Here is a 136069-nt window from a genome sequence, read left to right on the forward strand (position 1 = left end):
CTTAACTGCAAAGTAGGAATAGTTGCAGTATCATGTTTCTTTCTTATGCGTACAAAAAGCAAAATATAAATGAGATATAACAGTAAAATTGCAAGAAATTGATAATCAGACTTAGCCTGTTAATATCAATTCAACAATTTAAAAACCTTGTGAACAACTAATGTTTAGATAGTGCTTAAGAAAGTCCGCCCTACCAAGTGCTAATCAAACGAAGAAGGAACATGTTGTGATGCTCCTCATATTCTCTGGGCTTTATTTATAGAACTATTTGTAACTGATTAATGTAAATGCCTCAGAAATACCTGACAATGCCATGTGAAGCGATTTGTATACAAAAAAAAAAAAAAATCCGGGTTACAAATCAGCATCACAAATAGAAACATAATCACATTGCTTGACATTGGAATGCTTCAACCTTTATTTCAAAGCCCCTGCTTTGTACCCATTTCGATCGTCTTTCAGTACATATTTTATATTTATCCTTTGCTTGCCCATCTTTATCATTCCACTTTCACCAAATTCTGCACCAATTTAAAGTTTCTGAAAGTTATAAGAAAAGGCTTAATTTTACAAATTTTGTACTTTTTTTATGATACCTTCGCTATTGGCCAGTTGAATCATGAAGAACTTGTACTGTACACAATCAGAATGCCATGAAAGTCCACGTGCAACTTCAATTGAAAGCTGATAAGCATGTGAGAAAGATATTAAGTTTTTTACCTAAAAATAAGGTCATGTTGGAAAATTTGGAAAAAGACAGTTGAAAAGAGAAAGAGTTCAAACCTCTGTTCATTATATAAAGGTATTTAAACATATACCATATCTTCGACACTCAGACCGGTGTACCAACAAAAAGAAACTTACTTTCCGGAGTCATCAATCATGTTATAAGTCGTAGGCAGTGTCAATATTCTATAAATTTTTTATGGGAGATATATAAAGATCTTAAATTAACTTTTTGGGAAAAGTTTAATATGTTATCCTTCAGAATCCACCTAATTGACTAAAACTTTTTGTCTATCTCGTTACACAAATTTGACAACTACACCTGGGAAAAAACTTAGTATACTAACAAAAGTAGCGTGTTTGTACGTACTATGATTCCGAGAACTCTTTTGTCCCTCCAAGCCTAAGTATTCTATGCCATTCGTCCATTCTCCATTTCAGCCACTGCAAACGCAGTCTGCCATTGCAAGCGATTCTAGCACAAGTACAATGCTGAATGCTTTCATGGAGCCTAATGGAAGGCGAACTTTAAGGTCTGCCACATTATTAAATTAATGTACAATGAACAGAATACTGCTAAGGCATTATCTCTAGAGCATTGATATTTAAGGAGACACTGCTTTATCCAAAATGTCTAACTTTTCTTCAATCTCGTATTATTGTATCAACAATTTTCACCAATTTCGTTTTTACAGAAGCAAGAAAATTGCATTGTTTGTATTTTGAAGAAAGGGGATTCTGCAAGATAAAGTTTATAATAGCACTATAGCATTCATGAAAATGAATTGCAAGAATAATTCTTGCCGACAAAGTTGAACAATTCAACAAATATTGGGAACAAATATATCCCCCCACAATTGTACAAACAATAAAAGAGAAAAAGTATTGACTCCCTAAACAATCAGAGAGATGATAAAATATAAGAAAACAAAGTCCCAAAACAAAGAAATTTTAATCTGTAACGAACTAATCAGAATTCATATGTCTCATAGTTTTAAAATCAAATATAAAATTTGCCAATCAGGATTACTGTAAACCTGAAGATTTACTCTAGCCGCTTGGTTTCGCCACTGCCTTGGGTGTTGGTGGTATCGAAACCCTGAAGTTTTTGGCTTAAAACCTGCTATGAAGAAATTTGTTGAAACTGATATTCCAGTGGAAAAAGCATACCGGGAAAGAGTGGGTTTTTAGTTGGCTGCCGAAGCCTCTTTGGTGTCCGTAAAAAAGATTTTAAAAGGTCTGGACAGTTAAAGCGTCGTTTAATTATCTTGCACCGTTTTTGTCTTAGGTTTTTATGCTGGAAAAAGTTTTTAATTTTAAGGCTGTAAAATAGTTTTCTCCTCTCTAAATTCTATAAAATTAGATAAATAATAATCCTGCGATTAAATGATCTCTGACGCGTCAAGGCTTTACCGCTTTTTTATATATATATATATGATTTACCTGATGATGTAAAGAATTTTATGCATTGATTGTGCACAAAACGTAAACTCTAGTAATAAATTTATGAAAATTGGTCGTTGATAACTTTTTTTCACATTGACTTGCTTTATCTTTGCTTACATGCTCAAATTTTTTCTCTACAAAAAGGTGTTGACTCTAAAGATGCATACATTCCAGTAAGCTAATCAATAGGGAAAGAGATCACAGCTGGCCAAGGATCAAAAAGAGCTCATTAATTTTTATTTTTTTTGTAGGGATATCAAATAGTTGCAGTAAACGATTTGTGTAGGGGCAGATAATCATGAAACCTTGACCAAACTTTATTTATTGCACATGCCCTAATGTAGACTCCCTCAGTTCATTTTTACTTGTCCGTTTTTGACTTTATACACCCCTTAAGAATTAATAAATGAAATATGTATTTTACCATATTATTCATATTAATTGGTGTATAGTGTCAATAAACTTGAGAGATGATTTGAAAATTAGTAAGTAATTTTAAGGGTAAAACAAGATTTTTTTTTTTGTTTTTCTCTAGATATTCTAAAGTGGACAAGTAAAAGTGAAAGTTTATTTTTAGTATTGTGGATAAGTAAAAGCGAACGAAGGGAGTAGTTGTTTCCTTTTTCTCACTCTTTTTGATAATTTATCAATTTAAATCTATTTTCTTTATGCTATCGCAAGACCAATATGCATATTAACAACTTAATTATCATTTGGATTTCTAGGAGTAAACTATATTAAAAGTTTTTTGAAGAAAACTATAATTGGATTGAGTTACCTCTTTCTATTTTCTTGGAGAAAAGTCAATCAGTCGTGATTTAAAGCTCTTTTTAGATCAATGCAAAACAAAATAACTAGTCAAACAATTCAATAAATTCTCTCATTTTTTTTCAACATCCTGAACTAGGGGTGGCACTACTTTTTTTGGCATCACAAAAAGTTGAAATTAGTGAAATAGCTTCCACCGTACCCCTATGTCACTGCTAACTAAAATCACACTATTTGACGGAGATAAATGAGTACTTGCAATAGAGCATCGGATAAAGAGTGATTTGATATTTGTGCTCGTGAAAGGTAACGATAAATATTTCTAATTTTACCTGAATTAAAAAGATATCGTCAATAAATAAAAGTATGTCTTGTCATTATATTTTGGTATCCGGTAAAATTATTAAAGTGTGTTTACAAGCTCATCCGCAGACACTACCGGACAAAAATTAAGCAAAGGTGAGGGACTACTATTGATGAAACTCAAAGTGTCTACTATATGAGAGTAATTAATTTGCACTTGTGTGGAACTAAAGATTAGAAAAATGAAGGGATAATTAAGGAAGAAATGGGATTTTTTTTTTTTTTTTGTTAAAAAAAAGATGGCAAACGTTTAAGTTTCTCTTCAATTAGATTGAATTGATAGATTAGTTTCCAAGGCATTGACTATTTGACTCGGTAATATAATAAAGACAACAGATAGGCGCCCCCGCAAAAGATTTGTAAGATATGCCATGTTCTATTCATGACTTACTAAATGAGCTTAATTTGAGACTACTTCTTCCTTGTGTGTTTTCTCTCAATATTTTTAACCATAAGTATTACTCCTTCCGTCTCAAAATATTTATCGTGGTTACTGAAAATAGTTGTCTCAAATTATTTATCCTCTTAGAAGCTCAAGGCACAATTAATTATTTTACTATTTTACCCTTAGTGTAATTTGATCATTGATGGAGATGACACATAAATGAAATATATATTAAATGGAGAGAAATTATAACTTAGACATAAATGAGGGTAAAGTTAGTCAAATACCTTTTTTAATTAATATTTCTTAAGGGGCGTGCAAAACAAAAAAGCGACAAATAATTTGAGACGGAGGGAGTATTATCAAGTCCTGCAAACTTAGAATGTCTTGGATTTCAAATTATGTGGATATATTGATACAAGAAAATGTATTGATAAATTATTAACTAATCTACTAGAATGTATTATCTTGCCTTTTTCTTCCACCTGGTATAAAAAAGTGATGACTTATTGGAGAATGGCTTTTACCACTCATATTAAAATTATTTAAAATTTAGCCAGTTTTGACAAACTATAAACTGATCCTACTGCCATTTCTTATTTTCCTTTTTTATACCTTCTGAAGATTGAACTGAAAAACTCAATTCTCATTTTAACAGTTCAAACTTCAAACCTACTGATAATGCTATATTTTTTAAAAAGCTGAAAACCTCGACTACTCTTTAAATAGAAGTTTTAAAAATGACTATTCATGCACTTTTATAGGCATTGGTGTTGAATTACCAGGGACAATTTGCAGGATTGTCCTTCGCTGGGGTGGTCTCTAATTTTTGTCCCTCAAATTGGCGGTCTTTAATTTTTGCCTTTTGCCTTTGCAGAATTTGGGCTTTAAGGCAGAATTTGCAAAATTAAAATGCAAATTGCTTTCAAATTCAAATTCGGGCCTTAAGGCAAAATTTGCAGCCATTTAGGACAAAAATTAAAGACCACCAATTTGAGGGACAAAACTTAAAGACTACCAATTTGAAGGACAAAAATTAAAGACCACCCCAAATGAAGGATAATCCGCGCAAAAAAACAGAATTACTAGTCCACACTCCACAGATCAAATGCGACTCGGTCGAAATTTAAGGGCACTGGTCCACAACCCAAAAGTCTTGGCATTTACGGCCAGCTATAAGCTCACAGCCATAATGAATGATCATTCTAGTTGGAATATTATTCACATAAAAAAGAAAATGGAAATAAATGGAAATGTTATTGCATTCTTATGTTTAATCTGTCCACAAAGCTTGAAATCATGGAAACCTAAAGCAAATATGGAGATTGTCATAATATATATAATGTATATACATGCCACGTCGACATATAAGAGCATCCAAGATTTTAAGTTGAATGCTCAGATTCTTTCATTGCGAGTTGCATACTTAGAAAATGACACAAGAGGATTGAGGCGAGTTGAAGCACCGCAAACAAATTAATATGGATATTGTTATAATATATAATGTATACATGCCGTGTTGACATATAAGAGCATCCGAAGAATTTAAGTTGGATACTCAGATTCTTTCATTTCGAGCTGAATGATTAGAGATCAGTGGCGGAGCCACACTATGCCGAGGGTGTTCATCCGAACCCCCTTAAAAAAACTATTTTTTCTGAGGTTAAAATTATTTTTTATGTATTTATAGTAGACGTTGAACCCCCTTAGGCTTCTTCGTATGTTTACTTTTTTTATATTTTGAACCCCCTCGGCGAAAATCCTGACTCCGCCACTGTTAGAGATGACATAAGAGGATCGCGGCGAGTTCATGTGTCACGTATTACACATTTTACTTGGCTGAGTTTCTTACAAATCTTGGAAGGCTTGTTGCATAACTAATTCATCAATGATTATAATCGAGAAGTTTATTGATAAGGACATAACTTTTCAGAAGTTGAAACAATTCCTTATTCATCAATCTGACATTTGCTGTGGGAAAAAAAAACAACCACTCTAGGATTTGAACTATATTTCATAGCTTACATTTTGAATAAAATTTGAGAAAGTGGCATATTATGAGTTCTCCCAAAATAAACCGAAAACTGCTTGTCTTAAACTTTTATTCAAGGCTTGTAGGGTGCAAAAACAACGGTTGAATTATGCCCCCGAATCCGAACGAGTTGGAGATACCTACAAAAGAAGATGAAAGGAAAAATGAAAAGGATTACAAGAGGCTACTGTATGTTGCTCGGACTCTCAATAAATGTTGCTACACTCGTGTCGGATACTCCAAAAATGCGCTACTTTTGGAGGATCCGACATGCACCTGGTGGCATTTGTAAGTGATATGCCTTTCATTTCTTCTTTCTTTCTCTATTTTGAGGGTACTTTAGTATTAGCCAACTGTTGTTAAGCGAGAATTGTGCATTAGGATTTAGGATAAACAAACATACCAACATTCACTTCATGTTGTTTCTTCACATTTGGAACGGTGTCAATTGTAACCTGTGGTTCTAAGTTCTGAACATGACAAAGAGAGAAATAAGTCTCGGAATGGTTAAAAAAATAGTCAGGATATCGGATAACCAGAATGTGTTAAAACAGAGTTAGTGAGTAGTACATATTGATTGATGGTTGGATGAAGCCATCCAGTTGTGATTGCCTTGATGGTTGCAATGGCTTCAATTCCGCCAGCAGCCCCGAGTAAATGACCGATCATCGACTAACAAGTAACAACAACAAATGTAACTTGGTTCAATTGTTAAGTAATTCAATTATCCTACTTAAAAAGATAGGATTGTTTCTTTCCCTTAAGAGGCGTGAGTAGCAGTGGCAGCGTTTTCGTTCTAGTTTAAAATGAATTTCGAGTGTCTTGGTAGATAAGACTAACATTTCTATATTTAGTTAGTCATTGATAAGCAAAATAATGGTTGTTTTCACCTTTGTCCCATTCATTTTAATTTCCGACGTATCCTTGAAGACCTTCTTGATGGCATTGACCTCAGCCAAATCTCCAGCAGGGGTTGATGTTCCATGAGCATTTATATAGTTCACCTATTCATAGTCATTACAATAATCTGTATATCAGAATCTAAATACAGTTAAACCTCTCTGACACAACATCGTTTGTCCTGATATTTTTTTGTTGCTATAGCGAAATGTTGTTCCCAGACTCCACCTTTGGAATTACACTGGGTATGTTGTTGTTATCATTATAGCAAAATATTGTTATAGAGAACATACGTGAAAGATCGATTCCACAGAAAATATTGTTGTCATAGTAAAATATTGTTATAGTAGAATACTGAATACTGTTATAGAGAGGTCTGACCTTAGCACATTTGACTAACTAAAATATATGACGTTTTCGACCAGAAAACAGCTGAGAAGTGTTACCTCTTCGGGGGAAACTCCCGCATCTACCAAACTCTTAACGATGCAAGATGAAACTCCAAGACCATCTGCGCGAGGATCGGTCATGTGATACGCATCACAAGTGACTGCACCTCCCAAATATTCTGCTATGATAGGAGCGCCTCTTTTCAACGCATGCTCCAAGCTCTCCATGACCTGTTCGTGTGGAAATGGAAATAATTCGATCAAGTCACTATACCAATCGATGATTTTGAACAAACGTGACAAGAAAAAGTAGTTGAATTTGTATACCAGGATACCAGAGCCTTCACCAATGACAAATCCATCACGATCCGTGTCCCATGGCCTCGAAGCCTTTTCATGTTCATCGTTTCTTTGAGACAAGGCCCTACAAGCTATGAAGCCACCAACACCAGTAGCCGTAATAGGAGCTTCCGTTCCACCAACTACCATAATATCTACGTCGCCCCTTCTAATGTGATTTGCAGCCGCGTAGCAGCAGTAATTGGCAGTTGCACAAGCTGTTGAAATAGAGTAATTAGGTCCCATTAGTCCAGTGTCGATAGCCAACAGTGCTGATCCCATGTTGCTGATTGTGTAAGGAACGAAAAATGGACTCATTTTCTTGTATCCTCTTTGCACCAAGGCTTCCACCCCGTCGCTGAAAACTTTTAAATCGCCCATAGCCGTCCCAACCAAGACACCAATCCTCGTTAAAGTCCATCTGCAACACAAACAAATTCATTCAAGAATCTTTCCTCACATATTTACGCTTTTAATCATTTATAACTCAATAATTATACTCCCTCCGTCCTAATTTATGTGAAAGTGTTTGACTGGGCACAAAGTTTAAGAAAGAAAGAAGACTTTTGAAACTTGTGGTACAAAATAAGCCGTAGATATTTGTGTGGCTATAAATCATCTCATTAAGGGTATGGGCATTTTAAAGTTAAATTGCTATTCTAAATATAGAAAGATGTCATTTTTTTTTTGTATTGACTAAAAAGGAGAGAGCGTCACATAAATTAGGACAAAGGGAGTACTGGCGATTAATAGTCTCACAGATTCAAGAATGTGTTGACCGAGGTTAGCATCGTTGAGGGCACTCTTGCCAGCAACAAGACAGTATCTCCAGCAGTCATCTAGACGACGATCATTCTTACCGTCTATATAGCCTTTGGAACAGAAATCACGAATCTGTCCTCCGAACCTAACCGTGTAATTTGAGGCATCAAATCTGTCTAGTAAACTGATTCCACTCTGTCCCTCAAGAAGTTTATCGTAAAAATTGTCGATATCACTTCCAAAGACTGAAACAAGGCCCATTCCGGTTATGACAACCCTTTTTTTCGGGTCCGTCTCTCTCTTGGGAGCTGAAACAACTGGAGAGGCCATGGCCCTGATTCTTCCACATTTTACAGCTATTTCAAAATTTGCAGTAGATTAGAATCCTTCCAGACAAATCGCAGAAAATGAAGACAAACCAATGTTTGCCGCAATTCTCGTGATAAAATGGAAAAATAAGAAGAAGAACAACTATGAATTATGATAGTAAAAAAAATTCAACATCAATACAAAAAATGAAGAGTCATTGAACTGATGAAACATTGATAACATTAGATTGTGATTAGTAAAACAAACACATAGAAGAGAAATGAAGGTACATTAATCATGAACTTGCAATTGCTGCAGATTCCATGTGCATTCTACATTCATTATATGTTATAACAAAATTCACAAGTTGCATTTCCATTTTCTCTTTTCTTGAATGCTAAGCACCTAAAGAAATCTTGGTTCAACCATTTATCTGAAAGAAAATTTAGACTGGAAATACAAATATAAAGAAAAGATATCATCATCAAATCCAAAAAGCTAAAAGAAAAATGATAAAACTAAAGAAAGGGGGCACCCCGGTGCACGAAGCATCTGGCATTCACGCAGGGTTAAGGGAAGGGCCGCATCCAAGGGGTTTGATGTAGAAAGTCTACCCTGATGCAAAGCATCGGATTCCACGGCTTGAACTCGTGACCTATAGGTCATATGAAGACAATTCCTACCACAGAGTATTCAGAAACAAAAATCACTAAAAGATCAAATAAATATTAAAGTTATCAAATTCCCACATTTTCTGCACAGTGTTAGGCCAATTATCATACTTCACCGTTTATACCTTATGCCACAAATCAAGATATCTAGTCCTACAAACACAGGTGGATTTTGTGAGCTCAACTGAATAAAAATCTAAAAATTAAAATGTATTGTATACAGTAACTCGCAACCATTTCGAACCCATTGACTTTAAATACTAAATCCATCTCTGTCTACTAATTTGTCATAAAAGTACTGCAAAATTGCAATGTTAGTCTTATGTTAAAAAGTCCAGATTTTCAGAAAGAGTCTAAAAGTCAAGCATATTACTATTAAAGAATGTAACATCAAAGACATCAAATTTCCCTATTTTCTTTACAATGTAAGACCAATTATCATACTACTATTTACACCTTATGGCCTGTGTTGCTCGGACTCTACAAAAATATTGCTGCACTCGTGCTGGATCCTCCAAACATGCACTATTTTTGGAGGATTTAACAAGCACTCGTCAACATTTTTGAAGAGTCCGAGCGACGTAGCTTATGGCACAATTTTGAGAAATTTAGTCCTACAAATTCTTCAAGATACTGCAAAAAATATCAAGAAGATCATAATACCTTTTGGCTTATAAGCAGCAGAGCTAGGTGGCATTTGCACAGTTTCAATTGCTTTAAGCCCATTGTATTGTAAATGGGATCCTCCATTGATTCTTGATTCTCTCTTCTTCAATATCAAATTAGAAAAACAGCTACCAGTGATGCTACTCATCTTCTCAGATAAAAGAATCTTGTTTTTTTTTTCCTTATCAAATAAATTGCCTTTGCTTAGGCCACTCTCTCTTTAATTTAACAATAGGAACAGAAAGCCAACTCAGAGCCGGAAGTGTTAGGAAACAACGATAAAATTACAATAATAAATATTACTCACTTGGCAAAATAATAGCTGGTGAGTAATTAAAATATTACAACGATAATATTTTTGAGTAAATACACCAATTGAGTTGAGTCGTGCTAGACACCGTCCTAAGAAACCGTTTCAGCAGTGTAAAATGTTTCCACAGGATTAAACAAGTCTTCCTCTATTTTAAAGGATATAAGAATCAACAAAATTAAAAAATACCAACAAATTTTAAGGAATAATGAGAGAAGGATTATTCTACAGTGACTAGCTAAAGAAGTCCTAATGGCTAATGATAGCCAAGAGGAAGTAGCAATTTGGGGAAGTTATTTTTTAAAGTAAATGCGCCAAACGTGCTAAAAAATAAACATCAAACAGAGACAACATCCGAAGTCTGCGGTTTCTAGCTTTTTTCCTTCAGTCTTCATTTCAGGAAAGTGTGGACTTATTAGCATGGAAATGCTACATAATATATTATTTCACATTGCTTATGAGTAGTTGATTCGAGTGATCATTAGATCATGGAGGCTACTGCTTCTTTGGTAAGCTTAGTATTATATTATCGAGCTGGATGCTTAAAAAATGACACTAGAGGATCGAAGCGAGTTCATGTGCCACATATCACATTTTGCTTGGCTGAGTTTCTAACAAATCTTGGAAAGCTTGTTGCATAACTAAATCATCAATGATAATAATTGGGAAGTTTATTGATAAGGATACAATCTTTTAGAAGCTGAAACAATTCCTTATTCATCAATCTGACATTTGCTGTAGGGGAAACCACAATCTCTCTAAGATTTGAACTATATTTCATAGCTTACATTTTCAATAAAATTTGAGAAAGTGGCATATTATAGATGCGGTAATCTTCAAGAAAATTATGAGTTCTCCAAAATAAGCCGAAAAATGCTTGTCTTGAACTTTTACTCAAGGCTTGTAGGGTGCAAAAACAACCGTTGAATTATGCCCCCCGAATCCGAATGAGTTGGAGATACCTGCAAAAGAAGATGAAAGGAAAAATGAAAAGGATTACATGAGGCTACTGTAATCACTGGCCAATTGTTAAGTGAGAATTGTGCATTAGGATTTAGGATAAAAAGACATACCGACATTGACTTCGTGTTGTTTTTTCACATTTGGAACGGTGTCTATTGTAACCTGAGGCTCTAAGTTCTACACATAAATGGTTAAAGAGCTATCAGGATATCGGATAACCAGAACGCGTTAAAAAGGGGGAGTTAGTGAGTAATACATATTGATTGATGGTTGGATGAAGCCAGCCGGTTGTGATTGCCTTGATGGTTGCAATGGCTTCAATTCCACCAGCAGCCCCTAGTGCATGACCGATCATTGACTAACAAGTAACAACAACAAATGTAACTTGATTAAGTTGTTACGTAGCCATTTGCATTCAAATATTCTAAACAAACGGGCTTCAAATAACAACAAAATTGATGTATAAACCAACTAGTGATAGTAGATAGGTCTTGTAATATTGATCATTCAACAGGTAGCTGATTGTCCTACATAAAAAGAATGGATTTTTTCTTTTCCTTGAGAGGGGCAGCGGCAGCATTTTCGTTCTAGTTTAAAATGAATTTTGAGTCTATTGGTAGATAAGACTAGCATTTGTATGATACGTAGTTATTTAGTTACTCATCGTAAGCAAAATAACGGTTGTTTTCACCTTTGTCCCGTTCATTTTCAATTCTGAAGTATCCTTGAAGACCTTCTTGATGGCATTGACCTCAGCCAAATCTCCAGCACGGGTTGATGTTGCATGAGCATTTATATAGTTCACCTATCCAGAGTCAATACAACAGTCTGTATATCAGAATCTAAATAGTACATTTGACTAACTGAAAGATACGACCATTTTTTATCAGAAAATCGGCCAATAGTATTACCTCTTCTGGGGAAACTCCCGCATCTACCAAACTCTTAGCAATGCAAGACGAAACTCCAAGTCCATCTGCCCGAGGATCGGTCATGTGATGAGCATCACAAGTGACTGCACCTCCCAAGTATTCTGCTATGATAGGAGCACCTCTTTTCAATGCATGCTCCAAACTTTCCATGACCTGTTCGTGTGGAAATAACTCGATTAAGTCACTATAGTAAACCAACAGATGATTTTTAACAAACGTGACAAGATAAGAGGCGGAGCAAAAGAAAAATTAGTTGAATCTTCTTCCCATTTGTCCTAGCCTTGGCTGACAGAGTTACCTGGTAGGAGATAGCGGGTATCCCGTGGAATTAGTCGAGGTGCACACAAGCTGGCCCGGATACCACGGTTAACAAACAAAAAAAAAAAAATAAAAAATAAAAGAAAATCTGTATACCAGGACACCAGAGCCTTCGCCAATGACAAAACCATCACGATCCGTGTCCCATGGCCTCGAAGCCTTTTCGTGTTCATCGTTTCTTTGAGACAAGGCCCGACAAGCTATGAAACCACCAACTAAAGTAGCCGTTAAAGTAGCTTCCGTTCCACCAGCTACCATAATATCTGCTTCGCCTCTTCTAATATGATTTGCAGCCGCATAGAAGCAGTAATTGGCAGTTGCACAAGCTGTTGAGATAGAGTAAGTAGGTCCCATTAGTCCCGTGTCTATAGCCAACAGTGCAGATCCCATGCTGGTGATTATGTAAGGAACAAAAAATGGACTCATTTTCTTGTATCCTCTTTGCAACAAGGTTTCCACCCCGTCGCTGAAAACTGTTATACCGCCCACGCCCGTCCCAACCAAGACACCGATCCTTGTTTTGTCCATCTGCAACATGTAAATTCAAGAATCTATATAAATAAAATCTATTTGTTCTATAGGTAAGTCCATAATTAGAAATTTGTCAAATTAGGAAAGAGGCATTCGTTTTGAGACAGACTAAAAAGGAAAGTAAGAAAAACAAATTGAAACATATGGAGTACTAGCAATTAAAAGGCTCACAGTTTCAAGAACTCGTTGACCAAGGTTTGCATCCTCGAGGGCTCTCTTTCCAGCAACAAGACTGTATCTCCAGCAGTCATCTAGACGACGATCATTCTTCCCGTCTATATAGCCTTTGGAAGAGAAATCACGAATCTGTCCCCCGAACCTAACCGTGTAAGTTGAGGCATCAAATCTATCTATTAAACTGATTCCACTCTGTCCGTCAAGAAGTTTGCTGTAAAAATTGTGGATATCACTTCCAAAGACTGAAACAAGGCCCATTCCGGTTATGACAACCCTTTTCTTCGGGTCTATCTCTCTCTTGGGAGCTGAAACAATTGGAGAGGCCATAGCCTTGATTCTTCCACATTTTACAGCTATTTTGAAAATTTCAGTAGATTAGAATCCTCAACGTAAAATCACAGAACCCGAAAACAAACCAAAGTTCGCTACGAATTTTCTCATGATAAAATGGAAGGCTAAGAAGCACAAAAACTATGATAATAAGAAAAATCTAACATCCACAAAATTTGAAGAGTCATTGAACTAATGAAACATTGATATCATAATTCACAAGTTGTGCATTCTACCATTCAGGGGCGGAGCGAGCATATTACTCGGGGGTTCAGTCTAACCCAGTAACTTTGGTCTACACCCTGTATTTATTTTGAAAAATTCAACGAATATGTATAATTGTTAATTTAAAACCCAGTAACTTAAACGAATTAGAATCCCGAACCCACAAGCTTCGAATCCTGGCGCCGTCTATGCTACCATTCATTATATCTTCGAATAAAATTAACAAGTTGCATTTTCATTTTCTCTGTACTTGTATTCTAAGCGTTTACAAAAGATTGTTCCTTCAACCACTTATCGAAAAGGAAGTTTAGACTGCAGATACAAATATAAGGGAAAGATATCATCAGCAAAACCAAAAAGCTGAAAGATAAATGAAAGATCAGTAACAGATTTTAAGAAATACTCTATTACCAGTAGAGTATTACAAGAACTAACATCAATGAGATCAACTCTCCACACTTCCTTTACAATGTTAGTCCAATTATCATACTATTTACTAGTGTATCTTATGTCAAAAAGTCCAGATTTTCAGAAAAAGTCTAAAATTCAAGGAGAATACTATTAAAGAATGTAACACCAAAACATCAAATTCCCACAGTTTCTTATGGCCTATTAATAGCTATGGTCTATGATGTTGCTCGGACTTCCAAAAATGTTATAGCACCCGTGCCGGATCCTCCAAAAAGGCACTATTATCGGAAGATTCGACATGCACCGTCGGCATTTTCGAAGAGTTCGAGCAACCAAATTTGGGAAATACTACAAATTCTTCATCAAAGTACAACAAAAATATCAAGAAGATCATATATGATACCTTTTGTCTTATAAGCAGCAGAGCTAGCTGGCAGTTGCACAGTTTCAATTGCTTTAAGCCCATTGTATTGCAAATGGGATCCTCCATTGATTCTTGATTCTCTATTCTTCAATATCAAATTAGAATGACAGCTACAAGTAATGCTACTCATCTTCAATCTTTTTCCCCCTTTTGAAAAATGTTATTCACTTTCTCTCTTTAACAAAGTTATGTCTCGGAGTTCTCTTACAAATGGGGAATTGGAGTGTCTGCCCAAATATATCTTGCTATGCAAGAAAATAAAAGGTGGCGATGAATGCAAAGCATAAAAGAGAAAAAATAATAAATGAGCTTGAATAAATGATCTTGTGGCAGTTGCAGACTTCAATTCATAAGACCAAACAAGAAGTGAAACATTAAAAGGTGTTTGGTCATGTGGTGCACTGTTTTTTTTCACATAAAAACTAAAACAAGCACTATTATTTATGGAGTGACCCATAATACAGAAATTATTATGCAGTACCAAGGTGAGTCTTGGAATAACTGTAAATTTGTCTTCGAGCTATGGAATCGCCACCAATGCTTGTGTCAGGATAGTTTGCTTGCATCATACTCCTGTAGGGTGCGCCCTTTATCCGAACTCTAAGTAAACACGTGATGCTGCGAGCGTCGAGGTGATCTTTTTAATTACTATGAAGTGCATAATCAACAAAACCAACATACCTTATGTAATTTCACAAGTTCGGTTTAAGGAGGTAGGATGTACGTAGACCTTAACTCTACCTTTGTAGTGTAGAGAGGTTGTTTCTGGTAGACCTTCGGCTCAAAAGAATTCAGGGTTGAAAGGAAAATAACAACAACAATAGTTTGATAAACAAAGCAAATGAAACAACAGATAGTAATAAAAATTAAAAAGTGAAAAATAAGACACTACAGACATACTAACTAATACTGCTAAATAAGGAGAAGATGAGAAGAGAGGAGACTAGCCCCCCGAGTCTCCCACATAAAACTACTACAACAGTCAGCTGACTACTACTCTAATTCTCGACCTCCATATCTTCTTATCTAGGGTCATGTCCTCATTAAGCTGGAGATGTTTCATGTCCTGTCTAATCACCTCCCTGATTCTTCTTCGGCCTACCTCTATCAGGGGCGGATGGAGCATTATAATTTGGGGTTCAATTGAACCCCAAATTTTCGATGTGGTGTACAAATTTATAAGTAAAAATTTACTAAATTTATAATAGATAATAGATATGAACCCATAACTTTAGACATATAATGGTTCAATGCTAAAAAATTTAAAGGTTGAACCCCAAGAGTTTAAATCCTAGATCCGCCTCTGACCTCTATCTCTCCTAAAATCTGCTATAGCCTGTGATAATACATGAATATATTATTATGTTGAAATTGTCTAATTTAAGAACAATTTTGTCTTCAAATACTAGAGCACACAAGTTTGCTAATATATCATATGAAATACACATATTTTTATCTCACACTGAATCAAGTAACACAACACATAAATTCGCGTATAAATTATCATAATTTCTGCCATTAGTAATACAGCCTTGGGTGTTTCCGACAGTACTCTACCTAACTCATGCAGAGTTTAATATCGAAAATCAAATGCTCTATTAGTTATACCATTATTATATTACTACTTGGGCAGAATTCTAAGCAAGAAACCACGTGTTGTATAAGTAATAAGTACTAAGTAGTATAGAAGTTTATACTGACATGAGATTTTCTTATACTTCAAACCAAATGACACCTAACTATTGGATTAATTACACTATATCAATCGGTGGAAGAACAATCTTTGCAAATTAGGCCCATATTTTACTTTCTTACACTATTTGACCCACTTTACGTGTAACTTGAACTTTTTTCCTTCTCTAAGCCCAGCAATTCTACTGTTTTTGCATCTAAACTTGAGGACTTCACTCCAAAATCTCATTTGTGACCATCTCCCTCGCCCCGTACCCATGTCTTTTTGTGAAGATCTCCACTATCCCAGTTGTTTAAAATTTTCCCTGAATTTCATATGCTACTGAAAAAAAAAATCAGAAAACCTCCATTGATGGAGCTCAAGTTTCTCATATTTGAAATAGAGCTTAAGCTTTAAGTTTGAGCCATATCATAGATTTTGAGTTTGAAAAAACTCCATTGAAGAGCTTAAGCTTTAAGTTTGAGTAGTATCGTAGATTTTGAGTTTGAAAGTTAAACTCGATGTGAAATTTGAGATTATTTTTAAATAAGTGTTCTTTGGGTTCGCTTGGAAACTTGATTGGGTGTCGTTCTAATTGATTGGAAACATCAACAAGAGTTCAAAACTTAAATTTGAAGTCATTTGAAGCAGATTTGAGTTAGATTTGAATTAAATTTCAAAAGAAGTTCAAGGAAGAAGAAGAACATGTGAAGCTCCATTCATACGATTCATTTGTATAATATTGTATAATAGTGTATAGGCTTGTATAAACACCTTTATATACTATTATACAAGATTGATTCATCATTTATATATATTTGGTGGAATTCTTCTTCTTCTTCTATAATAGTATATATGGGTGTATAAACATCTCTTATACACTATTATACAAGATTGATACATTGTTTACCGGTATTTAGTGGATTTCTCACTTCTTCTTCTTCTTCCTCTCTCTGCTTCTCACTTTTAATTTTTTTTTTTTTTTAAGTTCCCCTTTCCTTCTGTCACACCGGATCTTTGATGTTTGAACAGTTGGTTACGTGATGGTGTTGGAGTTCACCGGAGAACGGAAACTCCGGTGATGACTGTATATGGGTGTATATGAGTGTATGTTGATGTATATGGGTGTATACGCCGGAGAATGGAACTCCGGTGATGACTATATATGGGTGTATATGAGTGTATATGGGTGTATATGGATATATGGGTTATAATATTGTATATGGGTGTATTCTATTGTATAATATTATATATGAGTGTATATGGATGTATATGGGTGTATAATATTGTATATGAATGTATATGGGTGTATAATATTGCATACTGGTGTATATGTGTGTATATGGATATAAGAGTTATAATATTGTATATGGGTGTATAATATTTGTATAGGTGTATATGAATATATATGGGTATATGGATTATAATTTTTGTATAATATTGTATATGAGTATATGGATTATAATGTTGTATAATATTGTATATGGGTGTGTATGGGTATATGAATTATAATACTCTATTAAAAAAAATTAAAAAAAAAATAATAAAAAATTAAAAAATAAAATAAAAAAGGAGGTAGTGGTGAACTCCAGCAAAAAATAATTAAAAAAAATAAAAAAACGAAAAAGAAGGAGGCAGTGGAGAGAGAGGGAAGAAGAGGGAGTTTTGGGTTAGAGCTTTGCAATGAGTTTTGGACTATTTTTTTGCAATGTAAGTGACTCAATCGTATATTTATGAAATTTTCCCCTAACTATTTGAGGAGTTCCTATTCGTCATTACAAAACTCTCAAATATAAACTATAAAATCTGTAATTTATACTCTCTCTTTTTAAATGTATTTTAAGCATGTAAACTTTTCTTACTTGTACCAAAAATTAAATTGATGGGATCTTGTAAAGAACCCTTAATTATTGTATCTTCTTTGGAGGCCCTCGTAAATAATAAACTACTTCTTTCGGCACCAATATTTCATGAGTTCAGTATGTATATTGAATCATTTCATGAGATTATCTCATGTACACAATACAAATATTGAACAAGGTATAGAATATTGGCATTCAGTAATTAGACAAAATTAGTGAATGGATGATATGTGTCTTTTATAGACACATTTATAACTTAATCATAATTAAATGATATGTATTTTCACTTTAATATTTAACTGTCAAAAGGCCAAAGGTTTTTTAGTTTGATTTATACAATGAGCACGGATTACTATTAACCTGTTGTTTGAGAGTAAATACTTTCATGTATTATATTAGGTCAACAAATCACGTTATTTGAGCTGATTTTTTTTTCCGCGTAAGTCAACGTGTGCTCCTAATAATTTTCTTTTTGAAATTCTGTTAGATTTAGTCTCAAACCCTATCACTTTTTTACACACATTAATTGAGGATAATATTTATCATGGCATATGAAGGACTAAAATAAAGCAATCTCAATATATTAAGGACCATTTTGATCATTTCCTTTACGTGATGATGGTTCGTAAGTTAGCAGAAGAAAGTTACAAAGTGAATATATTATTTGTATACAGAGTTACTATATGTTTTGTACTTGTGTTGGTGAAATGTGGTAAATATTAAATAAAATAATTGAGGTATGCATCAAGTTGACTTGAAAGCAACCCGGTGCATAAAACATTTCGTGTTAGCAGGGTTCTAGGAAGGGCTGCATCCGAAAAGGTGTGATGTAGACAATCTACTCTAATGCAAGTATTAGTGACTGCTTCCATGACTCGAACCTCTGACTTATAAGCCATATGGAAACAACTTTATTGTTGCTCCAAAATCCCTTCCACAAGTTGAGTACTTAAATACCATTAATAAAAATTAGATGAAGGTGAGGGGCCAGTATATATTGACTAAACTCAAAGTCCCTACCATTAGGTTTTGCATTTGTGGAACTAAAGAATAGAAAATTAACGGAAAAGGAAGATGGATAAAAACCAAAGAAGGCATAACGTGTTAAGTTTCTCTTCAATTAGATTCAATATATGATAGATTTGACTTGTTAATATATTACTTTACTACTCTATAGAAGCATGGGTTAAACCCATGCTTCGTCGTCATCCGATCCTCTCCAAAAAAAAAAAAAAAAAAAAAAAAGGATGAGCTCCACACTAAAAATACCAAACAATATTAAAAAAAAAAAAAAAAAAAAAAGGGTGAGCCCCATACTAAAAATACAAAAAAATGTAAAAGAAAAAAAAATAAGGTGGATCCCAGACTAAAAACACCAAGCAATATTTAAATTTTTTTTAAAAAAAGGAAAAAAAGTGGGCCTATATATTTTTACTATTATTACTATATAATAGTAATAGTAGTAAAATAAGATAAAATTTAATTACTTTTTCATTTTTTTCCTTACTCTAATAAAGGTGAAAAGATATTAATGTCGTAAAAGAAAAAATAATATTAAATTGAGATCAAATAATTAATAAGGTAAATTAGTCAAATTATAATTCTAATTGACGTTTCCTTAAAATACCGTGCAAAAAATAACATGACAAGTAAAATGAGCTAAACCAAGAATATTTACCAAAACTTAAAAAATAGTAGCTCTTCGTTTAAATAGAAAATCAAAATTCTACTTTGTTTCGTTTTAAACATGTAAAATTAATTTAATAATTTGAATTAGAATTATCCAAATTAAAATTTGATAAAAAATAATAAGTATTGTTTAGGTCCAATTTACATACATTAACAATAGAATATTTTACACCTTTAAATTAATTGAATTAAAATTCAAAGTATCAGGCGATGTTTAAATATTGTTATTGTTTTATCTAAAAGAGAGGAAAATAGTTTCTTTTTAAACAAAAGTACTCTTTTAAAAAAAGTATTAATAAATTTTTACTTGTTTTATTCATAGCAAACACTAATATAATAAAATTTTGGATACGGAGCATAAACTAAAATGTTATATTAATCGTGTTTTGAACATAATATGTAGTCACTCTTTAAAAAAAAAAAAAAAAAAAAAGGTGGGCCCCATACTAAAAACACCATGCAATATTTTTTTTTTTAAAAAAAGTGGACCCCACCATTTTCAAACTCATGTAAAAAAAAAAAAAAAAAAAAAAAAAAAAAAAGTGGACCTCATATTAAAAAAATCAAGCAATATAAAAAAAAAATCAACCCCATATTAAAAAAACAAGCAATGTCAAAAAAAAAAAAAAAAACGTGCACCCATATTAAAAAAATCAAACAATATTATGTAATTCTCAAAGTATCCATTAAATCGATAATGGTGGATTTATTGTCACATGCGATATCAACCCATTAGTGGAAGCGAAATGAAATTATTGTATAACAAAAAACATGGACCCTATATTATTTCTTTTTCAAAGGTTAAATGGCCAAACCATACAATTTTTTATTTTCTTATATTAGCTTTTAGATGTAATCTAGATATTTAACCGTATTTACTATTCGCCATATCATTTATTTGTTATGTTTACTAAAATAAATATACTTAAAAAATTTATATTTTAAAATAAGATAGAATTTAATTAATTTTTCATTTTTTTTCCTTACTCTAATAAATGTGAAAAAATATTAATGTCATAAAATAAAAAATAATATTAAATTGAGATCAAATAATTAATAAGGTAAACTAGTCAAATTCTAATTCTAATTGACGTTTTCTTAAAAGACCATGCAAAAGACAACACGACAAGTAAAATAAGCTAAACCAAGAATATTTACCAAAAATTAAAAAATAGTAGTTCTTCCTTTAAATAGAAAATTAAATTTCTACTTTGTTTCGTTTTAAACATGTAAAATTAATTTAATAATTTGAATTACAATTATCCAAATCAAAAATTGATAAAAAAAAATAATAAGTATTGTTTAGGTCCAATTTACATACATTAACAATAGAATATTTTGCACCTTTAAATTAATCAAATTAAAACTCAAAGTATCAACTAACCTAAATATTGCTATTATTTTATATCAAAGATAAAAATAGTTTTCTTTTAAACAAGTCTTCTCTTTTAAAAGTATTAATAAATTTTTGCCAACTTTGTATTAGTAACAAACACTAATATAATAAAGTTTTGGATACGAAAGACAAACTACGATGTTATATTAATTGTGTTTGAATATATATATATATATATATATATATATATATATATATATATATATATATATATATAAATATATATATATATACAAATCTAAACTTATGTATATTTATTAGCAATATAAAATATATATATTATTACTACCCAAACACAACTACATACACATAGATACACTATAATTCAAAATATTGCGCACGGGCATACACCGTCTAATCTACTATATAGAAGCATGGGTTTAACCCATGCTTCGTCGTAAGTTTCCCTTAAAAAAAAAAAAAAAAAAAAGAGCGGGTCCCATACTAAAAACACCCAGCAATATAAAAAAAATAAAAAATAAGGCGAGTAGGCATATTAAAAACACTTGAATATTAAAAAAAAATAATAAGGTGGGAAAAAAAGTAGACCCCACCGTCTCCAAACTCATGTAAAAAAAAATGTGGACCCCATATTACAAAAATCAAGCAATATAAAAAAATAATAAAAAAAAAGTGCACCCCATATTAAAAAATCAAACAATATTCATGTAATTCCCAAAATATCCCCATTAAGTCAATGATGGTGAATTCATTGCACACACTTGTATCAAATCCATGGTAGCGAGCAAATGAAATTATTGTAAGCAAAAATATGGACCACGTATTATTATTCTTGAAAGGTTAAAAACCATACAATTTTCTTTCTTTTCTTATATTGAGTAGGATCTAATCTAGTTATTTAACATATATTTGCTATTATTCATGTCATTTATTTGTTATGTTTTACTAAATAAATATACTTAAAATATTTATATAAAAATAAGATAAATTCTAATTACTTTCATTTTTTTCCTTACTCTAATAAATGTGAAAAGAAATTAATGTCGTAAAAAAGAAAAAATAATATTAAATGGAGATCAAATAATTAATAAGGTAAATTAGTCAAATTATAATTCTAATTGACGTTTCCTTAAACAACGTACAAAAGACAACATGACAAGTAAAATGAGCTAAACCAAGAATATTTACCAAAAATTAAAAAATAGTAGTTCTTCGTTTAAATAGAAAATCAAATTTCTACTTTATTTCGCTTTTAAACATGTAAAATTAATTTAATAATTTCAATTAGAATTATCCAAATCAAAATTTGATAAAAAATAATAAGTATTGTTTGGGTCAATCTACATACATTAACAATAGAATATTTTACACCTTTAGATTAATCGAATTAAAATTCAAAGTATCCAATGATGCTTAAATATTGCTATTGTTTTGTCTGAGGAGAGAAAATAGTTTCCTTTAAAACAAGTCTTCTCTTTTAAAAAGTATTAATAAAATTTTGCTAACTTTGTATTCGTAGCAAACACTAATATAATAAAGTCTTGGATACGAACAAGCTATCAATGTTATATTAATCGTGTTTTGAACATAATATATATATATATATATATATATATGCATAAAAATAGTGCAAACTTATGTATGTTTATTAGCAATATAAAATATATATATTATCACTACCCAAACACAACTACATACGCATAGATACATTATAATTTAAAGTGTTGGGCCCGTGCGCAGCACGGGCATATGCCGTCTAGTAATAAAGACAATAGACAGTCCCCCTAAGGTTTTGTTGCTTTATGTTTTATTTATGAGTTATTTAATGAGATTAATTTGAGACTACTTCTTTCCCTTTTTTCTCTCAAAAATAAAAAAACATAATTGGTCTTCATTTTCTCCATATTTGTGATCACCTTACTTGGATTTGATTTCTAAACACAAGCTGACTTTCACGATTCTCACTCATGGCACGCATTGTTCGGCCCACACGAATTTGTCCTCAGAAATTAGTTATAGTGAGTCTCAAAAATATGTTTACAATGTGAACTTGTATTATTCTTTATAAAGCTCCGCATTTTTCTCTTTTATTATGAGGTTCGTTTAAGATATCATTTTAACGACCTTATCTTTAGAAGTTTACCGGCCTAAAAGTCCGTCAATCTTGCTTGACCCATCCTTCGTCGGAGCCGTCACATTAACTTACTTTACTACTATCAAGTTTGATAATTATTGATTTGGCAGAACTTTTGTTCGAAAAAATTGACATAAGTGGACCATTAATTTAAACATATATAATCAAAAGATAGATACTAAAAAGAAATTTAAAAAGAACAAGTGATGACACAAGAAACATTATGAAGATATCCTTCAATAACAAAAACTTAGTTAGGCATGACATTTGTTAACCAAATTTAACTTCTGTAGACTAACAGTTTAGCTGTAATTATATCACCAAATTAGTAAAAGAAGAAAAAAAATATATTTATGACTTCTTCAAAACTTCAAAAAAAAAAAAAAAAAAAAAAGAGAGAAGGTTTTTCCAACTTTTTTGGTCAACTTTGGCAATCTTTTCAGCAAAGTATTTTGAACCAAACATGAGCTACGACGACTTAATCAATGAAATACCTCGTATTATATCAAAATGAAGCACACTTTGAAATAACTTTCTGTTTAGCTTCAGTAGGGTAGCTGTGTCATCTTCACTCCCCAGTGCTATCAATTAATTATGAACAACTAATTCTTGCACCAAATTGTTACAATTTATCATGACTTTATTGAAATTAAAGGCAACAATAACCACTTCGAGATAATATTAGAAAGTTCAAATTATATCAATGAAATAACTTTCTGTGTAGCTTCAGTAGGGTAGCTGTGTTCTCTTCACTCCCCAGTCCTATCAATTAATTTTGAACAAATAATTATTGCACCAAATGGTTCCAATTTATCAGAACTTTATTGAAATTAAAGGCAATAATAACTACTTCAAGATCGTATTAGAAAGTACAAAGTCAACGGATACAAAAATAAAAATTACATGACATATATACATACGGTGTAATGCTTGAATGGTAAGCACAGTGAGCTATTAAAGGTGGTCTCCAAATGGTAGCTCAATTTGTTGGGTGTCGAACAAAGTACCACATTGAATGGAAATAACAAGGAATTTCTTATAAGGAGTTGGATACTCTTAATGATGTGAGGCGCTTTTAGGGAAAGCCGTGCGGGCTTGGCCCAACGAAAGACAATATCGCATCATATTATAAGAGTATCTTTGGACCGTTTCAACAACGAAATAGGAGCCAATGGTTTGGCGGACGAGTATCAAGATGGCGGAGTGTGGCGTGGGGCCCGGCTTATTGCCTTTGCTTCTATGGTAGGTTTATAACCTTTACCGTAGCTTTGAAGACGCATACACGACGCTTTAAGCTTCGGTGACAGAATACTCTAACAATGTGGATGACGCACAGATATGTTAAATCTCTGACCCGTGGTATGATAATGAGCCACGTGGAACTTAGTTCGAGGGGGAGATTGTTGGGTGTGCGAACAAAGTACCACGTTATATTTTGGAAAGAAAAAAAGGGAATTTACATAAATGACTACACTTTGGGGTTTAAATTTGCCATAGCTACGGTTTAATATTTACATTGCGTAGCTGCGGGTTTCCTATTTGTATTCAAAAAATGGCTGTTGTATTCATAAAAAAACGCCAGGTCATTCATGAATACGGCAAATAAAAATTTCAAAAAATTCTTTTTTTACCAGTATTCAAGTCGTGTGTATTCAACTCGAAATTTGAATTCATGTCAAATGTATTCAACTCGGTTGTATTCATCTATAGCTACTTTTACATTGTATTCACTTTATTGTATTTAAAAATCGGTGGTATTCAAACAACATAAATACAAAAAAAATATTGTATTCAACTTGTTGCATACAATTTTTTTTAGTGAAGAAGCGATGGTAATACACTAAAAATTGAATACATAAAACATAGATACACTAAAAATTAACAAAAACACTCAAAAAAAACTGAATACAAAACAATAAAATGAATACAATCTAAAAAATTAACCAAAAAACTCGAAAATAATGAATACAAATGCTCCGATGATCTCGGCGGATGCGAGAAAAGGGGAGAGAGAGATGCGGATGGAGATACACTCAAAATTGAAATGAGTGTGATGACCACATTCCAAAGTCATTTCATGTTTGCATTTGGTCGATTGACCATTAAAAAGCATAAATTAGATATGGACGGATTAAATATCTTTTGGTGAAGTTTCATGGTTAGATAAAGGACAAGCACAAAAGACTAGATTTTTGTAGGAAGCATTTTCCCTTAGATCATCCTAGGGGTAAACTTGAATGGTCTAAACCAGCGAAACAGAGTGCCATTAAAACATTTGTTCGAACTACTTTGTATTCATATTGGGGCATGGAGTTTGGTTTCGTGGTGGGCGGAGATGGAGGGGCGCGGTGGCGGTCCGGTGGGTGCTATCGGAGTTTCGCGGCGGTGGTGGTTGTCGGAGTAGAAGAAGACGGCTTAGAGAGAGAGGTGATGCGGAGAGGGGAAATGACGGCTTAGAGAGAGAGAGAGAGGTGATGGAGGAGAGAGAGAAAATGAAGGAAAATGGGAGGAGATTGTGAGAGAATAAAGAGAAAATAGTTTTTAATTCTAAATACAATATAATTTTACTATACTTTAGTTATCTTGTGTAATTGACATACAAGATTTAGCTATGAGATGTAGTTTGGGCAAAGTATAGCTACTAAATGTAAATAAGGCTTAATGTTCTCTACACTATGTAGATTTCCCAAAAAATAGCTACTTATAAGGAGTTGGATACTCTTAATGATGTGAGGCCTTTTGGGAAAAACCGTGCCTGCTTGGCCCAAAACGGACAATATCTTTTGGGCTTTTGGGGTGGTATTTAAATTTTGCCCCTCATATTTGTGGTCTTTAAATTTTGCCCTTCGGCTAAAGCAGTAGGTTAGGTTCAACCCCACTCACCAAAAATTTTAAAAAAATTTGCAAAGCAGAGTTTAAATTTCGCTATGCCCCCTCCGGACTTTTAGTTAAACATAACTAAAAGTACGCATGAAAAACGACTTTTTTTTTTTTTTTTTTTTTAACTTTTCAGAGTAAACTTTTAGTAATGCCTTAACTAAAAGTGTGCCCCATAAAACATAACTAAAAGTATGCCCCATAAGGCTTAAGTTTTCCTTAAGGCATAACTAAAAGTTTGCCTTATAAGGCAAAGTTTAAATTTTGCAATACCCCTAAATGAGACTTTGCCTTGAAGATATATATATATATATATATATATATATATATATATATATATATATATATATATTTTACTTTTCAAGGTAAACTTTTAGTTATGCCTTAACTAAAAAGTATGCCCAAAGACATAACTAAAAGTATGCCCGTAAAGGCGAACTTTCCTTAAGGCATAACTTAAACTTTGTCTTATAAGGCAAAGTCTATGCCTTAAGGAAAAGTTCTTGCCTTATGGGGCATAATTTTGTTATGCCTTAACTAAAATTCGCCCCATAAGGCATAACTAAACTATGTCTTAGGAAAAATTACGCACTTATGGGGCAGACTTTTGTTATGCGGATCCGGCATAACTTAGCTTTTCCTTAAAGATTGTATGCGGATCCGGCATACACTCCCCGCCTTTGCCTTGCGAAATTATTTTTTTATTTTATGCTTGAGCGGGGTTCGAACCCGAACTTCATGTATTCACCCACCTTTCCGGCGAAGGGCACAACTTAAATACCACAAATATGAGGGGCAAAATTTAAAGACCACAAATTTGAGGGGCAAAATTTAAAGACCACCCAAACGAAGGGCAATCCGCGCAAAAAAATGTATCACATCATGCTAAGAGTATCTTTGGACCGTTTTAGCCCAACACAATTTAGGGTGATCACTTAAATAAGACGTGATTAATAATCTACATAAGAAATTATGGCTTCTCTTCACAAAAGCACATCTCAAATATAAAAAGAAATATTTAAGAAGGCTAAGGTTAAAATTGAAATAAAATTATATCAAATATACCTATTATACAAGCAAACACATAAATTGTACTATATTCTATATACCCATTTTGAAATCATTTCATTTAACACATTATTATTTATTTAATCTTTGCATTATTATTCTCACATTAATTAATAATAATAATAAAAACCCATGCACATGATCCTTGGTAAGCGACGAACAAGTCCAGAGATCAAACGAGGCCCAGTCCAAATTTGTGGGCAGTGTTCCATAGCCCAAAAGACGTGGCATCTTTCTTCTTAGTTATTCGCACAAATGTCCTATTTTGGGGGTGGTCTTTAATTTGCTCGTCAAATTTATGGACTTTAATATTTGAGAAAAGACATCATTTAATCCCTGAACTTGGCATGAAAACTCAGTTTGGAAACTAAACTTAACTTCTATTTATTTACCCCTCTTAACAACTTACGTTTTAATTATCTTCCCCCTCTAGTGGCCCAGACCTGGGCGGGTGTTTGACAGCGCCTGACCCGCGCGTTAATTAATTTTTGTTAACGTTTTTTTTTTTTTTTTAATACAAATCGACTGGGGAATGGTTATAATACCGTTCCCCCTTCTAATCCCAACCCGACCCACCACCCTTAGAACCCTAAGTTCAACTTCATCTTCATCTTCATCACCTTCAATCGGCCCATTTTTTTTCCTCCATTCATGAAATTCCTCTTGCTCACACCATTGCTCCTTCATATATGTATTCTTCCTCCACGAAATTTCTCCATCAAATTTCTCCTCTAAATTTCGTCCATAATCGCTCTGTGTTCTAATTCAAAAATTTTGTGGGTTCATAAATGTCTCAAGGTAGGCGTTCATCTCACGTAAAATGTAATTGTGGCACCATTGCAAAACACCTCGCTTCATCGACTCACAGTAATCCGGACGGAAATTCTACAAATGTCCGAGGCCTAAGGGAAATTCTTGTGGATTTTGGGAATGGGAAGATGAATTGTTTTCTGAGATGCAGTGGAATAATGTTCAAAGTTTGACGTCGTCGTTAGATGCGGTCAAGATCGAAAGGGACAAATTGCAAGAAGAATTAATTGCCATTGAGGCTAGACATCTAATTGAAGTTAACAAAATGAAGGAGGAATTAATTGGCTTGAAGAGTAAACGAATTTGACTTGAAAAAAGTTCTAAACTTGGAGGAGAAACTTGCAAATACAAGGATGTTGCTTTTGATTTCGTGGGGAATATTTATTGGCTTTTTGGCGGCTTCGTTAATCAACGGAATTTATGTTGTTGTATGTTGTAATCGCGTAGTAGGTAATGTAAGAACTTTATGGTCTTGTTGTAATGTAAATGTCATGGAAGAACTTTATGCTCTTGTTGAAGAATTTTGTTGTTATGGAAAAAATATTACCTTGAAAATGATAGCAAAAGTCGAGAAATTTTATAAATTACTTTAAATAGAGAATGCGGAGACCTAATCTATCATTACTATCTCCGATCCTCCTTTACGAACAAAAAACACTATGCGGTTCTCGTGTAAACATGCCTTAAAACACAACACATCTCTATCCCTAATCGGCGGCAAGATCAATGAAGGCTTTCCAACCTTGAGCGAGGCGCGTGTATACGCCAACCTTGTATTTCATATTATACTCATGATCGTCGTAATGAACAACGGCGTCTCTTGTCGGTGTTTGGAAGAAATTCGATATGTCGTTGGAAGGATACGTCAAAAAAAAAACATGTTATTACCAAAAGAGGTAAAAGAACAATTGAAAATATATATTACGACAAAACTTACGAAATCGTCTTTTTTAAACGTACGATTTCGTCAATTCTTTGTCAAAACATGCGGCCATTTCCATTTCATCCATCTTAGATGAAGGTGTCGCTCTTTAATGTCACTATATGTGTTAAGAGTTATTTGAGTTGAGTGAAAGTGAGATGGAAAGAAGGCTATTTTATAGTTGAGTTGAGTTATAGTGTTAGTGTGATCAAGTAGTTAATGATGTCTCGGATTCATTGGTTTTGACCATCACTCCCAAGTACCAACTACCATCATTTACTAACTGGATTCAATGTGTTTAGCCTTCAAATCGTATAATGCATTTACTTGCATCCATTCAATGCGTTTTTGACGCTCAAATCATCTTGCGTGCTCAACGTAACTACTTCGCTCAAATGTGTAAACACTGCTTTCCGTCATTCTTGCATTTAGTGTTATACACAAATTTCGATGACAAGATAGCGACTTCTCTATGCATTTAATGTCATACACAACATTGCAAGACTGAACTGTCACAAAACCAGGAAATATACAGCAAAATTGCAGTCACAGCTGCTTAATATTGCAAGAAACGAATGTCAATACAGGGCAAAATTGCGATCCGCTTAATATTCCAACAATAGAATGTCACTACGGGGCAAAATTGCGATCCGCACGGCTTAAAATTGATAAAGCCTAAGTGCGTATTTGTTTGACAAATGTACATCATCTACCATAATTATTTCACAAAAACAACATTAAAATCTCGAGTCAACTATCGCATAACGATCAATCCAAAGACATAAAATCTGCGATCCACGACTTATTTCATTTCAGGCGGTGATGAACTCGTTTGACTTAAAGAGTTCAACTCGGCGGCTTTGCCCTTGTTCTCATTCTCTTTGTCCACTCATTTGTTGAAGACCTTGTTGTGTTATAGGCCGGACTACTTTTCCATTTTAGTTCTCCTGGTCTTGGTTTGTGTTGTCCAAGACTACCGGTGACTCTTCTTGAATTCATAGGCATGGTTGGAGTCGATTTGCCATTCAGTATTAACAAAATAGATATCCATTAGGCTAAATAGATCTCCATTAGGCTAGATTGTTTTTACGAAAATGGTTAATGAAGTACGCAAACTTACATTGACAATTTTGAAACCACTTTGGGTATCAAGTACTCCCATTCCCACAACTCTTGTCTCTTAAAGGGTGCCCACTTTCCAAGAATGGCGATGCACTTGCATCGAAGCCCGAGTCACATTTAAGGTGTCAAACACTTAGAATTGTAAAATTGATTAAGTGGTAATTTAACAAGCTAAGTAATACTGTGATGTAGATAGGCCCTGTGCCCTTCCATTGAAATGTTTACGGACCACGGCCTAATTCATATTTAAGTAGTTAGAGTCAATGTAAGATCGTAATATTTAATCAAGTAGTAAATAACAAGGAGAGTTTTTTACATTGGTAGAACCTCGTCTTCCCCTTCCTCTACTTGGTTGGGAATTACTTGATACCGTAGAAGAACCAACACTTGACCTTGTTGAACTAGTACTTGTCCCTCTCCCCCTTGCCCTTCCTCTGCCTCTCGATTGTGGATTCATAGGACAACCCTTCTTATTGTGACCCTTTGCATGGCACAAGCTGCAGTGTCATCTCAACATTCTTTTTGACTTCTTGTCTTGTTTTCTTCGTCTGCTCCTTTCTTACACTTCCTCTACCTCAGCGCACTTTTTAATCTCGGGTGGGAAGACGGGGAGGATTGGTTGTCTTTGGCACATTGCCATATTAGTAACGGAGTTGAATGAATGAGTTGTATGTTTTGAGGTAAGTGTCCTTAGTGTACTGAATGCGCAACATAGTCATAGGTTCTAATTTTCGAAATGAAGTGCGATATGGCATGACGACAACAGGAATACCTTTCGCATCCAAGATCTACAAGTGCAAGTATTGCTATTCGGATTTACTATGAATTTATTACCCTGGTACATCCTGACCTCAAAGCCATATTCACCATTCCATTCAAGAGTACACTTCATTGACTTTGATGTGTTCTCTTGCAATACCTTCAAAGCCATTGGGCTGATGTTTGTTATCCAAGTCTCAGAAAACTCTCTTAGTTGTCCTACCCTTCTCATCATTTTGACTCTAATTTCCTCAAGCATTGTGATAATGGTCTTGTGCCTTGGCCTCAAAATCCAGGAATTAAAACTCTCGGCCATGTTGTTGTCAACACTATCACAACAAGAGGTATTTAAAGTAGACCTTGGACCACCTATCTATGTTGTAATACAACGAATCTCCATTTATTCCGTCACCTAACTTCTCCATATGATCCAAATTTTTTTGCAACTCCTGCTCATATGTGGACTTAGCACATCTCCAGAAGCAGTTTCTAATCTCTATGCCTTTACATTTTTTGGAAAAATTAGCAAGCACATGTCTTGCACACATTCTTTGTTCTCGTTGTGGCAATGATCCTTAATGGCTATATCCGGACCTACAATAACATGTAAAAAAATATTAGGTGACGGTAGAAAGATAAGTTAAAGAGAATGGAAAAAATTCGTAAATCAATAACCAAGAATACATTACCTTTTGCATATCTGGAAGAGTTGTCAAACCGCCCCATCTCCAAGCTCAAGATCAAGCCTTAGAATGTTGACAACCATCTCCAAGTAAAAGTATTCTCAACTTCAACAAGCGCGAGCCGGTGGTAGCATCCGGTCGTTCCCATCCTTACAAACAAAGAACAAGCAATTGCCCTTTACTAACACCTTTTAAAAAACACCCATCCAACCCAATTGCTCTCCTACAACCAGCCTTGAATGCCTTCTTCATGGCATCAAAACATATATAAAAGGACCGAAACCTTTTGATTCCACCTTCAAAAGTTTCTTCACTCACCTAACCACACATGCGCTACACGGATTAGTCCTTAAAGCTCATCCCTATAATCCAAAATTCTTTTGAACTCCTCTCTACATTGTCACCCATGATTTGTTGCACACAATGCTTCGGGGCTTTCCTTGCCACAAATCTACCAATATACACCTCCAATTCCTTTCTTACCAAATTTTGAAGCTCAAAATTCTAATGCCAGGTTCGAAATAATTCTATCCTTGTACCTTTAAAATATACAAAGAATTTACCAACTTGTTCTTTGTTGTGCCATTGCACTTGGAATGTGATTATAATTCTTCACAACAAAATCATTTGTTCTAGAATCGTAAATAGCGGCAAACAATAACCATGGACAGCCAAAGAAGACACTTTACCCTCACTTCTAGTTGGTTAGGTGACATATTTATCCAACTCTACATATTCTTAACTGCATACCTAGTAAGTGCTTTCTAAAGCGCTTAGCACTTTCAAATGCAAGACACCAGCTCTCCCAAACTATTTCTTTACACTCGGATAAAAAATAACCCTATTTCTAATTCTTTTTTGGTTTCATTGACTTTTTTGTAGGCTTTTCAACCACACTTCGTCATCGAACCTTCATCATCAGTCTCTATTTCAAAGCTAACGTTCATCCGAGTCATAAAATGGCTCATCCCCACCCAATTTTCCTTCAAAAGTACTCTTGCTCCTAGATAAATATTCATCATGTCCATATCTACACCCTTTGGCCCTAAATCTATCCCTTCGATCTCTTAGCTTATCTTTCTTCTTTTTTTTGATTTTAGAGCCACCCTATCTTTCCTTAGATTCCTATCCTCCTAAGACATCACTATCAAATTCTTCTTCTTCACTTTCCTCTACCATTACATTGTCGGACTCCTCGCATTCACTCTTGCTTTCTAAGTCGGAATCATCATCATCATCAGCCGCGGAAGTAGTAGTACGTAGTAAAGCTTGTTGAAGGCCCACCCAAGGTTCGTCAAGACCACTTTCAAGCCTCTTTCAAACCCTAAGCTTCACTACCCCGAAATGTTTGACTACCTGCACCGCCCCTACCTTTTCATTTATATCTTCACATGTGGGGTTATCAAAAGCGATAAAAGATTCCCCCCCACAGGGGTAATAGGTGGAAGAGCGAGGACCATAATAGGTTCCTCAACAAGATGAGTCAGAAAAATTACAACAATATCTCCGTTTTTTAATTGAGGTGCAATACCAATAATGTCCCTATCACTTTTAACTTCTACTACAAATCGACATTTAGGTGGTCTAATATATACACAACAAGATGAAACATTATAACCGATTTCTTTAACATAGTAAACAAGCTCAAAATAAGAGAATTTATCAAGATCAACATCAAAATAATCATTCACACTACCTCTAACATACTTAATACGAGGGGTTTTTTCTAAATTACCTCCGTGGTTAAACCTCAGAGTCACAAACACATCGTCCATTTTCTTCACAAAACCTAAATTTGAAAACAAATGAAAAATTACAAGATTCAGTTACCATTTACACCAAAAAAAAAGAAAAAAAAGAAAACGAAGTTAAAGATTAATTTTTTGCAACGAAAATCGAAATCTAGACAAACCCTAACGAGAACAACAAGAATCGTGTACCGTCGTGGCTAACTAATCTTCAATATCACTCAGAAACGACAAGATTTACGTATATTTTCGGATTTTAACTTTGCAATGATCGGTTTGTGGAGGTTTGGTTGTGTAGTGGAAAGGGAAAAAGTGTCGATTGGAACCGTGGTTGGGTGTTTTGTTTGGGATGGGTCGATTTAATTGGGGGTGGGTCGGGTTAATTAGGGGGTACGGGTCGGGTTTTATGTGGGAACGGGTAAAAATAAGTTGGGGAATTAATAAATGACGTGGACCAATTAGCTCGCGCGTGTCTAACACTACCCGGCCCTCAACCCGTCCGGGCCACTGAGGGAAGATAATTAAAACGTAAGTTGTTAAGGGGGTAAATAAATAGAAGTTAAGTTTAGTTTCCAAACCGAGTTTTCATGCTAAGTTCGGGGGTTAAATGATGTCTTTTCTCTTAATATTTTTGTCCTTCACCACTTTTAGCGAGACATAAATTAAATTTTGGTGACATAATTAGCGTAAAAAGAAGGCATAAGTTTAGATTTCGTTCAACATATGACGTTTAGCTTCGGTGCACGTTTCATCACATGCATACAAATTATGTCGGAAAAGATAAACCTTTCAACACTTACAACATAATTTGAAAAATACTACACAACTTATGCGCATAATTTAATTTCTAATAAACCTATGCCGATTGATGCAAAATTTCAGTTCCAGAAGATAAAATGTTACAAAATTTATACCACAAATATTTTTATTAAATGAGCAATAGGAACAAAAATAAAAGACTACATATATCGGGCAAAAATTGAAGACTAGTCCGTCTGCACGGCAATCCGTGCAAAAATTTGATATTTTTTCCAAAACTATTTTTCGAGAATTTTGGACTTACACTATTCGAGACATGTCTTTCTCATTTTTGCAAAAAATCCTCCTTTTTACAGTGACATTTGGATGGTCGAAAAGATTTTTGGGAAAAAACTAACAAGAAAAAAAATCAGAAAAACTTGTCACTTGTTTTTGAAACAAAGGCACCTACAAAAGGCCCACCATGATTGGATCCAACACATCATCCTTACTGTTCCATGTGACAGCATATTAAAACACGTGTAAATTCCATGTCACAACTCACAAGAGTATATGAAAGTCTTAACTTAGCAACCAAGCACCAAAAAGAATAATAAAAAGGAATCCCTTGGATTCCTCGTGTGAACACCATTTTTTCCCCTTTTGGTTTCATTGAATTGGAAGCTAACTAGATTACAAGATTTGTATGACCTTCTAGAAATTATCCTTATCCCTTAAACGAAGATAATTATTACTACAGTTATATCAGAGGAAGAAAAGAAAAAAAAAAAAAACAGTGTAACCGAAGTTAGTACTTTAAATGTCCTTATCCCTTAAACTTAAGATAACAATATTTCTTGTCACTTTTACTTTTATAAATCTGTGTATGAAATGAATATTTTCATGCCATAATTAAAATAAAATGAATATTTTTAATCCGCTTGATCAAGAGAGTACAAAAAAAATTAAAAAAAAAAGTAAAAGAAAGAGGATAACTTTTGCGGTAAAGATTCAAGGAAGGGAAAAAAAAATCATAATTGGAGATGATTGAGGATATCTTTGGAAGATATAACAAAATAGGACTAAAATAGACCGCAAAGGATAATTTTTTTTTTTTTTTTTTTGGGTAATACCATTTTTAGTCACCCAATTAATGTCAAATTCAAATTTCAATGTTATGATATCTGATTAACCACAATTTTCAATTACTTAATTAACATTTCTTATCTCTTTGCTTATGAAAATTTGCTAAATTTCAGAATTATTAATAGTAACATTTTTTAATTAATTATATATTACGTTAAGCTCGTAAAGTTACTCTATATTTGGTGATAATATACTTCTAAAAATAGTTCAACTATAACATATTTTTTTACGTAAAAATATAAAAAATTAACTAATAAAAAATTAAATATATTGAGACATATATTACAAAAACCAAAATATGTTTACCAAGATTTGAGGGACCAGAAATACTTTTCTTTTTTTCTTTTTGTATGAAAAAGAAGAAGAATAATGTCACGTAAAGTAATGGAAGTGAATTGGTTGTTAATAAAGGAGACATATTGGCAGATTTGAGAATGGTTTCTTTAGGTTACTTTTTGACAATGCTTTCTTTGATATTTTTGCACAAAGAACAAAAGTTAAGAGTCCGTTATAATTCTAATTATTATTTTATCTTTATCTCTTTATTATATCTCACATTAGTCTTTATCTTTTTATCTTTTTCTTCTGGAGAAAAGGAAACTCAAAAATGAAACACCAACTTCTTGTCGTTTCCTAAACCGCGTGGTATTTTTTTTGTCTTTTTGTTTTGCCGTCACCGCTCTCTCATTCGCCCACCTAAACGATCTTCAAATATACTTAATTATCTTTAAGCACTACTAGTACTAATTACAATAAATTTAATAGCCTAATTGAAATCAAGTTTTGAAACAAAAGTACTTCTTTTAATTTATTTTAGATGGTTAAAGTATTCGATTAAGTTTTTTAAGAAAAAAAATTATGCGTTTATAGTAGTTGTAGAAATTATTTTTTAGAAGCTAGAAACAATAAATTCTTTCAAATAGTATGTTTTTTAAAGGTTCAATCAAGTACAAGTTGGTGCTCTAATATTATGAGATGTGTTTAATTAATGTCCCGTAGCCTTTCTACCTCATAAAAGTGGAGATAAGTTCTGCGCATATTTTATCCTTTCCAGACCCATTTGTGAAATTATATTGATATGTTATTGTGTTTTTCAAATTAATTAATCAAAAATAAAATGTCATTATCTAAAATAACTTTTTTATAATAGAATTTCTGAAAAAAAAAATAATTTTTTAAATAATCAGATTTTCGAAAGCTTGACAGAATAAACTAGGAGTATAAGTTATCATTTATATAACGGAAAAGGGCCAAAATCACCCTTGAACTTTGAACAATAGTTCATTAAATACCTTAGTTATCTTTAGGGCGATTATACTCTTAAAGTTATACTTTAATTCAATTATCATACTTACATTTTCTTGTAGCGTTAAGTCATCCTAGCAAAATTATTTTACCCTAAAATAATTTTTTACTCACTAAAATAACTCTACCAATTTTTTTTTTTTTTTTTCAAAGAAAAATAATACGGATAATTTTTCCAAAAAAAATATAAAAATAATTCCGTATTATTTTTCTTTGAAAAAAAAAAAATTCGATGATTGAGTTATTTTAGTAAAAAATTATTTGAGGTAAAAATAATTTTGAAGTTAGATGACGCCACGCGCAGATGGCAAAGATTAGACAACGCTGACAGTATATATTGAATTTACAAGATAAAAATTATAATTTCCTAAAGATAACGAAGCAGATACTTAACTATTTTTCAAAGTTCAGGGGTAATTTTGGCCTTTTCCGTTTATATAAATATAGATAAAAGTAACAATATGAAGGATTAAAATATATCACAATCCTTGACTAACAATTTACCGACTTCACTCCTCTTTGGATACTTCTTTGCCTTTTCTTTTTTTCTCTTTCCCCACTGTCTACTTTTCCTTTTATTTTTGGTACGTGTTTACTTTTCCACACTCTCCTTTGACAATCTGACACGCCATCAACCCACCCCCACACCACCCCACCCCCAACCACCCCACCCTCAACCACGCCACTGCACCACCCACCCCACCACCATCTTTTTCTAGGAAATTTCCTCAACTCCACTACACCTAAATTCCATATAAACTCACCCAACTCCTGCATTCTCTCTTCTCAAAACACCATTCTACTTGTAAAAAAAAGTCCACTTCCACCCCAAAGTTTCAATCTTTATACCAATTCCTCATTTGGGTATTCAAGAAAATCTCAAAAATACACAAAGCTTCAATCTTTATTCAAGAAAAAGCTCAAAAAACACTATGGAAAACCACAATCAATCATCTTTCTATCAATTCAGTGATCAACTTCGTTTACAAAACAACAACTTAGCAAATCTCTCTTTAAACAACGATTCAATTTGGAGCAACAATTATGGTTCCAAAAGGCCTGAAGAAAGAAGAAATTTTGATATAAGAGTAGGTGGTGACCTCAACAACAACTTTACTAACAGTTCCAACAAGTCAAATTACAATCTTTTTAGCAATGATGGTTGGAAAATCCCTGACACGGCGGCGCGTGGTGGCGCGTGCGGTGGGGTTGCTGGAAAAGGAGTAGTTGGGGTTGGTTTAAATGGTGGGTTTAACAAAGGGGTGTATTCAAATCAAGTGTTGGACTTTGGTTATAATAAGGGTACTAACAATATTGCAGTTGGTACAAACAAGAAAGTTGGAGATAATGAATTTGTTGTGTATGGGGGTAAAAGTGTAAAGAAGAATAATAAGAGTGTTAAAGAGAGTAACAACAAGGATGTTAATAATGAGAAACAAAATAGTGTTGATAAAAGGTTTAAGACTTTGCCACCAGCTGAATCTTTGCCAAGAAATGAAACAGTTGGTGGATATATTTTTGTTTGTAACAATGATACTATGGCTGAAAATCTCAAAAGGGAGCTCTTTGGTAAGTTTTTATTTTTTTTAAAAAAAAATCTCCTCATTTTTTTGCTTGGTTGGTACTTTTCTGTGTTTGATGTTGTTGTTTGTAGTAATTTTTTTCTACCAATTCCTGGAATTAAGTTATTTTGGATGGATCTATTGCCTTTTTTTTTTTTTTTTTTTAACAAATTGTTAAGAAGTTTTGTTGAAAGTTGAGAGATTTGGCAATTTGATTCTAGATTTATTCTCTATTATGTTCTAGAAATTGGTTGATACCGTTCAAGTTTGGATCTTTACAGCTAGTAATGGTTTTTCTAGTATTGATTATTCTTATTTTTTTGCTTGGGTGTTCTTGATTAGTATTTTTCTGTGTTTGATGTTGTTTGTAGTTAAAAATTGACCAATGGGTGGAATTAAGTTTTTGGAATGGGGTGTTGTGTGAGTTAATAGGAATGATAATAGGCAATTGCTAAAAGATTTTGTGAATAATTGAGACACTAAGCAATCGTAGTCTAGATTTATTCTCCTTTATGTTCTAGAAATTGGTTGATGGTGTCCAAGTTTGAATCTTTACAGCGAGGAATGGTTATTTTAATATTGATTATTATTAGACACTGTAAAATGGATGAATTGGATCTGAATAGAGCAGAAGTAATGCAAAAGATCTATATAAACAATCCGAAATTTGGGTTTAAGGTGTCATTAATCAATCAGAGAAATTCACACTTTTAGCTTCATTAAGATATGTGCTTCTGTATAATACCAGAGGGTTCTGTAATTGACTCCTGCCAGTTTAGAATTGAGGCTAGTTTATTCCTTGACCTGTGAAATTTACCCTATTAGCTCTATTTAGATTTTGCTTCGGTTTAATACATAGGATTCTATAATGGACTCCAACCAGTTTAGAGTTGAGGCGGGTTTATTCTCTGATCAGTGAAATTTACACTGTTAGCTCCATCATAATTGGTGCTTTTTTCTGATATCTACTCTTGCTATTATATTTCAGGCTTGCCGCCACGTTATAGGGACTCAGTTCGACAGATAACACCTGGGTTGCCTCTTTTTCTGTACAACTACTCGACCCATCAGCTTCACGGAGTTTTTGAGGTTTGTATCTCTACATTATTTGCATTACATGGTTGATGGGAAATAAATCTATTTTGAAGTACTATCTCATTGTTCTCCTTTTTGTTTCGTTGAACTAATACATAAACCTCAACAGGCTGCAAGCTTTGGTGGGTCAAACATTGATCCGTCGGCCTGGGAGGACAAGAAGAACCCTGGTGAATCTCGCTTTCCTGCTCAGGTAAGTAGTAGTTAGTGGATGTTGTTAGTTTCCACATATAATTTCTTTTGGATTTGAACTCAAAGATTTGTATAGGTGATAACAAATAGTAGGGAGTAATAATTTTCTTTTTGGATTTGAACTGAAAAATTTATTTACTCGATACCAATTAGTTGTGTACATGTTCTAGTCATGTTAGTATGTTCACTATAGGTTTTGTTTTTTTAGAATCTTTCAGTGCGGTCAGAGATAAAAATATAGTCAATTTCTAGTACTACTAAATTTAATTTTGTATATTATATGGTTTAAGAGTGAGTTTAAGTGGAGTGACATGATTAGTGTTCATATAGCCGGTCCAACTTGCTTAGGATTGAGACATAGTTGTTATTGCAGTATTGGATATTCATTTCATTATTATGTGTAAACCGAAAGTTATAGTGTGTACTTGGTTCCACTTGATGATGAATTATAGTCTATCTAAGTTAGAACACATTTCCGATATGAAGTAAATAAAAGTGTGCTCTTTCTAGTTAAACTGTTCGACGAGATGGTTACACTTTTTAACAGAATGCTTACTGGATTTGTTTCTGGTAATCTTGACTTCTATCCTTTTGTTTTACAGGTTCGTGTTGTGACGAGGAAAGTTTGTGAACCACTTGAGGAGGATTCATTCAGGCCAATTCTTCACCACTACGATGGCCCTAAGTTCCGCCTTGAGTTAAATGTTCCAGAGGTGATTATTGTCTCCTTAACAAAATCAAATTCTAAAGATCAGTTGATTAGTATACATAAATAAAAGAAACTTTTGTTTAACATGAGCAATGTGATTTGTGATTTTGCAGGCCCTTTCTCTTCTGGACATTTTTGAAGAGAACAAGAACTAAATGGATGTTTATAGTTCTTGTATTATAGCAGAGAATGGATTATGAAGGAGAAAAACGTTGATTAGAGAAGTGAGAGAGAAGGATAATATAGAGGAGTTTGCTTCTAGTATTATATACTGGAGTTTGCAGAGCAGAAAAAAAGTATCTACTGTATATATGCAACATATATATGCAGAACATATGATCTGGAAAAACACTTTTTATGTGGAGACTAATACTATATATTGTGTAATCCAGCAGAAATTGCTGCATAATAAAAAAGTGAAATATGAGAAACAAGTTATATTTATATTTAAGTATGATCTCCTAGTAATTATCTTATTGTTATGGATTTTCTTTTGTTTCCCACTGGTCAAGTACCCGCATAGATGCTGTCTAAATTCAGATAAGCGTTTCCTAACAAGGTGAGATTTTATACACGCGGTTTGGGCTCGAGGTTTTTGATCAAGGATGGAGTACTTACCGATTCGTCTCAATTGTAATGGATCGAATGTTTAGTTACTGCCTATTGTGCCTTTAATCGCTAGATGAAAAAAATACATAAGAGATTTGAGATTTGAAAAAGACATTAAATTTTTTTCTATTCAAATTATTGAGAGGTTAGGATTTTCTATTTCCTCTATCTAATATGCCTTTTTGGACGCACCTGTGTGAAAATTTTGAGAGTTTTAGGTCAGCAAGTATGTTGGAATTTGAGGGTAAAAAATCACATTAACATTTCATTAGTCGTCATCATTATTACCATTGAGCCTAATTGTTATTGTTTGGTTTATAAGATGTACCATATCACAACATACTTGTGTGTATAAGTTTATAATTATAATATACGCTTAATGCATATGCGGTCCTTGCAATTAAGTGTTGTTTCTATTGAACTCTGAATTCGTATTCAATTGTGTATATCAAACTCCTTAAATTTGATTTTTGTTAGAAGCAACAATTAAATTGGAAATGAAAGAAAATGAGCATATTGAAGACATGTGAGGAATTAATTCGGGGAGTCAATTAAAAATAACACTTAGTTGAGATGTCAAAAAAGAAAAATGGGCAAGTTTAAGGGGCCGCATATGCATTAAGCCTCTAAGAACTTATTCAACGTAAAAATTAAAGTTCAAAATGTCAAATTTGAGTGCATCCCAACTGACGTTATACGTGGTAAAGCATCTTAAAATGATCATATACAATTGTTTGAGTGAATCAATCACTCACTAAAAAAGATGAACCACCCAACCTAAGATTGAAATATGGGCTATTTGGTTTTCTTTATACCCATTATATGGTTTATGTGATTTAACAACCCCCACCATTCAACAATATGACCCAACGAATTTTGTAGGTTTTTTGTAGTGTTTCCTCGACATGCGTAAAGAAAGATGAAAATGTTTTATGTATTTGGTAGTGGAACAAATGAACAAAAGGGTCTAGGGGACAAATGTGTAGTTCAAAATTTAAGATGACTTGGTTGAAATGTCACAACTAAGAAAAGGAAAATGGTTCAACTGTTCTTTCACGGCACTTTATTTTGAAAATAGACTTAGTCGTTGATGATGATGTAGAATGAAATATTTGTTTTGTGAGTCAATTCCAAATAAAAGAGACTTTGGTGGTAGTTGGCCCTAACATTTGATTTAAAAGTCTAACTTTTATGCACGGTTATTTTGAAAGAAAATTATACAATTATAACTTATTAGATAATGGTCAAAAAAAAAAAAAAAGTTATGATAAATACTAGTAATTGATAATCTAGTTAAATAGTAACCGGCATATTATCAAATATTACACTGTATTTATTGTGTCAAATATCTGTGCACTGTCATTACATAAAAACTTAAATCTTTGATTTAGACATGTTTTCTAAGTTTGAATAGATTGGTTGGTCACCAAAGCCAACGTTAAGATTGGCATGTGAAGTTGATGAGATTTGTGTACTTTTCATTTAAATATTGTGTATCAAATTTGTATTTTACTTCATATATTAATGGAAAAAATCTTATTCTTTCTGTATTAGACTTTATTAAAATCGATAATGAATCTGGCATTAAAATGCTCAATACAGCTTTCACTAAAAACGATACAAATTAACAAGGAATGACATATTTGGCCTGGTAAGATTTGTATTTATATTTATATTACATAGAAATGCTTAATTACAATTAGTCAAGGGATGTTAACAAAAAAAAAATGAAGTGAGACAGTAATTGATGAGTTTAAGTTCTATTTATTTTCAAAAAATCTACATAATGGAGTTATTAAAACAAATTACGGGTAACTTCACTTAATAAACATGATTGATAATGTAGATTTAAATGACAAGTATAACATGCTATAACAAAAGTTAAATTTCAGTTGGGATAAAAATAATAGGTGATTTTTTTATCTCGCTCTTGATGACGAGCTATTTAAGTACCTTTTATCTTTATGGAGAGATATTATGGTAGTACTAATGAAATAATAATCAAGGCTAGAAACACGAACACCATAATTATAAAAAACCACACAAACTTTATTAGTTTCTAGAATGTCCTATCTTTTAATTTTTAAGATATTAATGGACTGTACTATTCTATTCGCCAGGTGTGGTAATGAAATTGGACCAAGTTCATGTATTTACCCCGAGCCTTGTAGCTGAAAACAAGTGGCAGCCAAGTTCACATGGTTTGTACTTTATGGAATTTGTAGTAGAGCTTCGTTGTTATTTTTTTTAATAATCTCGCATGGTGGTGCAAGATTCAAAATCGATTAATAATAAACTCACACTTTTATTATTCTTTACTTAAGTATTAGACTTACATCGACAAGTTCGAACTTGTAACATGCGTCTAACTCATATTTTACTGCCACTTATTTTCAACCTCAAGGCTTGGGCTAATACATGAACTTGATCCATTTCCATTTAGTACAATTAAAGGCTAGGTTAGGTCAAAACTCTAAACTACAATTATGAGCTCAACATTAATATTGTTTAGAAAAACCTGAAATATCAAAGCAAATCCAATATCAGGTCAATGTTTTCCTAATTTAAATATATTTTCTGTCACATGGGGGAATTAAATGTGGGAGCAAGGAGCAGACCACCGTTTAGCTCAGTGGTAGAGCATTTGAGTGCAGATCAAGAGGTCACCGGTTTGAACCCAATAGGGCCCTTCCCTCCTCCATTAATTTGAGGGAGCGCAACGGGTTCACCGTACTTTTTTAATATTTTGGATCTCCTTAATAAATATCTTGGCTTTGACACTGGTACTAACTAGTATTAAAAACAGATAAATACTATTTTTTTTCAGGCTGCAAATCTGTAGCAAACTGTTTCCTCAACATCTTTTCCCTTTCCCTCTCAAGTTTGAAACCCAAATGACTAAGGCCCATTTGGACATCAGAATTTTTCACTTTTTTTTTTCACTTTATTTGAAAATCAGTATTTAGTCATGAAAATTCATACCAAAAACCTTGCTTTCACTTTCATTACATTCAAACAATCAAATACTCTTTGCAAAAACTATAAACAAACACAACTCCATCTTCAAAATTCCAAATAAAGTGAATAATATTTGGTTTTCACGGCTAAACGCCTACTAAGGGCCCGAAATTTTTTCACTTTTTTCCGAAAAACGTTTTCGGTTTATTTGAAAATCAATGTTTGACCATGGAATTCCAAATACAACTTGAAGTTGTATTTGGAATTTGAAAAACACAAAAAAACTTATTTTCACTTTCATTACATTCAAACAATCAAATACTCTTTGCAAAAACTATAACTAAACACAATTCCATCTTCAAAACTCCAAATAAAGTGAATAATTTTTGGTTTTCATGGCCAAATGCCTACTAAGTCTAATAGAAATTATAGAAACTAAAGTATAAAAATCATTCAGTTGAAAACTTTACACTCCCCCATCACTGAATTTCCTAGCCATGAAAAAATCTAATACAAAATTCAATCACAAAAGTAATTGCATACGCGCATGTAATTAGAATTCAAGCACCTATACTGAATTCGTAACGACTTCACAGAGTAACAATAATATTCTGCATTCACTGATTAAAATCTTTTAAGTATGTGCTCAAGAATACATGCATACAATTTATTCAATCGCAAAGAGGACAATGAATCAAACCATTCTCATTACACTTGGGACATCTCTCCTTGACATCCCTATTCACAACTTTGCAACTTCCTCCACAATCAAAACATGGCACAAACCTAGCACCCCCACACCCTTCACACCCTGACCTCCCTACGCCCCTCTCCACCCTAGCCCAATTCAATATCCTACCGAGTCGACTTGTCTCGTTTAGATGCACCACTTCCTCCACGCCGCCAATGTACCTCCCCTTCACGAACAACCTTGGTACATTGGCGTCCTCTTCATCTCCTAGCAATTCCTTCAGCTCCTGACGAAATTCACCATGCAACGCTACGTCACGCTCGTCAAAAACCACACGGTGAGACTCCAAGATTAACCTCACTTTGTTACAATCCTCAAACGTGCGACGCACACCACCTAGCGACGTCGTGTAAACAACCAATGAGTCATCACCACGTGGCGGACACTTTTCGGGGTAGTCACTTAAAGGGTTAAATTTTATGAAAGTTGGAACTTTCCCTTCTTTTTCTCTTTCCATTTTGTCCCTTAACAAAAAAGGGTTCTCTTTCACAGACTTCACTGGCTTGTACCCTTCATGTTGAGTCTTTTGATGTGCTTCTAACTCATTATGAAACATAATTTGTGACTCGTGTTTCACTGTTTTATTGCTGATTTTTTGCAACTTTTTATTTTCCTCTTCATTAGTACGCAGGGACTCTTGTCTCTTCAATTCATTTGGTTTTTTTGAATCTTTAGATGATATATTGGATTCAAGTTCTTCAAGGGTATGAAAGGAAAAGCTCTTTCTTGGAACTTTCCTTTTTGGGGAGCTGCCACCGTCTTCTGTTGGTGGCGGTGGTGGCATTAGTGCAAGGAGGGGTTTTTTAGGTGATTTTGGTGGTGGTGGATTTTTTAGCGTGGGTTTTATATCTTCTAAGGCTTTGCTAACTTCATCCCATGAACGAGGAGCATCATCAATAGAGGAGTTGAGTTTTTCAAGTTGTTGTGGCACTTTTGGTGGCTTCTCTTCTTCTTCTCGTTCATCTTGATCCAGCTCATCTTCTTCTACCTATTTCGAAGTTTTATCGCGTCAAATCATCATGAAAATAAATTAAATGTGAAAGAGTATCTAATGTAACAGTAATCAATATTCTTCCAAATAGGGGCAGAGTAGAGGGGATTTAGCTGAACCTCCTTTAGCGGAAAAAATTACACTTAATATAAGATCAAATTCTTCTTGTTATTTAATTATAGTAGATGATGAATCCGAACTAATATAATTTCAGAAAACGTGACTCTCTACCTTCTAAAGCGTGACTTTCTAATGATTGGGATGTTATTAAAAAAAAAATAAAAAAAACAATTTCTATTTGGCAGTTCAAAAAAATGCACTTCTGCATACAAAAAGCATATTCATAAAGTATTTGGAAAAAGAAAGGTTATTGAATAGCATTAAAGGTTTTTCAGTTAAATTAAAAAACTAATTAATCATGATATCAACAGTAGATTTTTCAATTAACTTTAAACTTTAGTAGATTACTTTTAATTTACACAAAAACCTTCTTAACAGTAGCAAACAACATACACTTAGTATTACTACAAGTATACATGAAAGTCCATAAATTCTAACAAGGTACATACCTTGTTATTACCCCCTTTTAGCCATGGTTCTTCAATGGAGTTGATATCGAAGACGGCGAAGCTCGTCGGCGGTGGACGGTAGACATCGACGGTGGCCTCAATTCTTTTGGATGAGGCACAACCCATGCTTGATAAGTTTCAAGGTGAAGAGATTATTTTTTTGAGTTGTGAATTATGTTATGCAACTAGGAGTACATATGGATATAGATAGCCTTAAAAAATGATATGTGGTGTTTGGTATTGCCAATTGGTATGGAGACAACCAATTAAGGATTTATACAAGATTTTGGGTCGTATGGATCTTGAGACGGCACGTGTCATACCTTTTCTCTATTTATTCTTCATCTATTATCTTGACCATGAGAAAATGGAATGGATTGAAAGTAATTTGAATCATTTAAGGAAGATTCCAGTAAGCCAGTAATAAGTAAGGCAATCTTATATTTTCTTACTTTTGTTTCACAAGTGGTAGCCACAAATCTGTCCACGAATTCAACATAATTCGATAATCTTGGCCCGAAATTTGTAATTGTATTTAAACATTTATTTAATGAGTAAATAGTTTATCTACAACTCAGTAAGTTATTTTTAAAAAAATTCAAAATCCATAAATTCAAAATACGAACTCTGTGTCTGTTTCTCATGTCTTTGCTTTGGGAATAATACAATTTAAATTATGAACCTAAGTTTTACTTTAGTGAAAGTATAAAATACTTTTACAGGTTTGCTGTAATTTGAAGACTCCAACACTTATCTAAACTTGCTTTTAGATTATTATTCTCCATGCTTAACGAACATTTAATTACTAGCAGTCCGTAATTAACTAATTATGTCAAAACAATTTACATTTTACGCATGCCTAGCTGAATACAACATACGCATGCCTAGCTGAATACAACTTAAATTTCATTGTCCAAGAAACGCAGAAAGAGTGGGCATTGAAGGCTGCTAAATTTGGCATGTGGTAACTAGAGACACAAGAGGGCCATTGTGTTATAATGGTACTTGGACTTTATGTGCTTGGAACATAGCAGCACCTACCCACAAATATACTATTTTAGTTTCATTTAGACCACATGAAGAAAATGCCAAAATGCATGGATGACCTCCTTTGTTTCTTCCATCAATATCTACCAGAAATATTACTTGTCCATACGACTGATGGTTGGGAATTTGTATAATGTAACGCACTTACAATCATATCGAGCACGTAATGGCTTCCTGTGGTCCTCCTTTGAGTGTGAAATCGATTTAATAAGTATGTCAAGTCAAGGAAAACGTAGGATGATGCTTCACATGTTTATAGATGATGCCTCTTATAATCCTCGGAGAATCTTAAAATGTTCTATGATTTTAGATTGATCACAAGTTTAACGATAAGATAAATACTTGTATAAACATTACATATAACAATAGGGTTACAAACGTTTAATTATTTGAGTTATAGTAATCGATTGTAATTTAAAACTACCCAAAAATTATGGAAGGACATGATGGACTTAGCGTTTCTTTTTTTTTTTTTTTTTTAAGAATTTTTCTTCTGAGAGAGGAAGAGTGAGTCAACTCTCTACCCGTCTGAGTTTGTGCGCACTATCAATCCGAAGCATGAATAAAAGTACATCACTAACGCAAATTAACAACAACATATCAGTGTAATCCCAACATTAAAATCTGAGAAGGGTAAGATGTATTTCAACCTACATCAAACTAACAACCAATGTAAAATTAACCAATTCATGATAAATCTTCACATGATCAATGCAAATTCATAGGAACTGACCCAAACTTTATTGGGACTGAAAACATAACTGTTGCTGATTGGTTGTGGGGGTGGGTGGATTGGTTGGAAGGACGGATTTTTTTCCCATCCTCTTATTAGTAGTTTTGGTCACTCCGTCACTGGCATAGCCCAGTTGGAAAGAACTAAATTGGGCAGTCAAGTGGGTCGATCATTCATAGGGCTACTAATAATTAGGAGACAAATGACAAAATAACCAAATTCACACAAATTGAACCATGCCTAAAGTAGATGCCATTTTAGGCCACGCCTTAAACTAGGCTTAGGCCAAATAACTTTAGTTGAGCAACCTAGAGCCTCTTTGGAGGCTTATTTAGGTGCCTTTAAGCCAAAATGGCTTTGAAGCACTTTTGTAGTGTTTGGATAAATAAAAAAGTGCTTTTAAGCACTTATTTTTAAGCCAAATTAGTAAAAATAAGCCAAAAGCCATAAGCACATCCAAACAGGCACATACCCTACGTTACATGCACAGGCTAGTCAGGTGAAGTAAAAGATGCATCATAAATCAGAGAAGGAATTCAAGAACCTATCTTTAGTCTTTCCAGAAACCAGCTACCTCCCATTCATTAGATAACATCTATATACCCAAAAGAGCAGGGGTAAGGCCAAAAAATAAGTCTGTCCTACTGTTGAAGCACTTCAGATATTACACAATTTACTACTGCATGTAACCAAAAGAAAGAAGAGAAACTAAACTAAGACCTCGACTCCAATTTCTTGATGGCTTTTTCAACTCCGGGAATATTCTTCTTGAATGTTGCCCATTGCTCAGCTGTCAAGCTTATCCCTGCAGAGGACACCATAACAAGTGTCAGAGGTGGCCCTATGTTTTTTTCCCTTTGCAATTGTATCTTAGACATGAGATATACATGATGAAATTTCAGAAAAACTAAGGATGTGTTTGGTATGGAGAATAGTATTTGTAAAAAAGAAGATATAATAACCCCGAAAGCATTTATATATTACGCAAACACTATGGGTGTGGGGTGGTGGGGGCTATGAAGGTGGGGTGTGTTGGAAGGTAGGGAGAACACAATCAATGTGGAAAACTACTTACGGAACTTGTTTGCCCTACTTCTACCAGGGAAGTCATATTTCTCATTTTTATGGACTTGTTTTCCAAGATAAGAATGTTTTCCAAAACTTTTGGCCAATAAATTGGATGGAAGAATCAAGCACCTACTTCTATCAAAAAGCCCTTTTTTTGGCATCCCCAAAAAATATCAGTACCACCATCGTCCGTTTCTTTTGTTTCTAAACTCAAATCGCTCATTGGTTAAGTTTAACGCCTCTTCAGATCAAGAAGAGAAGAAAAGCAGAGAAGAATGTACACTAGCAGTTGTAGCATACATTCAACAGAAAGACCAAAAATCAAAATATCCAGGTGGTCTAACAATGGCCCGTTGAATTCAACAATAAGCTGAAAAAACATCCTTGCAGATTATCAGTTTAAACTCTTCAGTCTTCCCCACCAAAAAACAAATGTTTTCTTTGTCGGGGGAATTGGGGGTGGGGGGAAGGGGAAGAAATTTGCTTTACATCTTTGATTAAAGTATTTCGACAGAGACTTCATTTCTAATTATAGCAAGCACTTCAGCAAACTTCAAATGAGAAAACACACAAATTTGTGTATAAAGTATGCAAATTCATAATAAATAATCTAACAAATACCTTTAGCAGTAGGTAACTCCTTGCCCTCTTTGTTGTAGTACTCTCTTATCGACACCAGAGTTTTCCCCCTAAACTCAGTAATCGTCACTCTTCTCTTATGCGACAACTACATGGAATTCCCAAAAATTCATCAAGAATCTTTTTTCATCAATCCAAAAAGAAACATCAGCTCAGCAGCAATAAAACAGCAGAAATAAGAGACTATTCCACATCACATATGAATTCTAAGACCTAATAAGTACTCTAATAACCGAGTTTCAAGTACTAGGACCAATCATCTATTTCAGTAAGTGTGGGAATATAGATTTTTCAAGTGGTTAAATTAAACTTTCTTTTTTGGGGGGAGAAAAAAGTAAATGTATTACAAATGCAGGACTAAGGAAGTGTGGAACTATGTTTTATAGGGTAAAACTTACCCAACACCCCCTGTTTACACCAAACCAATAGATACATGACATGTGTTTATACACACACACTTCTATTACTTAAGGCCATTACTTAACCATGGTTAATTTATGCAAAGTTTACTACATTAGATCACTTAACCACAGTAATTTGAGTTGGTTTGGTCTGAATACCTATAGAACATGTGACTGAGCAAAAAACAAAAAAGAGAATCTCTTTCTAATCTTGCAGGGACTCTAAGTGCTTAAATTTAAAGTCTGCAAACCAGAAACTTCATAAATGACACTTCTCTATAGTTAGATATTACTACTCTCTACGTCCCAATTTAAGTGTCTTACTTACGTTTTGGGTCTGTCCCAAAAAGAATGCCTCATTCTATATTTAGTAAGTTGACAATTCAAACGTCTACATGACAAGTTTAAAACCACAAGATTCAAACGACATTTTAGTACATTACACACATCTTTAATTTAGGACCACAAGATTCAAAATTATCCTTTTACCCCTAAAACGTTGTACCAAGTCAAACTAAGCCACTTATGGGTCGTTTGGTTGGGGAACAAGTTATCCTGGAATTGTAATTCCACAGGGATAAAAATAACACTACAATCCCACGATTAGTTATACCACAATCTTAACCAACCAAACACGGGACAAACTCTTCTCAAATTCAATCCTAGGATTAATTATCCCTTATCACTCGTACCAAACGAGCCCTTAAATTTGGACAGGGTAGTACTAGTTATTACAGTCATTTCAAAAATCATAATCAAAGGAAAAAACAGTAATTCCACAAAAAGTTAAACAAAAAAAAAAAAATTAAAAAAATCATTCTACTCACTCGACAAACAATGAGATCACCATCATCATCGTACTCTTTATCACCTTTTTTTTTACCCTCCTCTTCTTCTTCAACTACTTCTTCAGTTGCTTCAACTTTAGCTTGTTCTTCAGCAAGGAACTTTTCCACGACTTGCCTGACAAATTTCTTTCGGGTCGGGTCGGACAAGTCAAGCCCTAGCTTTTCAGAAGCCATTTTACGGATTTTGAGCTCTGTAACTTCATCAAGGTTACATGATTTGAGGATTTCAAGAACTGTTTCTGAGATTTTGTTGGAGGTTTCTGAATCCATTTCTTCTAAGAACAGAATGTTCTGGAATTTGCAGCGGTGGATTTTAGCTCAATTAGGAACAGACTGTACTAGGTTTTGTGATTTTATCTCACTTCGTTTCACTAAAAAGGCCTTTTCATTTTTCCCTTTTTATTTGTCGCGCGTGACGAGTATGTAATTCAGGGGTGGACGCTCGGTTCTTCGTTCAGTTTTATCAAACTTCAATTTGACTATTTTGGTTTTGATTTTTTGAAGGTGGATACTTAATACCGAACTCAACTAGTTCAGTTTCGATTCTTTAAAGTTTGGTTCAGTTCGGTTTCAGTTTTTTCAATTCGATTTTTTTGATATGATATTAGAAGCGATTCTATTTACACTAATTCATATTCTCAAAAGTAACAAAACATAAAACTAACAAATTAAAATTAAAATCAAACAAATAGGATACACAAGAACAGAAAATCATAATCATAATATAGGATTACTAGGTGTAAAATAATTAAGAAAACACATAAAGGACATACATTAATCCTAAAACACATCCTAGTTACCTTTCTTTGTTAAGGATATTTGATTTTCTCAATTGAAGTAGAAAATTAGGGATACAAAAGCAAAAGAGAGCTTATTACAATTGGGTTTTTTTTGGGGTTAAACTTATATTGGTCTGGATTATTTTAATTTTTTTGGGTAATGTATAAATTTCGATTCTTCGGTTCGGTTTCATCAAAGTTCGGTTCGGCTATTTCGGTTTCGGTTTTTTGAAGGTCGAACATCAAACACCAAACCAAACTAGTTTGGTTCTTTCGGTTTCGGTTTCTTAAAGTTTGATTTGGTTCGGTTTGATCCGATTTTTCGGTTTTCGATTTTGGGTATTTATGCCCAGCCCTAAGTATCTTTGTATGGTACTCTGTCCCAATTTATGTGGCACTATTTTTCTTTTGGTTTGTCAAAAAAAATGTCATTTTTCTATATTTAAAAATAATTTAATTTTATGAGATAATTGACAGCCACACATTTATATAAGATTTGTTTTGGATCACACATTTCAAAAAAAATTCTTTCTTTCTTAAATTTCGTGTCAAGTCAAATGGTGTCACATAAATTGGGACGGAGGGAGTAACCTTTTCGTTTGTACATAACCATATTTTTTCTTATTTTACCTATAGTATTAATTACTAATTTTAAATTATTTTTGAACCATTAAAAATATGCACCAATTTAATATGAATATCATGGTAAATTATCCACTTCATTTATTGTTTATTAAGAGGCGTGTAAAGTGCATAGTGGACAAGTAAAAATGAACGGAAGGAGTACATATTACTCCCTCGCGTCCATTTTACTTGTCGTTTATATTAAAAACTCCTTACTAAAAGTAGTCGGTTCAAAATAGTTGTTATTTTAGAAAATTAAAATACAATTAATAATTGATTTCCATCTTTACTCCTACCTCAATAAATGTGGAGAGATGAATTGGCAAAAAAAGAGAGTAGTATTAAATTGAGATCAAAGAATAAATAAAGATAAATTTAATCAAATTACCTTTTTAGTTAATATTTTTTAAAGGGATGAGCAAAAAAAAAAAAGGAATAAAATGGACCGAGGGTCGAGGAAGTAATAAATTTTAATTATGATGTTATGATATATGACTTAATACATTTATTTTTCAATTAACTAAAATGTGTATTTTTGGTTTCTTTATGTAAAGAATATGTTATATTTAAATTATATTATAATTGTATCGATGTCAAATATGAAATAACATAACACATGGGTAGTTAAGTGATGGATAAGTTAATTATTGTTGTAAATTTATGAATATTTACTAGCAATAAGATTTTTTTTAAAAAAAAGTGTATATCGTATCAATTATTCATGTTTCTTGTGAAAGATGTTTCCTAAAAGTCCAAAACCATCCCAAACGATGCTCCCAAACTCTCTATTCAAGCATTTATATTCAAAGTAATTAATATTTTTGGACAGATAAGGAATTTATTTAGCATATAAAGAGAGTTTACGGGTGGTATTGGTTCGGGTAGGAGGTTCTTGGCTAAAATGAATTGGGTTTGATATTTTCTAGCTTAAAAATCAAGTGTCACGTCGTTAAAAAATGGTTAGATACATCATTTTTCAATTAGAGTGACTTCTAGAGTGAAATAATAAAAGATAAATGACCTTTTCAATTCAAAATAAAGAAAAATAAATCTTTTGACTTAACTAGCAAAAGATAACGGACTCTTCTAATATAAAAGAATGGAAAAGGGCCTAAAATGCCCCTGAACTATCGGATTTGGTACAAAAATGTTACACCCCGGATTTTCACACGTTAAAGTCGCATTATGAGTTAGTCGACTTTAGTTCGAAAGAAATTATCTTGAGGTTAAAAGAGATTGAGCTTATTAATATAAATGGTTATAGGAGTCTATAAATAAGATTAGTAAGTGGCTGAAGGTTTGGAGGGTGAATGAATCAAAGAAGGACGAGTTTCGTCAAAAGTCGGCAAGTTGGGAATACAATAACTTGTACTTTTGGGTGACATTAGGAGTGCTTCACATGCTAAGCAAGTAATGATAGGAAGTATTTGAATCGTATAATGGTCGCTTGTTAAGTTTGGAAGTCAAACGAGTTGTAATACGAAAGTCGACAAAGGGCGTTGCAAGTTAAGTTTGTAAATTTCACTGAAAATTGGGTCAGATGTTGCAGATCTTTTCTCTCAATATACTTGGAGTTACTGGGTGATCCATCTATCAAATTGAATTTCTACGAGTCTAGTTTCCACCGCATTTTACCGTTCGCCGATATGACATCGGAGTAGAGAGATATTTGCATTTCCGTCCAAGGGTGCAAACTGCCGCGGGAACAGCGAGCATAGTCGGTGGCTTAAATTTTGCCCTTGTATATATATCACCTTTTTCACGATTTTATCTCCATTTCTTCATCTTCAAAGAACAAGGAAACCCTAATATACTCTCCAAACAAATCCTCCATGAATCCTAACCAATCCAAGTGCAAATCAATCAACCTTAACATGAAGAACAACATGGCGATTACGGAATCGTGATTTCTTCACTATTTTGCTTCTCGGATGAAAACTTCGCCTTGAAGTAATTTATAGTTTGAAGTGTTCTACAACACCTGAGGTATGTTTTAACCTTCTTTGCATCTCCTTGAGCTTTACAAACGTTTAGACCTAGAAAATTGGAGAAAATCCCATAAGAATAAGTCCTTGTTAACTCTCATGAATATAACTTAATTGTTGGGCTGTTTTGTATGGTTATGGTGGGTTGTTTGGAGCTGTGGTGATATGGATGGTATCGTAATGACGAGGAGGAGCATAAAAGTGGGATATGGCAGCATCTTACGGGAGAATTAAGCTACAAATAAGCCTATTAACTTATGCTCGCAAGTTGCTCGATTAAATGTCTAAATGAATAATTCTATGAGCTATGAACTTGATTTTGATCCCAAATGGTTCGTCTTATGTAGGAAATAGTTCATAAGGTGTTCAAGGACTCGGGAAACATATATAACTCCATCGACGAGGTATGTAGGGCTTTCTATTCTCTTTGTGGCATGACTAGATTTCATATGGCCTTTCATTGAAAAGTTGTTCTGTTAACTTGGATCGATTGCGTTCCATGATAATTGAGCTGACCCATACTTCATCTATGACTTGTACCAAAGTATGTTCCACGTTCCATATCTCCTTTTAGTTATCGATTAACAGACTTTCCGTTCAACTTGTGTCGATTATGTTCCAAAATGATTAAGCTTACCCTTTTCTCATGAATAGCTTCCAAAATGATTAAGCTTACCCTTTTCTCATGAATAGCTTGTATTGAAGTACCTTTTGCATTTTGTATCCCTCTTGTTTATCGAACGAAGAATGATATTCGTTGAGGTACTCTTCACGTCAAAGTTGAATTGACTGTACTTCCTTTAATTGAGTTAATCCTTATCTTCTTGTCTATTGCTCAAAGGTGACGAACCTTCCGTTGGTATACTTTTTCTGATAAAAGTTGTGTCGATCATATTTCATAAGAGTTTGGCTAACTTCGGCTTCGTGTATAATTCATAACAAGATGTTTCCCTGTACTTTTATTTCTTTGGCCTATTGATTAAAGAATGATGAACGTAGCGACAATAACAATAGTCGGAGAATAACGACGATATGTACTCCGACTCTTTCTATGTTTTCTCTTCTGAGGTCGGTCTTGCATTCCACTTATACATGTATTTATTTTCATTACCGAGCCGCGCTATAGTCGGCCGAGAAGGCACGTAGATGTGCACCTAGATGGATTTCTTTCTTTACCGAGCCTGTTGTAGGCGGCCGGGTAGGCACGTAGCTGTGCATCGCCACTGATCAGTTAGGCAGAGATGATGATATGATGATAAGCTCACCCCACAGAGGGATATATATTATTATACGATATGATATGTTATAAGCCTCCACCGTGAGGAATGATTTTTACGAGCATACAGTTATATTCATATTGTGGTTATGATTGCCCTCAGCGGCTTGTTTTAGAGTTCAGGTTGCCTCTATAGCTCCCCTCTTATTATTTATATTTCTTATGCTTACACTTATCGCCCTACATATTCAGTACATATTTCATACTGACGCCTTTTTGTGCTCTGTGATCATGCCCACAGGTATAGATAGGCAGGTTGGCGTGCCACCCCAGTAGGGTACCAGATGCTCAGCAGTTAGTTGTTGCACTCCATTTCTCCGAAGTTGTTGGTCAGAGTCTTGAGTAGGAATGCATATATATATATATATCATGAGTATGGCTATGGGTGCGTCGGGGCTCTGTCCCGACCAGATGATGCATATTAGTGCTCTTAGAGGCTTACAGACTATCAGTCAGTGTACAAGTGTTGTGTTTGGCCTTGCCGGCCTTCTGACTAGTTGTCTTTCCTGGTTGTGGCCTTGTTGGCCCTAGTTATGCATATATGTGTTGTTGGGCCTTTTCTGCTTGCAGGTTGTCATGATATACTTCTTACAGTTGTTATTCAACGGTCTTGTCGGCCTATGATTCATGTTACAGAGTTCAGATATCACAGTTGGTTCACTCGGCCTTTCAGGTGCCGAGTGCGCCAAACCCCAAACCCCCAAGGTTGGGGTGTGACAAAAAATGTCCTCCATTTACCTATCGGCCTAAAAATGTCCTCGCCATCAACCTTGTGGCTCATAAATGCCCTTATTCTAACGGTCCCCTTAAAATAAAATAATAAAATAATCATTATGACGTGGCCTAATCTGATTGGCCCAAATTTAAACCCTTCCCAAATTAAAAAAAAATCCACCCATGACCCGTATTTTGACCCGACCCGTCTAAAAAAATCTCTACCACCACCATGTCGAAGATCCAATCCCTCTACTTTTAAAATAACATAGGTCTTCTTCTAATGGCTTCAATGGAGTTATTCATCTTTTTTTCTCAGGTTCTAAGTTCCAATTCTATGGTTATTCATGCTACCAACTTAAAAATAGTATCACCCAATTGATTTTAACACCCAAATTCACCCAATTTGCTGCTATAGCATTGATGATTTTGCGATGCATCAGCGGAGTGAAGTTTTCAGTAAATCGACACCGTTGTTCTAGTCTAATTTTTTGGTTATGAGTTTCATTGTTTTGCTTTTTTCGGTTATGGGTTTCTTTGTACTATTTCCATTTTTCTTTTTTTTGTTCTTGGAATTTTTCGATTTAATGAGATTAATTCCATAAATTGGTGATGAAGATGATGAAAGGTATGAGGAAGATGAACAAGGAAGATTATTGTCAATTCATTTTAGTTTAATGGGGCATTTAGGCGGGGCGGGTATGGATTTTATGTGGATCCGATTTTTTGGGTTGGGATTTTAATTAATTAGGTTTATTTTGAAATTAGCCAATAGAATCCTACCACGTAATAAACGAAATTTTTGATTATATTTTTAAATAGGGTCGTTAGAAATAAGGACATTTATGAGCCAAAAGGTTGACGACGAGGGCATTTTTAGCCCGATAAAAGAAAGAAAGTGATTTTGTTCATTTATTTTCAATAGTTTAGTGACCGTTTAAGCAATGAACTTAACACAATGTAATACTCACCGAGAGCGCCCCCTCCCCCCCCCCCCCCGGGACCCACCCCCACCCACCCGAAACAATGATTTTTCCCGTTGCAAACTAGTATAGATGAAATTAAAAACAATATGGTTCATCTTGATTACAATTGCTGATACAATTAACGATTCGGAACAATTATGCAAATACAAATACACACCATTCAAGTTTTATCATTCCACATGAAGACCAAAGAGAGCCAGAAAAACTGCCAAGTTAGTTGCTGAATACACAATATCAACATCCTTCAATCTCTTAAAATATAATTGGCTTGGAGCTGGCTAAATTACCTTCCAACAGTTAGCTCTTCGATCTCTTCTTTTTCTTGCTGCAAAGTTTGATTAAGGCAAAACAGATATATTAATGAGTTACTAGCTTTGCAGAAATTTAATTAAGTACTTAAACTCATAACATCACATTGTATACATTGCAATAAAGGGAAGTCCAATACTGTAGTAGTAGTTAACAATGATACAAATGAAAGAAAGAGAAGTACTAACAAAAGGCTGGACGCACTAACACATATTTAACTCTCTTGCCATTTTACTGTGAACATGTTTTAGTAACGTTAGCACGTCTACTTTAGGTCTAATGTTTACTAGGAGTCTTTTTATCTATGTCAGAGATTTATATTCCAGATTGCTAGTAGAAAATACAGAAAATTTCTAGTACTTCTTATTTTTATTTTGTATAATATTTGTTGATATGAGTTTAAATGGAGAAACATGGTCGGCGAGATTCGTATAGCCGACCCTAACTTGTTTGTATTGAGGCGTAGTAGTTGTTGTGGTGTTGTTGTCAATTTACTGTGACATGTTCCACCAAATATTGGCTGGTAAGGAGTAACATAGGAAAGAAATGTAGGCAATGTAGTACATGCAATACTCAATCAAGATTTGGGAGAAAGGGAATATGAGGAACGACATGGAAAATGAGGCCAACTTGCTTGGGATTGAGTAGTAGCTTTTGTCATTTTTTGTTGTCTTTTAGACTAAAGTTTAAGCAATCGGTAGAATGCAGTAGCAAGAGTGTTTGATCCAAAGATTTTTTTGCAGCTGTCGGTGTTTATCTTGTACAAATAATTTCAAGTTAAACTCCTCATTATGTCACCACACAGTTAATGTTGCAAAGTGCAAAGAGATGAGAAGAGCCGAAATAGACCAATTAGATCTCTACCTTGATTGAACCTCAGAATCAGCCCCGACTGAATTAACTTTACCTCCTCTCCCAGAGACAACTTCATCCATGCTTTGTCCAAACCTTTTGTACCTACCACCCGAAGCAACAAAAGCAGGGCAAGGCCTGTAAGCCTTTATCGGCCACCAACCAAAACCTGGAACTGTTGCAATTCCTCCTTGTATCCGTCCTTCGCCATTGCAGCCACTTTCTTTCTCCATTCTCCCACAGCCCTGACATGCACTGTAAAGACATCAGGTCAAATCATAAAATTGCAGAATATGTTTGTTTATATTAGCAACCGCTTAAAAGAAATAGCGAAGTCATATTAAGGGAAACAAAATCATCATTCAAGCTCAGCTCTCTGTAACTAATAAACTTGCCATGGAAAAGTCAAAACTCCCATTCTAATGTTTAAAAAGGAAGTTGGTAACATCTCTTAAGGTTGAAGCATCTGATCCAAAAATGAGTTAAATAATTTGCACAAGGTTATAACTTGCAGAGCTGATAAATGTGTTACATTTACCAAGAAAATATAGAATTAAAATCCAAAAATAAGTAATTTTAAAATTTTGCATTATCAAGATATTGATCATCCTTTGGAAATACATGCAAGAGAATGGTGTTATGCATTGGATTCCTTCCTCTTCTTTTGCTCAGTGAACTGATCTAACTAGTTTTATGCATCTTTGATTGAACATCACACACCTTCAATTTGAGTGAAGTCGGACAAGTATTCGTGATTATAGTTTCAACAACCAAAACAGTCACTACAACAACAACAACAACAACCTGAAGGAAATCCCACAACGTGGGTCCTGGGGAGGGTAGAGTGTCCACCTTACTCCTACCAAGGTAGGACGGTCGTTAAAAAGCATAAAAAGAGGTCGATAAGGCTAAGAGATTCAAAGCATATGGAAATGAAATAACGTACGTATAACATAGGATAATCAAAGCACGAAATAATATAATAGTGCGCAGTACAAGAAATTATACATAATGCGACTACTAATAAGAAAGGATAACGAGACTATCTACTAGCCTTCTACCCTAATGCGGGTCCTCCAAACCCTATCTAAGGTCATGTCCCTGTGAGCGCCATGTCGTGTCTAATTACCTCTCCCCAATAATTCTTCGGCCTACCCCTACCTCGTCCGAAACCATCCATGGCCAACCTCACCTCGCACCGGGGCATCTGTCTCTCTTTCACATGCCCAAACCATCTCAATCTCGCTCATTTTGTCTTCCATCGAGGCCACTCCCACCTTGTCCCAAATATCCTCATTCCTAATCGTCACTCCTGGTGTGGCCACACATCCATCTCAACATTCTCATCTCGGCAATCTTTTAACGTGAGAGATCTTATCCAACACTCCGCCCCATACAACATAGATTTGCCTTAAGTTGTGGTGGCACCTTCTTGTCACATAAGCATCCACATCCACCCCGCCCCGATATGTGAATCTCCCGCCGCCTTTGCATGACCCAAGATACTAAACTACTTTTCTTCTGATGACTTCCAAGCCGCCCTCCCGAGGTACTTCAGAACTTGCACTCTAAGTAATTTTAGACTCGTAGTATGTCTCCAACCCTAACGTTAACTCCGCTACGAGTCTCATCGATCGGGTCATCCGCGAAATGCATACACCATGGCACCTCACCTTGAATTTGCCGCGTCAATCCATCCATCACCAAGGCAACAAAAACGACTAGAGTCGATCCGATCACAACCGAAAGTGCTCGAGTCTCCTCCTAACCCCGGTTTTGCCCCCCACACATGTCCTCGATCACCCTAATGTACGCTAGACACCTTAGCCTCCAAGCATCTCCACAGGATCTCTGCTTTTGTCGTAAGCCTTTTCTAGGTCGATGAATACCATCTCCCTATACGCTGCTCCACCGCCTCTCTCACAAGATGGATGGCTTCGTAGAGCGTCCCGATGAATCCGAACAAATAGACACGCCTCTCCTCACCCTCATCTCCACCACCCTTTCCCCACACTTTCATATGGCTTACCTCTATAGTGTTATGCAACTTCCGGATATCTCCCTTCCTCACACACTCGACCTCCATTCTTCGGCATCATTGCGTGTGACATTAAACAACCTAGTCACCACTCCAAACTTGCGGGCCCGCGCTCTTCCAAAATTCCCCGAATTACCTTTCCCGCGCATCCTACGAACAACACCCTTAACCTCCTCAACCTTAATACTCCCCGCAATACCCAAAATCGTGACGCCTTCCGTATGTTCTAAATCTCCCAACACAATGTCTCCCCGTCCCCTTCTTCATTCAAGAGTTTGTAGAAGCAGACGTCATCTCCGTCTAACGAGAGTCTCCTCTACCAATACTTTGCCATTACATCACGTGCCTTTCTCTCTCTCGACTCGCTAGCCCGAACAATTTCGATCCCCTCCTTTGTCTTCTAGTTCACAAAGACAAGCGTTCAAAAGCCGCCGTCGAAACCGAACTATCTTATAAAGTTCCCTATTCGTCCACTTCTCCACCTCATCCTTGCTTTCTATCAACTTCGCATACGCCACCTTCTTTCGTCTCCACCTTCCCTTGAACTTTTCCATTCCACCACTCGTGCCGACCACGACTACCTCGTCGAGACCCCCAACACTTTCCCACCACCCTTCCCCACTACTATCCTGTGCCCCCATATCCTTCAATTCTCTCCCATCTCCAACTAGTCGTGGTCAAACTCCCTCAATCTTAGGTTCATCCACGACCCTTTTCTTCCTCGTCATCTTGATCCCTACCATCAATCAATTAATCATCCTTCCTGAGTAAAAGTCTACAGTCTTAGCCACCAAACTACGAAAGGTTACCAAGCCTTCCTCCTTTTATGGGAAACTCGAATTGGCTCCTCCTCCATTTCGTCCCCGGCAAAGCTTCCACGCACATCATCATAACCTAAAATAGGCCCGATGTGCCATTAGAAATCACCTCCTAACATGTATGCCTCCCACTAACTCGTCCAAATCCTCCCAAAGCCGCCTCTTCTCCTTCTCGCCGCCCGCTCGCGGCGGATAAGCACTAATAATGTTCAAGCCCTTCAACGACCACCTTAATCGACATCATCCTATCAAAATCCCTTAATTCACTATCTACTAAAATGCCCACCCCATTTCGACTTCGACTACCGCAGAACCACAAATAAAAAGAACTAATTCAAGTGGCAATGTCTAAATTTTAAGTTGGCAATTTGTCCCACTCAAGGATATCAAATCACTCATCTTTCTCTCCTTCTCAAACCGATGTTAACGACAATTACCAAATCAATTAAATTACATTTGAGAAGTGTTAACTTTTTTATGCATTAGAACAACCTAAAAGCTCACACTTCAGATCTCCTAACAGGTCACACATTAAACTAAACCATGATTAAAACTAAAATAATTACAGAAATACAATGTCCACTATCTAACAAGTTAAGTTTTTGGACCGAGTACTGACAAAGTTGAACTTTATAATGAAGACAAAGGTTTCGCGCCCGGACCTTGATCTAGTGGAAAGAGCGCAACGTGTGATATATGGTTAGGTGCATGTCATGGGTTCAAATCCTACCACACCGCAGACAAAAGTCTAGTATTTAAGCGGAGAAAGGTAAAGGGACCGGCCATTATCCACCAAGTTTCGAACCTTAAGTCACTGACCCTCGGGAATTTATTGATTATTATAAAGCAATAGAAAGAGAGGTCTGTTCTTATACTCAGACAAATAAATAAAAGTATTACATCTCTAGCAATTTTGATTTTAATTGCAGCAATCACACATTTCTAACAGTTTCTAAACATTCCTGATGCAAAGACTCAAACTTTATCAGATAAAACTAACTAGCCACAAATTTCCAAAAAGGGAGTAAAATTCAAGAAATGAATTGAAATACAAAATTGAGCATACCCAGGAGGTAAACTTGAATTAGATTCTTGGTTTATTGAAGCTGTAAGAACATCATCATTAGACCCATTTTCTTTCACTTCTTTATTTTCTTCTTCTTCTTCAACAAGTGGAGTTGAAGAAGTGGAAGAAGAACAAAGAAAAGAACTAAATTCTAACAGACAATTCCTATGACTTAATGACAATGTAGACCACTTATTGTTAGTCAAAGAAAATTGTCTAGGTGATAAAGTTTGTAATTTTTGGGATTGTGGTGTTTGGATGGAAAGAAAAATGGAGCTGCTACCACCTGTGGCCATGGTGGTGGAGCTCATAGTGATAATGTTGTTATTGGAATAATACTTAATTTGACACCAAGGAAAAGCAAGTACTTATTTCTTTTTCTTCATTTTTTCTATTAGAAAGGTCAATATAATAATAAAGCAATCCCAAATAATCGGTTCAAATTTTGATTATTTTTTTTTTCATTGTATTCTCAAATGTCCATTAAGTACATAAGTCAATCATGTAAAATATATAACCTTCTTTAATTATAGTATTAGTTATTCTCAGTGATTCGTAAAACATCTGAAGACATTTGTTCTAATTTTAGGATAGTGTGTATATTTAAATGAGATGAAATATTTTAGGGGAAATTTCACTTATACACAATTTATGGATCAAAATTACATATTCATAGCCCATATTTTAAATTACAAACCTACAGTCCAACATTTTATGGCCCAACTTGAATATTCAACTTTATACAATAATACACAACTTTATACGCCTGGAATAGATAATGTATCAATCTTGTATAAAAGTGTATAGTAATGTATAAGAGGTGTTCATACACACTTTTACACTGGATATACATGATTATACAAATTTATACAAGAGGCGTATAACACTTTCAACTAGTATACAATTTTATACAAACTCATACAAGAGGTGTTTATACATAAAAGGGGTTTATACATAATGTATAAGAGGTGTTTATATACATTTCTACACCGTATAAAAATGTATAATAATGTATAAAAATATTTATACACATTTTAATTTTTTTTTTTTTTTAGCAACCACTAAGAAATTTCGTGGGATATTTATTAATAATAGACAAAAGCAAAAACATAAAATTCAAACATAGAAATCCAACAGTGGCACCAAACTAAGAAAAGTGGCTAAAGCATGTTAAAAAAATGGCTACAACGGGTAATTAGTTTACCTAAAGTGATATGCAGTGATATTTTTTCAATATTTTAAGTGGTTAATTTATCTACTTAATGGACATTTGAGATTACGCGCAAAATAAAATTCAAAATTTGAATCAAATAAGAACATTTTATCACTTAATTCGTATCTTTCAATTGAAACAATGTTTCGTAATTTAACATCTAAATGAAACTTGCTGACAAGTTTAAGTGGATCGATGTTTTAAACCTTTAGTAATAGATGTATGGAAAAGTTTTGAAATTTAGTGAAGGGAATTATATCAAAATCAAAATTGGGAGCTGCGTCTGTTTTGCAATGCAGAGTCGTTTCAAATTAAGATAAAAATTGCGGGTCAGCCAGATTTTTTATCTCTAGGTCCCAAAGATTAACGCCATGTATCTTATAGTCAAGCTTTTCTTTCTTTCGTTTGGCCTAAGTTCTTGTGGGCCACATAACTAATGACAAGTCACAAAAAAATTATCCAACTCTGTGCGTGGTGGAGACTAATTCGACTTAACATGACAATTTCCTTCCATGAATTGCCTTTGCCTTTTTCCCTTTCTGACTGATTCCACGTTCTTGTCTTGACGAATATGCTCTTTACCAATTAATTTTCTGATTCTTTACAACTTTATTTTTAATTCTATATTATTTTTTCAGAACTTTAATTTTACACATAAGATATATGAACATAAAAAAAAAAAAAATCTGATCGCAATATTCCCGCAAAGTTTTAGCCAAGCATGCACACGATTATCTAACCGCAAGATTGGCGCTAGGAACATCTTTTAAACAATCAACTACCCCATGTCCTTTATAATCACTTTGAAGAGTCATCACCATCGACATTTTTTGTCTTTGACAAAAAAAAAAAAAAAAAAAAAAAAAAAAAAGTTTCACTGTTGATGCATCCGTAACTTCTATTGAATTTCTTGCAGATGGAACCTCGACTTTGGTTTGTTTAGGATCAGTGCCTTTCAGCAGCACCTTAAATTCTTTCTTTTGCCTTCTTATTTCAAGGCTGTCATCTAGTCTTAAATTGGAAGGTACAAGGTTTTGAACCTCACCAAACTGTCCCAAGTTTTCAAGGGTCAAAGGCTAATGTCATATCTCCTAGGCTTATTAACCACATTCTTGAATTACAAGACTAATCCAAGAGGGGTTCCTTCTCCACGGCCATAACCATAACCACATTTGCAAATTTTGACAAATCAAACTGTGCATTTGTATACCAAGAAAGTTAGCGAAGCAAAAATCGGTGGCAAGAAACTATAGATTTTTCTAAACCACCAAAGAGATGAAGCTGAGATTTTTGGCGGAGAAAAGACAAGGGGGGAAGCAGAAACTACATAAGATAATTTTATGAAGGTTCCAGACGAAATCAAACCTACTATAGACGATCTCTATACCACTTTCCAATTTCTAAAGAATAATCAATCTTCTTCACAGTTGCCTTGTTTAATCTCTATCCCTGCACAACTTGTTGTCCTGCACCTCCATGAATGAGCATCACTGAGCAGTGATGATGGACCATGTACCATCTCCCATTATGGAATTCAAACACATTAGTCACATTACCTGATCCCATATTAAGATAAGCTTTCATAGTCACCCAAGCTAAATCTGTCATTACCCTTGCCTTTACGTCTCTAATTTCGACATCAACATTTTGCTCCCAGTTAAAAGCCAGCTGCCAGCTGCCAATGACTGCATTATAACTGCACCAGCAAATACATTTTAGAAGCAACTCCAAACATGCCGAATGATATAAAGATGTGGAGATGAAACATGTTACATTAGATCATTCTAGCCAATGACTGCATTAAAACTGCATTGGCAAATAAATTCTAGAACCAACTAAAGATGTGCTGAATGACATAAAGACGTGGAAATCAAACATGTCACACGAAAAACAATCGCCCTAGTGAGCTTGCGTTACGGTGAGCGGCGAATAGATAAACTTTACAATTGCTGTGATGAAGGTTGCACCTTAGTTGAAAAAATCAATATCAGATCAAGCTCATTAGAGAAAAAGGAAAATAAAAACTGCATCTGGCAAATATATTTTCTAGCACACTCCCACACATCTAATCCAATCTGGGTTAGATGTGGACTAGGACTATTTTGTTTCCACCTTTTCTTCTTTACATTTTTTTTTCTTTTGTGGAAATTGAAGTAGCTTGACAAGCTGAAGAATGATCCTCGAAAGTAGAGGATAATAGGCGGAAGAGTGTGCCTGAGATAGAAAGAGAAGGCTCAACACGCAAAAGACTGCCTAAAACAAAGTTAATGGTTCGAGGGACTAAACTGTGAGAAAGAAGCCCATATTGATACAAGTAAAGAAAAAGATGTTGTAGTAGCAGGCTTACTGTGTTAGACTCAAATTACCATGTGAAAGAATCCAACCATCTAACCAAGACCTTAACGGAATGAGTGGAGTAACCGAAGACTATCATACACCGTTTGGAAAGCCTCACACAAACAACATAGAGAGAAGTTATACACAACAAATATGAAAAGGAAGAACTCAACCCACTTGCAAATGACAAAGAAAATTACCGACCAGCAATTCAGATCATACAAAAGCCTCTCAAAAGCAGACAACACAAAACATAAATGCCCAGAGAAACCAAAGTCAAGAGTCTTGGTTATTCCAAGGAGAAGGATCACAAGTTTGTCACCAAATATTTCAGAGATTTTAATCAACAAAACGACAGACATGCAAGGTGCAGATATAAAGTAGTAGTAAAACACAAAAGCCAACCCTCCTCAGAGGATGGAAAAATTCATACCCTGTAAAGTACTCCCCAGAGGCATGAAAACACTTCACATAGTCTGCATTGAGCCAAAAACGCTCCATAGCTGGGACTGATCTTTCTTTAATAATTTTAAAAAACTCGGCATTGACATTCATAATGGCTCTTGTAGCTGCATAGTAAGCCTTCCATCCATTAATTGGAGTCACAGAATCCTGCTCCAATGTGAAATCCTAAGAGATGAGGAGAAAACAAACGATCATCACTACACCGAAAGATCATCACTACACCGACCCTTCCAGCCATGTGCTGGTTAAAAATAAATTTGGCGCATCCGAATACATGTAAAAACAACAAAGATATGATGCTTTCAAAAAATTTCCCTAACCTTAATAACAACTTAACATGGAAGTTTGGCGTTCGAAGTCTATCATTTTAAAGGACAGGAAAGTAAGATGACAGACGTAATTATCTGATACAAAAGAAGCAGCAAGGTAAGCCCTTGTTTCCACTTCTCTCACAATGCCTTTTAGATTGCAAGATCCTCGTCCTTCAGCTTCAATTACTTTCCCTCCAATTTCCAAACAAATGACGATCATTGAGACAAGTTTTAATTGATGCGGGAAATAAATGTAAATCCGATCTCGTATTTCTTTTTTTCCATCTTAATCTATCAACCCAAATTTCTGAATAAACGTGCCATGTGCAAGTTTTTCCACAGGGCTCAAACCAAGTCTACCAAAAGATCAGACAAGAGACAACAGATAAAGCAATCACCCCAGGAGTAGGGGTTCATCATCTATTGAATCCTATGCTCAGGTCACCTAAGGAAAAACAAAAGGGATAGGGTTGCTTTTGTTATTGTATTCGACTTTTGCATTTTTGGTGTAAAGAAAAGTATATAGATGATACAAAGACTCTAATACAGTTCCTAGAGTCTCTTTAGTTGCTAGTTGAATTTCTATAGCTTTTATAAAGCTTCATTGTAACTATGGCCTTCAATGGCCCTTTTTTATTTCAATACAGCTTGTTACCATGTCAAAAAAAAAAAAAAGAACAAAGAACAAAGAACAAAAGGAATTATTGTACTTTTTGTTTTTTCCAATGAAAAATCTTGGGGCATTCTACAAGGTATGACATTCTTTACAAATTCTGTTTCTCAATTACTTCTAGATTGTAAACTCCTAGTCTATCAGCTTCTATTTCTTTTTTCCCAATTTCCGAGCAAATCAAAATCGATTCGAACAGAGTTTTAATTGATGTAGGTAACAGAAGTAAAACAATCCTCATATTTCTTTTCAGTCTTATTCTTTCTTCTTTTTATTTTTTATTTTTTTTTTAAAAAATGCAGTGGTATCCAGCCACCTAGCACGCACCTCGAGCCTATCTAGCTCACAAGCACAGGTTGGCTACATAATCGTGCCCACCAGGACTGAAGCAGATGGGCTGGAATTCTGACTTAGAATCTCCGAGTTGTTACTCTCATGCTTCAACCACTACGTCATCCACTTGGGACCTTCTGTATTATTATAGTTGGCCAGATATCCCTATGTATGTGTGCATCTACTAATATCACAAGTCCATAGAGCTAAAATAATGTCCAAAAACTGGACAACGAAGAAGCCCTCAAGAATTAGTGTCCACTTTCATCAAAGGGAAAGCTCTAGCACATCCTTATCAAGGAATGGAAAGCTCTACCACATATCTTGTAGCAGTATAACACAAAGAACTTTCCCAATTACGTAAACTTTTTTCTCCCCTTGAATTCCAAATATAAGTAACTTACTGTCCTTGTATATCCTTTTCTTACCATTTTCACATTGAGTATTGTGTATTTCCCTCTTCGTATACTTCTTGAATATGTTTCCCTTAAAATTGACTGTATCGTACACCATATATAGTAGGGAATCCACCCCCACCCTCCTTTTTCTTCAATTTGTGATTGGTTACTGGGGGATTTCTTTGGTACAATAAAACTCTTAATTCTCTTATGAAAAACGGGTGCATTATTATAATTCTAAACAACATTGTAGGTATGCCATATCAAAGGGGAGAATTCAATTTGGGGTGGATGGTATACTAAAGGTTCTGAACCCCGGGGTACAAGCATACAAATGCTGGCAGGAGGACTTGGCTATTATGTTATGCGTGAAATAAGCTTTTCATCCTTAATTTGGCATAACTATTTAGCAATTATAACACTTGGACCACAGAAACTTCACAGCGTAATAACTTCAAAGCAATTTTAGACATCAAAATCCTATACTAAGCTTCTTTTTTATTTAAAACAATAATACTATAATAAATGCACTAAGCTCAAAAATCCTACAACGCTTCGCATGAGAACAAAAAATAAATAGGCAAACAGAACCTGAAAAGCTGATCATTCATCTAGAAATAAAAGGATTCAAAACATTGGAAATTAGAGGAAACTGGATGATATAGCTTCCTTAATGTCTAACACTTCCATAATTTTCCTAATAGAAGAAGTTAACAAGCCGATCAGCACAGCAGCATTCTCATATACCCTTAAATGCCCACACACATACATAAAAGCACCTGCAGGAAGACAGCTAAGAGACATTTTGACAACAGCCTTCAGATAACCTTAATGAGCGCCTTATCTAAGATAGTGTAACTCACTTATCGTTTTACAAAAGCATCAATTAGACTGTTGATTTTCCTAATCCCAGATAACAACAGGAAATGAGATGGAGAAACACAAGTTTAATTTTACTCAAACCATCCCTGGAATTTTTTTCCTAGCACTTCCACGACAATACCAATGAAATATGATGAATACTTTGGGGATGCTAGTTATGTCATACATATATGAACAAGAGAATTAAATGGTTCAATAGTTGAACTGCTAATATAGACAATACTACTCTCTTTAGCTTGGATTAAAGACAGCTAAAAGCCTATCATCTACACAGTCAGTCAAAACATCCGTTTAAACTCAGTTCAGACAGAGTAAGATTAGACAACATTAACCTCTACGTGAAACATGCTTCGTTGAACTAAATCTAAAGTCATCCAGATACCTATTCCAACATATTTGGTGAATAACAATGTTCTAAAACAAATAATTACGAGTCGTCTTCAATCATCCTCCAGCTGACTGTCAAATCAATACTGCACTTTCCCACTTTGGGGTGTCCCAGAAAATTTGAAGCAATTCTATTTTTAAACTCAAAACTTCCAAGTATTCATATTCATTAAACTGTTCAAATATTAGGCTTGATGAGATTTTCACTCTATCAAGCTAGCTTTTTCAACTAATATTTTTTGATTGTTAACTATCATATTAATATTTTTCTTCCACCATCACTAATGTGACACCATATATAATCTAAATTTAACATTTTAAGCATACAACAACATACCAGTGTAACCCGACAAGTGGGCTCTGGGGAGGGTAGTGTGTAGGCAGACCTTACCCCTACCTTGGAAGGTAGAGAGGTTGTTCCGATAGTCAGTAACTACAACAAAATAATACTCCCTCCATTCCAATTTAAGTGTCTTACTTCCCGTTTTGGTCTGCCCCAAAAAAGAGTGTCTCTTTCTATATTTAGTAAGTTTTCCAATTCCAACATTCTAGATGGCAAGTCTAAAACCACAAGATTCAAAAGTCTTCCTTTGTTTCTTAAACTATGGGCCCAATCAAATTAAGACACTTAAATTGGGATAGAGAGAGTGATATAATAGAGGTACAAGACACGACAGATAATAATAGAAATCGAAAAAAATTTACTCCCTCCGTCCCAATTTAAGAGTGTTAATTTCCGGGTTGGGATCCCCTCCAGTGAAAAAGTCTCCAGTAAGGTTCAATGCACCCACCCACTGATCAAAGCCACGTGTCAACCTTTACAATTAATGGCTTAGATAGAAACCCCTAATTCATTCTCTGTCAATTTGGTTTTCCACCATCACCTTACTTTCAACACTCCATTCTCTGTTACCTTTCTCCTCTGCCCATCACCCACTTCCTAATACACCCTTATTTTCACTAAATATACTCCATCCTTTCTAAGTAAAGAAATAGGGTATGATAACTTGGTCTTCAAACAGCTTGGCTGAAAGTTTGCAACCATGGATGATGAGACCACAAGCTTTGTACTCTTCTTCTCCAAGGAATTTCACTCCCCAAATTAGCTATAATTTTCGTACTGTAACTTTATAAAAAAACTCGGGTTTCCCTCTTCTCAATTACTATTACACAAGTTATTTATTGCTCCTTCTTCCCACGTTCATTACCTCCCAAACTCGGCTCAATGAGAACTTAGCAATTAAAAATATTAACCGATGTTCAAACAGAAATATTATTACACCGGTGAAATTGCACATTTTTCAACTCAACCCATTTCTTGTTTGAAGGTCCTCAAAATCTTTGCTTGAAAGAAGCATTTGCGGAGATATATCTGTTGTGCGAGATCAATGTTGCTGAAAATATAATCTCTGTTATGAAGAACAAATTCTCTAGACCCATTTCTTGTGTTTAGCTATTTCAATTTAGCTCTACTACTCATAAAGAGGAAAGGAGCGTCGAGAGAGACTATGATTTGTTTAGAAAAAGAAAATGAGAGTTAGGAATGTGGTGACAGCGGAAAACTAAGATGACCGAGAATGACAAAGGAGTTACAATCTAATCCATTAATTATATAGGTTGACACGTGGCTTTGATCAGTGCGTGCATTGAACATTACTGGAGACTTTTCCACTGGAGGGGATCCCAACCCGTTACTTTCCTTTTTGGCCTGTCCCAAATTCTATATTTAGTAAGTTGACAATTCAAACACCCTACATGGCATGTTTAAAACCACAAGATTCAAAGGCTAATTTATTACATTGCACACAGCTTTAATTTAGGACCACGAGATTCAACAGTCTCTTTTTATTCCTTAAACTTTACGCCCAATCAAACTAAGGCACTTAAATTGGGACAGAGGGAGTAACATTTTAAACATATCCAGTCAAATACAATTATGTTAAATGACATGGAGACATCACTAATAATGCTAAAAAATTAGAACTTCAGGGAACTTTCAAAAGCACACCTTATGACAGAGAGCTTTCCATCCATTATCATCATTTGCAGCTCTATCATATTAGTAATATTTTTCTTCCACTATCACTAATATTTTTTTTTGATGAAGTCTATCACTAATATAACACTAGTATATAATCTAAATTTAACATTTTAAGCATATCCAGTCAAATTTAACGTTTTTTTTTATAAAAATAAAAAAAAACAACTGGTAACTTCAAATTGAACGTTTTTTTCACACAAATAACGCAAAAAATTGAAACTTCAAGGGAATCTTCAAATGCACACACCTTATGATAAAGAGCTTTCCACGCATTATCATCACTATCAGCTTTCCTCATAAATATAACACTAGTATATAATCTAAATTTAACATTTTAAGCATATCCATTCAAATTCAACATTTTTTTCGCACTAATAACGTGAAAAAATTAAAACTTCAAGGGAATCTTCAAATGCACACACCTTATGATAAAGAGCTTTCCACGCATTATCATCACTATCAGCTTTCCTCATAAATATAACACTAGCATGTAATCTAAATTTAGCGTTTTAAGCATATCCATTCAAATTGAACATTTTTTCGCACTAATAACGCGAAAAAATTAAAACTTCCGGGAACTTCCAAATGCGCACCTTATGATAAAGAACTTTCCATGCATTATCATCATTAGCAGCTTTCCTCATTAATATAACACTAGTATATAAGCAAAATTTTAAAATGTTAAGCATATCCAGTCAAATTTAACATCTTTTTCACACTAATAACGCGACAAAATTGAAACTTCAAGGGAATTTTCAAATGAACACACCTTATGATAAAGAGCTTTCCAAGCATTATCATCATTAGCAGCATTCCTCATAAGTGAATTCGTCATCGAATTTTGAAACAATTCTATTTTTAAACTAAAACTTCCAATTATTCATATTCATTAAAAAGTTCAAATATTAGCCTTGATTTGTTATTTACTGTATCAAGCTAGCTTTTCAACTATCATTTTAAAAAATTTCTTCCACCATCACTAATATAACACTAGTATATAAGCTAAATTTATGGAGATGTCACTAATGCAAAAAAATTAAAACTTGAGGGAAATTTCAAATGCGCACACCATACAATAAAGAGCTTTCCAAGCATTATCATCATTAGCAACTTTCAAAATAATACGATAATCGAAGTACAGGAAACAACATATAATAACAGAAACTAAAAGAGCTACGTTTGACAATGCTCAACTATCTACTAGCCTTCTACCCTAATTCATGTCCTCCATAATCTCCTATATATAACCTAAACTTAACATTTTAAACATATCCAATCAAATACAATTATCACTAATAACGCGAAAAAAATTAAAACTTTCAAATTGCACAGACCTTATGATAAAGAGCTTTCCAAGCATTATCATCATTAGCAGCTTTCCTCATAAGTGAATTAGTCATAGATAACCTACATAAACTCGGATAATCCAAATAACTCAACGCATGTGTCGTTATCTCAGGTACTAATTGTTCCATCATCGACGCCCCAGTCAACTTCTCAACCATATCTCCACCGTTAATCAAATGCGATGTCGTCGTTTCCTCTCCACCGTTCGATTTTACTGATTTTTTTGATCGGAGAGTTATAAAAGCTGCTGACGTGGCGAAAACGCAACAGATAAACGTGACGGCGCCGGTGACGGAGAAGAAGTTAATTTCCATTCATAAGTCATGAAAAATTTCATGAAAATTTGTGAATAAAAAATAATAATTTATCCAGTACGGTGATTTCCACAGAGCTTTTTTTTTTTTTTTTTTTTTTGAGATAAATTGAAATTTGAAAAGGAAAGGAGTTAAATTAGGGTTGCAGAGAAATCATTTTTGTTCCTAAATTGAAACCCTATTTGTATTTACTGGTTCTAAAAATGGAGACTGAGGAATTTGGTTACTGCAAGCAAAAAGTCTTATAGCAGGGGTCAAACTGAAATATGAAGAAGTAGAAGGGTGGATTTGTAAGTTATTACTCTCTCCGTTCCAATTTATGTGAAATATGAAAGAGGTAGAAAGGTGCGGAGGAGTTTAAGAAATAAAAGAAACTTTTAAAATTTGTGATATAGAATAAGCCTCAGTATATTTGTGTAGCTGTAAATCATATCATAAAATTAAATTATTTTTAAATATAAAAAGATGACATTATTTTTGAGACACAAATTGTGCCATGTAAATTGGAATGGAGGAAGAGTAATGTGTTGGTAAACAAATACATGAAAGAAATAGTGGACGTTCATGAAATTTTGTGAAAAAAATAATTTAATCTAATAATCCAGTACGGTGATTTCCACAAGAAGAATGTGTGTGTGCATTTTTAGTGGAGACAAATTGAAATTTGAAAAGGAAAGGAGTTAAATTAGGGTTGCAGGGAATTCAATTTTGTTGAAACCCTATTTGTTGTATTTACTGGTTCTAAATATGGAGAGTGAGAGCAACTGTATAAGGAAAAAGTCTTGGTAAATATCAGGGGTCAAATTGAAATATACAGAAGTAGAAGGGTGAATTTGTATATTATTAGAGGGTGTTTGGACTGCCTAATTTTTAGTGCTTTTTGGCTTTTAAGCTCTTTTTTTTTTTCGTGTTTGAGAAAGATAAAAAGTGTTTTTAAGCAATTACTTATTTTAAGTGTTTTTTAGCTTATAAGTTGTATTTTTAAAAAGTCAATTCAAGCACCCTCTTAAGCTAATCTCCATTCATTAAATCATGAAAAAATCGTCGACGTTCATGAAATTGTTAAAAAGAAAAAGAAAAATTAACGTAATAATTTATCCAATACAGTGATTTCCACTTGAAGAATTGTGTGTGCGCATTTTTCGTGGAGATGAATTGGAATTTGAAAAGGAAAGGACTAATTAGGGTTGAGAGAAATTCAATTTTGAAACCCTATTTGTTGTATTACCGGTTTCTAAAAATGGAGAGTAATGAGGAGCAGAGGAATTTGGTTTATGTAACACTTGAGCTAAGAAAACCCAATAAAACAGTAAATAAAAGGATAAAAATTAAAGTTCAATTCATAATAATCAGTAAAACTTCACCTACAAGATAATCTGGATATATAAGGACTATGACCAGCTAATGGGACAAAAAGGAAAATAACAGACCCACTTATCCAGGGACACGTGTGACCCTAGGCCTTTTAGGATACTTAGACAACTACTACTAAGACTTGGGCTAAACAAGACATAATAAAAGTATTGGGCTTCAGCAACAAACCCAATGACTAAAAATAAACGACCCACTTAAATTATAAGGGACCCGGCCCATTACATTCCACTACCCTTAGAGAACCTTGATTGATTTCAAGGTTCAAAGTTAGGGAACTGAGATCGGAGAAACGACGGATCTTCCCAGGTGGCATCCTACGACGACAAATTGGCCCACTGAACCAACTATTACTTGCCATTTCTATTCTTCGCTTCACGCTCCTACGATCCCGGCACGACCAGGGCTCGGTCAAAATTTGTCCGTCGTTAGCACGGTAAGGCGAATCTTGTGAAGCAAAATTCTGGTCCCCAATCTTCTTTTTTAGTTGTGAAACGTGAAAAATGGGATGAATCTTGGATCCTTGTGGCAGCTTGAGCTCATAAGCAACTGAACCAATTTTCCGAACAACCTGGTACGGTCCGAAGAACCTTGCAAAAAACTTCAAGTTTCGGCGTAATGCGACAGAGCTCTGGCGGTAAGGCTATAATTTTAAAAATACCCAATTTCCTACATCAAATTTTCGTTCGCTCCTTCGGTTATCTGCAAAATGCTTCATCCTATTTTGTGCCTTGAGCAGGTTATCTTTTAGCACTTTATCCATCAATTGTCGGTCTCGAGCAAGCCCGATCCCCGTTGTGTCTAGCTTGGTCTGGGCATCTAATTCAAAGGTTGGCTGAGGAGGATCATAACCGTAAAGAGCTTTGAATGGTGACATGCCCAAATAGCTGTGGAAGTTCGAGTTATACCAAAATTCAGCCTGTGCCAACCATTTACTCCATTCTGCTAGTTTATGGCCCGTCATGCATCTGAGGTAAGTTTCCAAGGATCGATTCAACCTTTCTGATTGACCATCGGTTTAGGGTAGGTAGGAAGAGCTTGGCTTTAACTGAACTTGTAATCCCTTGAACAATTCCCTCCAGAATGAACTAACAAAAATAGGATCACGATCTGAAACTATTGAAATGGGTAAACCATGTAGTTTACACACATTATCAAGGAATAATTGTGCAATTTGTGAAGCGGTATAAAGATGGGTTAAGGCAAAAAAAAAGGAAAATTTTGTAAATCTATCAATTACCACCAAAATTGAATCTTTTCCTTGTGATTTGGGCAGGCCACTGATGAAATCCATAGCCACATGTTCCCAAGCTCGAGTTGGAATTGGTAATTGTTGCAATAATCCTGGGTAAGAAATATTTTCATCTTTGTTTCGCTGGCATATTTCACACTCCCTAATCTGTTTTTTCACATTTTGTAACAAATTGGGTCAGTAGAAAATGTTTCTGACTCTCTGTTGAGTAGCTAACACACCCGAATGTCCTCCCCATGGTGTGGAGTGTAGTTTAGTGATGAGTTTTTGCCTTATTTGACCATTGCTTCCTACCCAAACACGTCCTTGGTGTCTAAGAATGCCTTCTTTGCAATTGGACACCGGTGGGTTTGCGCATTGGATCAAGAATGAGTATATGACGTCTGGGCTTGTTGTCACCTTCGCTTTCAACAACCTCTAAAACCCAGCTTGGTTGCACGGCCGTAATTCCAATGCACGCTCCTTCCTCAAACTTTCTCGATAAGGCGTCGGCAGCTATGTTTTCCGCCTTTTTTCTAAACTATATTTCGTAACTTAGGCCCAACAATTTAGTCACACCTTTGTGTTGTAAAGATGTAGTAATGCGTTGATCCTTAAGAAATTTGAGGCTAAAATGGTCAGTTTTAATCACAAAATGGTTGGGTTGCAAATAGTGGCGCCATTTTTTCTTGCATATAATAGTCTTATTAACTTATTTTTTTTCGTAAGTGGACAATCCCGAATGTTTTGGGCTCAAGGCTTGAGCGATATATGCAATGGGCACCTTTTTTTGGGCCAAGAGCACGACTGATACCTTTACTAGCATCTCTTCTACAACAAAAGGCATGCTAAAATTTAGCAAAGCCATACGGGAGCTTGAACCATTGCTTGTTTGAGCTTCTCGAAATGCCCTTTAGCTTCCTCGCAAACAAAACCCACCTTTCTTGACAAATTTGTTAATGGTTTACTAATGGAAGCAAAACCCTTAATAAATGTGGTAATACCATAAGGCCAAAAATCCCTTAATTCCTTTATACTCTTAAGGTGACCCACTTAGCATAGCCTCCACTTTTGCAGCATCATTACTAACACCAATAGTTGAAATTATATGACCAAGGTACTCGATTTTTTGTTGAGCAAAGCTACATTTAGATCTCTTTCACAAATAACTGGTGGGCTTTTAATAGGTTAAACACAATCTGCAAATGCTCCACATGGTCGTATAAAGAGGTGCTATAAATTAGGATATCATCAAAAAATACTAACACGAATTTTCTTAGAAATGGGCCAAATATTTGATGCATCAGGGCCTGGAAGGTGGTTGGTGCGTTTGTAAGCCCAAACGGCATCACTGGAAACTCCTACAACCCATGATGGGTCCTAAATGCGGTTTTGTATTCATCCCCCACCTTCATTCTAATTTGGTGGTAACCCGAGCGCAAATCCAGTTTTGTAAAATATTTAGCTCCAAACAATTCATCTAACAAGTCTTCTACCACCGGAACGGGATATGTATTTTTAACCGTAATTTCATTGAGCTTACGATAATCAACACACATTCTCCAAGTTGAATCCTTATTTTTTACAAGTAATACCGGTGAAGCAAAAGGAGACACACTGGTTCTTACCATATTAACTTCAAGCATTTCAGCCACAATAGTCTCATAGCATTTTTAAATTCAAATGAATACACCGTATGGACATAAATTCTTGGTTTAGCTCCTGGAATTAACTCAATCGCGTGATCAAGGGCACAGGTTGGTGGTAATTTCTTGGGCTCTTGGAATATTTCTGGGAATTGGCCCAACACTTCTAAGACCTATTGTGGAACTAACTCTTGTTTCCCTTCCTCATCCATCATAAACAGCGGGGCAACATTCTTACTTTCACTCGCATAGGCCTTGGGAGCCTTTTAATTTTTGTGTCGTGACTTTTACCAATTGGGGGTCCACAAAGCTATAAGTGGATCCACTATCCACTAACACAATGAATTGGTTTTTCTTGGCCCAACCCAAACGTTTAATGGTTTAAACACCTTCAGTATGGCCCATAATAGCATTCAGGAATACCTCACCTTGATCATGTTCCTCCCCTTTTTCCTTCAAATTTTCTTCAGTTAAGGCTTCCTCCGCATCACAAAAAAACTCCCCTTCCATTGCGTTCACCATTTTGGGTTTACATTGGTGACTTGGATGATATTTGTCCAGGCATTTGTAGCAAAGATTTTTGGTTCTCATTTCCTCAAGGGACATTTTTTTAGGGGCTGGGTTTCGTAGGGTAACGACATTGGCACTTTTAGTAGAGGTGGGATAATTGTTGGGCCTGGGAGTTTGGTTATGAACTCTGGCCATCGTGAATTTATTTGTTGGTAGAGGGCTTTGAAGGAGAAAATTTGTTTTGCAATTTAGCACAACTATAGGCCTCCGTCAAGGATTTTGGGTTGGCAAATTCCACTAATGGCATAATATCAGGCTTAAGGCCACCAATGAAACATTCGACAAAATAAGCTTCCCTTTAATGATGGATTGTTTAGAGAAATTTGACAACGTAATTCCTCAAAAAACGTCTTTGGTAATTTTCTACGTCGGTAGTTTATGTTAGTCGATTGAATTCCGACGTAACACCTACGGCTGCCGTTACAAATGTGGCAAACGTCTACACAAAAGTTGGCCCAAGTTACATGGCCTCCACGGTCCAAGACATAGCTATCAAACCAATTATCCACATAATCTTTTAAGTGTATTCCTACATAAATTATTTTTGTCTCCTCAGATATGTGATATAACTCAAAAAATTTGTTGCAGCGACGTATCCAACTTCGTGGATTGGTTTCACTAAACTCTGGAAATTCGAGCTTTGCAAAGGGAAACTTCCATCGACGAAGCTGTGAGCCATACCCTTCAGGCCCATTAAGAGGCAGCGGAGGTCGGCCCAAGGGCTGATGGTTGAAAGATCCAAATGGAACCACAGGGGTGTAAGAATAGGATTGGTTGTATGGTATTGAATAAGGATTGGATTGAAACATTGGGCTCATGGAAGAAAATGGAGTGTTAGGGTTTAAGGTTTGCGCCGTGAGAATATTTGGGTAGCCTTGCAACGAACTAAAAGAAGTGGTCGGTGGAGTGAAGGCTACTACTGATGGGTTCAAGGGTAAACAAGAAGAAAGAAGTGAGGTTTGGTTTGAAGTATAGGGAGAAGGGTTTGAAGAGTGAGCTACTTCTCTTTTGGAAGGGTTTGAGGTTGGTGTAGAAGTATTTGCTTGGTAGTTACCCTTTCTGAGAAGAATGACCCGGATACGTATCTATAGCCTTTGAACCAATCGGTGCCGGAGAATTCATTGGCGTAGATGCGCCCATTTCAGATCATTTTCATGTGCGTCATCATCTCCTCCACTCTTTTGGCGTATTCTCAAACTCCAACATTTTAGCTTCAAAATCGGTCGCCTTTCATCCATACGATCAAATTTCTGCGAGGCCGTGTCAACAAAAGCTTGAGAGTTGAGATTCAAGCCTTTTTACCCCGTCATCAAGTGGGGGGTACACGTTTATCCACCATTGTTAGCTTGAAGATCAAGGCTCCCGATACCAAATGTAACACTTGAGCTAAGAAAACCCAACAAAAACAAGAATAAAAGGATAAAAATTAAAGTTCAATTCATAATAATCGGAAACTTCACCTACAAGATAATCGGATATATAAGGACTATGACCAGCTAATGGGACAAAAAGGAAAATAACGAGACCCACTCATCCAGGGGACACGTGTGACCACTAGGCCTTTTAGGATACTTAGACAACTATCTACTAAGACTTGGGCTAAACAAGACATAATAAAAGTATTGGGCTTCAGCAACAAACCCAACGACTAAAAATAAACGACCCACTTAAATTATAAGGGACCCGGACCATTACAGTTTACTGCAAGGAAAAAGTCTTGGGCGTATTAAGGGGTCAAATTGAAATAGAAAGAAGTAGAAGGGTGGATTTATAAACTACTAACATGTTGATAAATAAATACACATGATTTTTTTTTATTTCCTACCCGCTTTTTAGGCCCGGACTAATCTGAATTAAGCTTCAGTAAAAAGGAAAATACTCCTTACTGGGATTTGTTTGCGGTGGCATTCCTGAATGAGGTCTATAGGAACCGACTTAGCACTTTTCAAATCAGGCTGGGCCTCAATGTGCTTTCACAACATATTATAGTCTTATGTGTATTCCAATGATCTTCTAGACTTAGAAGAAGTCGTGTTTGCCCCGGACTCCTTTAATATTTAGGGGTCTGTCTCGCTGATATAAAAAATCAGAAGATTCAATCCAATCCCAAACGTCCAGGATTGAATCCTTAGTTAAGAGAGGGGTTAAGCCTACGTAACTCGATGGGAGCAACATTTTCTTTCAGCTATGCTATATAAATGGGCTACCTTGTGAAATAAAAGATAAAATATTATTTGTAACTATACAAGTACTAGTGTCACTTGGCCCGTGCTAAGCCCGGGCCCAAACCGACATTAAAAATTCAATTTGTAGATATTTTTTTTTTAAAATTGGCTCTTGATTTTTTATTCTTGTAACATCAGTTTGACATTTTCGAAAGACTTCAATTTGTAGATATTTTTTTAAAAAAATTCGGCTCTTGGCTTTTTATTCTTGTAACGTCAGTTTGACATTTTCGAAAGATTTCTAAAACATTAAAGTATAAAACGTATGTTAAAGGAAAATATTTTTCTTAGTTTATATATTAGATTTTTTTTTAGGAAAAAAAATCAATAATTGAAAGCACTTCTAATTTAATTTTTTGAGATTAAGTCCCCGATGATCTAAATTGAGCTTTTCATATGTTAAATTAATTTCATTTGAGTTCTCTAAAGTAAACTCATATTGGCTAACTTATTTTTTACCAAAAATATTTTGCATAGTTAAGTTTGTATAAAAAAATAGTAAATAATCATGATTTGTATAAAAAAATAGTTAATAATCATGATTTTGTATATACAAATCATCATAATTTAAGTAAAAAACCGGATAATATATGTTATATAATTTAGGACAAAATAGTTAAGTTTAACATGAAAAAAATTATTACTCCTAAATTATATAAAATATATTATCCGGTTTTTTACAAAATACTTTAATAGGATAAAAAAATAAAAAATTCTAGTATTATTACTGTATCTAGATGAAATTATATTTCTTTAAATACAATGTTTTTCAAACATTTTTAGAAAAAATATATAAATAATATGTCATAGTTCCTCTTTTAATATAGTAATTTATTAGATAATTTTATGTAAAAGTGCGCGCACGTAAAATTTGATTAATTAACACCATAATTTGGAATTCATTTTTCAATTGAGACGAAAGGGCTATTATTTACATTTTTGATAAATTTTAATAGTAGTTAACAATGATATATTGAAACAAGTTTAATAATATTTTCACAGAAAAAACTCAAATAGTATGCTTTGTGGGGGCACTATAACATTTTTCATGACATCATATTTTTTAGTGGCATAAAAAAAGTCCTAAAAGTTCTTAAAATTTACCAAATTGTGTGACAATTTATAAAGTCATAAAAATTTCAAGTAGGGATAAAAAAGGATAAAAAATTCATGTGAGAACAACAAAAAATAGAAATTCTCTCTTATATATAGTAAAGTAACATCCAAAATATAATCTAGAACAAATAAGAAAAAAAACCAAGTAGCTTGCGGGCCGATAATAATTACACTAGTTGGTCACTGTGGGGTACAAGAACGTATTGTTGGCGTTCTCAGTTTCAGTAGAACCTTGCTTTGTCAATAAAAGGAGCCAAATGAACACGTTTGGGTCCCATGCTAAAATCTAACTTTGATTATCCTTTCCATCTGCTAAGGTGAAATTAGCTTTCGAGAGTTCAAACCCCACGGTGGAGTACACGCATACTCCACCGTTTCTTTTATATGATGGTCACAATTTGATTTGTACATTGTGTTAATTATAGTGGAAGAGAAACTACAAAAGTAATAATTTAAAAGCTCGTACGAGGAAGAGTACTATGTTAATGTATGAATTGTTAAATAAATTCCAATTATTAAAGTTAATAATTGAATGAATTTGAATGATTAAAAGTTGTGAGATCTGTATAAAATAATGTAGTCAATAAAAAAGGTGTTCGACAAGATAAAAAATTACAGGGAATTAAGTTATTAATGCAAAAGGTGTTCAGCATTCTAAACGTTCTAAAACTGAGAGAGTATACCATAATAATTGAAACCAAAGGACTATATTAGTTTTATATGGATGCTAAATTGCTAATAAAAATAATCTGCTTTATAGTTGCTCATTAATATTCCTGTCTGGGGACAATAGCGTCGAGCTGGGACACGAGAGAATGTAACTATTAATCCATACCTAAATTAAATTGCAATTTAAAGTTTTTATCAAGTTCCATAATGGAAAGTTTTTTATCATGATCCTTGTCAAACACCCTATGCTCTCCTTAGAAAAATAAATAATCTCCATTTGTAGAAATATATACAAGTGCTCATTCTGTTAGGTGGCAGTAGCCAGTAGGATAGATCCGTTATGGCAGGATGAACTGTTCTTGAAAGTCATAATTGAGAGGGTACAATTTCAAGGGATGGACTCGATCGAATGGCCAACCACGTCCTAAAATCAGTTGAATTAACAGAATGCTCGCTTGTAATCAAGGGATAGGATCGTTAGTATAAAGTGCAAATGGAAGATAACTTCCAGTTCACAAAATACATATAACTTGAGCATATAAACATCAAGGGATCGGAATAGTTGTTTGTCACCTCAGCCTTCACTTCTGAAAGTCCATTAGTGCATAGGTAACAATTAACAAAGCACCTCACTGATACATCAGTCATCACAACTCAAATGACAAGTAGAAACAGAGAACAGAACAGCAGTGAGAATACGTTTTTTTTTTTTTTTTTTTTGGGTTCTTCCAACCCCCCAGTGGTATATGCTGTCTATTAAAAATATCAACCGAACCAAAGTTGAGAAAAGTCACTAGTTGTCCTCATACCAAGCACATCATAATATAAAAAACTAGTTCCTATACCTCAAGTAAGAGAATATGAAGGTAGTCCTGAAGAAACTATACATCTAGCGATTAGCAGCAACGAGAACCAAAAGTAGTCCAGAAGCATTATGGTTTAAAGATATCCTTCACATACACGTCTTGTTCTATATTTGAAATAACAAACAGATTGCAATCGAGATTGAGAAGAAAGTACTCTCACAAGTTATTTGTTACTTGATTGTTTTGATCTGAGCTTTTTCAGCCTTTCTTTTGTTGCGTTCTCTGTCCCTTCAGTAGAAAAAGGACAAACTAGGCTTTCAATGTAGATTTCCTCACCACGACAGCCATCTAAGTTAATAACATCTGGATATATGAATGAGTCATCTTTTGAATTATATATGATGATAGTTGATCTAGAAGCACGGTTACAAATTTCAAAAAAAGAAGTTGGTCTAGAAGCCGCCAATATTTGACCTTTATTTGACATGAAAAAAGGCTGAGACAAAATTCGATTATGTAGATACCTCCTGATGGTAAACATCTTTGTCCAAGATTCTTTAACCCCGTAGTCCTTCATAACCCAAGCACCTAAATGAGTTGTCTTATAATCACTATAGACACAAAGATCACTTCCCAACTTTCCCACACACAAATCACTCTCTCCTACTCCATAGGAAGGCTTCTCCATCTTTTCCCATTTCTCATTAGCTAAATCAAAAGAAATAATGTTCCTGCCCCAACGCGTAATTGGACGACTAGTAATAGTATCCCAATGAAGCTTCCCATTCGCAAACAAACCTGTACCATATAATTTCATTTTTTGAGAAGAGCCTGGAGCATTTAACATCTCCCAACAGTAATCAACACTAGTCCAAGAATCACTCTTTAGACTATATACTTTGACCTCCACGCCATCCGAACCATATGAAATACCCACCACCTTATAATCATCATGGAACTCATCATATCCAAAACCATATATGACATGGTAGTCATAGTAGTTTTTCTTGAATCTAGGTTTAAAATCAGGTAAATTCTTGTGCTTTCTAGTTGTTGGGTTCCATAGAAGAGAATATTTTTTATAATCAGCAAGAAAAATCAATCCATTGCAAGAAACCGTGAAATCGATTCTGTTTTCAATGGGAAAATCCAAGTCGAGAACCTGGGTAACAGAGTCATAAAATAAAGAGCTAATAGAACATTCTTTAAAAATCCTTTTAGCTCCACTAAAACCCGAAATAAGCATATGGTGGGTGTCTTCCTTGTTCTTTGATAAACTGAGATGGGTGTTGATAAATTGAGGGCTAGAAATTAAAGCAAGCCAAGATTTTGAAACAGACCTGAATTTCAAGAGTGATTTCACTGGAAGCTTTCAGTGATGATTTCTTCGGGCAGAATAGGGATTTTTGAGCTTGAATTTGATGGAATTTGAGCTCGTTTTATACGTTTGCTCCGCCTAAGGGGTCGATTGGAGGCTTCAGATTCCATTAGGGTTGCACAAATTTGAGCTCTTTCAAGTGAAAAAAGAAGCCTTTGTTTCTTCTTCCTGGAAATTTGCAAACAAGTAAAAAGCAGGAGCGTTTGAAATTGGAAAGTGACAGAAGCCTTTTTGACTTCTTAAATCTTGTCCATGAATTGGGCTATGCTAAAACTTGTAGCCCAAAATTAATTTCAGCCCATTTTTTTAACGATTTAAGGGACAAAAATTAAAGACCAGTCGATGAAGGACACTCCGCGCAAAAACTTGTACTTTTTGAATTTTGATGTTTAGGAACTGTTTGGACATGAATATATTTCCTTTTCTTAAAAAAAAAAAACGGCGGTTATATCAACAGAAAAGAAGAAGAAATTCCGAGTTTTTTCTTGATCAAGTGATACCGGGTTTGAACCAGGGAAAAATCCAAAACAATGTTTGGTTATACATTAAATTGATTTCATTAAAAAATAAAAAAATAAAAAATCAAAGATGAGTTTTAAGTCTGAAAAAGTGTTTTTCAAGTGAAGTTTTTCCATTCACAAAAATTTATTTTTTTCAAGTTAAATGCATGTTCAAACGCAACTCAACTTCCAAATATCCTTTTCAACTTCAACCTCCTTGTGTTTTAGGGAGTAACTTCAGCACTACTCCAAGGGTTTGCGAGAAGAGCCCCAAAATGTCTCTTGTACAAAGTTATCCTTGTTCTTTTACATGGAGCACTGATACTCCTCCATATTTCTAATATTAGTGCACTTCCGATCCTCCTTAAATTTCATTATCTTTAACGTTGAAACATGAAATATTCACTCTTCAACCTTGTCGTTGAGCAGTGCTCCTTGTTCTGTTTATAAGTCCAAACAATATTGTAGCTAAACCAAAGAGTGCTCCTTGTTCTATTTATAAGCCCAAACAGTATTGTAGCGCCAGAGTTTTATTTGCACCGTGTTTAACGTACTGTGCTTCTAAATCACATGTCATTCTGTTTATAAGCTCAAACAGTATTGTAGCGCCAGATTTTTATTTGCACCGTGTTTAACGTAATGTGCTTCTAAATCACATGTCATACATTGCGCTCATGCCACTAGACCAAAGCCCCGAGGGCTAATTCCCTCTAAGTAATTCTTCCAAGAAAAACACTACTCCAAAAAATTGAGAGAGTAGTGTCCTCTCAAGAATAAGGGAAACAGAAAGAAACAAGATTAGTAAAATGTTAGTGCATCATCAAATACAGTCCATGATCTTCAGAGGAATAACTTTTACTAGAGTTAACTTCTTTTCAATTAAGCTTTACACTACGAGTGAACAAGTTTCTACAAGTATAAGATTATCTAGCAATGAGGTTAGTATACTAACTATAAAGCAATGTGACAAATGCAGTCAGGCTGCTGCTAACAAGAATCAACAGCCAACCTCGGCCTTTCGTGAATGCTGTTTGGAATCTCTCTGAAACAAACTTAAGAATTGCAATACATGCAAAAGATAAGCTGATTGAAAACACAGCCAACTCTCTCTTTTCCAAACTCTCTTGGTCATTCACAACCTTTTCGACTTCTAATCTGCAAAAGAAGTTCAAAGCAGAGAACAGGAAAGAAAAATCAGTTCAGAATCGAGCATTGAAAAACAATACATCATGATCACGATCTTCTAATTATGAAACAAAAGCCAACTATATATCCGCAAGGAAGTTTTATCATCCATTTCAATTTTCAATACAGTTTTACCCGCTAGCATAACACATACAAACTTAATATCCAAATCTGTCACCTGAAAGTTGACGGAAGAACAGTGATAAAGAGCACATAACAAAATCGACTAAAGAAATAACTTGACTACCAGAAGCGCAATGAAAAATGATATCAGCCTAATGGAAAGATATATTTAACAATCTACCGAAGCACCTTCTGGGTTCAACTGATTTGAAAATTCATACACTTACAAGAAATACATCATTTTTCATGCATAATTAATACGATGTTGTAACACACATGGTTAACATCAAAGCTTTCCATAACGATTTTGAATGGATTTCAAGTTCTCGCGCTTTTGTTGTTATACGGACTCAACTCAAGAAGTAACACTAGACTGCCAGAAATGCTATGTGCCCAAGTGGAATAAGCAAAGAAAAACTATATCAGTCTGAAGAAAGGATAATCAACAGTCTATCCAAGCTCCCTGTAGAATCAATTATTTAAAATCCATATAGATTTACGGAGAAATATATGATTTTGCAAGCATAAAATCTAAGAGTCACTCTCATGGTTAACATAAAAACATTCAGTAAGCATTTCAATGGATTTTAGCTTTTCTAATCTAGTGTAAATGAAATCCTTAGGTACTCGAACTAAATATTATAAAGAGCTGTTCAACAGGCACTAAAACAAGCAGCAGGGTTTTCCTTCACTCAGCCGGAGCTTTATATTCCAGCTGACAAGTAGAACCTACCAGAACCTTACACATTTGTGACAATCCCTTTTTACACATTTGTGACAATCCCTTTGTACTCATGTAAGATAAAGCGTATGAAGAAGCGTGTAACAGACTACTATATATATATATTTTTTTTTTGATGACATGGGAACCCGCAACCGCTACCCTTCGGGTGCGCACAGGGTAAACCCAGCTCCTGTGCAATAGCTCCCAAACCACACAGGAGAGATAACCCCAGACTACTATATATAAAAAAAAATTTTGATGATATGGGAACCCGCAGCTCTACCCTTTAGGGTGCGCACGGGGGAAAGGCTCCTCTCTTCAATAGCTCGCAAACCACACGGAGAGATAACCCGCACCAGGCAAGCCAAAGTGCGTTCCAGCTCAACCAGAAGACAAATCCTTTTTGTCGTAGGCTGGGGGTTTCGAACCTGAGACCTCCATTATGAAAGCCCCATGCTCAACCAACAGACTACTATATTGCCTGTTGATTCATGATCAAGTCACAATGCATATCATTTCTCGAAAAGTTTCACTTTAACCTATCTTAACCATGAAAAATAAGGACCTGAAATCATCAAAAGTCAACCTAGTTTCTACAAAGTAGAATACTCTGGACCAACAAAGGCAAAAGTAAGTAGAATACTCTGGACCAACAAAGGCAAAAGTACCGGGTTGCCCCACATGAATTGCTTTAAAACAAGAAAAGCCAAATACACCAATAGAACAACCTTTTTCTCCAAATGCAAACATTGCGATGCATGAAAACACAAGTTAAACCCTCTGGTTGTAGTTTGCTAGAAAAATATTAAAATGAACTTCAGAGAATAACTTTTTCCAGTGCATCACCCTCATTTTTCACTTGGAACAGGAAATATAATTATGCTCAGAAAGCCTCTTTCAGCAGCTTTGCATTTTAAATTACTAAAAAAATCTTTTTTGAGGTGTTAGAGAAACATAAGATAAAATCTAAAATGGACCATTAACTCGGTACAACATCAAACTCCTACTGTCTTCCTAAAACTTTGAAATATAACTTCAGGTTTTCAAGTTCTCTTAAAACTTCTATATTCAAGTTGAGATACAGCGAATCAGCACTGGGAACGCAAACCTTGGAGAAAAAGGAATCAAGATAAACAGAGACAATTCACTCAGATAATAAAACAAAATCAACTTATAGTACTACCTTAGCATGCGATTTCCGTTGACCAATAAATCCAATTGAGCTGAGACAGAAGCTTTCCAAGATTCAAGATCACTATTTTCTTTCTCCTGCAAGGAAAAAAGAATTTGCTTTTTATGACTGAAATGTGTGCATTAGTCTGCTTTTTAGCAGCAAAAAGGAAATAGTCAGGCATACCATATTCTCTTTCCATTTCAGGAGATCCTTGATCTCCAATTTGCTTTGCTCTAGGAGCTCTGAAACTTGAGAAATTTCGTTGTCTAGCTCAGGCAGAATGTCACCTTGCCTCTTGCTCAGCTCTTTAATGTACTGCTCGAGGACAGATAAGTTTAACTCGAGCGCTCTCACCTTCTGCAGCAGTATTTTTAAGACTGCATCACCGTGAGTTCTGCCATTTGACTGCTTCCTATGCTTCTTTATAAACTCGGGGCCAGTGGTTATGGTTTGTTCTTTTTTCGCTGCATCTAATGTAAGACCTTCCCCTTCATCAAAACTTCCTATCCCCTCATTTGCTGGTTCAACCACATTTTGAACGACACCCTTTGAATCTGGTATCATAGACAGCATAGCAGTTTTATTAAGATTTTCCGTTTTTTCAGGAGAAGGTTCCGGAGAACTGACAATAAGATCCTCGAGCATCTGTTCTATTGCGTCAATACCATATACCTCGACGAAACTTATAGTGCAATAAAATTCAGAACCATAATGAGTGAGTAAAGTTAGCTTCAAGTATCTAAGCCATTTAGGTTCAGGCAGCTGAAAACACTGAGCATGCTTGACATTTTCAGCAACAAAAGTTCCCAGTGGATTCCATGTCTCGGTTGGATATACCAAACTCCCGGATAACTCGAATTCTTTGAGCATAGATGAATAATGCTCGAAGTTTGCAATTTTGACTGCATCAACTAGAGTTTCATCAGCAAGCTCGATAACGAAGTACTTCCCACCCACAGAACAAGGGTTCCTGAGATACTTATCGTGATCCTTGTTCAGTACGTTGTTTGCTCCTTTAGCTTCTTTATTGTGGGCCACCACTTTAGCACCCTTGGATGACGAGGCATAATTGTAAGGCGTACCATCAGGCTCAAGTCTATGGGTGATATTTACTAACTGGCTTGCAGTGCTCCCTCTCTTTTCTTGTTTTGTAATGTTTCTGAATTCTTCCAGATTCGGATAGGTCAAGTGAGTTCTTCCATTTAGTAGCCGATCTTCATTACGCCGGTTATGCACTACTGGTGGCTGCATTTGGCATATTAACATATTGTAACCTAAAATAGTTGAAACAACATCTTCCAATGCACTTGTTTTCTGAAGCGAATAACCAGGGGTTGCATTGTTGTCGTTAGGACTACAAGAATCATTAATCTTAACTGATATGTTGAGTTCCAACAGTACTTCAGTTTTGCAGCTCTTCTCTCCACTTTCTAGAAGAGGTTGAGTGGAGCTGTGAAACTCACTATCGTTAACACTATAATTGGTTACAGTCTCAGCATAGGCAAGAGAAAAACCTGCATAAATTCCATCGGAACGATATATCACTGAGAAAACTAAAATATGAGCTGTGAAAGACCATTAGTATCTTATTATGCTCGACATGCTAAACTAGCCTCAAGACCACTGAACATAAATTAGATACTGAAAATTTTCCAACTACTGAAATTTACATTTAAGTGAGAGTTAAAGGACTGAAAAACGTGGAAATCAAAAGAATAATAATCAGAGGGAAGAAAAACAGTAGAAGCAGCTAAAACTTCACAGGAAAATTGAGTCTAATAGGAAAAAAAGCTTACTCACACCCTGTGTTAAGTCAAACTAATAAATATATAACATGTATCAATTTTTTCTCTTAAACTTAATAAGCTACGACAACACCAACAACATACCCAGTGTAATCCCACAAGTGGGGTTTGGGAAGGATAGGATGTACGCGACCTTACCCCTACCTTTGGGGATAGAGATGTTGTTTCCAATAGACCCTTGGCTCGAAAGAAAAGAAAAGGATGTGAAGCATGGTATCAAGAAAAATATGGCAACAAAATAGCAAGATAAAAAGCAAATGAAGCAACAAATAGTCATACACATTGAAGAAAAGAAACTAAGCGATTACTAACTAATATTACTAATAAGGAGACCACTCGTCCACCTACTAACCTTCCAACCTAATTCTCGACCTCCACACCTTTCTAATAGCTTATTAAACTTAATAAGCTATTGTTATAATCTAAGAAGAACACTCAACCAGAAAACAATTATTAAAACTAATTCACTTACTTTTATACTCCATAAAAATATAACAGAGCATCAAGCATATGAAAAACAAAAAACTTCAAACATTAGGATAAAGCACTTTAATTTTTAACTCATAATTCATACCCAGTGGGATTATAAAACTCATAATAAACCAAAAATAAAAACAAACCTAAGTCATCTCAGTTGTAACCAAGCACCTCCTGGAGCTAAATTAGCTAAATTTGTAAACACCATGTGCCAAAGCAAGTCTTTTTATAACATTTAATTAATAGCACTTAACTACACTAAATGTTTATTTAAGAGGATAGTCACCAAGAAAACTAACAACGGGTCTTTTTTAACTAAAGCTCATCCTGGAGCTAATTTAGCTAAATTTGTAAACACCATGTGCCAAAGCAAGTCTTTTTATTACATTTAATACCACTTAATTACACTAAATGTTCATTAAGAGGATAGTAATCAAGAAAGTAAAAAAGGGTCATTAAACATACACATAAAAACTAAAAACTTGGGTGGGTTTTCATTTTTTTTTTTTTTCAAATTACCCATATTAGAAAACCATTAGAAGAAAATGGGTATGTAATATAATGAAAGAAAACCCAAATGGGTATAAGAAAATTTACCTCCATTTCCATAAACAAACTCAGGATAGAAAACAAGAAAGGCACAGAAAATTAAGAAGAAAATATTTTTCTTGGGTTCATCATGCTTCTTCATCTCTCAACACTAAGTTTCATGATTGGATAATTGAATAGAGTACAAGTTTTATTTTATTTTTTTAACTTTCGATCAGGAAAGATGAAAAAAAGGGAATCTTGTTTTGTGTTTTCTTGAGGAGTTTTTGTGATTTTTTATCTGAGTTCCCTAACTAGCGGAAACTACTTTTCCTTTTTATTTTTATTTTTTACTTATGTTTTGAAGATATTGAAATTAATCTATTTAAAATAACAAAAATTAGTAGCTCGCTACCCAAAATCGGTTACCAAGAAGGGACCGGGTGTTTACACCAAATCAATATATGCATGATATGTGTTTGAGTATAACATTCACTTTATATAATCACTTAATCACGATAAGTTATATTGGTTTAATGTAAACACATGATGCAGGTAAGTATTTATAAAAAAAAACTTGTAGTACTAGTACAAATTTCCATCCTATTTCTTTCTTGAGTGAAGGGTCGAATTTGCCCCTGAACTATTCGAAATGGAACAGATTTACCTTCGTTAATAGTTGGGGTCGAATATGCTCTCTCCATTACTAAAACGAGTTAAATTTGCTCTTATTTTCAAACGACTGTGTCCACCAATTAAGAATTATTTTTTATAGATGGAGAGTATTTTGAACCTTTTGCATAATCTGCCCCATTTGCATAGTTCAGGGACAAATTCCATCTATAAAATTAAAAACTGTTACGAGAATATGACAAGAATAGTTAGGTTTATTTAAAATGGTCCGTTAAAATATACATCTAGCAACTTTTAATCTTCCTTCATTATATTTATTTACTAAAATAGAGCATCTTTTATCTGATTTTATTAAAACACTCAAGAGTCAAGACAGTATTAAAACATTCGACCATATGTTTTTACTAAAATACTCGACGTCAGAAGCATATCAGCTGTATATATTAGAGAAAATAATTGAGATAAGCTTCTTCAAATTCATTTTTCTCCTAATTTGACTCAAAAGGGATGGAATAAAATTGTATTTCATTATAAACATAAATCACTACTACAAAATATAGACTTTGGCAGTAATAAAAAATATCGCAATAATAATTCCGCTAATCATCTCATGTTTAAGAAGTTTTGTCTTCTTCAGACATATTTGTGTTTCATGCTACATTCATGTTTAACGTTAATAATGAAACAATAAATGGTTTTATTATCAGTTGAATAACAACATATGGAGAACTGTTGCATGTTTGAATAAGACCATCAAACTTTTTCTTTTTATAACTGTAGTATTCTGATCAGTTTGCGCTACACGCCTCAACTATATTCCACCAGATACTATCTTCCACCATTACGACTTACTGAGTAACTGAGTCCACCAAGACTTCAAGCAGATGATAAACAATCACATAGAATATTACTCCTTGTTTTTCCAACTGCTACTGCTTCCAATTTCCTCCAAACAACAATGTGTAGAAACTTTTAAATAAAATGCTAAAACCTGGTCACTATGCTTAAAAGAACTTCGAGAAACCATGGCAAACAGGTAAAAACGTATGTACTTCAGCAACTTTTTTTTTCTTCGATAGCTGAGAAATTCCCGAGGGCCAGTACTTCAACAACTTTTCGTGTATACCTACACTCCTACAGAACAAGCAATTGGATACAAGAACCACAGAAAAAAAAAGCTATAAACCGAATCAACAATTTTAACAAAATTCCTATCGATATGGATACATACAGCAAACAAAACTGCATTTTTTTGCATCTCACTATTTTCAGAATATTCCCAGCTATAACATTTCTTCGTTCTGAATGCACCTCAAAACTGAAGCAAAAACTAGCTTCAAATAGGGTAGAAAGCTCCTCCTTGCACTGGATCAAGCAATTCCGTTTTTTCATGAATTCAACATACTGTACTCAATGTTATTATGCTGTTCTTGATTTTCATTAGAAAACGGAAGACTCGCGGGATCTCTCTCCTCCAGTAGAAGACTTGTGGGTGTATTTGGTGGATAGTGGCTCAGGATTAAATCCATCTCGTCTCCATTGATCTCTCTCCGATTCAGAAGAACCTAGGATAAACATGCACAGGTATCAATGATCTCCGCACCTGGTTTAACTAAATAATTTGGACCTAAGTAACTTTTAATCTCCGCAAATTTGGTGGAGCCTTTTTCTCATAAGAAGTATTACAAACATAAAGTTCACTTAATATTCTTATTTTATAATCACCGTGGTGTCCACACCTTAATTAGTTCCACGGGATACCTCCTACCTCCCACCAACAACAGGTACCAAGTAACTCTGTGCACCAAGGCTTGGATGGGAAGAAATCACCTAGTATTTTTGTCTCCGCTGGGATTTGAACCTGAGACCTCAAGGCTCTCCTCCCACCTTCATTGACCATTAGGCCACACCCTTAGGTGCCATTTAGGTACCCGCAAGTTAAGGATAGAAAAGTTTGAACAAGTTTATAAGATACTCGTTAAATGTGTCAAGAACTACCTTCACTGTTTTGAGCAAGGCAGTATCATGTTGCCTCAGCAGAGCAACTGTCTTCCCGTACATGTCACGTATGAGCTCTTCTGTCTTCTTGGCAACATCATCATCCAAATTAAAATTGATCGGCGGCTCAATTAAGTCATAATCATCATATAGTGATCCTCCAAAGTCAAGCCGTGGACCCACAAACTTCACTCTCTTTCTCCAAGGGGGAGGTTCTCCATGTATGGCCATTGGGTTTTTCATATTCCATCTGTTAAAAGGTCAAAAGTCACAGCTCTGGCAGATACTGGAATGACAACTAGATATAACTAGGGATAATAGCACTTTTTGTCCCTAAATTATTGGTAAATTTTGCTTTTGGTTCTTGTGATATATATAACTCAACATATGCAACCTACATTTGATTAAAATGTGTCTTTTTGGTCCCTTCAAGTAGAAAAGATGCTGTATTTGACTATTTATAGTTGTATTACTGTCAAATATGGAATTAACAAGAGTATTTATGTAGTGGAACAGTTATAATTATAGTACATTTGTAAATATTCATAAGCAAGGGGACCAAAAGTGCACAATTTAACTACTTAAAGGTTTAATGTGCTTAGTCAGATATCATAGGGATGAAATCATAATTTACCAGTAACTGAGGGACCAAAAGTGTTATTCACCCTATAATTAACGAGTACGTACATTGTGATTATCTTACGAGCAAGCCAGGATGCATCAGCAAGGTAGCTTACAGATGCTCTTGAAGTATCACGTCCATAAATGACTTCTTCAGCAGCTCTCCCTCCAAGAAATACCTTTCCAAAGATGTGCATTATTAAACTGTCAGCTTTGTATTTCGGAAGAAAAAGAGCAAGCAGAAATCAGTGTATGACTTCAAAATGCACCTGAAGACGGTGAAGCAACCTTGGTAGCCGCTCAAACATGTATGACTCATCATCAAGACGGTGAAACACAACTTGAGACAGGGTCTGCATGTTACATTTAAATTTTCAGTAATCACAGGAAACCATTAACATGTTTAGATGAATTCTCCAGTTAAACGTACACAAGACATGATTAATACATGTTCAAGTCTGTTGACAAAATGGACCTAACTCAAAACTCAAAAGCTAATCCAAGTGGGAGCACCATCCAAGACCCTTGAGGGGACTTAGATCATGTAAAGAGACTGGTCACAAACCATACACTTACCCATCTGTGATCTAACACACTCCAACACGCTCAGGACTGGACATTTGGAGGGTGAAATAAAACCTGGGTAGCCCAATAAAAGTCCAATACTAAAGAAGGATTGGCTCTGATTATCCAATACCATGTTAAGACAATAACCTGGGGTCCAACTCTATCTCAAAAGCTAGCTCAAGTGGTAAGGATTGTCCAAGAGACCAAGACCTTATAAGGAGATTAACAGTCCATATTTAATCGATGAGGGAAAGGAATATAGAACTTAATGAACTAATATAGAATGCAGGCAAGGTATACATGAAATAAAATAATTTTGGTCTGTCAGGAACAAAAGAAAAAATATCTATACTCCCTCCATTAAAGTTTATGTGTCACACTTTGCTTTTTAGTCCCTTCCCAAAATAATGAATACTTCCAAATTTGGAAACAATTGACTTTACATTTATCATTTTACCATTAATGAGAAGCTTTTATAACCATGCAAATGTTATGACATGTTTAAGGTAATGTTGTCAAAGGCTCATTCAAGCGTGCTTAATCCTTGAAACTCAGAAAAGCTCTGGGGAGGCGCTTCCCCTCGCTTAAGCGGTGTTTCAATGCAGGCAGGACACTAAGGCATGCACCTCATTGCCATGAATTGTACCTTGAATCGAGTACTATTAAACCATAATATAATTTAAAAAAGAGAGAGATGTATTAATTGTTAAGGGAAACATCAAGAAAATATGTTACTTTTATCTTGCAGCACGTATATTTGTATTTGTTTTTCTTTATTGTGCCTTTTTTTAAAACTAAAACTCACACTTCAACTGGGCTTTGTGCTTAAAGCCCAACAGATCTGGAGTGCTTTTAAAGCTTTTCACCTTTGACAATACTAGTTTAAGGGCATAAGTTTCAACAGGTTTATAGACACACAAATGCTATGACATGACCACAAATTTCAAGTTTTCATTTCTTTCTTAAACTCCGTGCCGAAAAGGTAGCAAAGCCAGTCACGGGGAGCTAAGATACGCACTTGTCTAACTCAAGACAGATAGCGGAAATTCGATGAAGACAGATAGATTTAGAAAGTGTTCAGCGAGTTCGAGGGTGGATGTGATTCAGCTCGAACGAAGTGAGAGGAATCGTAAGTAACTTATTGCCAGTCCCCTTCAAGAAAATGAGTTCAAAGTATGTCATATAATTTGGAACGAAGGAGTAATAAATAAGACAAAAAATGAGGTGAAAAAAGATGATGTTCAAAGATGGAGCAACTAGAGAACAAATCAAACCTGGCCACGAGGATTGATAGATATTCGGTCACAACGCTCAACTTCTGCATTCTCATATTGCCTCAAAAGATGAGAAGTCAATGCTGTCCCAACCTCAGTGATAGCTCGACGACACTGCCCCTGATGACCCAAGTCAATCCCAACCCGTCTAGGTCCTACTGTAAGTCGGTCAACTGCATCATCCATATCTGAATGAAGAATTGAGTTATGCCCTCTCCTGACTGCTACTAGAGCAGCCTCCTGGAGAAGCTGAGCCAACTTTGCACCTGACCATCCTGAATTGCAAGACCACCATGTAGCAGATCAGGAGCATGATTTTTTTTTTTTTAAATTTCATTTTTTTTTTTCTAGATTGATCAGGAGCAGGAATTAAAATGAGAAAACTATAATGCAAAAAAGTTAAGGACAAATTAACTAAGGTGGCAAAATTATTAGTCCATGAAAACATGACCTACCTAATCCGTTCAAGTTTGGTCAGATTATTGACCCGCCCATTTGTTAGCTCAGCCCATAAAAAATTGGGCTGATATGCAGCCCAAATTGACCCATGAGAAATCTTGTCAAAATGATTTCAGAAAGATATTCTTTTATTTGATATGTTATATATCGCCATAATGTAGAAAAAATAGTTTGTTTAGGTGCTAAAATTTTTGTAAAAGAACAAACAAAGAAATTAATCTTAGTAAGAATTGGGTGGGTTGGGTTATGACCCGCTTTTTAGCCCATCTCAGCCCAACTCATTCAGCCCAAGTAACTTTTGGGTGGGTTAATAACCCGTCCATTTATCAAATCAGCCCATTTTAACCCGCCCAATTGACACCCCTAGCATTAACTCTCATTTTCCATTGGCATCTGGGACTATTGCAGCACCCGGGGGGGACAAGCAAATGTAATCTTTTAGACTCATGGTGATGGAGCAAAGAAAGACTATGGCTTGAAGATGATCTCTTATAAACTGAAAGGAAGAAAGTTGAATACCAGGTAAATTTTGTGCATAACTAGACAAATCAACAGTATCTGATAATTTAACTTTCCGTGCATGTACTTTCAAAATTTCCAATCTTCCTTTTGCATTGGGAGGCCGAATTTTTATCTGAAAGAGAGAAATGTAACAAGCATGAAATGTCGTGTCACAAAATAACTGAGCAATAAGGACCAAGTAGCTAGCATAAAGTAATTGGACAGTACTACAACTGACCCATAATCTCTTATAAACTATTGTAACTTATGAAGAATCTCTTTCAATAGCAGATACAAACCTTGCGATCAAATCTACCAGGACGAAGGAGTGCAGGATCTAATAAATCCCTTCGATTTGTGGCTCCCAAGAATATAACACCTTTCCCAGTATCAAATCCGTCTAGCTCAATCAACAACTGGTTTAGAGTAGTTTCCCTTTCTTGAGTTGCCGCGTTATAGGTGTGGTCAGTTGATTCACTGAATATTCCTTGACGCCTGTTTATTAAGAATAATATCTTTGAGACTATAACCATCGCAGGCATCTAAAACATCTTTGAGACTATAACCATCGCAGGCATCTAGAGCTCATTTATCAACAATTATGATTATTTCTTCACAAGCAAAAAGAATGTCTAGACAAACATATATACCTTGTTGCGAGTGCATCGATTTCGTCGATGAAGATAACTGATGGTTTATTCACCTGTGACAAGAATCAGGGCGCTTTTCAAAACACAAAAAGGGAAGTCACATGGTTCATTAACTACGTATTATGCTCACCTTTGCTCTCTTGAACAAATCTCTAATACGAGCAGAACCAACACCGACTAGAACTTCCACAAATTCTGAACCAGCCATTTGATAAAAAGGAACACCAGCTTCACCTGCTATTGCCTTGGCCACCAGGGTCTGAGCAAAGCATCATATAGGATTTTAGTGAAGACCCTTTCTTTCTTTTTTTTTTTTTTTTTTTTTTGGAAATCGCGTCTAAGGTCTGAAATGGACAACGAACCTTGCCACATCCAGGAGGACCCTCCAGAAGAACTCCGTGTGGGGGCTTGATCCCCATTTTATCAAATAGTTCAGGATTCTTCAGGTATCTTACCAACTAGCCAGCGCAAAATGGAAGGATTAGAAGCATTTTAATCTAAAAATTGTGGCTGAAGGACAAGTCTTCACACATTAGAATGGAAAAGAATACTCCATCCATTTCAACTTGTTTGTCTTAGTTTAATTTGGCACGGAGTTTAAGAAAGTAAAGAAGACTTTTGAATCTTGTGGTCTTAAACTAAAGATATGTAAATGTACCAAAATGCCCTTTAATCTTATGATCTTAAACATGTCATGTGGGATGTTGAGATTAAAGAGTTGCATTCTTTTTGTAACAGACTAAAAAAGAACGAAAGAAAAACAAATTGAAACAGAGGGAGTAATATAACAAGGAAGTACTATCTGTGGTGTAAGATGTTGTTACCTCTTGAAGTTCTTCCACGGCTTCCTCAATCCCAGCTACATCACTAAATGTGACTCCGGTTGAACCCTGAATATAAACTTCTTACTTAGAGACACAATATTGGTCATAATCTACAAAAGAAATGTTGTGAATATCCGTCACCAAAAGAGGTTAGAAACTGGAAACTCACATCAACACGTGCTTGTGGCTTAGACTGAGAGAATTCTATTCCTTGCCATATATCCTGAATGAAGCACATAACATCTTAAATTTGCAAGAACCAAGTATTGTTAAACTGCTAATTCTAGGATAGGGATTCGTGACTGACCCACTTTCTGAAGTTCTTAGGTCTTCGTGAAAGAGTGAATCGGACAAGAAGAACCATAGTCAAGAAAACAAGCATGATTGGTTTCAGCATCTCAATACTTGCAGAGACGCCACCAAAAGTGTAAACTTCATATAACTTTGAGAAAATTCCTCCATCAGTAAAAGCATCAGCAACCTTATCCCATACTCTTTCTAAGACACCGAAGATGAGACCAAAGAACAGCTTAAGAAACGGTTTGGCCACAGGCCACATGACATACACAGTCACAACAAAGACAAAGCTTGTCACAGCAAACACAGCTGAAGCCAAATAAGCACCGACAATCACTGCAGCAGCAGTCATTAAAGCGGTCAGCATTCCAAGTTCTACCATTACTCTGCTTGATATCTTCGATGCAGCTGGATTAGGATACTCTGGTAATTTTCCCACCCATGACTGCAATATGATCACTTTGTAAGAGGCAAAGGAAAAGAAAAAAAGATTTTCCAATGTACTTGAAAAGTCAATTAGTTTCCACCCTGTTATCGGTAAGCCACATCTTTATCCCACCAAACTTAGGTTCTACAATCTTGCCAATTCGATTGCTAGAGAAAGCACCTATTCCTTCAAGGTTCAAGCAACTAGAATGTCAATCCTAAGCTAAAAAGAATAGATGAAACAACCTTACACTAAGGGGTCATTTGATTGTTGGTTAGAGTTATGCTGGTATTAGTAATTCAGGGATTAGTTAACATTTAATCAAAGAAAGTAACGGCAAATTGCGTAAAACTTTCACATGAATTTCCTGTCAAGAGATAGCAACAACAATTGAAAATGAAACACGAGAAAAGGGCAGATAAGCACAAGCAGTTCAAAGCAAAATGAAAATGAAACTAAAGAAAGCGAAAAAATTTTACCCTCCCCAGACCCCACATTGTGGGATTTCACTGGGTATGTTGTTGTTATAGATAGCAACAACAATGAATCAAGACATAATGAGAAACAGTATTAAGAAACAAAGGAAGTCTTCCCACAGCATTATGACACTAAACTACATAACATTTCAGTACAAGTGCCAGTTAACAAATAAACTAATGACATTTCAATACAAGTGCCAGTTAACAAAATAAACTAATTCAGGATGATAAATCATAGAAATGCACTGTCTGCTTAAGCTATATGTTTAAGTTCTTTCAAATTCTTTCCACCAGAAGCTATTTTCACTATGCATTATTAAACAAAATACCGAGAGAAGTGAAATACCATCATTTGCTTCTCGACTTCATATCGCGGCCCCATGTACTCCTCAAGTAAAGCCTGAGCTTGATTTTGATCCAGCTTCATTGCCCTGATTGACAGAAACATAAAAATACATAAATATAAAGTCAAAAGAAATTTAACCAGTGTATGATACTAACCATTTAGTTCTCTGCAAACTCTTTTCTCCAGGCATTTCCTTCAACTCAACAACAAAATCTCTAACTCCAAATCCCAAAGAAGCTCCATTATCCTCTTTAAAAGTTAACAACTTTATCTTATCAAATTTCATGTACTTTTGAAAATCCTCCAAACTCATCTTAGGCAAATCCTCAACATTTTTTTCAAATTCCTCTTCTTCAGATAAATTAGCACCAAATATTTGCTCAGGTACATATAACTTCCCCTTATATTCCCTCAAAATATCCTTCAAATACACATCTTCCGAATTTACTAAACTACCCTCATCACTTCCATTTTTCACCAATCCTTTAATATTTAACCTTTTTAGTATCTCAAAAATGCCACCATTTGACCCCTTCTTACCCAAATCCTCTTTTTCTTTGAGGGTATAAAGTTTATTCCCAATTAGGTATTTGGGTTCCACTTGGCTAGGGTTTTCTTTCAAAACCCTAGTTACAAAATCCTCACTTTTACTTCCACTTTCTTCAATGGGCTTTGAATTTGACTTCCATTTTCCAAGAATTGCATATGGGCAATGATAAAAATGTGATCTTTTTCTGAAATTCCTATGAAAAATTGAATTCTTGAAACTTTTTTGACATGGGAATTTGATTATGAATGAACTTTGTAGTTGAATGTTGGACTGTGGATAAATAGACCTTGCTGATAGAAAATTATTAGCTGTTGGGAAAGACATGTTTACTGAATTGAGACTTACTAGCTGTTGAGAAGCATTTTAATGAATAAAAATTGGAGCTTTTTAGTTCTGCGATTTGTTCTTGGAGTGTTTTTCACAAGGGTGAAGATGGAGCTTTTCTTTAGGGAGTTTATCCGGATCCTAATTGCCAAACGGGTTCTCTGATGACCCGTATCTGCATTTAGTCTCTTTTTTTTTTTTTTTTTGAGGGGACATTATTCTCTTTTCTTTTATTTTTAGTAGGTAGTAGGTTGGTTTTGACATCCCTGAGCTCAATGAACAACAACATTATTCTCTTTTCTTTTATTTTTAGCAGTAGTACTCAGTTATCACGTAGTCACTTATTCTTTTATGAGTGTTACTATTTGTTTGTTGTATTTGTTTTGTCTCTTGCTATTTTGCTGTCTATTTTCTTTTGAGCTGATGGTGTATCAGAAACAGCCTCTCTAGCCCTAAAAAGACAAGGGTAAAGTTTGCGTACATATTATCCTCCCAGACCCACTTGTGAGATTACACTGGGTATGTTGTTGTAATTGTTATTGTTGATTTAAAATAAGAATTTTTATTTCGACGTGTAATCTGAATTTTTTAAGTTGTATTTTTTTCATAAATACTAAAATCGTGTAATTTGTGAAAACTATCAAAACTTCCCCAACTCTTATACAATTTTATCGAATAAATAAACAAAAACTCATAAACAAGGTATCAGAATATCCGAAGACGTCGCATTAATAAATCACATATCTTCATGTTCCTTTTATAAATAAAATGCCTGCAGTTACATATTATTACAATCTTTCAAATGCACATGATTTTAAAAAGATTCATTGGTCTAAAAAGATCAAGAATAGTAGTAATTAGCTATTTTTTTATATAATCCTTTCACATGGTACGGACAATCTCTTCACGTCAAGCATGGTTCTTTTTTACAAAATTTAAAACAATGGGTCTTTTTTAAAGCGAAATATAAACTTATAGATTAAGTTTTATATTAAAAAAAAAAAAATCACACTTGAAATTTGAAGGCCTGTTTTTTGGAGAATTTGAGATTTCAAATTACATAGTTGAAATTTTGTACACAAACACCAATTTCAAATCAAAATTTCATATTTGATGTCCAAATCCTATGGCCAAACGCCTACTAAATAAACAACTCTAGGTGGAAGGCGTGTTTAAATATATTTTTTTTCATTCGGTGTTGGATATCCCTTTTGAACCCGATTAATTTAAATTTGTGTAGGAAAATCCCATTTTGGTAAGGCATTTATTGTGCTTTTGTATGTTGTTTGGGCGGGCCTAAGGTAGCATTATGCATATTTTTTTAATACAAGACAAGCTTGTAAGTTGATGAAATTGTAAAATACTTATTTTAATAGGCGATGAATGAAAGAAGCCTAGACAAAGATAAGGAGAAAGATCATGGATGCCCCCTTAAAAAAAAAAAAAAAATTTACCTTTTCATATCTCCATTACTTTTGTACCCCTAGAAAAAATTAAAAATATTTATCCGAGATGTCCCCTAGTTACCTCCAATTATGATACCGACATGGTATATAAATATACTGAGATGGTATCATGAAAGCTGCTTTAGTCCTTCTCTTAGTCCTTCATGATACCATCATGGTATACAAATATACTGAAATGGTATCATGGAAGATGTTTCAGTCATTCTCTTAGTCCTTCATGATACCATCATAGTATATAAATATACTGAGATGGTATTATGGATGATCATGTTCATATACCGTGATGGTATCATGAAGAACTGCTTCAGTCCTTCAATGAAACATTCCTCTATGATACAATCGTCATATATACATACACTATGATGGTATCATGGAGGACTACTTCAGTCCTTCAACAAGACACTCCTCAAGACCATGATACCATCGTGGTATATAATTATACTGAGACGGTATCATATAAGACTGCTTCAGTCATTCTCTTAGTCCTCCATGATACCATCATAGTACATAAATATACCGCGATGATATCATGGAGGAAGGAGTTTCGGAGAGGGGAGCACGTCGGGTAAATAGTTTTGGGCGAGTGGGTACATCGGGTAATTAGTTTAGAAGGGGCATGGGGCGGGTAATTATTTTATTTTTGGGGTATTTCAGTTAGTTTCCCTAAAGATAACTCAAAAAGGGAAAGTCACACAAATACAACTTTTTTAAATGGTAATTAAAAAGATTACAACTGTTTTCAAAAAATTACATAAATACAATTTATTCAAAATTTTAACTTTTTAATTTACAAAAATACAACATTTTACATTTCTAAATATCAATAATACTTAATTTTAGGAGTTACTACCATTCAAATCCCATATTTCATCTACCTTTTTCAAAAAGATTTTTTTTCTTTCGTTTCCTCCTCTTTATTCTTCTTTTTTTATTTTCACTTGATGACTGATGCAATTATTTTTTTGTGACTAAAAGAAATTATTTGAATATATTAATATTAATATTAAGAAAAGTACATGAAAATATATCTAAAAAAGCATATGATATATTCAAATTGGTAAATTTAACTGAAAAGATGATAACAAAATATCTGTGAATATAAGTAGAAATTAGTATATCTAAGTTTGTATACTACATATAGTACATATATTTTAATATATACGTGCCAACCAATTGTACTCCACAATAACATATATAATAATAATATAATACATATAGATAGAATAATATATATAACATATACTACAATAATATACTTGTTCATGAATTAGCTTTTTGTTTTTTGTTTTGTTAGAATTCATGAATTAACGTGCTAGTAGATTGTGCTGGAGCTTTTTAGGTAAGTACTTTATTGTGTTTTTATATGCATTTAATTATGTTATCACTAATATAGGGAATCTCCTAATTTTTAGATTTTTATTCATAGCAATAATCTCCTTTGTTTTTAGCTTTAAGTTGCAGAATTTGTAATATCTAAATTAGTTGTAGATTATGTAATTTACTCTTATATATCTTGTATTTACGAAAGTTCCCTCACAAAAAATGAGTGACAAAATTGAGTGTCAACATAGCCCAAACCGACCGAAATTTTGCCCAAATGAGTGACAAAATTGGGTGTCAAATTTTGCCCTTTGCTTGGAAAGATGGCCCAAAAAAGACTAAGCCATTTTTTCTTCAAAATACATTTAAATTATTCAAATATATGAAACTATCCACATTCTACTTAATGGTGAAAATTTGAGATGATTAAATAAACGGAAAAGGGCCAAAATTACCCTTGAACTTTGAAAAATAGTTCATTCATAATCCCAATTCATTCTATCTTTGAATGTGAATATGTTGTGCAATCACTCTTTTCAAAATATTTTTTCGTTTCTCTCTCCGTAAACCAATGCACTCATTCGTGGCATCATCCCCAGATCCCTTCAAAATTATTTTAAAAATAATTTTTTACTCACTAAAATAACTCAATCCGACCAATTGATTTTTTTTTCCAAAGAAAATAATACGGAATTATTTTTATATTTTTTTTGGAAAAAATTATATATCCGTATTATTTTAACAAAAAAATTTATGGTCGGATTGAGTTATTTTAAGTAAAAAGTATTATTTGAGGGTAAAATAATATATATAGTATATATATGAATATATACGTGGCAACCATATTTAAACTTACAATTTTTTATTTAATAATATAACCCAGGAATATAGATAGAATAATATAAATTTCATATAAGATAACGAAGGATATGGAAATGAACTATTTTTCAAAGTTCATTTAAATTATTCAAATATATGAAACCCTTTTCCGTTAAATAAATGAGAATCTGAAAAGAAAAAAAAAAGTACTAAACTTTTCCTTTACTTCGAAATAAATTACTAGTCTAAAACGTATGAAATCACTTTTTGAATTTCTACTCAGTTTTAAAAATTAAAATTACTTGTGATGAGAATTTTAAGAACTATTATGTTAACTTTGAATACTTCCTAAAATAATACATAAGCTTTTGTGAATGGTAGAGATGTGTATAAGGTGGCTTGAATACCACCGTTGTTGACAAGTTCAGATAAACATATAGCAACAGATCAATTAGACAAAAGTAATCAAAATAAAAGTGCATGCAAAGAGATCTAAGCAAAGAAAAGGCAACAATGCTTTGCTTCCAGAGATTCTAACATCATTTTATACACTAAATTGCCAACAGAATTACTTATTAGAGGATATTCTCCTACTTAATTTGATACTATTGAGCCTGGATATTTGAATTTCATATTGTGCATGCGAAACATAATGAAGGTTCTAGAAGATATACCAGTAAAATTCTTAAATTCTTGACACTATCGCGAATGTTTCGGTTCATAATCATGGTTGAAGAACATGCAATGATCAACCAAATCACCTTTTGATTTAAATCTGTTGCTACAAGTTCTACGGTAGAATCTATCTTTGTTGAGCAAGTTAAGATTATGATTGTCAAAAGCATTAGTGTCATCAAATGGCCTAAAATTTCAAGTAATGCAATATGAATTTTGTCTAGTTGGTGGTTGAAGTAATAGTTTGAGCAGGGTTTTTTCTGGTAAGTTTTCCATTCCATTAAGAAGAATGAATTTCTAGTAGGAAAGGGAAAATTGTTGAAGATGAAGATGAACAATTGGAGGGAAAAATAAAATTTCGACTGTTGGGAGAGGGCGTGTGTTATATACTACTAATGTCACGCGAAATGTATCTACTTTTGGAAAAAAAAAAAAAAAGAAAAAAAAAAGGAAATGTTAGTGGAGTGATTAGCTTGTTTTGGTCCTTTATGAAGCTCTAGCAACTTGCATTGACATATGAGTCAAAATGATACATTTTGAACAAGAACCGGGGTACTGGGGATTGGGTACTTACTCATTGACAATATTAGATTGTTATATCAAAAGTATTATACCATCAGAAGTAATAAATAAAACCATATGGATCAATAAAAGAAATTCTATAAGAAACAATTGTATAATGGATCTTGCTTGTCTTAATTACTTTACATTCATCACGGTCTCACAAAATAGTTTTCATGCGAATGGAAGGTATATGATAATAAATTAATGCATATGCGGCCCCTAAACTTATCCTTTTTTTCCATTTTGGTACTTCAACTAAGTGTTATTCCTATTGAACCCCTGAACTCATCTTCAAGTGTGTCTATCAAACAAAATCCGACTTGCATAAAGATTCCATCTTCAATGTAGCAACATACTAATATATATTCTAATTTAATTATGTCATTTTTTAGCTAAGATTAGTAGCAATTGAGAGTGTAAGAAAAGAGTAGCTCTTAATTAGCATGCAGTGAAAGAGCAAAATCATCAAAAACCGACACATCTATGACCTAAAGAATAACTTACCACATGTCTAAAATATTACTCTACCTTCATTCCCAATTTAATAGCTGCTTCTAATAAAAATCAAATTTAGGGGGTTTGATAGACATACTTGGGGACGAGTTCAGGGGTTCAATAAGAACAACACTTAATTGAGGTGCCAATATGAAAAAAGGAATAGGTTTAGGAGGCAGCATATGCATTAAACCTAGATTAAGACATTTTAAATTCTAACTGCCCTACACATACATTTGTGAAAAAGTTGATTTACTAAGTAGGCGTTTGGCCATAGAAACCAAAAAAAAAAAATCACTTTTTTTGGAATTTTAGAGTTGGAGTTGTGTATGGCCATAGTTTTTGAAATTGTATTTTTTGTTGAAATGTAGTTGTTTTGGTTATGAAAAAAGTGAATTTTTTTAAAAAAAAGAAGAGAAAAGACATCATTTCCCCCTGGAACTTGGCAGCAAAACTCACTTTAGCAACTAAACTTAATTTAATTATTTACCCCCCCTAAACAACTTAACCGATAATTATTTACATTCTTAAGTAATGACGTGAAAAAAACTCAATCTCTTAAAAGCGAGTGGGAAAAAAAAATAAACACTAAAAGTGATCCCAACTTCGTACGTATGTCATCTTCTAATTGGATGATATATTAAGATTTTCTTAATATTTTATTTTCTATTTTAAATTAACTTTTTCCTTTTCTTTCTTATTCTTTTCCCTTCTCTTTCTCGCGTTCTACTTCAATACTTCCCACTATTTTTTCTTCTTCTTTGTTTCTTTGTATATAGATTTAATTTATGGGTTTGATTTGACACAAATAAAGAGATTAAATTTGTTGAGTTAACAAACCCGGCTCAAATTCAATTACCGTGAAACGTAATCATTCAAATGCATAAAGTTGACATTTGCATAAAATTGACATTTGCTTTGTTCTCGTGTTGGTTTCTCTCTCTAGTGTTGTTACGGGGTTTTGTTATTAAGCTCTAGTTACTTTAATTTCTTATTACATATTCAAGGAACAATCTTACTACTTAAATTACAATTCTTGTCTTCCGGATAATTATTATTGTTATCAATTGAATGCACCCACCGTCCATAAGAAGGGGGCGGGAAGATATTACTATTGTTATTTGTGTTAACAATAACAATGACAATTGTTATTGTTATTCAAACGGTGGATTTGGAATTATGGGTTGCATTGTCAAGTCAATTCATACTTATGTTAATTGTTGTTAATTTGTAAACTTAGATTAAGCATGTGAGTTGGAACATTATCTTTGTTAAGAAGATTAAAATGCAAGCTCGATCAGGCATACTTTCTTAGAAATGCAAGCCGAATATCTTTGGAATGGACTTTTAGTTATATTTAGTTATGCAATCCGAATTTTTAGTTGTGTTTGAACTAAAAAGTTTGAGAAAACTTTAGTTATGTTTAGTTATTCCATTAAGAAGAATGAATTTAGTTGTGTTTAACTAAAAGTCCGTCGGAGAAAACTTTTAGTTATGTTTAGTTATGCTGTCTTTGTTTCATATCGTTTCTTATATTTCGTGTGTTATTAGTATTAGGAAAACTTAATACATTGATCTACTGTGGTGATTTTCGTTCAAGAAGTTGAGTATTTTGGAAAGGAAAGCATCAAAAAAAAAGGAATAACAGAGAGAGAAAATATGAAAATGCAGGAGTTAGTGGATATCCTAATGCTTATTGCTTGGTTGCTTGTCTCATGAATTCATACTTATGTTAATTGTTGTTAATTTGTAAACCGAGATTAAGCATGTGAGTTGGAACATTATCTCGCATAAGAAGATTAAAATGCAAGCTCGATCCGAGGCATACTTTCTTAGAAATAGATTGTTATCTTTGGAGGGCGAGTTTTAGTTATATTTAGTTATGCGGATCCGGCGGACTTTTAGTTGTGTTTAATAAAAGAAATTCTATAAGAAACAATTTTAGTTATGTTTATTATGCGTTGTTTTAGTTGTGTTTAACTAAAAGTCTCACAAAATAGTTTTAGTTATGTTTAGTTATGATAATAAATTAATCATATCGTTTCTTATATTATCCCTTTTTGTCCATTATTAGTATTAGGAAAACTTAATTCATTGATACCCCGAACTCATTTTCGGGTTCGAAGTGAGTTGAGTATTTTGGAAAGAAAATCAACGACTTTGATAGAGGAAATAACAAAAGAAAATATGAAAATGCTAATATATATCCTAATGCTTATTGTTTGGGCTCCTTTTAAAGTTAATTATTTATTAGATTAGCTCGAGGTGGAGGAAAATGAATCTACTTAATCCCTATACTTGCCTAAAGAACAAATGTAATGGAAGGTCAAAAATGAAACGTGCTTTCGCCACAAGGATAGTTGTATTTCGTTCTTACCACATTGCTAAAGAAGACATTAATGTACTTGCCTTCATATCCCAATGAAATTGTGTGTATATAATAAAAATCAATTTCTTGTTTGACACCTTAAGCGAGTGAAGTTCCCGTGATGTAATACGGTGGACTTCGACTTCAATATGGTGGTGGTGGTGTTCTTCAACAATGAAAAATCACAATAATATGGAGGGCGGAAGAAGGTGGGGCGGCGGCGGTGTTGGTGGCGGGGCGGCGGTGTTGGTGAGAATGAGGAAAAGTAGAAGAAAGAGAAAAAATAATAAAAAAGAAAAATAAAAAATGAAGAGTTGGTAATTTTTGACGTGGCAATGACAGGCAATGATGTGGCAATGACGTGGCGCGAAAAAAAACACTCACTTTTTCCAGGAATTTAAGGGGGGTAAATAATTATCGATTAAGTTGTTTAGGGGATAAATAATTATTTTTTAGTTGTTGAAAGTGAGTTTTTTGCCAAGTTATGAAAAAAGTGAATTTTTTATTTTAAAAACAAGTTTTTCTTGTTTTTGGAATTCCTGAATACAACTTCAAGTTTAGCTGATCTATTTATTTTCCTTCATTGTAGTCTTGATTCAATAATATTTTATTTGAGATTATGGCGTGATTGATTGATCGATTAATTGTTAGTGAGAAAAATATTCGACTTCTAGTGAAATGCTTTGTGGTCTTTTGTTGTTTCTTGTAGAAAAACAAATCGGGTTCGAATTCTGCTGGTTCATTGCTAATTCTTTTCGTTTTGGTGATTTGATTATATAGTTCTGTGTCTAGGATTACCATTTGTCCCGAGTTATCTAGGGCAGGCTATTTCCAATGAAGACATAATTCAAGGTGTCAATTACATTTCTGTTGGTGCTGCATTATTTTCTCAAGCGGCTCTGAAATCATAAAATTTCATAATATTTTCTGTTTTGATAATACATTGGCACTGGAACTGAACGTGTTAATACTTAGGTGGTCTAATTGATATTCTTCACCGGAAAAATGAGCAGCACTGCAATTTAACTCCTATTGTGCAAGTGATAAATGGAACTTAAGGCGTAGCACTTAACATAGATTGATCTTATGGACACCCGACTAAATCCAGCAAAAACCACCAACTTTATATGGCGCTTCAGTACTCTGAATTTTGGGAGCGAAATTCTAGTATACTGACAGTAGGAATACCATCCTTCTGTGCATAACAAGTTATTGAGCAATTCTATCAAAGGGGAAAAGTGCAAAAGAGCTCTAAGGTCCATTGGGGCTTTAAGGGCAAAGCGCAAGTAAAGTGTGAGCTTTAATGATAAAAGACAAAATACAAACATATATGTATAGTTCAAGACTAATTATAAGAATGACTAACAAACGTATTGATAAAGAAATTGATTTTTTTTTTTTTATGATTAAGTGAAATATTAATAGTGTTGTTTCTTTAGAACTACTCTCATTTCCCTTATTATTATCATTCTAAGGTCTAGTCGAGTTATTTATTTCCCTTGATTGTAATATAATGTTGTCGTATTTAATCAATTCTAATGGGTGTTATGCAGCAGATGTAGATATTTTTAGTCCCCTTTTCCCCGTAGATATTTGCAGCAGAATGTGGCCAAAGCAGAGCGTGATTTTAGTGTTCTTTAATTTCTTGTTTGTTTTTTGGACAATTTTTGCTCTGTCATTTTATGAGTTTAATTTGTTTCATCTATTGTTGCAAAATAATTTTCCTTTGATCATTCAAGAGCTGAACTAGAAGCCGATTTCCCAAGTAAAATTCAGTGCTATTATACCGGGACTTTTGGGGTTTATTAATCATGTCTATAAGAATTGCCACAATAACACCTAACGAAGCATTCAACTTGCAGTTCGAATGCTGGCTGGAACCTCATCCTAACGTTGTGAAAGAGCAAGAGCAAAAGAAGAATATTTACTACGATTCAATCAACATTTTGTTCGTTCGTATTTGAATGTGTCCTAGGCTCCTAGCTAGCTCTATAATACGTTGGGTGAATTGTATTGCTCATAGTGATCCCAAAAAAAAAAAGAAAAAAAAAAGATGGTTTTGTGTGCTATTGACGATTGTGCGACTAAGATAAGTAAAAAGGCATAGCATTGTAGCAGTAATGTTGTGGTCATTGATTGTAATTCCATAATAGGGAGAATGCAGAACCTAAAACGACTAAAAGTTATTAGCTGAATTAACAAAGTTTAAGAGTTAATTACTCAAATTGGATGTATAGAAATATAAAGTCACTTTTGAATTTTGTAACAATAAAATCATCCAACTTAACCCTAAATGTCCGTGGTCATCCAACTTAACTTTGGACTTAATTACTGATGTGGTCATGCAAAAATTTCTTTTAATTACACCAATTTTTGTCACCTGCTTTGTTCCTCAAATCAATCTACCTTTTTATTTTGGTGAAAATTTTGTCTATTGAGTAAATTTTATAAGGAAAACAGGAGAATATTGTACCAGTGAAAAACACATATTATTTGGTGAGAAAATATTATCAAGTAACTATTATTGACTTGACTCGAAATTTATTTAAGAAACACAGGAAGACTTGGAAAAAAATTGTAAGTTGGATGACCATTCGAGGACTTTCAAAGTTTAGTGAGCGACGTTGACATGCCACGTTATTTTTCTGGCACTGAAAAGTTGATTTTCGACTTAAATGACTTTTTGAGAAGGTTGAGTTAAGTTTGATGATTTAATTGTTGAGAAAAATTCAAAAGTTACTTTATTGCATTATTTACGCAACTTGAATAAACATCTAAATTATTCACTCCAGAGTCTGATTTGATATAAGGAAGCAGAGAAGCTAGTTCTACAGAAAATAGGAACACGAATTGGATCTTGTTTTGAGTTTCCAAATCCTTGTCAATATAGGAATATATTGTCCTTAAAGTGCAGCTCCTTTTCATTACCATAACAAAAAAACTTTTTAATTTTCTTGCCATAGTCCTCTTCTTTCAAAGCTATGGCGAACTGGGCATAGTTGCCTTCGACCTCCTTGTTCTAACTGCGAAGCGTGTTAAATTGATGAAAGATTTCATTGCTTTTTGTGCTGTTTGTACCTCATGGCGAGCTGCTGTTCCAAAGGAAAATTTTGATGTGCTTTCACCCCAAGTTTCGTTGCTTATGTTGGCTGATAAAGATGATGATCATCGAGAATTTTACTCTCTTTCCAAGAGGAAAGTATCACGACTACTTTACCTCCTCGAAGCTAGAGGATGAGAGTGTTTTCCGTGGGAGGGATGGTTGTTCACCAAGTCATATTACGGGGGGTTTAACTTGTTGCATCCTTTTTCCCATGCCCAAATTCAACTTCCTTCAGAAAAAACCTTATTGGCTTTACAAGGTTTTGATGAAAGAGTTCCTAAGGGAGAGAGGCATCACTGCATCGCAAAAGCTGTTTTATCTGCCAATCCTTCTCTTATATCAAATTATGTACTGGTGATTGCCTATGATACAAATGTTAATCATTTGGCTTTTTGGCGACCTGGAGATCTCAATTGGACAAAATTTGAGATTGAATATAGAATTGGTGGAGTCTACAATATGATTTACTATAAAGGCAAATTTTATTGTGTGACTTATGTTGGTGAAATCTGTGTTTTTGATGTTTCGAAGCCTAGTGTTCTCAACCAATTGTTGAGTCACGCTTGATGAAGATTATAAGGATATTTTTCGCCGTCATTCAATTCAGTGCACTAAAACTTATTATTCGAGTAGCCTGTGCCTGGCAAGAGAAAGAAGGACCACGTGTTGGGCGTGCGGTTGACACTTCTAAATTTGAAGTATATGAACTAGGTGTAATCAAAGCTAAATTGAACAAGATTAACACCTTGGGAGATTCGGTAATTCTTTTGGGCATTAATGGAGTAAGTTGCATCGACTCCTCTAAGTTTACCGGAGCTAAACTTAATCACATATATTTTACCGATGACTGGCTTGAGGAAGTATCTTATCGGAAGATGGTGGTGGAAAAGATATGGGGGCATACGATTTTGAAGATGGAAAAATTGAATCTTTTTATTCTGGATTGTCACTAAATCCTATTTGCCCGTCAACTTGGGTCACACCATCATTCTAATGTGACTCAAATAATGAGGAGTTGTTGTCTCGTTTCAGCCGGTTATATTATTTTTTCCAAATTATAAGGTTAAAGTTAAGTTAGATCTAATATTTTATTTCATTGTAATCTTGGCTGATGATTGAATATTATCGTATTTAGTTTGATTCCCCACCCAATTTCTATTTCTTTTCGTATTTAATTTTACTACCCTCCCAAATTCTGGTATCTCTTTTCAACATGTCATTTTAGTTGTTTTACATGTGTATTATCAATGTACTGCACTGATGAAATTGAATAGCCAGAGCCTTACAATGTTGTATCAATTAATGTGAACACAGTTATTAAAGGACCCGTTTGGACATGAGAATTTTCACTTTTTTCGGATTTTTTTCCCCACTTTATTTGAAAATCACGTTTGGCCATGAAAATTCTAAATACAACTTTAAATTGTATTTTAAATTTGAAAAACACCTAAAATCCTGTTTTTACTTTTTTCATTTTCGGTACATTCGACAAACCAAATATTTTTTGCAAAAAACTTAACCAAACACAACTCTATCTTCAAAATTTCAAATAAGACGAAAAATACTTGGTTTTCATGGCCAAACGCCTACTCAGTGTTTACAAAAATATATACTCTTTCCGTCCGCTTTTACTTATCTATTATGCTAAAAATAAATGTCCACTTTTACTTGTTCAGTTGAAAAATCAAGAGATAAACCATTGTATATCTATTTTATCCTTCTTATTAAGTACAATAATTATTTTCAATTCATTCCCAACATATAATAATTAGGATTTATAGTAAAATTATTATTTTATTTATTGTTTCTTGAAAGACGTGTCAAGTCAAACATGAATAAGTAAATATGGACGGAAGGGGTAATATTTAAGAAATATGAAACATATAATATGTTAATATTCATATTATTGTGATACTAACTTTAAGTTCACTCATACATAAACTTATTGGCACTAAAACTAAAATAGCTCTTTTGCTGCAATTTCTTATCCATTTAAACTGTGCTTCTGAAGAATTTCCCTCGAGATGTAAATACAATCTCTTCATGTTTGTAAGGCTAAAGTTTTACCTATGGTTACAAATTGCCGATCACCCACATCCTGTTTATTTTATTTTATTTTATTAATACTTTAACAATTTGATTTCAATATTTATCCAAGAAATTGTTGTGCTATCCTGATTAAGCTACAGATAAATGAGTTTGTGAAATGGAAGATCCAGTGGGCCTGTGCTTAGAGAACGATGGTCTAAAAATGGATCCAAATCAGCGCGTGGAAGGCATAGCTGAAGGGGGCGTAGATTTGCCGGACGTATGGTACAAAATTGTGCTGACCAAAAATGACAAAAGCAAAGGGCACTTTAGTCCAGACACTCAAAGATATATACAGAAGCTACAGTAAAATTTCCTTTCGCCCAACGTTGTTGCTCCATTTCAACCGAAATGACCAAAATACCCCAAAATAGCCAGGCAGGCATGTTGACCTGCTATGTGCTTATTCCCATTTATAGTATAGTAGAATAGAATGTACGGCACTGATGAAACTGAATAGCCAGAGCCTTATATATGTACGTAAAATAAAGACAGAGACATCCTTGCCAAGCTTGTCACATGCTTTCTGAAACAACCAATTCTGATTTATTTAGTTAGTTCTCTTTTTATAACCTATTACACATCACAATATCTAATTTTAATTGATAAAGTAACACACAAACATTTTGCCTGGTCTATGTAACTGAATTTTAGTTGTAGAATTTCGAAGTCCAGAAGTTTCAGTTGTAGGAGTTCAAATTTCAGGACATCTTTCGTTCCTCAAATCAGTGTACTTTTATGTGGTGCAAAATTTATTTCTCCAGTAAATAGTCTTGAGTAACTTCTATAGGGTAAATGGGAGAATATTTTACTATGTGAAAAAAAAAATATATTATTTGGTGAAAGAAAATATCTATCGAGTAAATATTGTTGACTTCGACACGAAATTTATGCTAAGAAACAAAGGATGACTTTACAAAAAGTTGGATCCTATTTAAGTTTCCAAATCCTTGTCAATATATATATAGGAATATACAGTCCTTATAAATATCCTCCTTTTCAATACCATAAATTAAAGGTCATTTTTTCCTTCTTTGTACGATCAGACCTCTATATAACAGTCATATTCTATAACAACACTTCACTCTAATGGCTAATAAGTTTTCTCTGAAAACCGATTTTCATGTTATATATGTTATATTATATATTCTCTATAACAACATTTCGCTACATCGGTCAAAAAATATCCGAATAAACGACGTTGTTATAGAGAAGTTTGACTGTATGTATGGGTAACATCACATGAGGCAGCAGGCATTGACGTTGTCATCGTTAAAGAGGTTGCTGACTTTGTCATCTCCTCGATGAGTAACATGAAGAGTGCCATGTTTGTCAGCAATATTATATCCATGCCTCCAGTAGTTGTAGCTGTCCCTGTAGTCACTTGTCATATCTTTGAAGTAGTTCTTTGAGGATGTGAAGTATAGCGGTGGGTTCGGGTTTGGCCAGAATTCCGCTCTCTTCCCATGCCTCCTTACTGCCTTTAGCACCTTGTTCTTTTCCACATATCCCACCACTGTCACCTTCTCCAACTCCAACTCCACCTCGACCGATTGCACCCCTGCATGCACATATATGTAGAAGTACTGTCAAACCTCTCTATATCAAAGATCTTTTGTTATGATATCTTTTGATTACTACAGCGAAATGTTGTTATAAAGAATATATAATATAACACACAGATGAAAGATACTGAAAACATGATTGTTACAGTGAAATGTTAGTATAGACTATAGAGGATGGTAATTAGGTCTGACTGTAGCATTTATTTACTTCAATAATTTTTATTTTATTTTATTTTAGTACCTCTAAGCTTGAAGACAGCATCTTTGACAACTCTCTCGCACCCACTGCAACACATCCTTACTTTGAGTTCCACCGTCTGCAAATATTCAAAAAATGAATCTATAAGGTTGCATAAATTAATTAATCTTCTGTTGGAAGGAAAAGCATTAATAATCACTACTAAAGAAACAGGAATTAACGACGGACAAATTCTGTAGCTAAACAAAGAAAATTCGTCGCTAATCCTATTTAGCAGCAACGGATTATCAAGAAAAAAGTTAGCTACGAGCAACTTAGCGACGGATTAAGTGAATTAATTTGAAACCTGTAAAGAAAGTGGGCGAGCCTTAGTCATGTTGTGTTTGTTGACACCTTGGTGATGATGATGAAGAGGATGATAGTGAAAGAAACGATAACTAGTGGTGGTGGAGACAAAAGAGCCAAATAGTTTCTGGAGTAAGTTAACCATAGGTTCCTATTATATTCAGGTATATATGTAGATCGAATTCTAGCTAGCTATAACACATTTATAAAGAGAAGGGAGAGGGGAATAAAATTAGTACTAAAACTTATCTTCATTTGTAAAATATTCCCCCAACACTAGGCATCTTTTCCTTAAGTACCAATTTCTCAGCAAATGGATTTTAGTAAAGCAACAAAACTCCTAGTTTGTAATATATTCCCAATTAATTATTCTCACCAATGCATCAATACATTATCTATGTTGTTTCTTTAAAAGAAAATAGAAAAAGAACCCCTTTAGGAAGGAATGGTATCGATCTAACTGCTGATGGAATATATTATATACTCCCTCCGTCCCAATTTATGTGGCACTAGCTTTCAGATTTCGCGACTCGAACGAGTTTCTCTTTGACTACTATTTTTTATATGTCTTTTAAGTATTTTAAATTTATCAGCTATTGTGACTTATAATACTTTTTACTTAGCTTTCAACATGTAAATTTTATTTGAAGAAAACTTAAAAAATTTATGTCCCAATTCACGGTCAAAATTTGAAAATTTGATTCTCTAAGTTCGAACAGTATCGCATGAATTGAGACAGAAAGAACAACTAATTAAGTGGATGAAAACCTGAAGAGTGGGTCAGGCCTAAATGGCTGCTGACAGTACTGAAATTAAAAAGGAGATGAGGGAATATAAGGTGTTGTAGGAGATGGATAGGCTTAAGCCAAACACAAATTGACATGTTTTGATGCAAAGCAAGCCAAATATTCTCTAAATATCTCCTTCTTTATGGATGGTTGGGGGTGAGGGTGCGGGGTGTCTGTCACCATCTTCTTTTAAATTTAGAGGCGGATTCAGATTTAAATTTAAGGGGTTTAATTTTAAGATTTTTCGCATTGAACTCATTCTACTGTTAAAATTATGGGTTCAGATCTAAGTTTGTTGAGATTTTAGTGAATTTTTACATATGTATTTATATTATCAAAAGTTATGGATTTAGATGAACCCATAGCCAAAAGGCTACATTCTCCCTGGTTTTAATTAAATCCAGTACCAACATATATACATATATGTATTCCATCGAATCAGACATGTTTTCAAGTTATATTCCCACACTCTAGCTAGTGTACATTGATTAATTGGGTAACCCGATATTTCTGTTGATATATGGTTCACACAATCACTACGGAAGCATCACATGATTTTCTATGTACAATCGGGCCGAGGAATTAACTTTCTGCACGTTGTATATCAGGTGAATTAATTTAAAAAGTAACATTGTTTGGAAAAACATAGTCAAGATTTTATGAAGATTGGATCGCACCTGCATGCTCATTTTCTGCAAAGCATATGTCCTAAATTATGCATGATGAAGGGGCGAAGCTACAGTAAAGTTTACAGATTCGGCAGAATTCAATAAATATTAGCACAAACCCTGTATTATATATAAGATTTACTAAATATGTATAAATAATTTATCTAGATCTGAATAAGTTGTCATTTCTAAACTCAAGAACTCATAAAATTAAAATCCTAGCTCCGCATCTGACATGATGCATGTCGCAACCACTCTATTTTTGGATTAGAGGGTAAATTGAAAAGAAAAAAGAAAAAAAGGATGTGTATATAGAAAATCTTATAATGAGCTTTAAATTTGAGGTGAGAAAAACATGCTTTCTTTTTAATTACTGGATTAGCTTTTATCGTAATGAAATAACAACTATTTTTTAACACACAGGTGAAGTACCACTATCAAAAGTAGTCGATGACCTGTTTACAACTTAAAACACTAAACTGAGGTAGAGAAACAGGACCCAAAAAAAATAGAGAAATATTGGGACAAAAGAATAAACCAGAGGCAAAAGGAATATGTAGTAAAAAAAATTTCTCAAAAAATAAATTAAGGAAGTGGGGGTTTATAATAATTACTTGGATTGCTAACTCAACTAGGAAGAATGTATGCTTTTTCCGTGTTTTAGCAGTGTTTTCGGATTTGCCAGTATCAAGAATATTATATACTGATAGCATGAATATTAATGTAATATATTCTCCATTCGGCTTTGTTTTTCAAAGACAAGATAAGATTCTTAAGTGGAGAGTTTTAGTCATGTTTATCCCCTTTTTACGCTCAAACATGAAAGTAGGAATAGAATCTAGAACAAATTAAGAGCAATAAGAAACTAAGAGCATCAGTTCTCAATTTTATTACGAATTTATGCTGCATCAGTCATCCTTCTGGCCCTCCGAGGTTCAGCTTTCGGATGATTGAGCCAGAATTTAAAGTTTATGGGTTCTGAACATGTCACGGAACCGATAGTCATTATTGGATTCGCAATTAAATATTCAAAAAAGAGTCAGATTTGCCCTTGTACTCTCACAAATAAATTACATTTGCCATTTGTTATACTTTTTTAACATATTTGTCCTTGTTATTCAATTTTAGTGTCATATTTGCCCTTGTACTCTAAAAAAAAGTCATATTTATCCCTACTCCGTTAAATACAAGATCTAAATAATAGCGCCTAGGGCGAAGCCAGTAAACAACTTACGGGTTCAGCCGAACCCATTATCTTTGGTCCAAACCCTGTAATTTTTTTTAAAAGTTCATTGAGTATGTACAAATCATTAATTTACAACTCAAAAACTTTGAAAAAATTAGAATTTCGAACCCATAAGTTTCAAATCCTGAATCCGCATCTGCACAACGGATACTTCGTCGGACATTATCGACCACAAAAGAAACACCGTAGATACATTTCGACGGACAATACCAATGACGAAAGAAATCGATAGATTTCCATTGTATAAATCCATTGAAAGTATGATATTTGGTATTTAAAAAATATTTCTAGTATTTTAAAAATATTTCAGAGTTAGCCTGAAGTAAAAAAGACAACAATACTTGCATCTGTTACATTTGCAGAGCTGTTCAATAAGAACTTTTTATGTTATTTGATTTATTCGGTTGAGCTTTTTGTTGCATTATCAAATTTATTTTGATTGACTTGGTTGCTTTGATAGTATGCGTTTGTATAATCTAATATGCAAAGTACTCTGAGCTTTTATGTCTCTGTTTTTGACAGAGGCGGATTTAAAAATGAAGTTCTATGGGTTCTACAAAGATTCTTAGTATTGAACCTGTTGTATTTTTAAGATTATGAGTTCGGACCTACGATTTGTTGCAACTTTAGAGAATGCTTATACATAAATTTATGCTCTGCGATGAAAATAATGGGTTCAGATGACCTCGGTGCCGCAACGCTACGTCCTCCTCTGGTCAGACTAAGGTGCTTTCTGATGTGTAGGAGTCCGGAAGAAGCCAGAATACAGGTTAACGGGTTCGACTGAACCATTATTTCTTGTAGAAACTCTGTATTTGTCTTCAGAAATTCAGTATAAATAACTAATTTAGAACCGAATAACTTAAAAGAATTAGAATCCACAATTCATAAGCTTCAAATTCTAGCTCCGTCTTTGATAGGACAAGCTATTATTGACAAGGTAAACATTACATTCAACTTAAGAGACATGAAGTATATATATATGTATACATATGCATCAAACAGTGATGATCATGTGAGAAGAACCATGTCTACTCTGAAATACTTAATAAATATAACAGTAATATTGTATTTCATTCATTTGTAATTTCCTTTCATGTTGAGTGCTTTGTAATCTTGAGTGACTTGAGAGTATGTACTTATTTATCAATTGTCTAATTTGGGATCATAACACATTGTTTTCGTGTAAACATTGATTAACGAAAAGCAGGGACGGATGCACAATGTTAGTAGTGAGTGAGCACGAGCTCACTCACTATATCTTCTGCTTAAACTATATATAAAGTTTAAAGCAGACGTGTATGCTTAAAGCACGACGACGTGTATGCTTTTGTCAAGTTCACATCTATTGTCACAAAAGAGTAGTGATTTGTACTAATAAACTGCGTGTATTGACTAAGATAATGTGTTTGTATTCATATAAATTACGCTCGCCCAAGGTATAAATATGAAAACTCTTCGCGCCATTTGGATTGGAGAAGTTACGGAGAAAATTGAGCTTTAAATTTCCAGAAATCGAACGATTATATAGCCATAGGGAGTAATTATCTTAAATATGAAGAAAGCAACAATTCTGTAATGAAAACTGCTGAATTTTCAGCTTACTTTTCATTTAGGATATATATATCTTTGTCATATCACATGTTGAAAGGGGTAGATGGGGTGCCTTTTTAACTCGAGTGGGGTTGGGGGTTGGGGTTGTGGGTTGGGGGGAGGGGGGCACTACAAGGGGTCAAGAAAAACAAAAGGTCCAATGAAAGTTGGACTATAAGATCAAATACTAAAGTTAAATGGGCTTTCAAGGGCCACAAACTTAAACTCTAGAATCATTTCTGGGCTTTTGGGCCACCCGGCCGGAAACAGACTTTTCAGCCATGACCACCTCTCCCTTGGCCTCTTTTTCTGCTATCTGTCTCTTAGTGGACTTGTAATATGTAGCATAAAGCAGCAATTGGGCCAGCCCAAGAACAGTTCCCATTGAATTAGGTGCCTGAGACAAAGTAGGTAAAGTTACGGATATGTACTGTTCGGTCAACTAGTTTACCAACATAGCCGAAATATATATATATATATATATATATATATATATATATATATATATTATATATATATTATAGTTTAGTATAATTATACATAATCTATACATCTCGACACACAGAGGTATTGGGCTATTCCAACAAAGTATTACAAGATTTCAGAAGAAAAGAAAAAGATATTAACTTATATATGTACTTACGTTGACAAAACATTTACACTATTATATATTTTAAAATGTTGTAACAGATAAACAGATAATCTCACTTTTAGGTACTAATATTCATTATCTTTTACACTGTCAGTAGAGAGTACGAATTGATTAACCGGAAAGTTCAAAAGTAAGATATTTCACAAATTTATTTGATTGATTAGAATACCTTTCATTAGAGCTATCAATACTAAAATTACTCTCAAAGAATCAAAATAAAAGCTTCTTTTTTTTCTTTTTTAGAATGGTTGTTTACATAAGGACAAAAATATAAACGTAAAAAGAATCTTGCCTAAAGAGATGTTATATCTAGAGGCGAATCTAGGATTTTTAGAACATGGGTTCACAACTAAAAAAAGAAGGAAAAAATGTGTTAAGTGGGAATTGATCCTTAGTCTAAGTAAATAATTCAACCTTCAACCAAGGGAACCATTTAACCTTCTTGTAACATGTGTTCCAGCAGATGATATTATACCAATTTTTAAAAATATATACGTAAAATACCTAGTTTTACAGAGACTATGTGTTCACGTGCCCTAAATTTCCTACCTAAATTCGCCCCTGGTTATATCATATATGCCACAAAATAGAGCACACTATATATATGTTTTATTTGTTATCATTCCCATATAATCTTACATGATATATGCTTAATTCCACCTTTGGTCATCACTAGGCTTTGCTTATATATCATTAAAGTTGTAAGACTAATTTTGTCTCATTAAAGTGACTTAACTTATATCTGCAAAAATATTTTTTATCTCGATAAAGTAATTGAACTATGTGTTACTTACCCAAAAATTACAATTCGCGGAAAGTCAATTTTTTCGGCACCGAAAAATGGTCACCAACAATTATAGCAAGTATATCCACTCTAAAAAAAAAAAAAGAGAGAAGAAAACATGTATAAAATTAAATTCAATTTGTTTGTACTATACTTACAAGAATGTAGGCGTCAAAACGGATGAGGGCATAAGCAGTCCAACTAACACCATTGAGAAAAGAGAAAAGAGAAAGGAAGAAAGGCATGTACTCCACACTTTTGGTCTTGATCACCAATTTCTGCAATCAAACACCATATAAACTTTAGTTTCGAAATGACATTTTCATGATTCTCTTTTTTCTAGTTTTCTTTTCCTTTTTCTTCCCTAAACCAAAAACCAAAGAAAATATAAGGTTGTCTTAATTAAATGTGTGACAAGTAGCGGCGAAATCAGAATTTTAGTAAATTCAAAATTTAATACATATGAAAAAGAAATTGACATATATACATAGTATCATTTCTCAACCGACTACTCTTCGCCGACGGTGGCTCTATATGTCTTGACAACAAAGTTTTTTAACATTAAAAAAAAAAAAAAAAAAAAGACAACCCAAAGCACTAAGCTCTCGATATGTGCTACGATCCCTAGAAGGGTCGGACCATAAGTTTTTATAACTGACCACCCTTCGCCATTAGTGGCTTACCCCGATTTTTGTTCTATCAGTATCAACATTAATTGAACAAGTGAACAAATGAATAAAGGCATAACAAGCGGTGTCATTTTTTAAATATATATATCCAATATTTACCAAGAAAGGAAGAAATTTATTTACCATGACGGACAAGGGAGCAGCATACATCAAAATGTTGCCCACCATGCAAATACTACCAACAATGGCTGCTCTTCTCTTGTTTCCATGGACAAAAGTTAGAACACAAACTGAAAGTATAGCAACGAAAACAATCTCACCGAGGACGATGAAGAAAACTTTCGTCCTTTGTTTACGATCAGAGTACAACAAAAACAGCGTTAGGTACACGATCTCGATGCCAAGCCCGGTCCCATTAATGGTCACAACTAAGATGCTGTGTGGTTGTACCCAAGGGAGCCCGTACAACACCCAAAGCCCACAATTGACTAATGTGGCTAAGTACGGAATTGGAGAAAATTGCTCCACAGACTTGTTTTTCCATATACGAATGAAAGTTGGCCTGTTAATCCAAAAAAAAAATTATTAAAAATAGTCATCAACAAAATAATCTTGAAAATAAGAAATCAGAAGTTATGAAAATCTACTCTTTTCTTTCAAAAGTACGTGTATTCAATTAAACGTCTTCACATTAAATGAAACAGGAAATAAAATGAGCTTAAGTTGTATAGACCATCAGCTTAAAGAACTTTTATACCATCAGATCATCACATTTTTAGGAAAACTTACCTGTAAATATCTTTTAGGGGATCTGATAGTATAATTTTCTTTTACAATACCCGCGTATACTCTATATAAATTAAAAGCTTCTTTCCTAGACTAAATAAAGGAAAGTTAAGGAGAAAACATGGGACTTGAAGCTTACAAGGGTGATAAGAACAAGATCAGTGCAATGACATTCCCTGAAAATAAAATTTAAAACAAAAAAAAGACATCAGCTTCCATTAAAAAAAATGAAGGTAACAATTCTTCATGAGCTCTTTTTTTTTTTTTTTGTATGTGTGTATGTGTTTGTGTTTGTGGAGCCTAAATAGTATGAAGAACTAACCAATAACACCAACAGAAAACCTAGCAACATCCCTATCGAAAACCATAGCTATGAAGAAAAAAGAAGGAAAAAAAAAAAATTAAGAAAGAGAAAATTTTCCTGAATTTTTTTCACTTGTGGAGTGATTGTGTGAAGTGAAGATGGAGAAAAGAGTGAAAATGGATAGCCTTATAAAGGGTGAAGGGGAAGGGGTTGATTTTGGCTTTGTCCAAAAAATGAAAAAATCAAGCATGCAAAATCTCTCTCTTGCATGACATGTATTGCTATCTGGTTGGTAATAAATACAAGTCAAAATAAAAAGGTCAAACAAATAAAAAATAATACTGCTTTCGTTTCGATTTACTGCTTTTGTCGCAATTTATGCGACACATTTTGAATTTCGAGAGTCAAATCTGTTAACTTTTGTATTGTGTTTTCGGTCAAAAAATCTGTAAGTTTTTTGACATAAATTTTACATATTTCGAAACAACGTAAAAAGTACCATAAGTCCTAATAATTGAAAATTTAAAGTATTTAAAAGACATATGAAAAAATCATGATCAAAAAAAGATTTGTTTAAATCTCAAAATGCAAAGGGTACCACATAAATTGAGACGGAAAGAGTAAATGTAATGTTTTTTTAATCGTTTTACTCTTAATGAATGCTTTTTAATCACATAAACATCTATATTTAGTATTTTAAATCACAAAAAAAAAAAAATTCCTTTAAGATTTTATGATCAGCCAAACATTATTATATAAATTTAGTAGGCGTTTGGCCATCCCATGGTTTCAAACGAGCGTTTGGACATACGTTTGGAACCATAGTTTGAAACCACGGTTTCAAACCCCAAATCATCCAAAAAGGCTTGATTTGGGATTTGAAACCATGATTTCAATTTTTTAAATATAAAATTTAACCCATCAATTTATATTTTGTAAAAAAAGACCCATAAATTGGTAGATATTTTTAACAATTACCCCCATCAATCATTTACCAATTTCATTAACTTCCACCAAATTTTATTTATGTCTACCAACCTTTAATTTATGTGGGAAGATTATATTAAAGAGTAGTTACATTACAATTTATGTTAAATTTTCGTTTTTATTGAACTAATGTTTGATTAATTGATGTTGCATTTTTTAGAAAGACCTTCTAGTAGTGCACTAATTTTGTTATAAACTATGATTTGCTCATTTGGTAAGATTATATAAGAATTGAGAATGTTTTGATAGTTTTCACAATTTGTGGTGTTTTTATGTCTATAAGAAAAAATACAACTTAAAATGTTCAAATTGTATGTCCATGTTTCAAACCATGTCCAAACGGGGCCTTAGAATTGGAAAAAATAGAGTTTAAATGAGGAGAGAAGAACACTATAGGCACTCCATTCAAGAATTTTCAGAAAAACTAGTAGTAGGAGCAAATAAATTTTTGAAATAGAGAGAATTGATTATTTTTGCATGGATTTTACTTTTAGCTTACACTGAATTCAAAGCTAGCTTATCCATATATCCTTATCCATTTGAGTCTGGTAGGAGTTAGCATTAGGAGTTATTCTTGAATGGGGTGCATTAATTTAAAGAGCGATAAAGGATAATTTAATTAAATAAAATGTTATAATTAAAATTATTTTAAATAATTTTTATAAGTATGTTAAACCCGTAAATAAAAAATAGAAAATAAAAAGGAACAAATTGTAGTATGTGTTTTAATATATGTTAACACACTGCAGTACGTAACTTATCTTATTTCTACATTACTAATTAATCCCACTTGTATAAATGAGTATATTATATAATTATATGTTAGTAAATTTTTAATTATCTATTAGCTGATTTAAAATTGTAAAAATATCTGACTGAGGGGTCCATCGAATTTTTTCGTACTGACAATGTTGTTATAGAAATTTCAGATTTTTATACGTTGTTTGTTTTGTCAAGGAAAATTGAGAATCTGAAATTGTCGCCATCGGTAACCGGTCACTCATGTTAGGAACGTGAAATATACTTACTTGAAATTATATGTGAAGCAAAAACATAGAAAACTTGAAATATCAATTTTAAAAAGGTGGTAGGTATCATGTGTTGCAAATCATTGGCGTGATTTTTCTTTTTCCTTCACTTTTATGACCTTATTACTCATTATGCGATATATAATGTCAGACTCACCGACCCTTTTAATTCAGATTTAAATCGTATAAGGGTCATTTATAACGAAAATGCGATTTTTATTAAAAAAATAAATAATCATTTTTTGAGACTTGAATCCTGCGCGAACTGCACTTTTGTGCCACGACTTAAGGTACGTGATATGTCTCGGTGGCCCCACCAGATGAACGTTACTCGTATCGAGTATAAACCACTAAAAAACTATGCAAAAATGACATAAGCATAAAAAGATATTTTCACTTTTCGCGTCCATTGCCACAAAACAATAGCGAGTGCGGTGATATTTCATATTAATATTGTTTGTCATTTTGAATCCGCTTATGAAAATAAAAACTTGATTATACTATTTCAAGCAACAGACAGGGCCTTTCGGAAACAACCTCTCTACCTCTACAGGTTAAGGTTAAGGTTAAGGTCTGCGTACAATTTATCCTCCCCAGACATAGGCTGTAGAATTACAATGAATATGTTGTTGTTATGCAACAGACAACAAAAATAAACCACAAAAAAGGAATAATGACACTACGAGAAGTTTAAATTTTTCTGAAATTAGACTATGCATGAATGGTGTTTCACTTTTGACCAAAATATATTACTAAGGAAGTTTTAAAAATTACAGAAATTAGATTATTATACATTTTGACCAAAATCTATCACTAAGGAAGTTTGAAAAATTTCAGAAATTAGATTATACAAGAATGGTGTTTGACTGTTATAGTATTTACTGGATATATAATATATTTACTGGATATATAATATAATATTACTTAAATCTGAATTTAAGAATTAATACAGAAAGAAAAACATAATTGAAAGAAAAGTTAATAGAGCTTTAATGATCACCTCATCATTTAATTAGCTAGCTAGCATAGGAAGAATCTCGAATAGGTTCATTTATAGACTGTCCTCTAATGTTACTAGTAGTGTTTGATGTAGACTGTTTTATAATAGTCATCCACAATCATAAATTTTCATTATAACGGCTAATTAATTTTTCATGTTCTATTATATTAAATATTTTCTATAACAATCAAGAAATATTCTAAACAAAGAATGTTGTTATACAGGAGTCGTTATAGAGGGGTTTGACTGTACTTACTTTTACGATCACATTTATTATTATACTTCTTGATCTATAAATTTTGTCTTTTATTCCACCTTAAAATTGGACGTTAGAAAATATCTATAAATTTCTCACCTAATTTATGAAAATGCATGTACGAAACCCACTTTTTTTCATTCTAGATGTATTTTAATCTATTAATAGCCTATTTGGCCAAGCTTTTAAAATAAGTTTATTCTAAGTTCTTTCAAAAAAGTATTTTTAGTAAGAAACACTTTGTATTAATTGGCTAATCAATTCGAAAAGAACTTTTGAGTAGTAATTAGTGTTCGATTAAGCTTTCAAAAGTGCTTTTAAGTGTATTTTTTCAAAAGTGTGTTCCAAAAAAAAATTCTCTTTGGGATAAGCCACTTTTTCAGTTTCTCAAAAATAGCTTCTTCTTCTACTCAAATCAGTTTTTTCTTCTCCTAAAATTTGGCCAAACAATTCTATTTTGAAAAAACAATTGATGTTTTAGCCTCTAAAAGGTGGTCCAAAATAATTGTTGTTTTGCGAAACCAAGAAAGTTTTAATTGTTTTTTTCTCTTTTAAATTTGTCATTGGCACATTCCTAATTCATTGTTCAAATTTAATTATAATTGTGTCAACCTAAAAAGAAATTAAAAGAAACTTCATAATTAAATACATTTTAATCGAAACACCTCTTTATTCTTAGGAGTACGTGAATTTCTTAGTTTATATGCCCAAACCTCAATAATTAATCACTTTGGATCGGAGGGATCAGTACTTTTATGTTAAGAGTGTAATTAGAAATTAAATACTTTAATTGTCAACTTTAGTTTTGAATTCCTAAAGTAATAATATTTGAAACGATTTTTTCAAAAGAATTAAAGCGATCGTTAAAATAGGACGGACGAATAGTGATCATCAAACACTAATTAAATCCTTACCATGTCATTAATTAATTCAATGACCTTTCTAACAATATAACGTTTGCTTTTCTTGTTTTACTTGGTAACAATGTAACGTTTGCAAAGTGCAATAGTGAACCAAAATTAAATATGACTAGATGGATATAGTGTAGGCAGAACAGAAGCAGTTACAAAAGTAGGAGACAACCAGACAAAAAAAGTTCATTAAGTACTAATATAACGACAAATTATCATTGTGAAGTTGTAAGTTAGTTGAGACATTAAGGATTTGGCTAGAACAAGTTTCTTAAACTCGAATTCTTAGGCATTACACAATTCATGTGTCACAAAATGTCCCTAGTGTCGTCAGCATCGGATTTAAAATTTGAAATAAATAATTTAAGTTAATATTACAATAATAATTAAGTTTATAGTCAAATTTTCATAAATATTTAGTAAATTTTTTTAATGTATATATGAGTAAAAGCTACTAAATTGACGGAAATGTAACTTAACATGTAGATCCGCCCCTGAGTGTTGTACATTTTACATATTGTTGGTTGTACTTTCTTCAATATTGTTCGACAAATGCCCCATTGAAAAAAAAAAAAAAAACTCAATATAAGTGAAAGAGTTTATGTATATACGTCAGTAGGATGTTAAATCACTCATAAGATATATTTACCTATAATTTTTTGTAAAAAGTGAAATTACTGATTTTGAAATAAAGTGAAATATATGATTTTAAAAAGTAAATGAAAATGATTTTACATGGTCGGTGAATAATTCTTAAGCTTTAAGTGAAATTAGCAAATTAGCAAATTATAACTACCTTGTAATGCCTGTTAAAGGGACTTCTATATATATTATTCACGTCAAGTGGTTAACCCCCTTAATTTTCATATCTATTTGGTTCGTCATTCTTTCTTTATTTGTTCGTTATGGCTCTAGAATTAATCGCACAACAAAGAAAGAGATTAGATGTCAATTAATCGACTGCGGTCTTAATTTTTCTCTTATTTATGAATACGCTTATAAAATGAGTGCATTTTAGTCAATATTTTGATTTTACTCTTGAATTCAACCATTCAAAAGAAATTAAAAATGATGAATGCATGTTATTTTTGCCCCTTTTAATTTGTTTTTACCATCATTTCTTTTACATTATATCTAATTAGATTGAAATTCAAGCCAAATAATGAAAGACTTAACTATTTTAGCAAATCAATAAACGAGAATAGCGACAAAAAACAAGTTGAAGAAAAAACGACAGACATTTTCCAGATAGAGAAACATATTTGATTATAATAAGGTCGACAAGTCATAAGATGAGTAAATATCCCAAACAAAATTGTTAACTTCCTCTTCATGTTATATATTTTGTTTCTCTTTCTCGTTGCAGAGATACTTTTAAATTAATAATTATTTATAAATGTGTTAAAGATATTTTAGTGGTTTTATCAACAACAACAACCAAAAAAAAAAACAGCTTATATGCACTTTTTTAACCAAATACATTAGTTATTTTCTTAATATAAATTTTAGCACTTATAAAGAGGTGGAGCCAGAATTTGAAGTTTATGGATTCAGAGTACTTGCTCTTACAAATTACTGGATTCTAAATTAATAATTTATGCATATTAATTAATAAACTTCTTAAAACAAATAAAGAGTTTGGACAAAAAATATTAGCTTTCAGCCAAACCCATAGTCCTTGGCTCCTCCCTTGCACTTATATCCATATATGTTACTGTTTATTTATATAATTCAATTGATTTTTATCAGCTATTTCCAATCAACTCACCAAAACGAGCCCTTACTTTTTTTTTTTTTAATCTTAATTTTCCGATCTCAATCTTTTTTTCCCTTATAAATTTTGGCTTATCTTAAGTGTATATAATTGCTGAAAATCTGAAACAAAATTCGCATTGATGAACTTGTAGAAACATTAATTGGTTAGATGAGAAGATCAAACAGTAAATTACTAGTAAATAATAGGTCAAACTTTCAAGAACATCCAAATTCAGTTGGATGACATTCAATGCATTTGCGTAAACAGGTTTGATACTGAGAGAGTGACAAAAATTACAGGATATTTAAGTACGTACTTTAAGTACTTTATAGTAAATCCAACTCAACTTTGTTCATTTCTCTGCCAAAAACAATAAATTCTAATTAACAATTTAGTTATGAAGTGTGTGGTTCGTGGAATTAATTACATGGAAATATTACAAAATTCTCCACTTTTAATTAAAAGTTTTGCGCCCGAGCATTTGAAAATAAAGAAATTTGTAATAAGGATGCTTGTCTTTTTAATGGATCTTACATGGCACGAATCCGAATTAATCGAGTTAGTAGATATTGAATACCAAATGAAAAACAAGAAGAAAACTGAAAAGAGGATCAATTGTGCCCAAATTATAATATGCATACAATCTTTACTTCGGTAGAATGGAGATAGGATCCCTCCACGCTGATTCATAAGTTTCGAGTTCGAACCTCGAAAATATATTAAAAAAAAAAATATCTAATACGCAACGTTTCTCTTTTTATGACTCCTACGCTGCGTGACTTCAAATGAATCAAGCTAGCGGTAATGGATACCAGATGCAAGAAAATTGAAAGGAGGAAAGAGCATTAATTAATTGTGCCTATTTAATATGCATAAAACTTGTACTTGGTGGAATGGATAATTAAGATCCTACCATGCTTAATCTTCGTGTTCAAATTTTGAGAATGAATTTTTTTTCTAATAGTAGCAATTTTTCATTTGATGGATCCTACGTGATGCGAATTTGAATTAATCGAGATAGTGCTTATTAAATACTCTGAAAAGAAGTACAAGAAGAAAATTGATAAGAGGAAAAGAGCATTAATTGTGCCCAATCAATATGTATACAATTTTTATTTTGTGTCCAAGTCCCAGAAATGAAAAAAAAATTAATAGAAAGTGCTTTTCTTTTTAATAAATTATGCGATACAAATTTAAATTATTCGAGTTAAAAAAAAATATATATTACGTAGATGAAGAAATTGAAAAGAGGAAAAGAGCATTAATTGTGTCCAATTAATATGCATAGAACCTTTACATATATGTTTGTAATAACCATAGCCACCGCTACCTTTCACCAATGTCATGATATTTTTTCACCTACTATGCAATTATGGACAGACAATTCCTAATGGGCAAAAAAAATGCGACGTACTACATATTTTCAGTTCGCCAGTTTTACAAAGTTATTGATGTACTCATGGAAATAATCATTATTCAACGTCTTTTCGATACAAAAGGCCATACAAATTTGATACATGAGTGAACAAGTTGTCGAATTATTACATACTCCCTCCGGATAAAAAAAAAGAGTCCACTTAGCCTTTTTTTCTTAGATAAAAAAAAGAGTCTACTTAGCAAATCAAGAAAGAATTAACCTTGTTTTTTCATATTTGCCCCTATTAAGTGTGATATGATCAAATCCCAATGCCTATTTAATTAGGGGTAGTTTAGTCAAATTACCTATTTTTGTCTAGGAGTTAGTATTTTCTTAAGGGGCGTGCAAATGGCTAAGTGCACTCTTTTTTTTTATCCGGAGGGAGTATTAACATATGTAGCTTTTCCCAAAACTCTTTACGCAAATCAAAACAGTTTAGGTGGGTAGGTGTTAATGCTGAATGCGAATTTACTACTCCCACCGTTCCATAATAATTGGTGTTTTTAGCTTATGCACACCCCTGAAGAAAGTGCTTACTCCTAAAAAATTATGAGTGTTTTTACTAACTGACTCCTAATCAATGCTTAGAAAAAAAAATATTATTTAATGATTCTTGATTATGTAAATAAGTGTAATTTTGGAAGAATAAGATCAATTTCTCCTTGAAATCCTAAAGCATCACTTATTTTGAGACAAAATGAAAAGCCTAAAACACAACTTATTATGGAACGGAGGAAGTATTTTAAATTGTTTGAGAAAGCATACATGATAGAGTACATTATTAATTCAACATTTTTTTTCTTGCTTAAAAATGGTCCATCCATTATTTCGTGTGTTTCACTAATTTCAGTTTAAGTGTGATGAGAAGCTGGTTTAATCTTACTCTGAATATATACTTACAACACTTTCTTTCTAATGGTCGATGGATAGCCAAAATGCGTTTACTTTGGTGCATGGAATCATTGGAGACGTGAAGCCCAAAAGATGAGCATTTCTATACCGACTTATTGGTGAATTCAGAATGTGTGTGATTTTTTCTTATTAATTTCAAAATTTTCTTATATATATATATATATCGAGTAAAAATTAATACTCAATTCAACTCATAAATAAAGGCGATGATGGAGACTGAGAGTGTAATAGACAGGTTCAACTGACTCAATCAGGAGAGGAGCTAGTGTAGTAGATACGGGTTCGACCGAACCAAATAACTTTGGTTCAAACCTTATATTTATGTTAAAATTTTATTTAAAATGTACAAATAATCTATTCAGAACCAAGTAAATAAATAGAAAAAAAGTTATGATCTATAATTCATAGACTAAAAAATTTGGCTCTGCGTTTGGACTCAATATCGTTGACACTGAATAGATATATATATTTGAAAAATCATTAACTTTTAACAAACTTTAAATTTTAAACTCAGCATTATAAACTCGTAATGTGATTCTAAGGAAAAACCTAAAAGTTGAACTCATTGAATGCTCCTGAACTGTCCTTAATTTAGCCTCTGAGTGGATAAGTAGGGAATTGGAACATATGTAGACATGTGATCATCAAAAATCAGAATTGCAATATTCCATGAATCCAATTCTCCTTTAGAATCAGTGCAAAAAAACTTTCCAACATATAGAAATTATTGAGTTGATAGTAACATGTCTATGATAGTAATAAAGTTTCTAAGCATGTTTTTCTTCTCCTATTTGTGTCGCCCTATTCTTCTTGTTTCCCTTTTTCTTCGAAAACCTAGAAAATCCTATCACGTCTCATAAATGTACGTAGATTTGTAGCAAAGCGAAGGGTGCATAAAGATCACCATGTGAGAATAAGCCCAAAATAAGACACCCACTTTTCTATGTAACAATTCTTGAAATTATTTTTTTTGAAAAAAAAGGACAAACTACGGGTTCAGATGAATTCAGTAGCTTTTGTTTAGACTATGTATTTGTATAAAAAAAAAAATTAAATATATATAAATATTTAATTGCTAGCTACTAACTAAAACAAGTGGTGGGTTCGATGATAAATTCAGGACCTATAAGTTTCAAATCTTGGCTCTGTCTCTAATATTTCGAAAGGGTTTATGTTGTATCATTGCACTTCTTTTGTCTTCATAAAGGTTAAGATTAGCACAAAATGTTACCTCACTTCTTTGGATCTATTAATTGAGATGAATGGACCCAAATTGTCATATATATGTTACATCAAAGTTAGAATATGGTAAATTTGGTTAATTTTGTCTAGTTTTTCTTTCTTAAAAGGGTAAATAGAAAGAGACGATTGAATTGGTGCTACACATTGAGAGGTCTGTTTTTCACATAGTACTGATGCAGTGCACCATGTGACTATACATAGGCTGAAAGACAAGTTTCAAGTTTAACAGAATGACTAAATTAAGCTACTATAGTTTTATTGTGAATGAGTTATTGAAGTGACGGAGAGTATGGAATCCGGGGAAATTTCAATAATGTACAATCCAGCATACAAAATTACATATGCGTAGCCATATTTTAAATTACACCCGCACAGTCACTTTTTCACGGTATACAACAATATACAACTTTATACATTTACTATAGACAATGTATCAACCTTTGTATGCAAGTTGTATAATAATGTATAAGAGGTGTTTATACACACTTTTACACTAGTATAGAATATTATACAAGCTTATACAAGAGATATTTATATATAAAAGGGGTTTATACATAATGTATAATAGGTGTTTATACACACTTGTACACCGTATAAAAGTGTATAATAGTGTATAAGAGGTGATTAAAGAAAGCTATAAGTTTTTACAAGTCAATTATACCCTATAACTGAAACCAATTGTGAGTTTAAAAAAAGGTGATTAAAGAAAGCTACAAAGAATAACACTGCCACAATGCAAAAAATCATTGAATAGCGAAAGAGAAAAGATTATAATACCCCAACGAGAGGAAATGCAATGAGAGTGAAAACACGCTAGATTGGCAGTACAGCTGGCTTGGGAAGAAAGTAAGGGCAAACACCAGCAACAATAAACAAAGCTGCAGAGCAACAACAACGCTCTAAATGTTAGCTAGTTCGGGTAAATAAATAAACATGGGCTAATCCAGATAAGTATTTTCTTCATATTATCATACAATGTTATTTTCCCAATTCTAAAACGAGAGACTTATTGTTGGTGAATATATCGATAAATTACAAAAAATTACAGTTGAAAATAAAATGAATAAAATGAAGAACAAAGTAAATAAATATTCTTCAGGCTGAGGCGCGGATATCTCGCTTTCTTTAAAGAGATTCAAGCCCAACGCGCATAATGTTCACCGTCCAAAGAAGATATCTCGACTTGTCTCCCTCAGGATACAACAGTCTGTCAACGTCGTGTGACTCAAATAACTCCGGACTAATTGAAGAGTCCAAAGCCCATCATAAGAACACCTTCCTTCAACATAAAATTACTCTCTTTTATTCTCACTTTTTCAAGAACTCTCTAATATTTTTCTTACACATACACACATAAGGTAAGGATGACAAACTATTTATAGTTGAAGAATTCATCCTTGTGAATTGAATTGGATGAAAGAATGAATTAGTGGGGTATTAAAGTGGTATGAATATGGAGAATTATAATTTAGAGGTTACATGAGTTAAGTTACTGTGATAATGTGGAGAAGAGTTACAAGGAATTAAGACCACATTCATCCACTAACTCAAATGGGTAAATAGTCTTAAAATGCCATTAACGAAACGGGAAGAGGCAGCAGTGCCTATACGATGCACTTTAATAAATATTAATATTAAAATGCTCCCTTAACCCAACGCTTATATACTTGAAACATCTACAGTTGAAAGTTTAATAAAAACACTAAAGTTCGAACTAGTAAAAGTTTACTCAAACTCCATGAAAATTTTCTGGAGTTTAAATTGATAAAAATTGAAGCTCTAGGAATTTTTTTTGGAATTCGAACTGTGTCAGTGCAACTCCAGAAACATTTTCTCGAGTCGATGTTTCAAGGTGCGCGAGGTATATGGTTGTCTAATTTACGAATTAAAAAGTGACTAAAGTTTAATTTGTTTCAAACCCCTGATTAAAGTTGGGCAATTTGCAGGATTGTCCTTCGCTGGGGTGGTCATTAATTTTTGCCCCTTAAATCAATGGTCTTTAATTTTTTTTCCCTCCGCTAAAAGTTCTTAGGTTCCAGGTTCGAATTTCCGCTCAGTCAAAAATTAAAAAAAAAATCGCAAGGCATAAATTGGGTTTCAAACTCTCCTTTAAGACACACAAAAAAAATAAATTATTTTGCTGGAATTTTGCAAACCTCTGCCCTAAGGCCTAACTTTGGACAAAAGTTAGGCTTTAAGGCAGAGGTTTGCCTTAAGGCCTAATTTTGGATTAATGTTTGCCTCAAGGCATAAGTAGGACCTCAACTGTAACACCTCGTGCATTCGGGCTAAGATTTGACTCATAAGACGGGGGTATAATGAACCCAGTTTGAGTAGTGTATAAATTGTTATATCCCGTATTTTTGCATATTCGGAAATTTTGGAATAATTGTGACTTGTAAGGAACAAGGCCATATTTTGATTTCATTTGATACATATGTTGTTGCTTATGAAAAGTGTTGACGCGGAAGCGTCGGGGAAGGCTAAGGGCGAAATTGGAATTTTGAAAATTAGTTTCGGGAATTACAAAACAAGAATGATAACCAATTGGGCTAAAAAAAAAAAAGAATGAGGCCCAAAAGGGGCATGGGTGGCCGGCCATATGGCTAGCCCAACCCATGGTCCCTTAATAATTTCCATGTGCTTAAATTGGCCCCAAGTAGTAGAAGTTTCAAGAGAGAAAGAATAGAAGGAGAAAACAAAGGAAACAAGAACAAGAAGAGAAGGGCCATTCGGCCATGACCCATGGAATTTCACCCCTCAAAATATTGTTCCAAAAATTATTTTCTTGTTATATTCCTACTAATTCAAGGCTCCTCTACAACTTGGTGTAGTTGTTTTGGAAAGATTGAGCATTAGTTTCATCAATTCAACACTTGAGTTAAGTGAAGAAGTTGGAAGGAAAAGGTAAGAATTCATCCCTTTTATTTATGTTATGAAGGTTTGTTTGTGTTGTAGTATATGGAAATGAGTAGAATATATAGAAATATGGAAGTTTGCAAAGTGGGTGTGCATGTGTGCATGTGGCCGTGTATATGTGCTATGTGGTGTGGTTGGGATGAGTTGAATTTTATGTTGTATTTTAGTTGTGGTTATTGTGGAATTTGTATTGAAAATGAAAGTTGAATGAAAATTGGATGAAGTTGGAAAATTGCCATGTTGGCCGTGTAGTATATTGGTGATGAATAATGATGGATTTATTTTGTTTAGTATGTTAATTGTATTGTTGTGATCCTTATAATATAAATGAAGATTATAGGGGTTAAGTTGGCACGAAAATGGAATGTAGAAGATTATGTTGTTTTAGTATGACTTTATGATATTACGGAAATGAAGTTGTTAAAGCGTGGATTATGGTTGTTGGTTATGAATTTGTAAGTAGAAAATGTGTTGTGATGGTTTTGTTGCATATGTAGGAATTTTGGGTGGAATATGGAATTGATGGAATTGTTGAATATTGGATATATGGCTTGGAATATTCTTGGCTTGTGTTTGAATGATCTTAAATTAGTATATGAACATGAAAATATTAATATAGATTTGAAAGTACAAGTAGGATTGGAAGTTGTTGCATTATTTGGAAAGGAAGACTATGTATGTTAGAATGCGTTTTGTTGTGATTTTGATGATTGTTGTTATTGTGGTGGTTGTTGTTGTCGATATTATGGCCGAGCTAAGTCTCGGGATGTTGAGTTTATAGGGGAAATCTTCGAAATTTCGGTAGACAAATATGAACTTAAGTGAACTTTTTAGAAGTTATAACTTACATTTGGTAAATGTGACCAAATTGTAGATTTTGGTGAACTTGAGACTTGATTTTGGAGACGTATAGAAGACGGAAAAGGTATGTAAAGCTATCCCTCTTCTTCTTTTGGCATGTCCTAGATATACTAAGTTGAGATTTGAGCCTCAGGGGCAATTCTGTTCATTGAAATCGAGTCGATTTTGGGTACTATTCATTCAATGTAATTGAATTATAATCCTTATGTTTGGTTGGAAAACTATTCGAACATCCACACATTTTGTACCAATGATGTAA

General features: G+C 33.9%; 11 protein-coding genes, 1 long non-coding RNA gene and 1 pseudogene across 15 annotated transcripts; 2 read left to right on the forward strand and 11 right to left on the reverse strand.

The window, feature by feature from the left end:
• Positions 1 to 5793: 5793 nt before the first annotated feature.
• LOC132030669 (3-oxoacyl-[acyl-carrier-protein] synthase I, chloroplastic-like) lies at positions 5794 to 9954 on the reverse strand (annotated as a pseudogene).
• A 743-nt stretch (positions 9955 to 10697) lies between these two features.
• LOC132030668 (3-oxoacyl-[acyl-carrier-protein] synthase I, chloroplastic-like) lies at positions 10698 to 14906 on the reverse strand. Of its 2 annotated transcripts, XM_059420392.1 has the most exons (8): positions 14357 to 14906; positions 12982 to 13340; positions 12376 to 12807; positions 11941 to 12114; positions 11721 to 11834; positions 11286 to 11387; positions 11140 to 11206; positions 10698 to 11028 (listed from the first exon to the last, which is right to left on the reverse strand). In XM_059420392.1, the coding sequence occupies exons 1-8, from the start codon at positions 14505 to 14507 to the stop codon at positions 10961 to 10963; spliced, it is 1467 nt and encodes a 488-aa protein (XP_059276375.1). In that variant the 5' UTR covers positions 14508 to 14906; the 3' UTR covers positions 10698 to 10960. The 2 variants fall into 2 exon arrangements, with proteins under 2 accessions (XP_059276375.1, XP_059276376.1); XM_059420393.1 differs by lacking the exon at positions 11140 to 11206.
• Positions 14907 to 37046: 22140 nt separating this feature from the next.
• Positions 37047 to 40278, forward strand: LOC132030670 (B2 protein). Its single transcript, XM_059420394.1, has 5 exons — positions 37047 to 37838; positions 38820 to 38920; positions 39036 to 39119; positions 39721 to 39831; positions 39941 to 40278. Exons 1-5 carry the CDS (start codon positions 37202 to 37204, stop codon positions 39980 to 39982), a joined length of 975 nt encoding a protein of 324 aa, XP_059276377.1. The 5' UTR covers positions 37047 to 37201; the 3' UTR covers positions 39983 to 40278.
• Positions 40279 to 43821: 3543 nt separating this feature from the next.
• Positions 43822 to 45839, reverse strand: LOC132030671 (uncharacterized). Its single transcript, XM_059420395.1, has 2 exons — positions 45706 to 45839; positions 43822 to 45133 (listed from the first exon to the last, which is right to left on the reverse strand). The coding sequence occupies exons 1-2, from the start codon at positions 45829 to 45831 to the stop codon at positions 44066 to 44068; spliced, it is 1194 nt and encodes a 397-aa protein (XP_059276378.1). The 5' UTR covers positions 45832 to 45839; the 3' UTR covers positions 43822 to 44065.
• A 2141-nt stretch (positions 45840 to 47980) lies between these two features.
• On the reverse strand, positions 47981 to 50752 carry LOC132069494 (RNA polymerase II transcriptional coactivator KELP). Its single transcript, XM_059462836.1, has 3 exons — positions 50421 to 50752; positions 49175 to 49280; positions 47981 to 48290 (listed from the first exon to the last, which is right to left on the reverse strand). Exons 1-3 carry the CDS (start codon positions 50709 to 50711, stop codon positions 48199 to 48201), a joined length of 489 nt encoding a protein of 162 aa, XP_059318819.1. The 5' UTR covers positions 50712 to 50752; the 3' UTR covers positions 47981 to 48198.
• Positions 50753 to 57973: 7221 nt separating this feature from the next.
• LOC132069495 (uncharacterized) lies at positions 57974 to 62228 on the reverse strand. Its single transcript, XM_059462837.1, has 2 exons — positions 61889 to 62228; positions 57974 to 58221 (listed from the first exon to the last, which is right to left on the reverse strand). Exons 1-2 carry the CDS (start codon positions 62197 to 62199, stop codon positions 57975 to 57977), a joined length of 558 nt encoding a protein of 185 aa, XP_059318820.1. The 5' UTR covers positions 62200 to 62228; the 3' UTR covers position 57974.
• A 2052-nt stretch (positions 62229 to 64280) lies between these two features.
• LOC132030672 (F-box protein SKIP8) lies at positions 64281 to 72822 on the reverse strand. Its single transcript, XM_059420396.1, has 3 exons — positions 72260 to 72822; positions 65872 to 66068; positions 64281 to 64797 (listed from the first exon to the last, which is right to left on the reverse strand). The coding sequence occupies exons 1-3, from the start codon at positions 72584 to 72586 to the stop codon at positions 64545 to 64547; spliced, it is 777 nt and encodes a 258-aa protein (XP_059276379.1). The 5' UTR covers positions 72587 to 72822; the 3' UTR covers positions 64281 to 64544.
• Positions 72823 to 74336: 1514 nt separating this feature from the next.
• Positions 74337 to 75427, forward strand: LOC132069496 (uncharacterized). Its single transcript, XR_009417792.1, has 3 exons — positions 74337 to 74594; positions 74697 to 74930; positions 75234 to 75427. It is a non-coding gene; the product is annotated as an uncharacterized LOC132069496 (long non-coding RNA).
• Positions 75428 to 82158: 6731 nt separating this feature from the next.
• On the reverse strand, positions 82159 to 83815 carry LOC132030674 (F-box protein CPR1-like). 2 transcript variants are annotated; one of them, XM_059420397.1, is made up of 2 exons: positions 82745 to 83815; positions 82159 to 82508 (listed from the first exon to the last, which is right to left on the reverse strand). In XM_059420397.1, exons 1-2 carry the CDS (start codon positions 83464 to 83466, stop codon positions 82451 to 82453), a joined length of 780 nt encoding a protein of 259 aa, XP_059276380.1. In that variant the 5' UTR covers positions 83467 to 83815; the 3' UTR covers positions 82159 to 82450. The 2 variants fall into 2 exon arrangements, with proteins under 2 accessions (XP_059276380.1, XP_059276381.1); XM_059420398.1 differs by having other exon boundaries at positions 82159 to 82583.
• Positions 83816 to 84877: 1062 nt separating this feature from the next.
• LOC132030675 (SUN domain-containing protein 5-like) lies at positions 84878 to 90399 on the reverse strand. Of its 2 annotated transcripts, XM_059420399.1 has the most exons (5): positions 90184 to 90399; positions 89194 to 89286; positions 87488 to 88818; positions 87314 to 87399; positions 84878 to 85253 (listed from the first exon to the last, which is right to left on the reverse strand). In XM_059420399.1, exons 1-5 carry the CDS (start codon positions 90275 to 90277, stop codon positions 85046 to 85048), a joined length of 1812 nt encoding a protein of 603 aa, XP_059276382.1. In that variant the 5' UTR covers positions 90278 to 90399; the 3' UTR covers positions 84878 to 85045. The 2 variants fall into 2 exon arrangements, with proteins under 2 accessions (XP_059276382.1, XP_059276383.1); XM_059420400.1 differs by lacking the exon at positions 89194 to 89286.
• A 1511-nt stretch (positions 90400 to 91910) lies between these two features.
• On the reverse strand, positions 91911 to 100227 carry LOC132030676 (probable inactive ATP-dependent zinc metalloprotease FTSHI 1, chloroplastic). The gene is made up of 15 exons (XM_059420402.1): positions 99346 to 100227; positions 99191 to 99275; positions 97949 to 98383; positions 97811 to 97864; positions 97642 to 97707; positions 97180 to 97275; positions 96948 to 97076; positions 96818 to 96870; positions 96467 to 96662; positions 96186 to 96300; positions 95208 to 95482; positions 93636 to 93719; positions 93433 to 93545; positions 92746 to 92995; positions 91911 to 92312 (listed from the first exon to the last, which is right to left on the reverse strand). Exons 1-15 carry the CDS (start codon positions 100062 to 100064, stop codon positions 92136 to 92138), a joined length of 2847 nt encoding a protein of 948 aa, XP_059276385.1. The 5' UTR covers positions 100065 to 100227; the 3' UTR covers positions 91911 to 92135.
• A 13739-nt stretch (positions 100228 to 113966) lies between these two features.
• On the reverse strand, positions 113967 to 115253 carry LOC132030678 (heavy metal-associated isoprenylated plant protein 30-like). The gene is made up of 3 exons (XM_059420404.1): positions 115073 to 115253; positions 114769 to 114844; positions 113967 to 114523 (listed from the first exon to the last, which is right to left on the reverse strand). Exons 1-3 carry the CDS (start codon positions 115214 to 115216, stop codon positions 114201 to 114203), a joined length of 543 nt encoding a protein of 180 aa, XP_059276387.1. The 5' UTR covers positions 115217 to 115253; the 3' UTR covers positions 113967 to 114200.
• A 4091-nt stretch (positions 115254 to 119344) lies between these two features.
• On the reverse strand, positions 119345 to 122719 carry LOC132030677 (bidirectional sugar transporter SWEET4). Its single transcript, XM_059420403.1, has 5 exons — positions 122540 to 122719; positions 122357 to 122393; positions 121615 to 121993; positions 120961 to 121080; positions 119345 to 119763 (listed from the first exon to the last, which is right to left on the reverse strand). Exons 1-5 carry the CDS (start codon positions 122583 to 122585, stop codon positions 119587 to 119589), a joined length of 759 nt encoding a protein of 252 aa, XP_059276386.1. The 5' UTR covers positions 122586 to 122719; the 3' UTR covers positions 119345 to 119586.
• Between the last annotated feature and the right edge of the window lie 13350 nt (positions 122720 to 136069).

This window comes from Lycium ferocissimum, chromosome 9 (genome assembly GCF_029784015.1).
Source record: "Lycium ferocissimum isolate CSIRO_LF1 chromosome 9, AGI_CSIRO_Lferr_CH_V1, whole genome shotgun sequence".
In the NCBI taxonomy this organism is placed as follows: domain Eukaryota; kingdom Viridiplantae; phylum Streptophyta; class Magnoliopsida; order Solanales; family Solanaceae; genus Lycium; species Lycium ferocissimum.

Excerpts from the sequence above, each read along its gene's own strand:
- LOC132030674 (XM_059420397.1), bottom strand. The coding sequence starts at position 83,466 with ATGCTTATTTCGGGTTTTAGTGGAGCTAAAAGGATTTTTAAAGAATGT. Across the intron at positions 82,509-82,744 it reads AAGATGTTTACCATCAGGAG|GGACAGAGAACGCAACAAAA; the intron begins GTATCTACATAA and ends TTTCTACTGAAG.
- LOC132030672 (XM_059420396.1), bottom strand. The coding sequence starts at position 72,586 with ATGGAAATTAACTTCTTCTCCGTCACCGGCGCCGTCACGTTTATCTGT. Across the intron at positions 66,069-72,259 it reads GGAAAGCTCTTTATCATAAG|GATTTCACATTGGAGCAGGA; the intron begins GTCTGTGCAATT and ends CTCATCTCTTAG. Across the intron at positions 64,798-65,871 it reads TCTGGGGAGTACTTTACAGG|TTATAATGCAGTCATTGGCA; the intron begins GTATGAATTTTT and ends TTGCTGGTGCAG.
- LOC132030670 (XM_059420394.1), top strand. The coding sequence starts at position 37,202 with ATGGAAAACCACAATCAATCATCTTTCTATCAATTCAGTGATCAACTT. Across the intron at positions 39,120-39,720 it reads AATCTCGCTTTCCTGCTCAG|GTTCGTGTTGTGACGAGGAA; the intron begins GTAAGTAGTAGT and ends TTTGTTTTACAG. Across the intron at positions 39,832-39,940 it reads TTGAGTTAAATGTTCCAGAG|GCCCTTTCTCTTCTGGACAT; the intron begins GTGATTATTGTC and ends GTGATTTTGCAG.
- LOC132030676 (XM_059420402.1), bottom strand. The coding sequence starts at position 100,064 with ATGTCTTTCCCAACAGCTAATAATTTTCTATCAGCAAGGTCTATTTAT. Across the intron at positions 96,871-96,947 it reads ATTTGTTCAAGAGAGCAAAG|GTGAATAAACCATCAGTTAT; the intron begins GTGAGCATAATA and ends TTCTTGTCACAG. Across the intron at positions 96,301-96,466 it reads CTGGTAGATTTGATCGCAAG|ATAAAAATTCGGCCTCCCAA; the intron begins GTTTGTATCTGC and ends TCTCTCTTTCAG.
- LOC132030668 (XM_059420392.1), bottom strand. The coding sequence starts at position 14,507 with ATGAGTAGCATTACTTGTAGCTGTCATTCTAATTTGATATTGAAGAAT. Across the intron at positions 11,388-11,720 it reads TGAAAATGAACGGGACAAAG|TCAATGATCGGTCATGCACT; the intron begins GTGAAAACAACC and ends GTTACTTGTTAG. Across the intron at positions 11,029-11,139 it reads ACAACACGAAGTCAATGTCG|GTATCTCCAACTCATTCGGA; the intron begins GTATGTCTTTTT and ends CTTCTTTTGCAG.
- LOC132030675 (XM_059420399.1), bottom strand. The coding sequence starts at position 90,277 with ATGAAGAAGCATGATGAACCCAAGAAAAATATTTTCTTCTTAATTTTC. Across the intron at positions 89,287-90,183 it reads GTTTGTTTATGGAAATGGAG|GGTCTATTGGAAACAACATC; the intron begins GTAAATTTTCTT and ends TTTCGAGCCAAG. Across the intron at positions 87,400-87,487 it reads TGAAATGGAAAGAGAATATG|GAGAAAGAAAATAGTGATCT; the intron begins GTATGCCTGACT and ends TTTTCCTTGCAG.
- LOC132030678 (XM_059420404.1), bottom strand. The coding sequence starts at position 115,216 with ATGGTTAACTTACTCCAGAAACTATTTGGCTCTTTTGTCTCCACCACC. Across the intron at positions 114,845-115,072 it reads CTCGCCCACTTTCTTTACAG|ACGGTGGAACTCAAAGTAAG; the intron begins GTTTCAAATTAA and ends GAATATTTGCAG. Across the intron at positions 114,524-114,768 it reads TGCTGTCTTCAAGCTTAGAG|GGGTGCAATCGGTCGAGGTG; the intron begins GTACTAAAATAA and ends ATGTGCATGCAG.
- LOC132069495 (XM_059462837.1), bottom strand. The coding sequence starts at position 62,199 with ATGAGCTCCACCACCATGGCCACAGGTGGTAGCAGCTCCATTTTTCTT. Across the intron at positions 58,222-61,888 it reads AATTCAAGTTTACCTCCTGG|TGCATGTCAGGGCTGTGGGA; the intron begins GTATGCTCAATT and ends ATGTCTTTACAG.
- LOC132030671 (XM_059420395.1), bottom strand. The coding sequence starts at position 45,831 with ATGGGTTGTGCCTCATCCAAAAGAATTGAGGCCACCGTCGATGTCTAC. Across the intron at positions 45,134-45,705 it reads TAAAAGGGGGTAATAACAAG|GTAGAAGAAGATGAGCTGGA; the intron begins GTATGTACCTTG and ends ACTTCGAAATAG.
- LOC132069494 (XM_059462836.1), bottom strand. The coding sequence starts at position 50,711 with ATGGATTCAGAAACCTCCAACAAAATCTCAGAAACAGTTCTTGAAATC. Across the intron at positions 49,281-50,420 it reads GTGATCTCATTGTTTGTCGA|TTGTCGCATAAGAGAAGAGT; the intron begins GTGAGTAGAATG and ends AATTCCATGTAG. Across the intron at positions 48,291-49,174 it reads GGAGTTACCTACTGCTAAAG|GGATAAGCTTGACAGCTGAG; the intron begins GTATTTGTTAGA and ends TGTCCTCTGCAG.
- LOC132030677 (XM_059420403.1), bottom strand. The coding sequence starts at position 122,585 with ATGGTTTTCGATAGGGATGTTGCTAGGTTTTCTGTTGGTGTTATTG. Across the intron at positions 121,994-122,356 it reads ATCTTGTTCTTATCACCCTT|GCCAACTTTCATTCGTATAT; the intron begins GTAAGCTTCAAG and ends TTGGATTAACAG. Across the intron at positions 121,081-121,614 it reads CTGCTCCCTTGTCCGTCATG|AAATTGGTGATCAAGACCAA; the intron begins GTAAATAAATTT and ends GTTTGATTGCAG.